This window comes from Antechinus flavipes, chromosome 1 (genome assembly GCF_016432865.1).
Source record: "Antechinus flavipes isolate AdamAnt ecotype Samford, QLD, Australia chromosome 1, AdamAnt_v2, whole genome shotgun sequence".
Lineage (NCBI taxonomy): Eukaryota > Metazoa > Chordata > Mammalia > Dasyuromorphia > Dasyuridae > Antechinus > Antechinus flavipes.
In genome coordinates, this window is record NC_067398.1 from 537728010 (window position 1) to 537872188 (window position 144179).

Genomic DNA, 144179 nt, shown 5'->3' on the forward strand with positions numbered 1-144179 from the left:
GTTTAGGGTTTTTGTCTTTCTTTGTATCTTTAGCACTTTGCACAGTGCCTAGTACTTGCTAGATGCTTTAAAATGTTAACTAGTGAGAAAAAAGCACATAAATAAATACATCATAAATGTAAAATTAATAAATATAAATATATGCAAAGTTGTTTGGAGAGGGTTCTAACAATTTGAGAGATCTGGAAAGATTTCATATAGAAAATGATGCATGATTTGTATCTCAAAAGAAGAGAAGGACTCTAGAAGGTAAAGGTAAGTAGAGAATGCATTCCAAGCACCTGGGATGAATATAAAGGCACAGAAGTGGGATAGAGTCTGATATGTAATAAACACTGCAGAATGAGGAAAAGTGGAGTAATTTCTAGTGAAGCAGGAAAGAGAGTTGAATCAGGTTGTACTAGACTTTAAATGCTAAATAGAGGATTTTATGTTTTATCACAAGAGCAATCGTTTTTGATTGATTGATTAAATATAAACCCCTTTGTTTGACTTTTAAAGCCCTTCATAATTTGGCCAACGCTGGAGCTTACTGAGTAGGGGAGTCCTATGATGTTCCAATTGTACCTCAAAAGAAAATTAATTTTATTAGTGCTGTGTAGAATAAGCTGAACTGATGATGAAGAGCATGAAGCCAGGGACTAATCTGGAGGTCATCTCAGTAATCTAGATGAGAGATCTGAATTAAGGGTTGATGAGTAGAGAGAAGGGGTTCAATGTTAGAGATGTTGTGAAGGTAGAAAAGGCTGATAGTGAGGAATTCAAGATAATATTAAGGGTATCAATCTGGGAAACTGGAAGGATCAGAAATCCACAGAAATGGGGGCAGCTAGGTGGCACAGTGACTAGAGCCTCAGTCCTAAAGTCAGGAGGATTTGAATTCAAATCTGGCCTCAGATACTTACTAGCTGTGTAACCCCAGTCAAGTCACTTAATCTTGATTGTGTTTAAAAAACAAAACAAAACAAAAACCACAGAGAAATGGGAAAGCTTGAGAGGAGAGGGTCTAGGGATAAAGGTATTAAGTTCATTTTTACATTTGTTGATTTTTAGAGACATCTTAGACAGACATTCAATTGTCCAGTGATACCACTATTAGGCCTTTTAGCATATCTATGTACTGCTTTGTAAAGGAAAGTACTTTAGAAATAATAAATAATTTCATGTTGGTTTTTAGAAAATATAACAATAGCTAGCATTGATACTGAGCTTTTGGGGTTTTAAAGCATTTTATGTATGCTTTACTTACTTTTTTATTACATTATTACATTTATTTATATATGCTTTATCTTCACAAAAACTCTTCAAGGCAGATACTATTATTACCTCTATTTTACAGATGAGGAAACTGAGGCGGGAGAGATTAAGTGGCTTACCAAGGACCACTCAGGTAGTTTCTCAAGCCAGATTGAAACTCAGGTAGGTCTTCCTGATTATCCATTACATACATAATATAGCCATTTTTATTCCACGATAACCTTGGATCCTAAAATTACCTTTTGATATATGAGGTGATGATGATCAAATAGATCAAAAGACTTCCCCCATGATCATACTGCCAATAAATAGTAGAGGCAAGATTTGAAACTAAATCTCCAACACTGAACTTGATCTCAAGTCTAGCTCTTTCTTAGATTCCACAGAGGCAGGAATGAGCCTAATATATTTTGGAAAAGAGATGAGGTTAATTTGTCTGGAGTGAAATTTGTTGGAAAGGATGGTTTATAGGGAAGTGTTGAATAAGAAATTAGATTGATACTTCTGAGCTATATCCAAAGTGTAAAGGGCCGGAACTTTGACAAAGTATTCTATTCTTAAGACTCAGTATGATTGATGAAATAATGATTCTCTAGTTAAGTACATATTAAGTGTGATACTTAATGTGATGTAATGACATAATGCTCTACAGCTGGCACATGCTCAGTGTGATATAGTGACATAATCGTACTGAAGTATTTAAGGGTTGAGGGAGGAACACAGAGGTCTCTCAGCCACAGACACAAAAAATCATATGATTTTTGTTAATTTGGTTATTGATATAGTCAATTATGCTAACAGTTTTTCTAATATTGAACCAGCCCTGCATTCCTGGTATAAATCCTGGTCATGGTGTATTATTCATGGTGTATTAGATGATTTTCTATAATCTTTTTGCTAATATTTTAGTTAATATTTTTGCATAAATATTCATTAGGGAGGTTGGTCTATAATTTTCTTTCTCTGGTTTTGTCCTATCTGGTTTAGGTATTAGTACCATGTCTGTGTCATAAAAGTAATTTGATAGGATTCCTTTATTCCTTTAGGAAAGTATTCTTAAAAAAAAAAAAAAAAAAAAAAAAAAAAACTTGTTTTTATAATCATCTTTATTACTCATATATCCTTTCACTTTCCCCAGGGAAAGAACTATATCTCTTGTATGCAACAATATTTCTGAGAAATAACATTATATTAGGATGGGTCATATGGCAACAATAGAACAATTATCTTATCTACTTATTTACTTGGAGAAGAGTTCTAGGGAAGCTGCAGGTTCAGAATTGACTTAACATACACTCATTTATCTTTTAGAGCCTCTCAAGGTAAACAAGTTCCTAAACTTTCCTAGCAGGGTCACATGGACACAAGTCCATCTGGCTCACACAGACTACTTCTCATCAAGTAGGCCCTGATTCAAAGCTTCCCACACCTCTAAGAAGTTTATTTATTTTAGCTTATGAGAGAATGTACTGAGAAATGATGTTCTTTGGGCTAGGGGGGATATGTGGAGGAGACCTCAAAGAAGAAAACAAAAGTTTCTTGACCTGATGATTGTGTGGGCTGGGTTTTAGGGAGAGCACATGTCACTCATGCCTACTTTTTATACCTTCCCCAGGCAGCCAGTATTTTAGCATTCATTAACTCTCTCTGCTTTAGGCTCCAGCATATGAAATTGCCAGGTAATAATAGTCCTCCTAGATAAAGCATTCCCTCACAGTCTGTGTGGGAGGCAGATTAATTGTAGAGGAAATGGCAGTGGGGAAAAGCCTGCAGCTAGGAAGCCAAGTCTGTGAATGGGTATACTTCATGTGGGATCCTAGGAAAGTAGGATCATAGGTTTCTCTTTGGAAGGACATTTAAAGGCCTTCCTCAATGCCTTTCTTTTTTGGATAAGGAAATTGAAGCACAAAGAAGATAAATGATTTTTCTAAAGTTATCCAGGTAGTGAGTGACAGGGAAGAGTGATTTATCCAAATAATACATCCAAGTCAGAAGTGGGAGGTGAATCTAAGTCCATGGCCTTTTCCATTGCTTTATTGCTAGACTTGAAATTATTCAAATCCATTTCATTTTTTATTTAACAAGTAGTTATCAGAAACATAATAGATGCAGTGTGTTGTGCTATGCATAGATATGAAAAATTTCTTTTCTTGAAGGAATTAATCTGATAGGGAAGATCACACACACACACACACACACACACACACACACACACAACTACAACTCAAAATAGAATAATAGATTTAAATCTGTAAAGAACCTTTGAAGCCATTAAGGTAAAATACTTAGTTTTATGGTTGGGGAAACAGAGACTCAGGGAATTCAAAAGACTTGCCTGACCAAGGGTTTAAATTGTTTGAAAAGGCATTTAAATCCAAGTTTTCCTGATTCCAAGTCTCACATTTATTAGGGAGAATTAATGCTGAGAAATGGAGGCAAGATAGAGATTAAAGAGTTATAATAATTTATTTGAAAGGGAGAGATTTACTGAGACCAAATGGATCCGTGGTTTGGTCCCAGAGCTGAATGAGACTATCTTCTCCAAGAATCCAGCAAACAATGTGAGTTCTCAATGACATATATGCAAGTGGCTCAGACACAGGGGATAGACAGAGGCAGGGGCGGAGTCACAGCACTGACAGGGGGAAGGAACTATCAGTCTGGTTCTGACAGGATGGGAGGAGGCATTTTGATAAGTAGGGAAGGGCTGAGGTCATGATGTCTAAGACAGAAGGTCTTTTATCTTTATCAAATAGTCTGATGATTAAGAAGGAAGGGTGGTGTGATAGCCTGGGGTTTGGGGCGGAATAACAGAGGTTGGGCAATTCAAGGAGACTGTGGCCTAACAAACCCAGGCAAGACAATTTAGGTAAACTGAGTCAGGATAATTAGGGAAACTAAGTCAGGATAATAAAAGAGAACTGTGGCACAATAGGGAGAGGGACAACTTCTGGCTAGATGGTTCAAGAAAAACTTTATGGAAAAAGGAATATTGGAATTAGCAAAAACTAAATGTTGTTAATATTATTATTAGCCAGAGTAGCAAAACTGGACAGTTGTATAATTCAGTTGAATCAAAGAAAAAAAGCTTACTGATCTCTTAACTAGAGAATAAAAGGGATTGAGTTCCTATTCCCCCAGCATTGAAGATTATGCTTGGAATATTGAGAGAGACAGAGTGAAAAAAGAAAATTTGTGTGGCAATAGACAACCGGCAAAGCAATTTCTGGCTTCACACAGAAATAATCTATTTTTTTAAAAATTCTGAACTTTGACACTCCCCAAAAAAGAATATTTCCATTGAAATAGCAAAACCCAAAAGGAATTTTCTATGAAACTGAATTTCTATTTCATACTGCTTGAAAGTTTGTTTGCTTTTTTGAGGATATGATAAATTATACATGTTTCTTTTAAAATCATCCTTCCTTCTGGAAATTTTAAAATATTTCAATGGTCCTCTTTTTTTTGTGGGGGTAAGGGGGGAAAGAGGAACATTACTATTGATAAAACTGCCCCTCTTCTAACCTCTCCCTATTAAAAACCAAGAACCCAATTCACACACATGTCAAGACATCATCCTCATGATGTCATTGATTCTCTTTAAGAACTAAGGATGAGCTCAAAAAGTTATCAAACTGTGCATACCCTTTGGTTCAGCAGTGTTACTACTGGGGCTTATATCCCAAAGAGATTTTGAAGAAGGGAAAGGGACCCGTATGTGCCAAAATGTTTGTGTCAGCCCTCTTTGTAGTGGCCAGAAACTGGAAACCAAGTGGATGCCCATCAATTGGAGAATGGCTGGGTAAATTGTGGTATATGAATGTTATGGAATGTTATTGTTCTGTAAGAAATGACCAGCAGAATGATTTCAGAAAGGCCTGGAGAGACTTAGATGAACTGATGCTGAGTGAAATGAGCAGGACCAGGAGATCATTATATACTTCAACAACAATACTATATGATGATCAATTCTAATGGACGTGGCCATCCCCAATGAGATGAACCAAATCAGTTCCAATAGAGCAGTAATGAATTGAACCAGCTACACCCAAAGAAAGAACTCTGGAAGATGACCATGAACCACTACATAGAATTCCCAATCCCTCTATTTTTGTCTGTCTACATTTTTGATTTCCTTCACAGGCTAATTGTATAATATTATTCAAAGTCCGATTCTTTTTGTATAGCAAAATAACTGTTTGGACATGTACACATATGTTGTATTTAATTTATAATTTAACATATTTAACATGTATTGGTCAAACTGCCATCTTGGGGAAGGGGTGGGGGGAAGGAGGGGAAAAATTGGAACAAAAGGTTTTGCAATTGTCAATGCTGAAAAATTACCCATGCATATAACTTGTAAATAAAAAGCTATAATTTAAAAAAAAGAAGAAGAACAAAGGATGAGCAACAACTAGAGTCAAAAAAAATGTCTTGTAACAAATAAACATAGTCAGGCAAAATGAATCCACATACTTGCCTTGTACCAAAAAATATGTCTCTTCCTACACTTTAAGTCCACCCCATTTCCATCAAGATGTAGATAAAACATTACCTACCTTGGTCTTCCATACATATGGTTCAAAGTTGTTGTTTTTTTAACTATGTTGTTGTCTTGCATAATTGTTCTATGCTCATTTGTACTACTTCGGCTTCTCTGAAAACTTCTCTTTTTTTTGCCTTTTTTATGATACAATACTGCAAATGACATTTTTTTGCTGTCTGAAATATACAACAAAGGTAAAAATGGAGAATTGGCAAAGAAGGACTGAGAATTTTGCTGAACTCTTGTTCTTCCTGATGGGCTATCCCAGGGGTTAATTAGGCTATTTAGAGGAAACAAGAGTCAGAAAAATGCATTTGCCTCATTTAGAAACTAGTTTTCTTTTGCTTGCCTTGTATTATGTTGGTAGTAGAAAGCAGTAAAAAAAAAATGAATATAATGTTATTCCCCAAAGGTTTCCTTATTCACCGAGTTGCCTAGAACTGCAAAAGTTTTGCAGTTATTACAGTGGCCAGACAATTGGAAAATGCCTTGGATAAAAATGTCAGATTACACAGCTGCTTTTCCCCCATTTTTCAAGTTTGTTTTCAATTCTACAAATACTTTTAGTATTTATTCTATTTAGGCCTTGGGAACTCACATATATTCAGTTACTAACATACACATCCATCTATATGCTTAAGGAAATCAGGTGTTGAACTGACTATTGATATGTATGTATGTCCACATACATAACTGGTATATATGCATAGACAGTATACATATGCATATAGATGATATACACAAATGTAACCACTAGAGGGCATTGTTACTAATTGGATTCTGTATACCAAAAGGACAAGATTTGGCAAAGTCTCAAATTCGCCATTTGTCACATATTCTACCTCAATCCAGAGGGAGCTCTAAGGAGACAAGTTAGAAGAAAAGAAGGAGGGGCCAGGGGGAAGCATTTATTAATCCCATACTGTTTGCCAGCCACTGTGTTAATTAAACAAACTATAAATATTTTTCTCATTTGATCGCACAACAACCCCACGAGGTTCCCATTTACCAATAGGAAAACTGAGGCAGGCAGAGGTTTCATGACCTGCTTAGGATCACATTGTTAGCAAATGTCTGAGACTGATTTTAAACTCAGACCCAGTGCTCTATCCATGACATCACCAGCTGCCTCAGTGGGTCACATTGTATCTCCCTGGTCATGAGACTTGTCTACTGATTGTGTTGAGTTTGTATTTACATAATGAAATAGCTATAAGCTCCAAACTGCCAGAAAATTGTAACCTTAAATTTGTGTAAGTATAAATAGGCATCCTTAACTGTATACGTGGGTATTACTCTGCAAAACTCCAACAAGAACAAAAATGGAATAAAATAGATCTGCCATGTGACCATACAATTCAGTCTTCTCCTAGGCTTAGACATCCTGATAAGTATTTATTAGGGGCTTACTCTGTGCAAGCAACTGTGGTAAATGTCAGAGAGAGAGAGAGAGAGACAGAGAGACAGAGAGACAGAGAGAGAGAGAGAGACAGAGAGACACAGAGAGAGAGAGAGACAGAGAGAGAACATGTACTTAACAGAAGTCAGAAGGTACATAGCTTAAGTAGATAGAAAATTTTTAGTCATGCTCTGAACTCAGGAGTTTTAAATCCTAGGTCCTAGTGTCTGGACTCAGCTTCAGCTACTACCACAGTAGCAGGTATGTTTGATACAGAAATCAGCATCTCCCTACTACAAGAGCTGGCCAAGCTTCCCAGTGCTGAAGTTAGCAGCTTCCTAATGCTGATAGTAGTTCTGTAAGCTCAACACTCTCCTCCCGGCACTGACTGGATCCAGGGCACCTGAGACTGACTCATGTGCTTGTTATTAGTGTCCACTCATTGTCAGGGACAGGGACCACTAGAGCTTCTTGACTCAGTTCATGGAATTGAACTCAAAAGCCGACATTGGGCAAGGAAAGTCTATTACAGTCTACCTATCTACTCATATCCCCATCTTTTGATCCTTGAATCCTCCCCAGCTTTGTCTTCTGTGTTACAACAACCCTGAGAGGTAGGTGCAATAACAATTTTATAGATACAGAAATGAGACAGAGATTAGAAGGACTTAGATCAGGGTCACATGACTAGTGTTAGAAGCTACATTTGAACTCAGGGCTTCCTGACTCTCCATATATTGCCTAACTGTGTCACAATCAATGAATGGCAGGAGAAACGGGGAGAGAAACATTAGTACTTACAAGAGTCAAGTGTGCTGTGCATAGCACTAAGGATATCGATTTTTTGGATGGGGTCATTGAACAAGAGGTAGGACATAACTTTGTTGTATAAAGTATATGTACATATATGTATACATAAAATTTCAGTACTAAATTTTGAAAACCCAACATTCTAGATTTACACTAAAATGTCAGGATATGAGAAAGACACTGGATATGAAAGGAGGAAAACTATGTATAGAAAACAAAGGGGATCCCAGCTATCCAGGATTTAAGAGGATAATGAAATATCCACTTGACAATATAATCATTGTCCTATATGATAGTGGGGAATCTGGTCCCTGGGACATACTAGGCACTTAATCAATGTTTACTAAATTGAATTGGGTGTACAACATGGTCCCTTTTTTTTTTTCAAATAATGTTTTTAAATGCATAAAATAAAATACATAAAATTATAGAGAAAAACAATTATTTTGAAATGCAGTTACTAAAATTCATAGTTCCCAGATGAATAGTCCTTATAGAAGGTAAAGTTGCTTTTCAACCAATTTTCCCAATTTCAACGGGAAATAAGTATTGATATTTTTCATATCATTTAGTTTTACCTCTACTCTATAAGCTATCTCTTGTATCAAACAATGTTTTTAAAAGAGTAAAGTTGCTAAACCAATCAAACTCCCAAGAAACTATCTTATTCACCTACAAAAAATAAAATTCAACTGGAAGAACAAAAAGTCAAGAATTTCAAGGGAACTAATGAAAACAAAAATCAAATGAAGGTGGCCTAGCAGTACCTGATATAAAACTATATTATAAAACAGCAGTCAGCAAAACCATTTGGTATTGGCTAAGAAATAAACTAGTTGATTGTAATGTTCTCTGTTTTGGTTTACTTAGGGTCTCTGGGAGAGGCCTTAGTTTCAGTTCAGTAATCACCACATGAGTAGCCAAGGGTTAAAGTCCAAATCTTTTATTATCTCTTTCAAAGTCCTATCTCATTCACTTGGGGCTTGGCTAGTTTTCTTAGAGACCTACCTCTTTCCTTGGTTCTTAGAGCTTGAGCTCTCTCCTGTGTTCTCTGCCCTCTGAATCTCTCTGAAATAATCCTGGCTGAGGCTCCTAGCTTATATGTTCTACACTGAGTATAAACCAATCATTATATCAGTAGAAAATCATTATTTGTTGTAAGATTAAATCTATCATACTGAATCATGCTAAACTAGGTAACTATTGTCTCTATCAATTCCACTGACTTAGTACCTTGTAAGAATCCTTTGTTTCAAGTTCAGAGTTCTGGCCCATAACAGTTGATCAGTGAAATAGGTTAGGTTCACTACTGACAAAATAGTCAATAAGGATAGCAATCTAGTGTTTCACAAACCCAAAGTCCCCACCTTTTGGGACCAGAACTCACTTTTTGACAAAAACTGCTGGGAAAAATGGAAATTAGTATAGCAAAAACTAGGCATTGACCCACACCATATACCAAAATAAGGTCAAAATGGGTTCATGATTTAGATATAAAGAGTGATATTATAAGCAAATTAGAAGAACAAAGGATAGTCTACCTCTTAGATGGGTGGAGAAGGAAAGAATTTGCAACCAAAGAAGAACTGGAGTTCAATATTTAACACAAAAGAGAGAATTTTGATTAGGTTTAAAAGATTTTTTTACAAACAAAACTAATGCAGACAAGATTAGTGGGGAACCAATAAACTGGTAAAACACTTTTATATTCAAGGGTTCTGATAAAGGCCTTCTTTCTAAAATATATAGAGAATTGACTCTAATTTACAAGAATTCAAGCCATTCTCCAATTGATAAATGGTCAAAGGATATGAACAGACAATTTTCAGATGAAGAAATTGAAATCATTTTTAGTCATTTGAAAAAATGCTCTAAATCACTACTGATCAGATAAATGCAAATTAAGACAACTCTGAGATACCACTACACACCTGTCAGATTGGCTAGAATGACAGGAAAAGATAATGATGCATGTTGGAGGGGATATGGGAAAACTGGGACACTGATACATTATTGGTGTTATTGTGAACTGATCCAACCATTCTGGAGAGCAATTTGGAACTATACCCAAAAGGTTATCAAACTGTGCATACCCTTTGATCCAACAATGTTTCTACTGTGCTTATATCCCAAAGAGATACTAAAGAAGGGAAAGGGACCTGTGTGTGCAAGAATGTTTGTGGCAGCCCTCTTTGTAGGGGCAAGGAAGTGGAAACTCAGTGGATGCCCATCAGTTGGAGAATGGCTAAATAAGTTATGGTATATGAATGTTATGGAATATTATTGTTCTGTAAGAAATGACCAGCAGGATGATTTCAGAGAGGCCTGGAGAGACTTATATGAACTGATGCTGAGTGAAGTGAGTAAAACCAGGAAAATGTTTTACACAATAACTACAAGATTATACAATGATCAATTCTGATGGATGTGACTCTTCAACCAAGAGTTAATTCAAGTCAGTTCTAATGGCCTTGTAGAGAGAGCCATCTTCATCCAGAGAGAGGCCTGTGGGGACTGAGTGTAGATCACAACATAGCATTTTTACTCTTTTTGTTGTTTTTTGCTTGCTTTTTGTTTTCTTTCTCTTTTTTCTTTTCCATTTGATTTTTCTCATGCAGCATAATAATTGTGGAATATGTATAGAAGAATTGCACATGTTTAACATATATTGAATTACTTGTCATCTAGGAGAGGGGGTGGGGAAAGGAGGCAAAAAAATTAGAACACAAGGTTTTGCAAGGGTGAATGTTGAAAACCATGCACATGTTTTGAAAATGAAAAGTTTCAATAAAAGAAAAAAAGAAGAGTCACTTCTGTCATAGCTGATTATTATACAGTTTTGCTGTTTTGGAGTATAATGTTTTCCAGTTCTGCTTGTTTCATTCAGCACCATTCTTCAGGATTTTTTGAAATCAATCTGTTTATCATTTCTTATAGAACAATAGTATTTCTCTCTTTTATTTTCTTTCAGAGGCAGCATGGTGACAGTGAATAGAGCTCTGCACTTAGGGAAAGGAAAATGAGTTCAGATTCGGCCTCAGATACTTGATAGCTATGTGACTAGATAAATCCCTCAAACTCTTTGCCTCAGTTTCTTTGACTGTAAAATGGAGACAATAAGTATATAATTCACAGGCTTGTTCTTAGGATCAAATGAGATAATATCTATAAAGAGCTTAGAGCAGTGCCTAGAATGTAAGAGGTGCTATATAAATGCTAATTCCCTTCTTTTTCCTCCTATTGGTTTATTCCATTGTACAGTGTTGCTAAGTGATCAACACAGAGTTCTTGACAATTAACTGGGTTTACTGCTACATGTGGTACATATAAAACTATTTAGCTACTGCTCAATGGCAAAACAAAATATTTTAAAACGCTGTATGGCAGCGATATTTAGCCCAATAATGAAGATATGTACTTGCTTTAAAAAGCTTAAGTTCGCTAATATTAAAAAAAAGAATGTTAGTGTGGATGATAGCATGTTTCACAAAGAAAAAATCATAATACTCAGCTTTGAGTTGAAGAACAAAATTTTGCCCCTTGAGAAGAGGGCTCTTGCTGCTTATAAAATGGGTCTGTTGGCTTTCACAGGTACTGACTAAAAAGTTTATTCTGAAAGATTTGTTTTCATTTTTCTTTACAAACATAGCTTAGCTGATAATGGTCAAATGGGTCTGAACATCTTTTGGCAAATGCAGTATAAATGCAGTATAAAGGGGAGCTGCATTAAAAGGTCGCTTCATGGATAAATTGTTAATTGGCCACATAATGGTACAAAGTTGTCATTATTTTGAAGTGGGGTTTGGTAATACAGTAACAATAATTTTGGTTATACAATTATTCCTTCTACATCACAACTTTCCCCACTGAGGTTTTGATATATCACAGGTTGGCTTAAGGAATTTGGGGGGAGGTTTTTTTTTTTTCTTTCTGCTGAGGCAATTGGGGTTAAGTGACTTGCTCAGGGTTACACAGCCAGGAAGTGTTAAATATCTGAGACCAGATTTGAACTCAGGTCCTCCTGACTTAAGAGCTGTTGCTCTATCCACTGCACCATCTAGCTGCCCCTGGGGGAAAGTTTTGTGGAAGCTACAGATGACATTTAAAAGTCAGCAGACTACACAGAAAAAGTTTAGAAACTCAAAAATGCATTAAATATACATATAATATTATATAATATCAACATATTTTATCTTTTAATATCATAAGCACAATTTCTTCTTCTCAAATAAGGGGAGGACCAAATTATTTTACACACACAGATTTTCCAGATCATGGGGGAACCATTCCCCTAACCTCCTTGATGTAGAAGGGGTAATTGTAATGTATAATGATTAGTGACTATTATTAATGAACTTCAGTTGAGGCACTGTTACTTGGCACTGAGTTTTCATACATCATAATTCTATGTTTAAAATTCCATGAAACAATGTAACCTTTTTTACCTTAAAAAAAAAATCGAAACTCTTATGGTCCAATATATTGAAAACAATCCTTCATGTTATCATTTTTAATCCAAACCATGAAATTCAATATATTATTCTGAAAATGCATGACTTCACTGCAAGTAGATATTTTGTAGTCGATTCTTGATTTGCTTAGTTCAGAGGCAGTAGGTAACATGACAGTGAAGATGATGCATGACTATTTGAAAACCCAGCAACTCTGAGGAGGAAAATAGGGGAGAATGTTTTAGTGATAGTCAAGGGAAGGGGAAATAGAGTATATGATAGGCCTACGGGCCATAAGGAGCAAAAATGGATGACTTCTTTATATGTACCATAAAGCTAATTTGCAGGAGGAATATAACTGAAATGTAAGATATTGATAGAAGATCTCTTTTGCTTCATACCAAAATAGTTCTTTTTTTTAAAAAAAAATTTTTCTTGCTAACAATTTTATCTTTCAGAAGTTAGAAGAAATAAAAAGGTCAGGGTAGAGGGGGAGAATGATTTATTGTAGACCTCATTCTGACTATTAACAAAGAACCAATTAGCAAAATAGAAATGGAGTCTATCTTAGTGTAATGCTCTTTGCATTCAACTCTGGAATTATATTTTACTTGGGTCCATGGAAGATGTAGTATTCAACTAAGCGTCCCCACTCAGTGCCTATTCTACTAATCGACTTAGGCAAGACATAAAACAAATAGCACTTAATTAAGATAAAAAGAGAAATTTTTTAAAAATTTATTTTATTTTAGAAACAAAGTAAAGAAAAAGAAAAATCAGAAGGAAATACAAAACAAAATAAAACAAACCAAAAAAAGAACATTACCATGTGCCCTGCAGAACATCAGGGAGGATTCAAAATATGTAACAACAAATTACCAGTTCAAGAAAATATATATATACATATACATACACACACATTAGTAGAAAAAATTATATTCATAAGTGTCCATTTTTTTTACTTTCTTGTAAATTGTTATTTTTTTTTCTCTCCTATGCACCTTTTCCAGTTTCTTCTTTTCCCCTCTTTTATCCTCCCTCCACCTCCCGCAACAGGCTATAGTTAAGAAAGGATATAATATGTAGATATATACATATACATTTACATACACACACACACACAGAGAGCTTTCCAATTCCTGCTGACTCTGCTTTAATTCTGTTCCTTAATTGCCTTACTATTACTTAACCTCCTCCTATATATGGATTCTCTCCCTTGCCTTCTTCCCACACCCTTTGCTTCCCTATCTGCCCATTCCTCTCTCCTTATTTCCTTACAGATTTTGGAGGGTGCTATACCCTTCATGGTATATATGTAGTGTTGCCTATTTAAGTTTGCCTATTTAGTTTGAAGATTCTGTTCCTCGGCTATAACTTTCAGTCTCTAATAGCCACCTTCCACTACTGCTGATTCCTGTGTTCTCTTGCTGGCATCCAATCCACTTCCACCTTGGATCAAGGTTTGAAAAGGCCAAGGGCTCCCGCTTCATGCAGGGACATCTCCAATCCTCCTGATCTACATCTTGCCACTGGACCCAGATGGCTCGGCAAGAGACAGTGAAGTGGGTGACCTTGCACAGCCCTCCCTCACTTCATCCCAATTTGGTTGCATGTCATGGCATCACCTCCCTGATGTCAGGGTCTTCTTCAAGAAAGAAGAAAAAAAACCCAACAAAAACTAAGGTCCATTGAATTTAAGTCGATGACCTAAGGTTTCAGTGACAAAATGGGAGAAGGAGCTTATACTCTTCTGTTATCATCATCATCACCATCATCAGTATTATTGATAATCATTGGTATACTTAAAATGATTAAAAGACATAGACAAGATGAAATCGTGAATAAGAACATATTTATCTGAGGATAATACCAAAAAAGTAGAACAATACTGTGAAAATATTGTTTAAAAAAAAAAGGCTAAAAAACAATGAGATGAAACGTAATGAATGCTGAGAAAATCTAAAATGGTTTTGAAGACTCAGTTTGTGACAAGAGGAAGAAGAAAAAAGTAGATAGGATTCACTGATTAGAGTTTTCAATTTTTCTACAAGCAAAAATGATCTTCAGAATGGGAGGAAGAATATGATTAAAAACTGAGTATACAAAAAGAAATGGAAAGAAAGTACCTAACTACTTTAATGGATCCATGCTACTGGAGCTGGAAGGATGCCAAAAATATATGGGCATGATTTGCTGTTGCAGATCTCTGAAAAATAATGGGACAAGATAAATAAGCTGTGAGACTGTTACCCCTTCTTATCGAAGGGTAAATGTCCACATTTTTAAAGGAGACATAAGATAGATTCTTCTAAATGGAATTAGAATTATCCTATAGGACAGTAATTTATACTTTAATATCCAAAAACATTCTAGAAATTTTTATTTATTCATTAATTCATTCATTCATTTGTTTGTTTTTAAGAAGTACTTATACTAGGGTTTTTAAAACATTTTTCTATTCACAACCCCTTTTCATCTAAGAAATTTTATATGTGGGGCAGCTAGGTGGCTCAAAATCAGGAGAATCTGAGGTCAAATCTGGCCTCAGACACTTAACACTTCCTATCTGTGTGACCTTGGGCAAGTCACTTATGTGACCCTGGGCATGTAGGCATATAAAATAGATATACAAATCAAACATTTATTGATAATAAATCATAATTTCATGACTACCACATTTAGTTATAAGACCCCATATAAGGGTCATGACCCATAATTTAAGAAGCTTTGCTCTATGTCTTCTTTGATGGCCACAGTAACTCTGGGAGATGGCTAGAAATCATTTATACCACAGGTAATATAAGGAAGTCAGATTCAGAGAGTTTAAGTGACTTGCCTATTATTAGACTCATAATTATCTAGAAAATATTGTTAAAAATATGCTTCTTGGACTGCTTAGGAAGGGAAGTAATGATCATTATAAGTCAAAAAATTTTCATTAAAAATCAGATAAAACAGAATAAATGCAATTTTTTTGAGAGGGTTACCAGATAAGCAATTTAATGAAAACCTATAGATATAATATGCATAAAGAATACTATCGTAGAGCACTAGTCCTGAAGTCAGGAGGACCAGAGTTCAAATCCAGCCTCAGACACTTAATACTTCCTAGCTGTGTGACCCTGGGGAAGTCACTTAACCCTAACTGCCTCAGCAAAAAAAAAAAAAAAAAAAGAATACTATCATGCTATAAGATATAATGTAAGAAATGGTTTCAGAGAAATTTTTTTTAAAAAATTGAACTTATGCCAAGTGAAAAGAACAGAACCAGGCTAATAATTTATTCAAAAACAATAATATGGTAAAGACAAAAAACTTTGAAAGAATTAGGAACTAATTGGAATTTCGAAAGAATTAAGAATCATTGTATTATTTCAGAGGATTAGTGATACATGCTCCCCATCTCTTGATAGAATGGTAAAAGACTAAGAATGCAGAATGAGACACATGATTTGGGGAGTTTTTTTTTTCCTTTGGTATATGTTTTGCTTGATTATATTTGTTTACAACTATACTTTATTTTTATTTCATTCTCAAACTATTGGTAAGGCTTGTGATGAAAGGAAGAAAAGATAGATTCTTTTCTAACCAAACATTAATAACAAAACCAAAAATATGAATGAAAAATAAAATCCCACCTTCTAACTCTCAATTCCTTCCAATTTATCCATATATAATTTGCTTGCACATAGCTGCAAGCAATTTTCTCCTCCTTTGGACTATGTACTCCTTAAGAGCAGAGATGTTCTTTCATTTTCTTGTTCTCAACATAGTGACTAGATTATAGTTGTTGAGTTGTTTCAATCATGTCTGACCCTCCATGATCGTTTGCAGTTTTCTTGACAGAGATACTGGAATGGTTTGCCATTTTTTTTTTCCAATTCATTTTACAGATGAAGAATTGAGGCAAATGGGGTTAAATGACTTGCTCAGTGTTAGTGTATCTGAGGCTGGATTTGAATTCAAGTCTTCTTTACTCCAGTCCCAGCACTCTATTCACTGTGCCACCTAGCTGCTTAGCTTATAGTGGCTCTTCATCTTTATTGGCCAACTGACAATAAAATCCATTTTGCTTAAAGAAGTCTTGCAGATTTTGCAAGGAAAGTATTAAAAAAAAAAAAAAACTTTTGTTTTTATATCATCTTTATTACTCAATATATCCTTTTGCTTTCCCCAGACAAAGAACCATCTCTTGCATATAACATATTTCTGAAAAATAACATTATATTAGGATGTGTAATGCCGGAGAAACTGAGGCAGGAGAGAGATTAGAGAGTTTTTAATATTTTATTAATGGGAGAGTAAGATTGACTGGACAGGACTCTCGTCTCAGATTATCCAGTCAGACAGAGATAAGTATACTGGGACCAAGGAATCCATATTGGTCCCAGGGCTGGAGGACCCAAAGAATCCAGTGTCCAGCATACAGCTGCCAGATGCCATTCTCCAGCAATGAATGGAGGAACCCCAACTTCTTAAATACCTTTTTGGAGACAAAGAGAAAGGGAGGGAAAGTTTTTATCAGGGAGGGGAAGCCATAAAACCCTAAAAAATCCGGAGACAAAGAAGTAAAGATATTGTGGGTTATCTTGGAATATTCTAAAGGAATATTGTAAATCCATAAAAGAGTCAGGAGATCTACTCTTTTATCTTGCTAATTTATAACCCGAGAGCGAATAATCCTTAGTTTTACTGGGTCAGAGACAGAACAGTTAAGGAAACTGAGACAGGGAAACTGAGTCAGGACAGTTAAAGAGAACTGTGGCATAACAGATGGGTCATACAGAAAACAATAGGACAATTATCTTATCTACTTATTTACTTGAAGAAAAGAGTTCTAGGGAAGTTGCAGGTTCAGAATTGACTTAACACACACTCATTTATCTTTTAGAGCCTCTCAAGGTAAACAAGTTCCTAAACTTTCCTAGCAGGGTCACATGGACACAAGTCCATCTGGCTCACACAGACTACTTCTCATCAAGTAGGCCCTGATTCAAAGCTTCCCACACCTCTAAGAAGTTTATTTCTTTTAGCTTATGAGAGAATGTACTGAGAAATGATGCTCTTTGGGCTAGGGGGGATATGTGGAGGAGACCTCAAAGAAGAAAACAAAAGTTTCTTGACCTGATGATTGTGTGGGCTGGGTTTTAGGGAGAGCACATGTCACTCATGCCTACTTTTTATACCTTCCCCAGGCAGCCAGTATTTTAGCATTCATTAACTCTCTCTGCTTTAGGCTCCAGCATATGAAATTGCCAGGTAATAATAGTCCTCCTAGATAAAGCATTCCCTCACAGTCCGTGTGGGAGGCAGATTAATTGTAGAGGAAATGGCAGTGGGGAAAAGCCTGCAGCTAGGAAGCCAAGTCTGTGAATGGGTATACTTCATGTGGGATCCTAGGGAAGTAGGATCATAGGTTTCTCTTTGGAAGGGCATTTAAAGGCCTTCCTCAATGCCTTTCTTTTTTGGATAAGGAAATTGAAGCACAAAGAAGATAAATGATTTTTCTAAAGTTATCCAGGTAGTGAGTGACAGGGAAGAGTGATTTATCCAAATAATACATCCAAGACAGAAGTGGGAGGTGAATCTAAGTCCATGGCCTTTTCCATTGCCTTATTGCTAGGCTTGAAATTATTCAAATCCATTTCATTTTTTATTTAACAAGTAGTTATCAGAAACATAATAGATGCAGTGTGTTGTGCTATGCATAGAGATGAAAAATTCCTTTTCTTGAAGGAATTAATCTGATAGGGAAGATTTCACACGCGTGCGTGCGCGCACACACACACACACATACATACACACATAACTACAACTCAAAATAGGATAATAGATTTAAATCTAGAAGGGACCTTTGAAGCCATTAAGTCAAAACACTTTATTTTATGGTTGAAGAAACAGATATTATATTTTTTCTTTTTTCATGATACAATACTGAGAATACTATTTTTTTGCTATCTGAAATACACAACAAAGGTAAAAATGTAGAAAAAAGGAAGTAGGGAGTCAGCAGATCTATGGACTCCACCTGATCCTTTCAGTCTATCACCAAGTTGATTGACTTGCTGATTAGTTGGGAATTAGGGGAATCTTGAGGTGGAAGAGGAAAAAAAATCACCTCAATCCAGTTCCATCCAGGAATCTTATAATTTTGCTACTTGGAAATCCCAGGATGACTGAAAGAGGAACCTGATCCAGTGACATGTTAGAAGTTAAGGGAGAGGATTCGGGAAAGATGGTAGAGTAGGCCAGAAAATTCCAAACTCTTCAGATCTCTCCTACAGGACAAAATAGTCCTTCAAGGCATATGTGGAGCACTAAAAACAAACAAGAATCAAGGCAGAAAAGTAGTTCCTTGGGACAAAGGGAGAAGATCCAAAGAAAAATACCAGGATAGAGGTGTGGTCCTTATTGAAGTGTAAATTCTTCCAAGTCAGTCACTGAAACAGCAAGTGATGAACTACCGGGCTAAATGGGTCGGGAAGTGGCCTCAGACACAGAAACAGAATTTTGGCGAATCCAGCTTCTGAGTCAAGGAAGATTTGAGGAAACCTCTGCTGTTAAGAGACACCAGATCCAGAAGAGACATGATCCTGCTCAAGAAGGAAACAACCCATGCCTGATGAGTGTAGAAACAGTGGGGCAAGGAGAGTGCTGGCTGTGGGTACTTAAGGAGAATGGAGTTCTTGGTTTTGTTTCCAAGCCAGAGGAGAGAATTGAAGGAGGACCTGGGGCCAGAGGCATCATCATCCACACCCCTGCACTAGAAGTGATTGCCTTAAACTGTTATTTAACAACAACAGCAACAAAGTTAAAATAAAATTTTTAAAAAGCAGGCAAAGGAGAAAGAACCAAACTATAAAAAGTTACCATAGGAATAGAAGAACTGGAGTTCATCTTCAGAAGAGAATACTGAATACTGAGACTACTCCTATTCCAAAAAGTAATGTTGAATGATCACTTTGCCCATAAAGAATTCATGGAAGACTTCAAAAAATTTTTTTAAATAAAATAAGAGAAATTGAGTAAAAGAAAAAATTTTAAGAACAATCCAAGAAAAACAAGATTAAAAAAAAAATCAACAAATAAGAAAAGGAAATCCAGAATCTTAATTAAGAAAATAACTCCTTGAAAAGTAGAATTGGGCAAGGGGAAGCCAGAGTAGTTACAAGAGACCAAGAAATAATAAAACAGAAAAAAAATAAACTGAGCGGAAGAATAGATCAAGAAGAGAAAACATAATAAAAGGACTACCTGAAAGCTATGATCAAAAAAAGATTCTTGATACAATAATAAAAGAAATAATTAAAGAAAATTGTCCTGAAGTGTTAGAACAAGAAAGTAGAAATAGAAAAAACTCACTGATTACCACCTGAAAGAGATCCTATGAGGAAAACCTAGAGGAAATTAATAGTCAAATTTCTAAACTCCAAAATCAAGGAGAAAATATCACAAGCACAAAAAAAAAAAAAAATTCAAATATAGCAGAGCCACAATTAGAATCACAGAAGACCTAGCAGCAGCTAAATTAAAAGATCCAAGGTCTTGAAGCACAATATATTGAGCAAAAAAACTGAGGTTATGGCTGAAAATATCATACCCAGGACACTTAAGCATAATTCTGAATAGGAAAAAAATGAATATTCAATAAATTGCCAGATTTTCAAGATTTTGATGCAAAAAGATCTGAATTTAAAAGAGGAGGAAGAGCAGTAGTTCTGAAACTTATTCTCATGGGAAATGGATTAAAGAGGGAAAAACACACACACACATACACACATATGGGGAGAGAAAGACACATATATGGGGAGAGAAAGAAAGAGAGAGAGAGAGAGAGAGAGAGAGAGAGAGAGAGAGAGAGAGAGAGAGAGAGAGAGAGAAGAGAAGAGAAGAGAGAAGTAAGAGAGGAGTATAAAAATCTTTTAAATTCAGAAAGAAATAAGAGGGTAAAGGGACAGGGAGGGAGGAGAGGATAAGGTAAAGGAGGCATTTTTAGAGGAAATCCTATCAAATTCACATCAAATCAGGATTAAAGAGAAAATAACATATACATTTAGAAGGGAATAAAAGTCTTCTAAATTTATAAAGAAATAAGAAAGAAGTGCAGCCAGGGATTAAGGTCCCAATCCTTTAGTAGAAGGGCAATAGAAAGGTATGTAGATTAACAAGAATAGAATAGAGTGTGTAGATTAATGAAAATGGGATAAGGGTGGGGAGAGAAGATATGAGAAAGGATTTTTGGAGAAGGATAGGTTAAATGATAGCAAGGCTATATAAAGGGTAAAAGTAAAGCAGAGGAGTCAGAAGGGATAGGAAACAAAAGTTACACAGAACATAATAGTAAAGATTGGGAGTAGAATTTATTGGGTTAAAAAAAAGGAGCAGAAGTACTCATGATTTCAGACAAAGTTAAAGCTTAAATATATTTAATCCAAAAGATAGAGAAACTATACTATATGTCATAATACTATTTAAAATAACCAGAAAATATAAGTTTAGAATATTGTTGTGGTTTAGGAAATGATGAATTGGTAGATTTGGAAAAATAGGGAAAGACTTGGATTTACAAAGGAAGACATTATCTTCAAAGAAACAAACCTAGTATGGTCTTACATGGACGTATATGCATACATATATGTGTATAATTATAGATATCTATGCATATGTGTGTGTGTTTGGGTGTGTGTATATTTAGCCTTAATTGTAGCGTTCTTAGAGAAATGAGGGGAGGAGGAAATAAAATAAAAATACATAGCAAAGAACAAAAGAAAACCTAAAGAAGCAAAAAAAGTATGGGCAGTTCTGAACACAATGTAGTCTGTTTATTATATAGACTTTCTTGAAATGGAAATTTATTCCTTTATATTCTTAATCCTTTTATGTTCTGCTATGCACATTGCAATGCTTTTTTTTTTCTATTTTGTATTTAATTTTTAAATAACTTACTTTTTACAAAAGAGTTAAAAGAAAATTCAAACCATAATACAAATAATAATAGCTAACAATTATACAGCACCTACTCTATTCTAAGCAATGTGATAAGTAATTTATAAATATTATCTCATTTGATTATCACAGCAACTTCAAGAGGTCAGTGTTATTGTTATCCTCATTTTACAATTGAGAAAATTAACACAGGTTAAGTGACTTGCCCAGATTGACACACTTAGTAAGTACCCGACACCATATCTAAATTCAGGTCTTCTTGATTAAAGGCCCAACACTCTCCCCATTGTATCACCTAGCTATTTGGACCTAGAGTTTAAGTTAAAAGACTTCAAGAAGTAGGAAGATAAAAGTCCAAAAGACAGATTTTTAGATATCCGAGAGTTAATTCTCCATGATGTCCTAGGAAAAATTTAACCTGAGTTTACCAATTAAGATGGTAACATGAAAGGTCAAAGAACTTCAGCTCTTTCATGTATCCAGATCTAAAAAATATATACAAAAAAGGTTAAGAAATCCAGAAAAAAACCAATAATAATCCTCAACTAGCCCAGGACTGTAATATTCTCTCTAAAATGTAATTTTCTCTGTTGGGGTTTTTTTGGGGTCTCTGGAGGCAGCCTTCATTTCAGTTCAGTAATCACCCCAAATGCAGCCAGAAATTAAGGTCCAAATCCTTTATTGTCTCTTTCCAAGTCTTGTCTCTTTTCCTGGGGCCCAGTTAGCTTTCTTAGAGGCCTATTTCTTTTCTTGGTTCTGAGAGCTTGAGCTCCCACCTGCCTTCTCTGGCTTCTGAATCTCCCCAACTTCAAGAGTTTGTGCTTCAGCCTCCAGCCACCACAAAGGTGGATGATGGAATGAATCTGTCTCAGCCTCTGAGAGCTTCTAGTGCGCTTGTCCTTTCTGGCACTGAGAGCTTCTAGCTTATATGCTCCACACTGAGTATATCACTGGGAAACGATTATTTGTTGTAGGAGTAATCAATGCTAAATTAGATTTAACTACTGTCTCCTTAATTCCACTTAGTACCTTGTTTCAAGTTCTGGCCCATAACTTCTCCTGTAGGATTAAATCAATCATACTGAACTATGCTAAATTAGATAACTATTGTCTCTATCAATTCCACTGACTTAGTATCTTGTAAGAATCCTTTGTTTCAAGTTCAGAGTTCTGGCCCATAACACACGATTACCCAGAAAGACACTCAGAACTGTATAGAATATTCTAAAAAATTATTGGAGTTGCTCTAGGAGGATCAGAAGACTTTATTGTCCTGACCGGGGAATCTATTAGAGTGGTTTAAAGACTACAATGTCCTGATCAGAAACCTCTAGGAGACCCAGAGGATCATGGAGTTCTAATTAGGAACACTGAAATCTGCCAGTGCTGTACAAAAAATGCAATTTCACCATGGGAAGTGGAAATCAACAAAAGGACTGAAATCAAGAATATGACCTAAATACCCCACCCAGGAGGGAAAAAGAAACTGGTCCTGAACAAAACCCCCAATCAGAAACTCAGGCTAGAAATATGAGGAAATAGAAGAAAGCATCAAAATATAATAAATACTGTGAGTCAAGAGACATCCAAGAGACAAACACAGAGGAAGAAACTAATGCTTCAATAATCATAAGCAGAGTCTCAGAGGAATGAAAAGTTTGGCTACAAGAATTAAAGAAAGGGAAAAAAGAAAAAAGAGGGGGAAAATAAACCAAACAGGAAGCCAAGAAAAAGAAGAAACCTGCTATTTAGCATACATTGTGCACATGAGAAGAATGTATAGATATGGGGGATGTGGGCATCTCATGAACTTTGCTTTTAGCTCAACTAGATAAAGAATTCCACAAAACAGACAGACAAAAACATGAAATTTGGTTTAGAAATACATTAAACTCAGTAAGGTTATGTGCAGGGGACGGAAATGTAAAAGGAAGCATAGATTTGGAGAAACAGTTGTTCAGTCATATCCAACTTTTCATGATCCTATATGAGATTTTCTTGGTAAAGATACTGGAGTGCTTTTCCTTTTGCTTCTCCAATAGATTAAGGCAAACAGTGGGTAAGTGACTTGCCCACAATCAGAAAGCTAGTAAGTGTTTCTAGCCAGATTTTTGAACTCTAATCTCCTTGACTCCAGACCCAGCACTCTATCCATTAAGCCAGCTAGTTATCTAAAAAAATCCCTTCCATTCGAGATCTGATTATGAAAGGTAATTAAAAAGAGTACAAGAATCAGAGGTCAGAATTGGAGTTTTGTCTTGTTGAAGAAAAAGGCAAAGCAATAAGAAAGAAATCATTTCAATAATAAATTACTAGTACTTATATCTTTTATAAAAGAAAAATTTGAAAAGATTTTCACAGGATTAAATGAAATCTGGGAGAATAATTGTTTTAGAAGGATTCAAAAAATAGGGGTACCAATAATCATGATCTCAGACAAGACAACAAAATATAGACATGCTCAAAAGAGATAAGGTAGCAACTAATGGTGTAATAGAGTGCACAACAAGCTTAGAGTCAGGAAAACCTGAGTTCAAATCCATTCTTAGATAATTATTAGCTGTGTGACCCTAGGGAAATCACTTAACTCCAAATGCCTCACAAAAAAAAGTAAATAAATCCTTATTTCCTTCTCATTAGGAGGGAAGGAAGGAAACAAGCACTTGGAAATGATTACTATATCCCAAGCACTGTTATGGACCAGGGCTACAAATACAAGCAACAAGAAAGTCAGTCTCTTCCCTCAAAGAGCTTGTATTTAAACGGAATTCAAATAAAAAAGGAAGGGTGTGGGATAGAGAGAGGAAGAGATTACCCTGCCTGTAGACATGATGCCCAAGTCCAAAAAGTCAAGAAAAGGATCAGGAGGGAAATGAAGGCAGGTGGGCTTGGGCCCTTCACAAAACAGAAGTTACAGGGATAGAAATATGTTCCAGGATGAGGAAAGCTTAGACTCTGAGGGAAGTTTCAAGATACCAGAACAGTAGAAGCATGATTTTGAGATCCAGAAGGTGAAGAAACAGGGTGGGGGAGAATGAAAGCAGGCTGGCCTGAGCCCTTTCACAAAATGCTTTATACATATGATATAATGAAATAAAAACATTTAAAATGTATGCTAAGTGGCCTAGTATCTAAGTGCTTCAAGGAACAGTTCATCAAATTATAGGAAGAAATAGAAAGCAAGACTATAATAGCTTAAAAATTTTGCCTGCTTCAGGCAACAAAAATCTAACAAAAAGATAAGGAAAAGACCCTGAACAGAATTTTTTTAAGTTAGATATAATAGATATTTATTGATTACTAAATGGAAATAGAGAGAAAAATATACATTCATCAGCTATTCATGAAACATGAAATTTGATCATGTGCTAAGGTGGAAAACCTTATATGCTAGCTCTGTGTTAGGTGGCACTGTGGATAGGATGACAGGAAGACCTGAATTCCAATCCAACTTCAGACATTACCTGTGGCATCTGTCTCCCAGGAGTTGTTGTGAAGATCAAATGAGATAATTATAAGCTCTTAGCACAATGCTTAGCACATAGTAAGTATATAAATATTTGCTATTATTATTATCAATTGAAGAAAAGTAGAGATATTAAATCTGTTCCTTACTGATCATAGTACAATACAAATGTAGAAAATAAAGAACCTTTTCAGGAAAGATCCAAAATTAAACAGAGGCTAAATAATTTAATCCTAAGAAGTGATGCATCAAAGAATAATACAAAAACCAACAAACAATTTTGTTAAAGAAGAAAACAATTTAGCCAAACTAGTCCTTAGGAGGAAAATGTATACCTCCAAACACTTTCATAAGTGAAAAAAAGAAAGAACAAGTTAATGAAAATTGAGTGGATGACCATTAATTAGGGAATGGCTGAATCAGTTATGGTATATGAATATAATGCACTATAATTAATGATGAGCAGGCTAATTTCAGAAAAGCCTGGAAATATATATGAACTAATGCTGAGTGAAAAATGCAAACCCAAGAGAACGTTGTACACAGTAATAACAAGATTATGTGATGGAAAATGCCATTTGCATCCACAGAGAGAATTGTAGAGACTGTGTGTGGATCAAAGCATAGTACTTTTACCTTTTGTGGTTGCTGGGTTTTTTTTTTCTTTCTTGTTTTTTTTTTCCCCTTTTGATTTGATTTTTCTTGTGCAGCATGCTGAATATAGAAATATATTTAGAAAAATTGTAAATGTTTAATTTATATTGGATTGCTTGCTGTCTTAGAGAGCAGGGAAGGAGGGGAAAGAGAAAAATTTGGATCACAAGGTTTTGCAAAGGTGAATGTTGAAAACTATCTTTGCATGTATTTGGGGGAAAATGCCATTAAAAATAAAGTAAAAAGGGAGAAAGAACAAGTTAATCAATTGGACATTGAATTAAAAAAAAAAAACAACCTAGAAGAACTACAAATCAAAAATACCAAGCAAGTGAAAAAAACAAACAAACAAAACAAATGTGAAAACAAGAATCCACCATTAAATTGGTGAATAAAACCTAAAAAGCCAGTTTTGTAAAATAAATGATAAAATGTATAAACCATTAACTAATCTGGATTTGTTTAAATAGAAAAACCAAATTGTTAATATCAAAAATGGATAAGGAGATACACAACAATTGAAAAAAGAAAAAAAGGGGATTATGAGAAACTATTTACCAATTATGATAAACGCAAATGAAATGGATGAGTATTTACAAAAAATATATTAAACCTAGATTCATAGAATAAGAGAGAAAATTTAAATAACCCAATTTAATAAGCTTGTGGTACAGTAGATAGAGCTCTGGGTCCAGCATCAGGAAGATCTGAGTTCAACTCCAACTTCAGACATTTATTAACTGTGTGATCTGGGGCAAATCACTTAATCTCTATCTCAGATTCCTCAACTGTAGTTGGGGAAAATAACTATAAAAATAACTTTAGTTAATAAAAGCACCTATCTTGTTGAATTTTTATGAGAAGCAAATAAGAATTTTTTTTTTAAAGCACAGTATACAAAGCATTTAGTACAGTGGTATTAAATAAAATAAACACTTATTCCTTTCATATTCTTTCTCATAAGAAATTAAATAAACAGTGATGAAATTTGCAAAGAAAAATCCTTAATACTAGATAGACATACAAATAAATTCTGTCAAACATTCAAAAAAGTTAACCCAATATTGCAGAAAATGTTCATCTGGAGTCAAGAAACCATGAGTTTAAAGCCAGCCTCAGAGGATAATAAAAACATCTACCTCCCAAGGATGTTGTGAATGAAGTAACAATTGTAAAGTATTTGGCACATGGTAAATTCCATAATTGTTAATTATTATTACTAATAGCGATAAATTGCCAAAGATTTCTTGACCAAAAAAAGATACAAAGATTATAGGAGATTAAATAGACAATTTCAATTATGTAAAGTTAAAAAGTTTTCATATACACAAAATCAACAGCTTAAAATACAAAGGAAATTTTCTCCAGAAATCTAGGGAAAATCTTTAAGTAAATTTTTCTGAAACAGATCTGATGGGAATAGGAATTGGACTTGTGATTTTATTGTAAAAGGATCCCCCAGAATGTGAATCGCCAGGTGAGGGAAATTCTTTCTAAGATTGCAAGTCAGTACTTTCTTTGCAATTCCTAATCTCAGAGAGCATGAAGACCTGAGAAACAGGGTCACATTGCAAGCATCTCTCAGAGACAGGACTTCTTGACTCTGAGGCCAGCTCTCCATCCACTACATAATTCTGCACTTTCTGGCAGTCATTATCTCTGTGTGGGTGTGTATGTGTGTGTGTGTGTGTGTGTGTGTGTGTGTGTGTGTGTGTGTGTATAAAATATATGGAACTGATACAAATATATAGAATAAAAGCAATTCCCCAATGGATAAATAGTAAGTGGCTGTGAACAGGCAGTTTTCACAGGAACAAATTCAAGCTTTCAATAGCAATGTATATATATAATTTAAAAAAATAGAAAGAAAAGAAAAAGGAACCACTTGTAATAAAGACAAATGAAAATTACATTGAAAAGGATAATCAAAAAAAGGAAACTGACAATTGTTGGAGGGGCTTCAGAGAAACAAGCATATTAATACTTTGTTGGTGGACCTGTTCAGTAACTAGATATTCTGGAAGGTACTTCAGAACTTAAACTGTGCATATTATCCCAGGGATACTTATGCTAATAGGTCAAAGACAAAGGGAAAGGATTGATGTGTACAAAAATATTTATAGCAACACCCTGTTGTAGCAAAGAACTAAAAAGAGGGAACAGCAATGCAACTGAACATTCTGATGCCATTTAAAAAATGATGAAAAGGTGTGATTTGGAGAAACGTGAAAATTTATGGATTGGGAGAAAAAAAACAGAACTTAGACTTCTGGTCCTTGTATTCTATTTATAATGCTATTTGTGTTAGAAGGAAAGCAAGAGAGCCAGCTTAGACCTTATTGTAAGAAAAGAAATATGATCATCTTAGTGACTTTCTGTGTGCCTATTTTTGTACTCTGCTGAGTTATGTCTGAAGAAATTGTAGGTAGGCATGGGATAATGTAGTAAGCTGCCAGAGGCACCAGACACAAAATGCATGTAACAGCAAGGTAATGATGATTCTTGGGCAATGACTGTGTCTTTCTGAGCCCTTCTCTATTTTCTTCAGCATACCTATGTCAGAAGTTCCTATAGTCTCTGGAACTGCTATGTAAAAGCAATACATTCTGATAGTGTATGCTGACTCCCCTCACCAGGTAAAGAATCAAGTCACTAGAAATTCTGGGGCAGAGGATAAGGAAATTAAGCAAGAATCTAGTGGCTAAACATTGGGACCTGGGATAGGGCAGGAATTTAATTAAGAGGACTGAAAAAGAAAATGGCAAATTCAGACACACAGAAGCAACTTTAATCATCAGAGAATAAAAAAATCAACTTTTCTGGGTAAATAATACTATAGTATTATTTGCTTGAAGAAAAGCCCCTAAACTTAACTGATTCAGTTCCAGTGAATTTTTGAACTTAAGGTTCCTTGTGGTCTTTTCTAGGGTTAGGAATGGTCCCAGAGTCTGGGATAGAGGCTAACTCAGCTACAAAGGTTATGGCCATAAAGGGTCAGGGATCTAAGAAGCCCATTATAATTAGTTAGGAAAAAATTAAGCTCCATAAAGGTAGAAATTAATTCCCATATAAATGTTCTCCACCTGCATCTAGCTGTGGAGATTAAAATCATCCCATTTATAATAAGAGAAACTGAGGCAGGTCTAAGCCAATGGCACTTTATCAAAGAGTCCATGATTCCCTATAATGAAGTGGATCTTAGATCTTCCTCATGATCTAAGATGTCTCCTCCTTCCAGGGCCATATTTTTATAGGGCTAGATTCCAGTCCATTCCAGAACAGGTACCAAATACCGAATAATTCCATTATAAGCAAAATAATGTCAGCAGGGCCACAACTTGGGTAAACCAAGGAATATCTCCACATAAGATGGGCAGGCTTCTCTTTAATTTGGGCAGGAGGAAATGGTACAAGCTATCACAGTCAGTGACCTAAATGGTTATAAGATGGTCATCTGCTCCTATTGGACAAGTGATTGGTCCAAAGGTACAAAAATATTTTGGGGGACTTCCCATGTAGTTGTGATCTCTGCCATGCTGGGCTTGGTCACAATGACAAGGCAAAACAAGGGTGGAAGGCCATTAGCTAACTTCCTAAGTATAAGTTCCTAGTTAAGAAGATGAACTTAGAATCTGTAACTCACAGCTTTGATATGATTCTATCAAATTTGATTAATATTGATTGGAATAGAATAGGGGTCCAAAAGGAATTATTTCTCTCATTACACAGTGTCCCGTGTTCTCTGAGATATTTAGCTTAAAGGTCTACTAAAATGAATCAAAAGCACCTAAATATACTTTGGTTTCTAGTTAAGTTTTATTCTAAATTGTTCCTTAATAAAGTAATTAGGATTTAGCCTAATTTCAAAAGACAATTTAATAGAAAATGGAAGAGACATACAGACTTCTTAAATTCTATATATGAATTCTATATAACATGGGCCAAACAACAGGAGTTAGCTAATTTTAATATTATTTTTCATTCTTTAAGAAAAAAAATTATTGACACATTTTGTTTTGAGATAAGACACCTTCTACCAAAGTATATTGCAAAAAAAAGAATGAAGCAAAACTGCCTAATAACACTAGTCTGACTAATGATACATGTCATTTCCCACTTTTTTGTTTATCAGTAGTTAACAGAAAGGAAGGGTATGTGTTTTAACTTTGAAAATAGAGTACTATCTTTGTCTATTGTGTTTGACTTTAGAATTGTCTCTTGGTTTTCTTTCTCCATTCATACAGGTCTTCTTGTGTTTCTCTTAATTCTTCATATGCATTATTCCGTATGATAGAATTCTAATCTATTCCAGTAGATTCCATTACCTTTTTCAGCCATACTCCAATTTGAAGAGAGTTAAAGTGAAGAAATCTTGACTGAGAATCATCTATTAAACAAGCCTACTTCAATATGAGCTATCCTACCTCTAAAAACTTTCTAGGGTTTTATTTTGGAGCACGGAGCCCTTGAAAATGTAAGAGGATCCAGCCTTTAAGTGGGTAGAATGAAACAAAAAATTAGAAACACGATTTTTCTTTTTGTTTTTCAGGAGGACCAATGGCAGCAAAATTGGTAGCTGGATACATTAATGATGCAGTTGCAATCTTGGAAAATGAGAATGTTACTCCTCATGTTAAGATCCTACTACTACAAAGCGTATGCAGTTGGTGCTATTTAAATATTCATGGCCAAAAGAAAGCCAGACTCATAAATATGCTTCCCATTCTTGTGTCTTTGCTAGAGGATGAGCCTTCCAGTCCCCAGTCAATGAAACCCTTTCTGCTTGTCAAATTCTGGTCTTGCTATCTTCTTACTGTCATTATTTGTAACGACACAGAAGCCATTCGGGAGCTTGAGAAATATTATACTTTGAAGTATTTACTCAAAATTTTAGCACTTGAGAATTGGCAAGGATGGCCTGAGAATTTTGCTGAAGTCTTGTTCTTCCTGATGAGCTATTACCGGAGTTAATTGGGCTATTTAAAGGAAACAAGAGTCAGAAAAATGTAGTTTCCTGACGTAAAACACTAGTTTTCTTTTGCTTGCCTTGTATTATGTTGGTAGTAGAAAGCAATAATAAAAATGAATGGTATTCCCCAAAGGTTTCCTTATTCACCGAGTTGCCTAGAACTGCAAAAGTTTTGCAGTTATTACAGTGGCCAGACAATTGGAAAATGCCTTGGATAAAAATGTCAGATTACACAGCTGCTTTTCCCCCATTTTTCAAAAGTTAAATTGTTTTCAATTCTACAAATACTTTTAGTATTTACTCTATTAGGCCTTGGGAACTCACATAAATTCAGTTACTAACATACACATCCATCTATATGCTTAAGGAAATCAGCTGTTGAACTGACTATTGATATGTATGTATGTCCACATACATAACTGGTATATATGCATAGACAGTATACATATGCATATAGATGATATACACAAATGTAACCACTAGAGGGCATTGTTACTAATTGGATTCTGTATACCAAAAGGACAAGATTTGGCAAAGTCTCAAATTCGCCATTTGTCACATATTCTACCTCAATCCAGAGGGAGCTCTAAGGAGACAAGTTAGAAGAAAAGAAGGAGGGGTCAGGGGGAAGCATTTATTAATCACATACTGTTTGCCAGCCACTGTGTTAATTAAACAAACTATAAATATTTTTCTCATTTGATCGCACAACAACCCCACGAGGTTCCCATTTACCAATAGGAAAACTGAGGCAGGCAGAGGTTTCATGACCTGCTTAGGATCACATTGTTAGCAAATGTCTGAGACTGATTTTAAACTCAGACCCAGTGCTCTATCCATGACATCACCAGCTGCCTCAGTGGGTCACATTGTATCTCCCTGGTCATGAGACTTGTCTACTGATTGTGTTGAGTTTGTATTTACATAATGAAATAGCTATAAGCTCCAAACTGCCAGAAAATTGTAACCTTAAATTTGTGTAAGTATAAATAGGCATCCTTAACTGTATACATGGGTATTACTCTGCAAAACTCCAACAAGAACAAAAATGGAATAAAATAGATCTGCCATGTGACCATACAATTCAGTCTTCTCCTAGGCTTAGACATCCTGATAAGTATTTATTAGGGGCTTACTCTGTGCAAGCAACTGTGGTAAATGTCAGAGAGAGAGAGAGAAAGAGAGAAAGAGAGAGAGACAGAGAGAGAGAGAGACAGAGAGAGAGAGAGACAGAGAGAGAGAGAGAGAGAGACAGAGAGAGAGAGACAGAGAGAGAACATGTACTTAACAGAAGTCAGAAGGTATATAGCTTAAGTAGATAGAAAATTTTTAGTCATGCTCTGAACTCAGGAGTTTTAAATCCTAGGTCCTAGTGTCTGGACTCAGCTTCAGCTACTACCACAGTAGCAGGTATGTTTGATACAGAAATCAGCATCTCCCTACTACAAGAGCTGGCCAAGCTTCCCAGTGCTGAAGTTAGCAGCTTCCTAATGCTGATAGTAGTTCTGTAAGCTCAACACTCTCCTCCCGGCACTGACTGGATCCAGGGCACCTGAGACTGACTCATGTGCTTGTTATTAGTGTCTAGTCATTGTCAGGGACAGGGGCCACTAGAGCTTCTTGACTCAGTTCATGGAATTGAACTCAAAAGCCAACATTGGGCAAGGAAAGTCTATTACAGTCTACCTACCTACTCATATCCCCATCTTTTGATCCTTGAATCCTCCCCAGCTTTGTCTTCTGTGTTACAACAACCCTGAGAGGTAGGTGCAATAACAATTTTATAGATACAGAAATGAGACAGAGATTAGGACTTAGACCAGGATCTAGTTAGAAGCTAGATTTGAACTCAGGGCTTCCTGACTCTCCATATATTGCCTCACTGTGTCACAATCAATGAATGGCAGGAGAAACGGGGAGAGAAACATTAGTACTTACAAGAGTCAAGTGTGCTGTGCATAGCACTAAGGATATCGATTTTTTGGATGGGGTCATTGAACAAGAGGTAGGACATAACTTTATTGTATAAAGTATATGTACATATATGTATACATAAAATTTCAGTACTAAATTTTGAAAACCCAACATTCTAGATTTACACTAAAATGTCAGGATATGAGAAAGACACTGGATATGAAAGGAGGAAAACTATGTATAGAAAACAAAGGGGATCCCAGCTATCCAGGATTTAAGAGGATAATGAAATATCCATTTGACAATATAATCATTGTCTTATATGATAGTGGGGAATCTGGTCCCTGGGACATACTAGGCACTTAATCAATGTTTACTAAATTGAATTGGGTATACAACATGGTCCCTTTTTTTTTTTCAAATAATGTTTTTAAATGCATAAAATAAAATACATAGAATTATAGAAAAAACCAATTATTTTGAAATGCAGTTACTAAAATTCATAGTTCCCAGATGAATAGTCCTTACAGAAGGTAAAGTTGCTTTTCAAACAATTTTCCCAATTTCAGCGGGAAATAAGTATTGATATTTTTCATATCATTTAGTTTTACCTCTACTCTATAAACTATCTCTTGTATCAAACAATGTTTTTAAAAGAGTAAAATTGCTAAACCAATCAAACTCCCAAGAAACTATCTTATTCACCTACAAAAAATAAAATTCAACTGGAAGAACAAAAAGTCAAGAATTTCAAGGGAACTAATGAAAACAAAAATCAAATGAAGGTGGCCTAGCAGTACCTGATATAAAACTATATTATAAAACAGCAGTCAGCAAAACCATTTGGTATTGGCTAAGAAATAAACTAGTTGATTGTAATGTTCTCTGTTTTGGTTTACTTAGGGTCTCTGGGAGAGGCCTTAGTTTCAGTTCAGTAATCACCACATGAGTAGCCAAGGATTAAAGTCCAAATCCTTTATTATCTCTTTCAAAGTCCTATCTCATTCACTTGGGGCTTGGCTAGTTTTCTTAGAGACCTACCTCTTTCCTTGGTTCTTAGAGCTTGAGCTCTCTCCTGTCTTCTCTGCCCTCTGAATCTCTCTGAAATAATCCTGGCTGAGGCTCCTAGCTTATATGTTCTACACTGAGTATAAACCAATCATTATATCAGTAGAAAATCATTATTTGTTGTAAGATTAAATCTATCATACTGAATCATGCTAAACTAGATAACTATTGTCTCTATCAATTCCACTGACTTAGTACCTTGTAAGAATCCTTTGTTTCAAGTTCAGAGTTCTGGCCCATAACAGTTGATCAGTGAAATAGGTTAGGTTCACTACTGACAAAATAGTCAATAAGGATAGCAATCTAGTGTTTCACAAACCCAAAGTCCCCACCTTTTGGGACCAGAACTCACTTTTTGACAAAAACTGCTGGGAAAATGGAAATTAGTATAGCAAAAACTAGGCATTGACCCACACCATATACCAAAATAAGGTCAAAATGGGTTCATGATTTAGATATAAAGAGTGATATTATAAGCAAATTAGAAGAACAAAGGATAGTCTACCTCTTAGATGTGTGGAAAAGGAAGGAATTTGCAACCAAAGAAGAACTGGAGTTCAATATTTAACACAAAAGAGAGAATTTTGAATAGGTTTAAAAGATTTTTTTACAAACAAAACTAATGCAGACAAGATTAGAGGGGAACCAATAAACTGGTAAAACACTTTTATATTCAAGGGTTCTGATAAAGGCCTTCTTTCTAAAATATATAGAGAATTGACTCTAATTTACAAGAATTCAAGCCATTCTCCAGTTGATAAATGGTCAAAGGATATGAACAGACAATTTTCAGATGAAGAAATTGAAATCATTTTTAGTCATTTGAAAAAATGCTCTAAATCACTACTGATCAGATAAATGCAAATTAAGACAACTCTGAGATACCACTACACACCTGTCAGATTGGCTAGAATGACAGGAAAAGATAATGATGCATGTTGGAGGGGATATGGGAAAACTGGGACACTGATACATTATTGGTGTTATTGTGAACTGATCCAACCATTCTGGAGAGCAATTTGGAACTATACCCAAAAGGTTATCAAACTGTGCATACCCTTTGATCCAACAATGTTTCTACTGTGCTTATATCCCAAAGAGATACTAAAGAAGGGAAAGGGACCTGTGTGTGCAAGAATGTTTGTGGCAGCCCTCTTTGTAGGGGCAAGGAAGTGGAAACTCAGTGGATGCCCATCAGTTGGAGAATGGCTAAATAAGTTATGGTATATGAATGTTATGGAATATTATTGTTCTGTAAGAAATGACCAGCAGGATGATTTCAGAGAGGCCTGGAGAGACTTATATGAACTGATGCTGAGTGAAGTGAGTAAAACCAGGAAAATGTTTTACACAATAACTACAAGATTATACAATGATCAATTCTGATGGATGTGACTCTTCAACCAAGAGTTAATTCAAGTCAGTTCTAATGGCCTTGTAGAGAGAGCCATCTTCATCCAGAGAGAGGCCTGTGGGGACTGAGTGTAGATCACAACATAGCATTTTTACTCTTTTTGTTGTTTTTTGCTTGCTTTTTGTTTTCTTTCTCTTTTTTCTTTTCCATTTGATTTTTCTCATGCAGCATAATAATTGTGGAATATGTATAGAAGAATTGCACATGTTTAACATATATTGAATTACTTGTCATCTAGGAGAGGGGGTGGGGAAAGGAGGCAAAAAAATTAGAACACAAGGTTTTGCAAGGGTGAATGTTGAAAACTATGCACATGTTTTGAAAATGAAAAGTTTCTGGAAAATGAATGGATGCCCTGTGGTATATGAATGTTATGGAATATTATTGTTCTGTAAGAAATGACCAGCAGGATGAATACAGAGAGGACTGGTGAGACTTACATGAACTGATGCTAAGTGAAATGAGCAGGACCAGGAGATCATTATACACTTCGACGATATTTTATGAGGACATATTTTGATGGAAGTGGATTTCTTTGACAAAGAGACCTAACTGAGTTTCAATGGATAAATGATGGACAGAAGCAGCTACACCCAAAGAAAGAACACTGGGAAACGAATGTGAACTATCTGCATTTTTGTTTTTCTTCCGGGTTATTTTTACCTTCTGAATTCAATTCTCCCTGTTCAACAAGAGAACTGTTCGGTTCTGCAAACATATATTGTATCTAGGATATGCTGCAACATATCTAACATATATAGGACTGCTTGCCATCTAGGGGAGGGGAGGGAGGGAGGGAGGGGGAAAAATCGGAACAGAAGCGAGTGCAAGGGATAATGTTGTAAAAAAAATTACCCTGGCATGGATTCTGTCAATATAAAGTAATTATTAAATAAAATTAAAAAAAAAAAAAAGAAAATGAAAAGTTTCAATAAAAGAAAAAAAGAAGAGTCAGTTCTGTCATAGCTGATTATTATACAGTTTTGCTATTGTGGAGTATAATGTTTTCCAGTTCTGCTTGTTTCATTCAGCACCATTCTTCAGGATTTTTTGAAATCAATCTGTTTATCATTTCTTATAGAACAATAGTATTTCTCTCTTTTATTTTCTTTCAGAGGCAGCATGGTGACAGTGAATAGAGCTCTGCACTTAGGGAAAGGAAAATGAGTTCAGATTCGGCTTCAGATACTTGATAGCTATGTGACTAGATAAATCCCTCAAACTCTTTGTCTCAGTTTCTTTGACTGTAAAATGGAGACAATAAGTATATAATTCACAGACTTGTTCTTAGGATCAAATGAGATAATATCTATAAAGAGCTTAGAGCAGTGCCTAGAATGTAAGAGGTGCTATATAAATGCTAATTCCCTTCTTTTTCCTCCTATTGGTTTATTCCATTGTACAGTGTTGCTAAGTGATCAACACAGAGTTCTTGACAATTAACTGGGTTTACTGCTACATGTGGTACATATAAAACTATTTAGCTACTGCTCAATGGCAAAACAAAATATTTTAAAACGCTGTATGGCAGCGATATTTAGCCCAATAATGAAGATATGTACTTGCTTTAAAAAGCTTAAGTTCGCTAATATTAAAGAAAAGAATGTTAGTATGGATGATAGCATGTTTCACAAAGAAAAAATCATAATACTCGGCTATGAGTTGAAGAACAAAATTTTGCCCCTTGAGAAGAGGGCTCTTGCTGCTTATAAAATGGGTCTGTTGGCTTTCACAGGTACTGACTAAAAAGTTTATTCTGAAAGATTTGTTTTCATTTTTCTTTACAAACATAGCTTAGCTGATAATGGTCAAATGGGTCTGAACATCTTTTGGCAAATGCAGTATAAATGCAGTATAAAGGGGAGCTGCATTAAAAGGTCGCTTCATGGATAAATTGTTAATTGGCCACATAATGGTACAAAGTTGTCATTATTTTGAAGTGGGGTTTGGTAATACAGTAACAATAATTTTGGTTATACAATTATTCCTTCTACATCACAACTTTCCCCACTGAGGTTTTGATATATCACAGGTTGGCTTAAGGAATTTGGGGGGAGGTTTTTTTTTTCTTTCTGCTGAGGCAATTGGGGTTAAGTGACTTGCTCAGGGTTACACAGCCAGGAAGTGTTAAATATCTGAGACCAGATTTGAACTCAGGTCCTCCTGACTTAAGAGCTGTTGCTCTATCCACTGCACCATCTAGCTGCCCCTGGGAGAAAGTTTTGTGGAAGCTACAGATGACATTCAAAAGTCAGCAGACTACACAGAAAAAGTTTAGAAACTCGAAAATGCATTAAATATACATATAATATTATATAATATCAACATATTTTATCTTTTAATATCATAAGCACAATTTCTTCTTCTCAAATAAGGGGAGGACCAAATTATTTTACACACACAGATTTTCCAAATCATGGGGGAACCATTCCCCTAACCTCCTTGATGTAGAAGGGGTAACTGTAATGTATAATGATTAGTGACTATTATTAATGAATTTCAGTTGAGGCACTGTTACTTGGCACTGAGTTTTCATACATCATAATTCTATGTTTAAAATTCTATGAAACAATGTAACCTTTTTTACCTTAAAAAAAAAAATCAAAACTCTTATGGTCCAATATATTGAAAACAATCCTCCATGTTATCATTTTTAATCCAAACCATGAAATTCAATATATTATTCTGAAACTGCATGGTTTCACTGCAAGTAGATATTTTGTAGTCGATTCTTGATTTGCTTAGTTCAGAGGCAGTAGGTAACATGACAGTGAAGATGATGCATGACTATTTGAAAACCCAGCAACTCTGAGGAGGAAAATAGGGGAGAATGTTTTAGTGATAATCAAAGGAAGGGGAAATAGAGTATATGATAGGCCTACGGGCCATAAGGAGCAAAAATGGATGACTTCTTTATATGTACCATAAAGCTAATTTGCAGGAGGAATATAACTGAAATGTAAGATATTGATAGAAGATCTCTTTTGCTTCATACCAAAACAGTTATTTTTTTAAAAAAAATTTTTTCTTGCTAACAATTTTATCTTTCAGAAGTTAGAAGAAATAAAAAGGTCAGGGTAGAGGGGGAGAATGATTTATTGTAGACCTCATTCTGACTATTAACAAAAAACCAATTAGCAAAATAGAAACGGAGTCTATCTTAGTGTAATGCTCTTTGCATTCAACTCTGGAATTATATTTTACTTGGGTCCATGGAGGATGTAGTATTCAACTAAGCGTCCCCACTTAGTGCCTATTCTACTAATCGACTTAGGCAAGACATAAAACAAATAGCACTTAATTAAGATAAAAAGAGAAATTTTTTAAAAATTTATTTTATTTTAGAAACAAAGTAAAGAAAAAGAAAAATCAGAAGGAAATACAAAACAAAATAAAACAAACCAAAAAAAGAACATTACCATGTGCCCTGCAGAACATCAGGGAGGATTCAAAATATGTAACAACAAATTACCAGTTCAAGAAAATATATATATACATATACATACACACACATTAGTAGAAAAAATTATATTCATAAGTGTCCATTTTTTTTACTTTCTTGTAAATTGTTATTTTTTTTTCTCTCCTATGCACCTTTTCCAGTTTCTTCTTTTCCCCTCTTTTATCCTCCCTCCACCTCCCCCAACAGGCTATAGTTAAGAAAGGATATAATATGTAGATATATACATATACATTTACATACACACACACACACACAGCTTTCCAATTCCTGCTGACTCTGCTTTAATTCTGTTCCTTAATTGCCTTACTATTACTTAACCTCCTCCTATATATGGATTCTCTCCCTTGCCTTCTTCCCACACCCTTTGCTTCCCTATCTGCCCATTCCTCTCTCCTTATTTCCTTACAGATTTTGGAGGGTGCTATACCCTTCATGGTATATATGTAGTATTGCCTATTTAAGTTTGCCTATTTAGTTTGAAGATTCTGTTCCTCGGCTATAACTTTCAGTCTCTAATAGCCACCTTCCACTACTGCTGATTCCTGTGTTCTCTTGCTGGCATCCAATCCACTTCCACCTTGGATCAAGGTTTGAAAAGGCCAAGGGCTCCCGCTTCATGCAGGGACATCTCCAATCCTCCTGATCTACATCTTGCCACTGGACCCAGATGGCTCGGCAAGAGACAGTGAAGTGGGTGACCTCGCACAGCCCTCCCTCACTTCATCCCAATTTCGTTGCATGTCATGGCATCACCTCCCTGATGTCAGGGTCTTCTTCAAGAAAGAAGAAAAAAAACCCAACAAAAACTAAGGTCCATTGAATTTAAGTCGATGACCTAAGGTTTCAGTGACAAAATGGGAGAAGGAGCTTATACTCTTCTGTTATCATCATCATCACCATCATCAGTATTATCGATAATCATTGGTATACTTAAAATGATTAAAAGACATAGACAAGATGAAATCGTGAATAAGAACATATTTATCTGAGGATAATACCAAAAAAAGTAGAACAATACTGTGAAAATATTGTATAAAAAAAAAAAAGGCTAAAAAACAATGAGATGAAACGTAATGAATGCTGAGAAAATCTAAAATGGTAAAAAAGTACCTAACTACTTTAATGGATCCATGCTACTGGAGCTGGAAGGATGCCAAAAATATGTGGGCATGATTTGCTGTTGCAGATCTCTGAAAAATAATGGGACAAGATAAATAAGCTTTGAGACTGTTACCCCTTCTTATCGAAGGGTAAATGTCCACATTTTTAAAGGAGACATAAGATAGATTCTTCTAAATGGAATTAGAATTATCCTATAGGACAGTAATTTATACTTTAATATCCAAAAACATTCTAGAAATTTTTATTTATTCATTAATTCATTCATTCATTTGTTTGTTTTTAAGAAGTACTCTATACTAGGGTTTTTAAAACATTTTTCTATTCACAACCCCTTTTCATCTAAGAAATTTTATATGTGGGGCAGCTAGGTGGCACAGTAGATAGAACATTAGCTCAAAATCAGGAGAACCTGAGGTCAAATCTGGCCTCAGACACTTAACACTTCCTATCTGTGTGACCTTGGGCAAGTCACTTATGTGACCCTGGGCATGTAGGCATATAAAATAGATATACAAATCAAACATTTATTGATAATAAATCATAATTTCATGACTACCACATTTAGTTATAAGACCCCATATAAGGGTCATGACCCATAATTTAAGAAGCTTTGCTCTATGTCTTCTTTGATGGCCACAGTAACTCTGGGAGATGGCTAGAAATCATTTATACCACAGGTAATATAAGGAAGTCAGATTCAGAGAGTTTAAGTGACTTGCCTATTATTAGACTCATAATTATCTAGAAAATATTGTTAAAAATATGCTTCTTGGACTGCTTAGGAAGGGAAGTAATGATCATTATAAGTCAAAAAATTTTCATTAAAAATCAGATAAAACAGAATAAATGCAATTTTTTTTGAGAGGGTTACCAGATAAGCAATTTAATGAAAACCTATAGATATAATATGCATAAAGAATACTATCGTAGAGCACTAGTCCTGAAGTCAGGAGGACCAGAGTTCAAATCCAGCCTCAGACACTTAATACTTCCTAGCTGTGTGACCCTGGGCAAGTCACTTAACCCTAACTGCCTCAGCAAAAAAAAAAAAAAAAAAAAAAAAGAATACTATCATGCTATAAGATATAATGTAAGAAATGGTTTCAGAGAAATCTTTTTAAAAATTGAACTTATGCCAAGTGAAAAGAACAGAACCAGGCTAATAATTTATTCAAAAACAATAATATGGTAAAGACAAAAAACTTTGAAAGAATTAGGAACTAATTGGAATTTCGAAAGAATTAAGAATCATTGTATTATTTCAGAGGATTAGTGATACATGCTCCCCACCTCTTGATAGAATGGTAAAAGACTAAGAATGCAGAATGAGACACATGATTTGAGGAGTTTTTTTTTTCTTTTGTATATGTTTTGCTTGATTATATTTGTTTACAACTATACTTTATTTTTATTTCATTCTCAAACTATTGGTAAGGCTTGTGATGAAAGGAAGAAAAGATAGATTCTTTTCTAACCAAACATTAATAACAAAACCAAAAATATGAATGAAAAATAAAATCCCACCTTCTAACTCTCAATTCCTTCCAATTTATCCATATATAATTTGCTTGCACATAGTTGCAAGCAATTTTCTCCTCCTTTGGACTATGTACTCCTTAAGAGCAGAGATATTCTTTCATTTTCTTGTTCTCAACATAGTGACTAGATTATAGTTGTTGAGTTGTTTCAATCATGTCTGACCCTCCATGATCATTTGGAGTTTTCTTGACAGAGAGACTGGAATGGTTTGCCGTTTTTTTTTTTTCCAATTCATTCTACAGATGAAGAATTGAGGCAAATGGGGTTAAATGACTTGCTCAGTGTTAGTGTATCTGAGGCTGGATTTGAATTCAAGTCTTCTTTACTCCAGTCCCAGCACTCTATTCACTGTGCCACCTAGCTGCTTAGCTTATAGTGGTTCTTCATCTTTATTGGCCAACTGACAATAAAATCCATTCAGCTTAAAGAAATCTTGCAGATTTTGCAAGGAAAATATTAAAAAAAAAAAAAAAAACCTTTTGTTTTTATATCATCTTTATTACTCAATATATCCTTTCGCTTTCCCCAGACAAAGAACCATCTCTTGTATAAAACATACATCTGAGAAATAACATTATATTAGGATGGGTCATACAGACAACAATAGGACAATTATCTTATCTACTTATTTACTTGGAGAAAAGAGTTCTAGGGAAGTTGCAGGTTCAGAATTGACTTAACACACACTCATTTATCTTTTAGAGCCTCTCAAGGTAAACAAGTTCCTAAACTTTCCTAGCAGGGTCACATGGACACAAAGTCCATCTGGCTCACACAGACTACTTCTCATCAAGTAGGCCCTGATTCAATGCTTCCCACACCTCTAAGAAGTTTATTTCTTTTAGCTTATGAGAGAATGTACTGAGAAATGATGCTCTTTGGGGTAGGGGGAATATGTGGAGGAGACCTCAAAGAAGAAAACAAAAGTTTCTTGACCTGATGATTGTGTGGGCTGGGTTTTAGGGAGAGCACATGTCACTCATGCCTATTTTTTATACCTTCCCCAGGCAGCCAGTATTTTAGCATTCATTAACTCTCTCTGCTTTAGGCTCCAGCATATGAAATTGCCAGGTAATAATAGTCCTCCTAGATAAAGCATTCCCTCACAGTCCGTGTGGGAGGCAGATTAATTGTAGAGGAAATGGCAGTGGGGAAAAGCCTGCAGCTAGGAAGCCAAGTCTGTGAATGGGTATACTTCATGTGGGATCCTAGGAAAGTAGGATCATAGGTTTCTCTTTGGAAGGGCATTTAAAGGCCTTCCTCAATGCCTTTCTTTTTTGGATAAGGAAATTGAAGCACAATGAAGATAAATGATTTTTCTAAAGTTATCCAGGTAGTGAGTGACAGGGAAGAGTGATTTATCCAAATAATACATCCAAGACAGAAGTGGGAGGTGAATCTAAGTCCATGGCCTTTTCCATTGCTTTATTGCTAGGCTTGAAATTATTCAAATCCATTTCATTTTTTATTTAACAAGTAGTTATCAGAAACATAATAGATGCAGTGTGTTGTGCTATGCATAGAGATGAAAAATTCCTTTTCTTGAAGGAATTAATCTGATAGGGAAGATTTCTCGCGCGTGCGCATACACACACACACACACATATACACACACACACATACATACATACATAACTACAACTCAAAATAGGATAATAGATTTAAATCTAGAAGGGACCTTTGAAGCCATTAAGTCAAAACACTTTATTTTATGGTTGAAGAAACAGATATTATTTTTCTTTTTTCATGATGCAATACTGAGAATACTATTTTTTTGCTATCTGAAATACACAACAAAGGTAAAAATGTAGAAAAAAGGAAGTAGGGAGTCAGCAGATCTATGGACTCCACCTGATCCTTTCAGTCTATCACCAAGTTGATTGACTTGCTGATTAGTTGGGAATTAGGGGAATCTTGAGGTGGAAGAGGAAAAAAAATCACCTCAATCCAGTTCCATCCAGGAATCTTATGATTTTGCTACTTGGAAATCCCAGGATGACTGAAAGAGGAACCTGATCCAGTGACATGTTAGAAGTTAAGGGAGAGGATTCGGGAAAGATGGTAGAGTAGGCCAGAAAATTCCAAACTCTTCAGATCTCTCCTACAGGACAAAATAGTCCCTCAAGGCATATGTGGAGCACTAAAAACAAACAAGAATCAAGGCAGAAAAGTAGTTCCTTGGGACAAAGGGAGAAGATCCAAAGAAAAATACCAGGATAGAGGTGTGGTCCTTATTGAAGTGTAAATTCTTCCAAGTCAGTTCCATTGAAATAGCAAGTGATGAACTACAGGGCTAAATGGGTCGGGAAGTGGCCTCAGACACAGAAACAGAATTTTGGCGAATCCAGCTTCTGAGTCAAGGAAGATTTGAGGAAACCTCTGCTGTTAAGAGACACCAGATCCAGAAGAGACATGATCCCGCTCAAGAAGGAAACAACCCATGCCTGATGAGTGTAGAAACAGTGGGGCAAGGAGAGTGCTGGCTGTGGGTACTTAAGGAGAATGGAGTTCTTGGTTTTGTTTCCAAGCCAGAGGAGAGAATTGAAGGAGGACCTGGGGCCAGAGGCATCATCATCCACACCCCTGCACTAGAAGTGATTGCCTTAAACTGTTATTTAACAACAACAGCAACAAAGTTAAAATAAAATTTTTAAAAAGCAGGCAAAGGAGAAAGAACCAAACTATAAAAAGTTACCATAGGAATAGAAGAACTGGAGTTCATCTTCAGAAGAGAATACTGAATACTGAGACTACTCCTATTCCAAAAAGTAATGTCGAATGATCACTTTGCCCAAAAAGAATTCATGGAAGACTTCAAAAAAATTTTTTTAATAAAATAAGAGAAATTGAGTAAAAGAAAAAATTTTAAGAACAATCCAAGAAAAACAAGATTAAAAAAAAAATCAACAAATAAGAAAAGGAAATCCAGAATCTTAATTAAGAAAATAACTCCTTGAAAAGTAGAATTGGGCAAGGGGAAGCCAGAGTAGTTACAAGAGACCAAGAAATAATAAAACAGAAAAAAAATAAACTGATCAGAAGAATAGATCAAGAAGAAAAAACATAATAAAAGGACTACCTGAAAGCTATGATCAAAAAAAGATTCTTGATACAATAATAAAAGAAATAATTAAAGAAAATTGTCCTGAAGTGTTAGAACAAGAAAGTAGAAATAGAAAAAACTCACTGATTACCACCTGAAAGAGATCCTATGAGGAAAACCTAGAGGAAATTAATAGTCAAATTTCTAAACTCCAAAATCAAGGAGAAAATATCACAAGAACAAAAAAAAAAAAAATTCAAATATAGCAGAGCCACAATTAGAATCACAGAAGACCTAGCAGCAGCTAAATTAAAAGATCCAAGGTCTTGAAGCACAATATATTGAGCAAAAGAACTGAGGTTATGGCTGAAAATATCATACCCAGGACACTTAAGCATAATTCTGAATAGGAAAAAAAATGAATATTCAATAAATTGCCAGATTTTCAAGATTTTGATGCAAAAAGATCTGAATTTAAAAGAGGAGGAAGAGCAGTAGTTCTGAAACTTATTCTCATGGGAAATGGATTAAAGAGGGAAAAACACACACACACATACACACATTTGGGGAGAGAAAGACACACATATGGGGAGAGAAAGAAAGAGAGAGAGAGAGAGAGAGAGAAAGAGAGAGGTAAGAGAGGAGTATAAAAATCTTTTAAATTCAGAAAGAAATAAGAGGGTAAAAGGATAGGGAGGGAGGAGAGGATAAGGTAAAGGAGGCATTTTTAGAGGAAATCCTATCAAATTCACATCAAATCAGGATTAAAGAGAAAATAACATATACATTAGAAGGGAATAAAAGTCTTCTAAATTTATAAAGAAATAAGAAAGAAGTGCAGCCAGGGATTAAGGTCCCAATCCTTTAGTAGAAGGGCAATAGAAAGGTATGTAGATTAACAAGAATAGAATAGAGTGTGTAGATTAATGAAAATGGAATAAGGGTGGGGAGAGAAGATATGAGAAAGGATTTTTGGAGAAGGATAGGTTAAATGATAGCAAGGCTATATAAAGGGTAAAAGTAAAGCAGAGGAGTCAGAAGGGATAGGAAACAAAAGTTACACAGAACATAATAGTAAAGATTGGGAGTAGAATTTATTGGGCTAAAAAAAAAGGAGCAGAAGTACTCATGATTTCAGACAAAGTTAAAGCTTAAATAGATTTAATCCAAAAGATAGAGAAACTATACTATATGTCATAATACTATTTAAAATAACCAGAAAATATAAGTTTAGAATATTGTTGTGGTTTAGGAAATGATGAATTGGTAGATTTGGAAAAATAGGGAAAGACTTGGATTTACAAAGGAAGACATTATCTTCAAAGAAACAAACCTAGTATGGTCTTACATGGACGTATATGTATACATATATGTGTATAATTATAGATATCTATGCATATGTGTGTGTGTGTTTGGGTGTGTGTATATTTAGCCTTAATTGTAGTGTTCTTAGAGAAATGAGGGGAGGAGGAAATAAAATAAAAATACATAGCAAAGAACAAAAGAAAACCTAAAGAAGCAAAAAAAGTATGGGCAGTTCTGAACACAATGTAGTCTGTTTATTATATAGACTTTCTTGAAATGGAAATTTATTCCTTTATATTCTTAATCCTTTTATGTTCTGCTATGCACATTGCAATGCTTTTTTTTTTCTATTTTGTATTTAATTTTTAAATAACTTACTTTTTACAAAAGAGTTAAAAGAAAATTCAAACCATAATACAAATAATAATAGCTAACAATTATACAGCACCTACTCTATTCTAAGCAATGTGATAAGTAATTTATAAATATTATCTCAATGATTATCACAGCAACTTCAAGAGGTCAGTGTTATTGTTATCCTCATTTTACAATTGAGAAAATTAACACAGGTTAAGTGACTTGCCCAGATTGACACACTTAGTAAGTACCCGACACCATATCTGAATTCAGGTCTTCTTGATTAAAGGCCCAACACTCTCCCCATTGTATCACCTAGCTATTTGGACCTAGAGTTTAAGTTAAAAGACTTCAAGAAGTAGGAAGATAAAAGTCCAAAAGACAGATTTTTAGATATCCGAGAGTTAATTCTCCATGATGTCCTAGGAAAAATTTAACCTGAGTTTACCAATTAAGATGGTAACATGAAAGGTCAAAGAACTCAGCTCTTTCATGTATCCAGATCTAAAAAATATATACAAAAAAGGTTAAGAAATCCAGAAAAAAACAATAATAATCCTCAACTAGCCCAGGACTGTAATATTCTCTCTAAAATGTAATTTTCTCTGTTGGGGTTTTCTTGGGGTCTCTGGAGGCAGCCTTCATTTCAGTTCAGTAATCACCCCAAATGCAGCCAGAAATTAAGGTCCAAATCCTTTATTGTCTCTTTCCAAGTCTTGTCTCTTTTCCTGGGGCCCAGTTAGCTTTCTTAGAGGCCTATTTCTTTTCTTGGTTGAGCTTGAGCTCCCACCTGCCTTCTCTGGCTTCTGAATCTCCCCAACTTCAAGAGTTTGTGCTTCAGCCTCCAGCCACCACAAAGGTGGATGATGGAATGAATAATTATAAGCTCTTAGCACAATGCTTAGCACATAGTAAGTATATAAATATTTGCTATTATTATTATCAATTGAAGAAAAGTAGAGATATTAAATCTGTTCCTTACTGATCATAGTACAATACAAATGTAGAAAATAAAGAACCTTTTCAGGAAAGATCCAAAATTAAACAGAGGCTAAATAATTTAATCCTAAGAAGTGATGCATCAAAGAATAATACAAAAACCAACAAACAATTTTGTTAAAGAAGAAAACAATTTAGCCAAACTAGTCCTTAGGAGGAAAATGTATACCTCCAAACACTTTCATAAGTGAAAAAAAGAAAGAACAAGTTAATGAAAATTGAGTGGATGACCATTAATTAGGGAATGGCTGAATCAGTTATGGTATATGAATATAATGCACTATAATTAATGATGAGCAGGCTAATTTCAGAAAAGCCTGGAAATATATATGAACTAATGCTGAGTGAAAAATGCAAACCCAAGAGAACGTTGTACACAGTAATAACAAGATTATGTGATGGAAAATGCCATTTGCATCCACAGAGAGAATTGTAGAGACTGTGTGTAGATCAAAGCATAGTACTTTTACCTTTTGTGGTTGCTGGGTTTTTTTTTTTTTCCTTTCTTGTTTTTTTTTCCCTTTTGATTTGATTTTTCTTGTGCAGCATGCTGAATATAGAAATATATTTAGAAAAATTGTAAATGTTTAACTTATATTGGATTGCTTGCTGTCTTAGAGAGCAGGGAAGGAGGGGAAAGAAAAATTTGGATCACAAGGTTTTGCAAAGGTGAATGTTGAAAACTATCTTTGCATGTATTTGGGGGAAAATGCCATTAAAAATAAAGTAAAAAGGGAGAAAGAACAAGTTAATCAATTGGACATTGAATTAAAAAAAAAAAAACAACCTAGAAGAACTACAAATCAAAAATACCAAGCAAGTGAAAAAAACAAACAAAAAAAACAAATGTGAAAACAAGAATCCACCATTAAATTGGTGAATAAAACCTAAAAAGCCAGTTTTGTAAAATAAATGATAAAATGTATAAACCATTAACTAATCTGGATTTGTTTAAATAGAAAAACCAAATTGTTAATATCAAAAATGCATAAGGAGATACACAACAATTGAAAAAAGAAAAAAAGGGGATTATGAGAAACTATTTACCAATTATGATAAACGCAAATGAAATGGATGAGTATTTACAAAAAATATATTAAACCTAGATTCATAGAATAAGAGAGAAAATTTAAATAACCCAATTTAATAAGCTTGTGGTACAGTAGATAGAGCTCTGGGTCCAGCATCAGAAAGATCTGAGTTCAACTCCAACTTCAGACATTTATTAACTGTGACCTGGGGCAAATCACTTAATCTCTATCTCAGATTCCTCAACTGTGGTTGGAGAAAATAACTATAAAAATAACTTTAGTTAATAAAAGCACCTATCTTGTTGAATTTTTATGAGAAGCAAATGAGAATTTTTTTTTTTAAGTACATTATACAAAGCATTTAGTACAGTGGTATTAAATAAAATAAACACTTATTCCTTTCATATTCTTTCTCATAAGAAATTAAATAAACAGTGATGAAATTTGCAAAGAAAAATCCTTAATACTAGATAGACATACAAATAAATTCTGTCAAACATTCAAAAAAGTTAACCCAATATTGCAGAAAATGTTCATCTGGAGTCAAGAAACCATGAGTTTAAAGCCAGCCTCAGAGGATAATAAAAACATCTACCTCCCAAGGATGTTGTGAATGAAGTAACAATTGTAAAGTATTTGGCACATGGTAAATTCCATAATTGTTAATTATTATTACTAATAGCGATAAATTGCCAAAGATTTCTTGACCAAAAAAAGATACAAAGATTATAGGAGATTAAATAGACAATTTCAATTATGTAAAGTTAAAAAGTTTTCATATACACAAAATCAACAGCTTAAAATACAAAGGAAATTTTCTCCAGAAATCTAGGGAAAATCTTTAAGTAAATTTTTCTGAAACAGATCTGATGGGAATAGGAATTGGACTTGTGATTTTATTGTAAAAGGATCCCCCAGAATGTGAATCGCCAGGTGAGGGAAATTCTTTCTAAGATTGCAAGTCAGTACTTTCTTTGCAATTCCTAATCTCAGAGAGCATGAAGACCTGAGAAACAGGGTCACATTGCAAGCATCTCTCAGAGACAGGACTTCTTGATTCTGAGGCCAGCTCTCCATCCACTACATAATTCTGCACTTTCTGGCAGTCATTATCTCTGTGTGGGTGTGTCTGTGTGTGTGTGTGTGTGTGTGTGTGTGTGTGTATAAAATAGATGGAACTGATACAAATATAAAGAATAAAAGCAATTCCCCAATGGATAAATAGTAAGTGGCTGTGAACAGACAGTTTTCACAGGAACAAATTCAAGCTTTCAATAGCAATATATATATATATATATATATAAAATTAAAATTAAAAAAAAAAAAGAAAGAAAAAGGAACCACTTGTAATAAAGACAAATGAAAATTACATTGAAAAATAACCCTGAAATTCCATTGCACACCTATTACATTGAAAAGGATAATCAAAAAAAAAGGAAACTGACAATTGTTGGAAGGGCTTCAGAGAAACAAGCATATCAATACTTTGTTGGTGGACCTGTTCAGTAACTAGATATTCTGGAAGGTACTTCAGAACTTAAACTGTGCATATTATCCCAGGGATACTTATGCTAATAGGTCAAAGACAAAGGGAAAGGATTGATGTGTACAAAAATATTTATAGCAACACCCTGTTGTAGCAAAGAACTAAAAAGAGGGAACAGCAATGCAACTGAACATTCTGATGCCATTTAAAAAATGATGAAAAGGTGTGATTTGGAGAAACATGAAAATTTATGGATTGGGAGAAAAAAACAGAACTTAGACTTCTGGTCCTTATATTCTATTTATAATGCTGTTTGTGTTAGAAGGAAAGCAAGAGAGCCAGCTTAGACCTTATTGTAAGAAAAGAAATATGATCATCTTAGTGACTTTCTGTGTGCCTATTTTTGTACTCTGCTGAGTTATGTCTGAGGAAATTGTAGGTAGGCATGGGATAATGTAGTAAGCTGCCAGAGGCACCAGACACAAAATGCATGTAACAGCAAGGTAATGATGATTCTTGGGCAATGACTGTGTCCTTCTGAGCCCTTCTCTATTTTCTTCAGCATACCTATGTCAGAGGTTTCTATAGTCTCTGGAATTGCTATGTAAAAGCAATACATTCTGATAGTTTATGCTGACTCCCCTCACCAGGTAAAGAATCAAGTCACTAGAAATTCTGGGGCAGAGGATAAGGAAATTAAGCAAGAATCTAGTGGCTAAACATTGGGACCTGGGATAGGGCAGGAATTTAATTAAGAGGACTGAAAAAGAAAATGGCAAATTCAGACACACAGAAGCAACTTTAATCATCAGAGGAAAAAAAAAATCAACTTTTCTGGGTAAATAATACTATAGTATTATTTGCCTGAAGAAAAGCCCCTAAACTTAACTGATTCAGTTCCAGTGAATTTTTGAACTTAAGGTTCCTTGTGGTCTTTTCTAGGGTTAGGAATGGTCCCAGAGTCTGGGATAGAGGCTAACTCAGCTACAAAGGTTATGGCCATAAAGGGTCAGGGATCTAAGAAGCCCATTATAATTAGTCAGGAAAAAATTGAGCTCCATAAAGGTAGAAATTAATTCCCATATAAATGTTCTCCACCTGCATCTAGCTGTGGAGATTAAAATCATCCCATTTATATTAAGAGAAACTGAGGCAGGTCTAAGCCAATGGCACTTTATCAAAGAGTCCATGATTCCCTATAATGAAGTGGATCTTAGATCTTCCTCATGATCTAAGATGTCTCCTCCTTCCAGGACCATATTTTTATAGGGCTAGATTCCAGTCCATTCCAGAACAGGTACCAAATACCGAATAATTCCATTATAAGCAAAATAATGTCAGCAGGGCCACAACTTGGGTAAACCAAGGAATATCTCCACATAAGATGGGCAGGCTTCTCTTTAATTTGGGCAGGAGGAAATGGTACAAGCTATCACAGTCAGTGACCTAAATGGTTATAAGATGGTCATCTGCTCCTATTGGACAAGTGATTGGTCCAAAGGTACAAAAATATTTTGGGGGACTTCCCATGTAGTTGTGATCTCTGCCATGCTGGGCTTGGTCACAATGACAAGGCAAAACAAGGGTGGAAGGCCGTTAGCTAACTTCCTAAGTATAAGTTCCTAGTTAAGAAAGTGAACTTAGAATCTGTAATTCACAGCTTTGATATGATTCTATCAAATTTGATTAATATTGATTGGAATAGAATAGGGGTCCAAAAGGAATTATTTCTCTCATTACACAGTGTCCTGTGTTCTCTGAGATATTTAGCTTAAAGGTTTACTAAAATGAATCAAAAGCACCTAAATATACTTTGGTTTCTAGTTAAGTTTTATTCTAAATTGTTCCTTAATAAAGTAATTAGGATTTAGCCTAATTTCATTTTATTTTTAAAGACAATTTAATAGAAAATGGAAGAGACATACAGACTTCTTAAATTCTATATACGAATTCTATATAACATGGGCCAAGCAACAGGAGTTAGCTAATTTTAATATTATTTTTCATTCTTTAAGAAAAAAAATTATTGACACATTTTGTTTTGAGATAAGACACCTTCTACCAAAGTATATTGCAAAAAAAAGAATGAAGCAAAACTGCCTAATAACACTAGTCTGACTAATGATACATGTCATTTCCCACTTTTTTGTTTATCAGTAGTTAACAGAAAGGAAGGGTATGTGTTTTAACTTTGAAAATAGAGTACTATCTTTGTCTATTGTGTTTGACTTTAGAATTTTCTCTTGCTCTGCTTTCTCCACTCATACAGGTCTTAATTCTTCATATGCATTATTCCGTATGATAGAATTCTAATCTATTCCAATAGATTCCATTACCTTTTTCAGCCATACCCCAATTTGAAGAGAGTTAAAGTGAAGAAATCTTGATTGAGAATCATCTATTAAACAAGCCTACTTCAATATGAGCTATCCTACCTCTAAAAACTTTCTAGGGTTTTATTTTGGAGCACGGAGCCTTTGAAAATGTAAGAGGATCCAGCCTTTAAGTGGGTAGAATGAAACAAAAAATTAGAAACACAATTTTTCTTTTTGTTTTTCAGGAGGACCAATGGCAGCAAAATTGGTAGCTGGATACATTAATGATGCAGCTGCAATCTTGGAAAAAGAGAATGTTACTCCCCGTATTAAGATCCTACTACTACAAAGCATATGCAGTTGGTGCTATTTAAATATTTATGGCCAAAAGAAAGCCAGACTCATAAATATGCTTCCCATTCTTGTGTCTTTGCTAGAGGATGAGCCTTCCAGTCCCCAGTCAATGAAACCCTTTCTGCTTGTCAAATTCTGGTCTTGCTATCTTCTTACTATCATTATTTGTAACGACACAGAAGCCATTCAGGAGCTTGAGAAATATGATTCTTTGAAGTATTTACTCCAAATTTTAGCACTTGAGAATTGGCAAGGATGGCCTGAGAATTTTGCTGAAGTCTTGTTCTTCCTGATGAGCTATTACCGGGATTAATTGGGCTATTTAAAGGAAACAAGAGTCAGAAAAATGTAGTTTCCTGACGTAAAACACTAGTTTTCTTTTGCTTGCCTTGTATTATGTTGGTAGTAGAAAGCAATAATAAAAATGAATGGTATTCCCCAAAGGTTTCCTTATTCACCGAGTTGTCTAGAATTGCAAAAGGTTTTGCAGTTATTACAGTGGCCAGACAATTGGAAAATGCCTTGGATAAAAATGTCAGATTACACAGCTGCTTTTCCCCCATTTTTCAAAAGTTAAATTGTTTTCAATTCTACAAATACTTTTAGTATTTACTGTATTAGGCCTTGGGAACTCACATAAATTCAGTTACTAACATACACATCCATCTATATGCTTAAGGAAATCAGCTGTTGAACTGACTATTGATATGTATGTATGTCCACATACATAACTGGTATATATGCATAGACAGTATACATATGCATATAGATGATATACACAAATGTAACCACTAGAGGGCATTGTTACTAATTGGATTCTGTACACCAAAAGGACAAGATTTGGCAAAGTCTCAAATTCGCCATTTGTCACATATTCTACCTCAATCCAGAGGGAGCTCTAAGGAGACAAGTTAGAAGAAAAGAAGGAGGGGCCAGGGGGAAGCATTTATTAATCCCATACTGTTTGCCAGCCACTGTGTTAATTAAACAAATTATAAATATTTTCTCATTTGATCGCACAACAACCCCACGAGGTTCCCATTTACCAATAGGAAAACTGAGGCAGGCAGAGGTTTCATGACCTGCTTAGGATCACATTGTTAGCAAATGTCTGAGACTGATTTTAAACTCAGACCCAGTGCTCTATCCATGACATCACCAGCTGCCTCAGTGGGTCACATTGTATCTCCCTGGTCATGAGACTTGTCTACTGATTGTGTTGAGTTTGTATTTACATAATGAAATAGCTATAAGCTCCAAACTGCCAGAAAATTGTAACCTTAAATTTGTGTAAGTATAAATAGGCATCCTTAACTGTATACGTGGGTATTTCTCTGCAAAACTCCAACAAGAACAAAAATGGAATAAAATAGATCTGCCATGTGACCATACAATTCAGTCTTCTCCTAGGCTTAGACATCCTGATAAGTATTTATTAGGGGCTTACTCTGTGCAAGCAACTGTGGTAAATGTCAGAGAGAGAGAGAGAGAGAGAGAGAGAGAGAGAGAGAGACAGAGAGAGAGAGAGAGAGAGAGAGAGACAGAGAGAGAGAGAGAGAGAGAGAGAGAGAGAGAGAGAGAGAGAGAGAGAGAGAGAGAGACAGAGACAGAGAGAGAGAGAGAGAGACAGAGAAAGAACATGTACTTAACAGAAGTCAGAAGGTACATAGCTTAAGTAGATAGAAAATTTTCAGTCATGCTCTGAACTCAGGAGTTTTAAATCCTAGGTCCTAGTGTCTGGACTCAGCTTCAGCTACTACCACAGTAGCAGGTATGTTTGATACAGAAATCAGCATCTCCCTAATACAAGAGCTGGCCAAGCTTCCCAGTGCTGAAGTTAGCAGCTTCCTAATGCTGATAGTAGTTCTGTAAGCTCAACACTCTCCTCCCGGCACTGACTGGATCCAGGGCACCTGAGACTGACTCATGTGCTTGTTATTAGTGTCTAGTCATTGTCAGGGACAGGGACCACTAGAGCTTCTTGACTCAGTTCATGGAATTGAACTCAAAAGCCGACATTGGGCAAGGAAAGTCTATTACAGTCTACCTATCTACTCATATCCCCATCTTTTGATCCTTGAATCCTCCCCAACTTTGTCTTCTGTGTTACAACAACCCTGAGAGGTAGGTGCAATAACAATTTTATAGATACAGAAATGAGACAGAGATTAGAAGAACTTAGATCAGGGTCACATGACTAGTGTTAGAAGCTACATTTGAACTCAGGGCTTCCTGACTCTCCATATATTGCCTAGCTGTGTCACAATCAATGAATGACAGGAGAAACGGGGAGAGGAAACATTAGTACTTACAAGAGTCAAGTGTGCTGTGCATAGCACTAAGGATATTGATTTTTTGGATGGGGTCATTGAACAAGAGGTAGGACATAACTTTGTTGTGTTAAATATATGTACATATATGTATACATAAAATTTCAGTACTAAATTTTGAAAACCCAACATTCTAGATTTACACTAAAATGTCAGGATATGAGAAAAACACTGGATATGAAAGGAGGAAAACTATGTGTAGAAAACAAAGGGGATCCTAGCTATCCAGGATTTAAGAGGATAATGAAATATCCTCTTGACAATATAATCATTGTCCTATAGGATAGTGGGGAATCTGGTCCCTGGGACATACTAGGCACTTAAATGTTTACTGAATTGATTTGGGTATACAACATAGATCCTTTTTTTCCCCAAAAAATGTTTTTAAATGCATAAAATAAAGGAAACTCATTATATTGAAATGCAGTTACTAAAGTGCATAGCTCCCAAATTAATAGTCCTTACAGAAGGCAAGTCTACCTTTCAATAAATTTTAGACAGGAAATAAGTATTGATATTTTTTATATCATTTAGTTCCACCCCTACTCTATAAGCTATCTCTTGTATCAAACAATATTTTTGAAAGAGAAAAGTGAGTTTGCATAAGAATCACATCAACCAAGTCTGATAATATATGTAATCTATACTGATAGTCTCTATAAAAAAGGGAGAGAATGCATTTTCTTGACTCTTCTCTAGGGTCAGAGTTCTCAATTATTATAATCAACAGCAGTCAGTTTTTCAATCAATCTTATGATGGAAAAAATATTTACTTTCAGCTTCTCTGCCCTATTTAACGATAGAGCAGATTCTGCTTATTGAATTTTCTTAAGAAAATATTTTGATTTCATATGCTGCTGATAAAAGAAGTTCTTTGGAAACTATATAAGAAAAGTTTCATATCACAATTCTTGCTGATGTAGTTACTGAATATGCAGAGACAACTGGTAATTTTTTTTTAAATAATAGCTTTTTATTTTCAAAATATATGCAAAGATAGTTTTTAACATTTACCCTCATAAAATCTTATGTTCCAAATTTTTCTCCTTCTCTTTCTTCCACTCCCTCTTCTACACAGCAAATAATCCAATATTGGAGTACACGGGAACCACCTGACAGTGACTGGAGATCCAACCCAGAATGGATCTCTTCTTATGAGAGGATGATACAAAGAGCCTGAAATGCAATTGCTGTTTTCTGACCCCTCTGACTGAGAGGCCGTTGTATTATCTGATCTCTCTTCTCTTCCCTTTGCCTCCAATTTATCTCATTCCCAGTCTGCACCACCTGTGTCAGCAAAGGCTGCCCTGCCCGTCTTCAGATGTTATGATCCACAGCTGTGGAGGGTCTTGGAGAATTGACCTGTCCCTTAACAATCCAGTATATGTTAAACATGTACAATTCTTCTATACCTATTTCCATATTTGTCATGCTGCACAAGAAAAACCAGATCAAAAAGGAAAATGAGAAAGAAAAAGCAAACAAAAAATATGAAAATACTAAGTTGTGATCCACATTCAGTCCCCACAGTGCCCTTTCTGGATGCAGATGGCCCTCTCCATTACAATTCTATTGGAATTGGCCTGAATCACTTCATTATTGAAAAGAGACATGTCTATCAGAGTTGATCATCACACACTCTTGTTGTTGCTGTATACAATTTTCTCCTCATTCTACTCACTTCACTTAGCATCAGTTCATATAAGTCTCTCCAGACCTTTCTGAAATCATCTTGCTGATTGTTTCACATAGAATAATATTTCATAATATTCATATACCATAATTTATTCAGCTATTCCCCAAATGATGGTCATCCACTCAGCTTCAGTTCCTTACTACCATAAAAAGGCACTTGTGGGTCCCTTTCCCTTTTTATGTTCTCTTAAGATACAGACCATTTGATAATTTATTTTTAATACATATTGCTTTATGAATTGTTGGGAGAGAAAAATCAGAACAAAAGGGAAAAATGAGGTGTGTAAAAAAACAGAAAAAAAAAGTGAACATAGCATATATTGATTTACATTCAATCTCCATAGTTCTTTTTCTGGATGCAGATGACATTTTCTATCCAAAGTCTATTGGAATTGCCTTGGATCACAAGACTACTGAGAAGAATTAAGTCTTTCCTATTTAATCACTTCGTCTTCTTGCTGTTATTGTGTACAATGTATTCCTGGTTCATCTGATAATTTTTAAGAAAATCTTTTGTTGAATTAATAGAACAAAAGTCTTTTATGTTTGTGGTTGTAGTTATCAGAACTCCAAACTTTTGATGTGACCAAAGAAGAATTGGAGAGCATTATTGATTACAAAATAGATAATTTTGATTATGTTTAAGTTAAAAAGTTTTTGTACAAACAAAACTAATGCAGACAAGATTAGAAGGGAAGCAATAAACTGGGAAAACATTTTTACATTTAAAGGTTCTGATAAGGCCTCATTTCCAAAATATATAATTAACTCAAATTTATAAGAATTCAAGCCATTCTCCAATTGAAAAATGGTCCAAGGACATGTACAAACAATTTTCAGATGAAGAAATTGAAACACTTTCTAGTCATATGAAGAGGTGTTCTAAATCCCTACTGATTAGAGAAATGCAAATTAAGACAATTCTGAGATACCACTACACATCTCTCAGATGACAGAAAAAGATAATGATGAATGTTGGAGAGGATGTGGGAAAACTGGGATGCTAATATATTGTTGGTGGAACTGTGAACAGGATACAAAATAATTCCACATAAACTCCATTCTGTACAGCAATTTGGAACTATGCTCAAAAAGTTATCAAACTGTGCATGCCCTTTGATCCAGCAGTGCTACTACTGGGCTTATATCCTAAAGAGATCTTAAAGAAGGGAAAAGCAACCACATGTGCAAAAATGTTTGTGGCGGCCCTTTTTGTAGTGGCTAGAAACTGGAAACTTGAGTGGATGCCCATCAGTTGGAGAACAGCTGATTAAGTTTTGATATATGATAATATGATATATTATGAAGTATTATTGTTCTTGAAAAAATGATTAGCAGGATGATTTCAGAGTACCTGGAGTCTTACATGAACTCATGCTAAGTAAAATGAGCAGAACCATGAGATCATTATACATGGCAACAATAAGACTATATAATGACCAGTTCTGATGGACGTGGCTCTCTTCAACAATGAGATGATTCAAACCAGTTCCAATTGTTCAGTGATGAAGAGATCCATCTACAACCAGAGAGAGGACTGTGGGAATTGAGTGTTTCACAATATAACATTTTCACTCTTCTTGTTGTTTGCTTACATTTTATTTTGCTTCTCTTTTTTTTGTTTTTGTTGTGCGGCATGATAATTGTATAAACATGTATACATACATTGGATTTAACATATATTTCTACCAAGTTTAACATATATTGAACTACTTGCCATCTGGGAGAGGGCATGGGGGAAAGGGGAGAACATTGAACACAGGGTTTTGCAAGGGCTAATGTTGAAGAATTATCCATGCATATGTTTTGAAAAATAAAAAGCTTTAATAAAATAAAACACTAGAGAGTATAGGAATAAATGAAGTTTTCCTTAAAATGATCAGAGCATCTATTTAAAATCAAATATCATATGTAATGGGGATAAACTAGAACCATTCCCAATAAGATCAAGGGTGAAACAAGGTTGCCCACTATCACCATTACTATTCAATATTGTATTATGTTAGCCTTGACAATAAGAGAAGAAAAAGGGATTAAAGGAATTAAACTAGGTATTAAGGAAACTAAATTATCACTTTTTGCAGATGATATGATGGTATACTTAAAGAACCCTAGAGAATCAACTAAAAACTACTAGAAATAATTCACAACTTAAGCAAAGTTGCAGGATACAAAATAATTCCACATAAATCATCAGCATTTTTATATATTACCAACAAAATTCAGCAGCAAGAGAAACTAAGAAAAATTCCATTTAAAATAACTGTCAATAATATATTTGGGAGTCTATCTGTCAAGGCAAGGTCAGGAACTATACAAACACAACTACAAAACATTTTCCACACAAAGTCAGATCTAATCAATTGGAAAACTATCAAGTGTTCATGAATAGGCTAAGTAAATATAATGAAATGACAATACTCCTAAATTAATCTATTTATTCAACGCCATACCAATCAAACTCCCAAGAAATGATTTTACAGCTCTAGAAAACATAACAACAAAGTTCATCTGGAATAATAAAAGGTCAAGAATTTCAAGGGAATTAATGAAAAAAAAATGCCAATAAAGGTGTTCTAGCTGTGCCAGACCTAAAACTATATTGTAAAGCAGTGATCATCAAAACCATTTGGTACTGGCTAAGAAATAGAGTAGCTGATCAGTGGAACAGGTTCACAGGATAAAACAGTAAAGGACCATAATAATCTAGTATTTGAAAAGACCCCAGCTTTTGGGATAAGAACTCACTATTTGACAAAAACTGCTGGGAAAATTGGGAATGTTTTTTTCTCTTTTTTTTAAATTAGTTTTTTATTTTCAAAAAATATACATAATTTTCAACATTTACCCTTGCAAAACCTTGTGTTCCAAATTTTTTTTCTTCATCCCTTCCTCCATCCCCTCCCCTAGATAGCAAGTAATCTAATATATGTTAAATATGTGCAAATCTTCTATACATATTTCCACAATTATCATGCTACACAAGAAAAATCTGATCAAAAAGGGGAAAAAAATGAGAAAGAAAACAAGATTCAAGCAAACAAAATCAAAAGATGGTACTATGTTGTAATCCACATTCAGTCCCCAAAATCTTTTTTCTTGGGTGCAGATGGCTCTTGTGATGACAAGACCATTGGAACTGATCTGAATCATCTCATTTTTGTTAAGAGCCACATCCATCAGAATTAATCTTTGTATAATTCTGTTGTTGCTGTGTACAACAATCTCCTGGTTCTGCTCACTTCCCTTATCATCAGTTTCTATAAGTCTTTATAGGCTGCTCTGAAATCATCCTGCTGGTTGTTTCTTATAGAAAAATATTCCATAACATTCATATATCATAACTTATTCAGTCATTTCCTAACTGATGGGCATCCACTCAGCTCCAACTTTTTTGCTACTACACAAAGGGCTGCTACATTTTTGCACATGTGGATCCTTTTCCTTTTTTTTTTTTTTTTTTTTTTTTTTTAATGTTTTTGGGATATAGGCCCAATAGAGACACTGCTGGATCAAAGGGTATGCAGTTTTAAAGTCCTAAAGGACTATACTTAAAAGTATGGTTCCAAATTGCTAAGGATCCTTGAGGAAAAAAAAATATTACTGGCAATTCTTTATTTGTGGGATAGCAAACTTATAGGGATCACTGACTTAATGTATCATCTTGTACACTCTCATTTTACTGATGAAGTTAAAGATAAGTGACTTGGTAGTAGGGCAGGCTTTAAATACAGGTTCTATGACTCTAATGTCTTTCCACTGCACCAAGTATTATAGTTTCTAGCTATTTCACTCTTTTTCTAGAGCCCTGACAACTATCAGATTCAGTTTGTTCCTTTCTTCTCTGCTCCCTGCAACACATACTCCCAAATGCTTGACCCCAACCCTAGCCCAAAAAGGAGGAAGCTTTTTGCCCTGCTCTCCATTGCTACACTAAGTGACATTGGTCAAGGCTTCTTAAATTTTTTCCACTCTCAATCCTTTTTTACAAGAGAAATTTTTACAAAACAATTGACCCTGAGTATCTACATAAAATAGATTTACAAATTAAACATTTATTGATAATACATCATAAAGAAACTTATTTTAAAACAACTCTTCGGTATACATATAATTCACCCTTTGTTAAAGATGCAAATTTGCATACAATTGAAATGGATGTACTCATGTTTACATAAAAAATTAAATCTTAGCAAAATACTTGATACCAAGGGATGCAGAGTATCTTCAACATTATTCAGAGTTGAATGTTATCTTGATATTTTGCAATTCTCACATTCAGGGGTCATGACCTATGGTTTAAGAAAGTTTGGCCTAACACATGTGGCATAATTCAGCTCCATTACGTTATCGTGACTTCTGTGAATTGGCCTGAGAACCTAACTTCATTTATAACATCAATTCTAGTTCCAAACAGCTGGGACAGTACTATTTTGGAATCACTGAGAAGTTGTGGACTGATTATATGAAAATACAGGTCACACCAAGGGCAATTTAAATACTGAATATGATATTTTGAAACATAGGAATTTCATGGTTCTTTTTCTGTAACAATTGTATGCTGTTGGGAGGGGAAAGAAGAGAAGGGGGAAGTAGTGCGTAAAATTCTTTTATATATCATCTCTTTTATAGACTCCTTTTCCTCTCCAGAGCATTCATTCTTTAAGTACTAAGAGATAGAGAGAAAAAGGAACTGAGCTTTTGGGACTTAAATCTTTTCTCCTCATCTCATTTTCCAAGTGTTTCCATGCAGATAACACTCATGGTTTTCTTTCCCACTTTTACAAATTGCCTCTAGCTTTCATTTTTCAAATTACATCCAGGATATTATATCAAAATGATCCACTTCTCCACACCTACCCTATTTAATCTCTCTCAAATTTCTGATATTTCTGTTTTACTCTGTCCAAAGTCAAAACCTCAATTACCTTGGCTTTTGCCTCTCCTCCTGTCTATATCCTTTGATTTCTCTGGACCTTCATTTCCTAATCTGCACCATTAGAAATTGAATTAGATAAGTTCTGAAGTACAGTCATTGGTTAAAGGCCTGTCAATTGTTTCCAAAGTTCTATTTTTCTCAATAGTATTTTTATTTTTCCAATTACATCTAAAGATAGTTTTCAACATGCATTTTTGTAAGATTTTGAGTTCCAAATTTTTTCCTCTCCCTTATAGCAAGCAATGTTATGTATATAAAATAATTTAAAACATATTTTCATATTATCAGTCATGTTGTGAAAGAAAATCAGAATAAAAACCATGAGAAAGAAAAAGCAAACAAAAAAAAGGTAAAAATAGTATGCTTCAATCTGTATTCAGTCTCCATAACTCTCTCTTTTTTTTCTCTGTGAATGTGGATGGCATTTTCTCTTCCAAACTTACTGGAATCTGGAATTGCCTTGGATCACTGTATTGAGATAAGTCTCAATAAGAGATAGGTCTATCATAGTTGATGATCATCACATAATCTTACTGTTACTGTGTATAATATTCTGGTTCTGCTCATTAGTTCACTTAAGGCCAGGCTTTTCTTCAATCAGGTCTGCTCATGATTTCTTATAGGAAAGTTTCATTTTTTTCCCCCAATTTCTCTAGATACTATATTAAGTCAACATCACTTCATGTATCAGTTTTCTCTTAAGACTCAGTTCTTGGTTCTTTGCCCTTTTCCCCAGTGAAGTCATTTATTCATCTCAACTATTATGCTTATTTAGATAACTTCTTCATCTAGTGGTCTGAACATACTAGACTAGGAATTGGGAAACAACATTTTCCTGTCTCTTATTTAACACTAGTATCGTAATATTACTTCATCTGCAAAATGGAGATGTTTACATTACTTACTTCATAAGATTACTGAGAAGAAAATGTAAATATAAAAAAAGATTTATAATAACACTATGAATTTGAAATACATAAATGGTCTGACATTTGAAACAGCTATCCTGTCACCCCCTTCCCAATTCTCCATTGCTATCCATTCATTTCAAGATCAACATTCAACATTTTACAGATTTTCCACCCTCCCCCCACATTCATTTTCTTAGACTTTATAAAGACTAAAATCTCATTTTGCAATATGACACCAATTCCGAAACTCCCACCTCCTTAGATCATTTCTCTTCCCAAGATGTAATACTTTGTATCACACCGGTAACCCACATTGTAAGCTTCTTGAGGATAAAGAATGCCTTAGGCCTATCTTAATATCCTAATGCTTAGCAGTATCAGAGCACTGGTAGATGCTCAATGATTGTTTATCGACTGACTAAACACAAAAACCACTAGAAAACTAACTTTTCAAAAACTATCTTTACTTAACAGATTTAAGAACTTATAGCAGCTTTTTGGAGATTCACAATTTTCACTCCATTCTATGCTCAAGCCCTTTCAAACCTAACCAAAAACTCTCTAATCACATTATTGAGTTATAGAGTTTTACAATGTTGTAAATCTCCCTTTCACATGGTGGAGTAAGCTAAGTAGCATAATGGATAGAGTGCCAGCCCTGAAGTCAGGGCTTGAATTCAAATTCAGTCTCGGGCACTTAGTAGCTATGTGGCCCTGGGCAAGTCACTTACCTGCTGGCCTCAGTTCCCTCATCTACAAAATTGGCAAATCCCTTCAATTCTTTCTGCCAAGAAAAGGCCAAATGGGGCAAAAAAGTGTCAGGCACAACTAATCAACAATAAAAAAACTTTTTCTGTAACTTTAAATATTCACTTCTTTCACCCTCGTCCTTCCTTTCTGAAAAGTCACTCATTATAAACATCACAGAATCTAAGAGTTTGGAGAGAATTTCAAAGATCATCTAGGGAAATTAATAGTAATATTGCAGTAGGGGGAATTCTTAGTTATCTGACAAATGGCTGACTAAAGGGGAACTCATTGTCTATGATTAATATAAAAGCAACATTGGTATAATGGCGAAATCCAGCCTCAGTCAAAAAAGCTAGATTTAAGTCTTCCCCCTTTGATACATAGTTAAGATTGTAAAGCCTGTGCCCAAATGCATTTGAAATGGGGGTTTCCTCATCAGTTCCCTGTACTAAGGAAAAGTCATAGGTTTATTTCTAGTCATATGAAAAAGTGCTCTAAATCACTATTGATCAGAGAAATGCAAATTAAGACAACTCTGAGATACCACCACACACCTGTCAGATTGGCTAACAAGACAGGAAAAGATAATGACGAATGTCGGAGATGTGGGAAAACTGAGGCACTAATACATTGTTGGTGGAACTGTGAATAGATCCATCCATTCTGGAGAGCAATTTGGAACTATGTTGAAAAAGTTATCAAACTGTATATAGCCTTTGATCCAGCAGTGTTTCTACTGGGCTTATATCCTGAAGAGATTTTAAAGGAGGGAAAAGGACACACACGTGCAAAAATGTTTATGGCAGCCCTCTTTGTAGTGGCAAGAAACTGGAAATTAAGTGGATGCCTATCATTTGGAGAATGACTAAATAAGTTATAGTATATGAATGTTATGGAATATTATTATTCTATACAAAATGATCAGCAGGATGATTTTACAGAGGCCTGGAGAGACTTACAGGAACTAATGCTAAGTGAAATGAGTACAATTCATTGTATATGACATCATCAGTATTATAAGATGATCAATTCTGATGGATGTGACTCTTTCCAACAATGAGATGACTGAGGCCCATTTCCAAAATATATAGAGAACTGACTCAAATTTATAAGAAATCAAGCCATTCTCCAATTGATAAATGGTCAAAGGATATGAACAGACAATTTTCAGAGGATGAGATTGAAACTATTTCTAGTCATATGAAAAAGTGCTCTAAATCACTATTGATCAGAGAAATGCAAATTAAGACAACTCTGAGATACCACCACACACCTGTCAGATTGGCTAACAAGACAGGAAAAGATAATGACGAATGTCGGAGATGTGGGAAAACTGAGGCACTAATACATTGTTGGTGGAACTGTGAATAGATCCATCCATTCTGGAGAGCAATTTGGAACTATGTTGAAAAAGTTATCAAACTGTATATAGCCTTTGATCCAGCAGTGTTTCTACTGGGCTTATATCCTGAAGAGATTTTAAAGGAGGGAAAAGGACACACATGTGCAAAAATGTTTATGGCAGCCCTCTTTGTAGTGGCAAGAAACTGGAAATTAAGTGGATGCCTATCATTTGGAGAATGACTAAATAAGTTATAGTATATGAATGTTATGGAATATTATTATTCTATACAAAATGATCAGCAGGATTTTACAGAGGCCTGGAGAGACTTACAGGAACTAATGCTAAGTGAAATGAGTACAATTCATTGTATATGACATCATCAGTATTATAAGATGATCAATTCTGATGGATGTGACTCTTTCCAACAATGAGATGACTGAGGCCAGTTTCAATGATCTTGTAATGAAGAGAGCCATCTACACCTAGAGAGAAGATTGTCGGAACTGAATGTGGATCACAACATAACATTCTCACTCTTTTTGTTGATGTCCGCTTGGTTTTCATTTTCTTATTTTCTTTTCAATCTTTTGGATCTGATTTTTCTTGTGCAGCAACAGAATTGTATAAATATGTTTACACATATTAGATTTAACATATATTTTAACATGTATAACATATACTAGGTTGCTTGCCCTCTAGGGGAGAGGGTGGGGGGAAGGAGGGGAAAATCTGAAACACAAGGCTATGCAAGGGTCAATATTGAAAAATTGTCTGTGCATATTTTTTTATTATAATATATTTTTAAAATAATTATAACTTTTTATTGACAGAAGCCATGCCTGGGTAATTTTTTACATTATCCCTTGCACTCACTTTCATTGCGACTTTTCCCCTCCTTCTCCCCACCCATGGCAAGCAGTCCTATACATGTTAAATATGTCACAGTATATCCTAGATACAATATATGTGTGCAGAACTGAACAGTTCTCTTTTTGCTATCTGTGCATATATTTTGAAAATAAAAAGCTTTAAAAAAATTTTTTTTAGAAGAAAAATCATAGGTTTAGCAAAAAAATAAAAAAAATTCCAGAAATCTTAGTCTTTCAGTGTTAATAATTTGAATCATTCCAATATCTTGCTTTTTTACAATACATGTTTTCTAAAGTCATTTTGGTTTACCTCAAATTTAACATACTAGAGGAACTAGCTACTCAGAGGAAACATAAAAAATTCTTATAAAGTAAAATAATCATGTCCACATAGCTATTTTTAAAATTTCAATTTTTATGTTTTTTAAAATGTTATTCAAATATTATGTTAAAATCTTTCCATTTAATTATTTTATACATATCAAACCAGATTATAATTTTCTTAAAGGCAAACGTTTTCTTATATTTTATGTTCTTCCAAAGAAGGCATAGTACAGTACTGAATTTTGACTGACAAATTTACAACATAAACAGAAAATAAGGTAACAATAATATTCATGCCTCCCATTCATTCATGTTCCTCAGTTATAAATATAAGATATATAAGCAATGCTCTTTTTGATGGGAGATTGAAGTTTATTTATCAAGTATATGTATAAGTCATGTTAGACTCAACTGAAAAAGATGCTATTTACATAAACTATCACAAGATTAAAAATACACAGTATTTGTATTTTAATACAAGTGTCCAAAAGCAAACTACAAGAGTTTGCTGAATACAAGTAATTTTCTGCCATTAAGCATCAAGTTAAAAGAGCCAAATGTTCCAAGGTTTGACTAATTTAGAAAAGTAACCCAAAGATGTAAATTAAAGTTAAAGTTGTGGCAGTGTTATTTCCCAATAGTCAAACAAAATATTTATATACAGGGTCATCCATCTGTAGGTAAAGAAGCATTTTTTCCACCACATGTGGCAAGGCAGTTTTGTTCTAAATCACTACCTGCTTCTTCACCTCCAGAATCAGAATCTTCAAATGCTGGATTGTTCTGTGATTCAAAGTTTTCTAGAGATTGGCCAGTGAGCCTCTAAAAAGAAAAAAATTATTTCAGCACAAAAACTTTAAGGCTTCTGCATATTATCAGTAAATTGATATACTAGGTCTTCTATATAATTACATACTTAGGATCCATTAAAGAACTATATTATAACAAAGTCCTTTGGATAGATCCAGCAAATAATACTTGAAATAGTTCAATATTCATGTCCTACCAAAACATTTAATTTAAGAGTTTGCAATAAAATCTAAGACAGCAATTTCAAAGTGTTAATAAGAAAAATGAAGACAAAGTAGCTTTTTGCCAATTTGTATGAATCTTGGGCCTAAAATGGAACCATTAATTTTGAGTTTTCACTAGACAATTTTGAAAGTGCCAACAATACAGCTATGTATAATATTGGCAGCCTCAAAGAATGAGACCAAAAGCATGAACTTTTTTTTGTTGTTAAAAACAAACCACTCAGGTGCAGCTAAATGATGCAATGGATAGAGTACCAGCCCTGAAGTCAAGAGAACCAGAGTTCAAATCTGGCCTTACCATACTTAACACTTCCTAGTTGTGCGCTCTTGAGCAAATCACTTAACCCCAATTGCTTTGCAAAACTAAACATTAAACAGTTTTGCAATAATAAAAAAAACATATTTTGGTTCAAATTTAGTTAATAAAAATTCCTGTAATAATCAGACATTTCATAGTGTTTTCAAAAAGTATGCTCAATAGAAGTTAAATTTATTTTTAGAACTTAGGAAGAGATGGTTCGCTGTTTAAAGGATGTGACTAAAAACTAGGTATTGCAAAATTAAACCTCTAATAAAATCAGTATGAAATTTCTTAAAGCAGTTCTTTAAGAGTATAAGTATTAAAAATGCTTACTTCTATCATATCTGCCATATATTGTACATGTTCTGCTAGTTCTGCCAATTCCTTATTTTCTTCTTTTAGGTGGGCAATTTCATTGTCCTTCTGTTCAATTTCTTTATGTAGCTAAAAATACAAATATAATTTTATAAGTTATCTATTTCATGGAAGAAATTTCATTCAATACAATAATATGTATACAAGATCTACTATGTGACAATGTATCTGTTCCCAAGGATCTTGAAATCTTAAGGGATGAAAGAAGACAGCTTACAATTGTACACAAATAATTATAATAAAAGGCTTGGGAAAAAAAATCCCAAGAAATCTTGGAGGAAGGGTTCAAAAAAGACCTATGAAAAAGTGCTTGAGTTGAGCCTTGAAAGGAGGGGCTTTGAAACAGAGAAAGACTAAGGATAGTACAGAACAGCTGATGGTGTTAGTAAAGGTTTGAAGATCAAAGAGGGAAAGATAATAATGAAGATGAAAAATTATATAGCCTGGCTGAAATAAAGATTGGAAAGTTTGCTAGCAGCCAGATTGTGGAGATTTGAATAACAAACCATGATATCTCTTGTAGTACTTTTGGGAGAAAAAATGGTGACCACTAAAATACTTTGGACAAGCAAGATAGTCATAGGATAGTACATTGGGAAGATTATGTGGGAGGAAGAATCAAGTGGATAATATAAACAACTATAAAACTGTAAATGAATGCAACACTGAAAGGCAGAAAAAACTCAGATTAATTGCAATGAACAATTTTGGTCTCAGAGAACATAAAATACATTTCTCTTTTGATAGAGAGGAAGAAGACTGAGAACAAAATATTGCAAGTTCTATTAGAAGCAATTGGTTGTTTTTCTTTGTTAGAGAGGGTTCAATGGAAATAGGAAAAATGATTGAGACTATGGTGTAAAACAAAAACAAAAACCAACTCTAAAGAAAAAAAATCATGCAGATAATGGTCAGAAGATGGATTGAAAATGCAGAGAGAAGATAAGAATTCAAAAGGATATTATATTTTAGGTAAGAAGAAATGAGGAGCCAAACCAGACAGTTACAGTGGGAATGAAAGGAAGGAATACGAGAGATATTAAAAAAGCAGAATTGAACCAAACTTAACAATTTATTGGATGCAGAGAAGGGGGGAAGGATCAAGATTGAAAGTAAAAGATAACCTGAGTTTTAAAACCTGTCTAACTAGAAGGATATTGGTACTGTTAGGAAAAAAAAAAAAAAAAAAAGTTAGACAAAGTAAAAGATACCTTAAACTTACCATGAACATCAGCTTAACAACCAGGTAGATTATATATTAAGTATTATCTAAGAACTATTTTATATAACAATTATCCTCATATAGAAAATTTACAATAGTAGATATATTTATTTTATGACAAAACCCAGTTTTAAAACTTCACTCTACTAACACATAGTTATAGTGTGGATCAAATCGAAACTGCTCCTCTTTTCCCATTCTCCATAATTTTCTTATATCTTTCACCATAAGAATTATACTGCATAATGGAAAGAACTCTACCAGTGTCAGTTTTCTGCAATGGCAGCAAGCCAGTAGATCAGCAGAGAAGCTATAAACACAGAGGATAAAGACTATAACCCCAAAATGCTAGAGTCTCTCAGGACCTGGCCATATCCACCTAGCACCAGTAGGGACTCAGCCTGATCTCAGAGGGCAACTGCTAATCCCAGTGCAACCAGTGATCTCAATACAGCTACTGCTATCCCACTGCCGCTTCACTGCTACTTCCTGTTGTCTGTAGAAGCAGCTTGGAAACACCCCACTGCCCCCCATAAGCAGAATGCAGCAGGTTTTTTTTTTTTTTAAATGAGTAAAAAGGCAAAGCGGTTTCTCTAACTATAGATAGTTTCTATACTGAAAGAGAGCAGATTTCACATCTTGAGGAGATTAAAAACAGTCTGTCTCTAGATGAAAACCCAAAAGTGGATATGATCTGGTCCCCACCACATAAGGGTCTCAGAAGAAATTTAAAAGGATCTTAAAAGAGAGCTAGAAGAAAAATGGGGAAAGGGAAAGGAAGCTTTATAAGAGGGTCTGGATAAGGCATATAACTCATTAAAAGATAGTGGAAAAAGAAAACAACTCCCTGAAAAACAAATTTGTGAACTGGAAAAAGAAAATAACTCCTTAAAAAAAAAATTGGCAAAATGGAAAAAAAGTCCATAGAACAAAATAACTCGTTTAAAAACTCAATTGGACAATTACAAAAAGAAATTTAAAAAATAAATGAAGAAAATAATTCATTAAAAATCAGAAATGAACAAATGGAAATGAAGGACTCGAGGAGACACCAAGAATCAGTCAAGCAAAACCAAAAAAAAAAAAAAAAAAAAGAAGAAGAAGAAGAAAAAAAAAAAAAATAGAAAAAATGTTAAATACCTACCTGGGAAAACCACAGACCTGGAAAATAGATCTAGGAGAGATAATCTAAGGATTATTGGACTCCCTGAAAATCATGCTGAAAAAAAAGAGCCTAGACATTATTTTTCAGGAAATCAAAGAGAACTGCCCAGATATCATAGGATCAGAAGGTAAAATAGGCATCAAAAGAATTCATCAATCACTCATTGAAAAAGATCCCAAAATTAAAACTCCAAGAAATATTGTGGTTAAATTCCTTAACTATCAGACTAAGATAAAAATACTATAAGCAGCCAGAAAGAATTATACTGCATGAAATAATTCTTTTAACCTATTTACTTTCTTCATTATTACCTATGCACATAGCATTTGAGTAATCCAAGAACACTCTAGGGGGTTAGAGGGAGAAATTGGGGGGGAGGGAAGAGTGGTACACAATAACACAAAGTTGACTAGGATCAAAACACGTACTTTCTCATTTTCTTGTAGTGCTTCATAAAGAGCCTTTCTCCGTTTTTCCGCCACTTCTTTCCAGTACTGAGGAGGAGGATTTTCTGCAGCAATTAAAAATAAATCTTAAATATTATTATGGAAATTAAATTATTTTGATTCTTGAAGCACACCAAGTAAATCTAGACAACTTAGGTCTAGGAATGTCTCTATCTGAAATGATTATCAACTTTATCTCACAAATGGAAAACATTTATTTCTGATAATTTAATCTTTAAAAAAATTTTTTTTAACTTTTTCTACTAGAATCTGACCACTCTACCCATTTTATTCCTACTATTAAGTTCCAGACAGAGTATTATAGTATTTAATATATAGAAAGCTGGCCTCAGAGTTAGGATAACCTGGGTCCAATCCTTGCTGTAAACTAGCACCTATTATATAGCAGGCACCATTATTATAGATCATTATATCACAACTGATAGTTGAAGAAACTGAGGTAGACAAAGGCTAAATGATCTGCCCAAGACCACAAAGCTAGTAAATGTTGGTCGAAATCGAACTCAGGCCATTCTGATTGCAGACCCAACACTCTGTCCTCATCTTAGACACATTAGGGTATGTCTTTCTGGGTAAGACACTTTAACCTCTCAAGGGTTGCATCAAACTCTGTATGATCATAAATTATAGAGTATGGCAGTCATGACTGGCAGAAAAGAGCTCTCTATAACTAAAGAAACCACAAGTTAACTATTAAAAATAGAGAGAAAACTCAAACACTACCAAAACCAAACCTTCCTACTTATTTCATCTATCACGAGGTCTCTTGATACTTTTACAATCAAAACATTTATTTTGTAGTTCATCAACTTTCCTTTGTTATTCAGATATAATTCAGCACTGTGATTCTTAATTTCTAGGATTATTACTCTGATTCAATAAATGACTCTTGTCATTCTGTTGCTCACACACCCACATACCCCTTCATGATTTAGTCAAATTTATCTTTCCATTCTTAATTCATTACTACTTCAAATCAATCTCAAAATAAATTTTTGAGAAAAAATATTGATCTGCAGATTTAACTTGGGTGTTATAAATAGATAAAATATTTAGTTATCTTGTCAAAAAGGCTGACTTTTTGCCCAAGTGTTATATATTGTATACAGCAAAGTGCACATAATATAAAGTGGAAAAATGAGAACATAAATAAAAGAAAACATCTAAAATAAATATTCAATTCACAATACAGGCTTCATAATTGAAGAATAAGCAACAGAAACACATCAGCAATCCACTGAAATGTAAGGAGAAGTTTAATCCAACAACATTTTAAGAACAGCACAAAGGAACTCAAGAAGGAAAATCCTTTTTATCTAACCTGGAAGTCATGACAGTACTTATGATAGGTACCTGGGAAAAGCTTTATTGGGATAACATTATAATAACATTTAAACAACAAATATTTACATACCATTAATCATGAGATCAAAAGCTTCTTGAGAAACTCCTTCCAGATTTTCATTTTCACTGTGCTCTGGATCTAAAGCAACATCAGTGTTAGAAGACTTGGATGTTACTTGGTCATTCCAAAGCTTCCTTTTGGATAAGGCCTTGATAGAAGTTGACTGAAATTTTAGATAACAATTACTAATTATGATTGGACATGAAAAACACATAATAGGTAATCTTTTGGCCATGTATTAACTCAAAACAAAGAGCTTAACCTCAACAAATTCCTAATCTTTGAGTATTCATTCATAACCATTTATAGTGTCTACATGCTACAAATACTAAGTCATTTTTAATTCTATCAAACAAAGTTCATAAATTTAAATGTGATCCATATTATTTGCAACAGTTACTATAAAGTGATAGTTTATATTTTAGCTACAAATCTCCTGTTAGTTACACTGAATAAATACATCCACAGTATGAGTTGTTTAAGCTGTCTTCCATACAAAAATCTACCCTTTCAACATCAATATTTTCCCACTGACACTATGACTATAAGTCATAAAATATAATGATCTATAAAAAATACTATATGACTATATTATGGAACACCAAGAGCTAGAGAGAATTACAGGTGATCTAGTAACAACAATATTGTACAATGTACAATGTATAAACAATGAATGACTTTGTCATTTTCAGCAATACAATGATCCAAACATTTCCCAAAGAATATATGATGAAAATCCACCTCCAAAGAAAGAATTGAAGGAATCTGAATGCAGTTGGAAGCATGTTTTTTTTTTTAACTTTATTTTTCCTATCTTTTTGGTCTGTGCTTTCTTTTATAGTATGAGCAATATGGAAGTGTTTTACACGATTGTATAAAAATAACCTATATCAAATTACTTTGCCTTCTCATTGAGAAGGGAAAAAAGGGGTAGGAGAGAAATTGGAACTCAAAATTAAAAAAAAAATTCAAAAGTTGTTTTTACATGTAATTAGGGAAAAAATTTTTTAAAATAAAATGATTGACACACAAAAAGAAAAAATATATTGCAGATTACCCTGTAATGGAGCAATGTATCAGGCATGTGGCCTGTATGAAAGCCATCATATATCATGAAATTAGAAAAAAGATAGATGGTCATATATCATAAACAAAAGCTAACAATGGCTCTCCCAGTACTCATAAACATATTATAAGACCTAAAGGAAGAACTCCAGAGTGTCAAACCATTCACATTTCTAGGATTTACAGGATGACGTGCACAACAATCTCACAGAAAAAATCCAAGTATGAGTAGTGATTTGCACCATATGCAGAGAATGAATTTAGATCTAAATCTTAGCTGTTTCCTGGGCAAACATGGACAAATTATTTAAATTTCCTGGGCCTCAATTTCCTCAGCTAAAAAATTGATATAATAATTGATGAAATAATATGTCCTATTTCACAGTTATTATATTAAATGAATATTAAAAACTCACAGAATTAACCATTCTGTAAAGTATAAAGTGCTATATAAAAGTGACCTACTATGATCATTAAAATACTAGTCACATGTTAACATTTTAAAACTTGTAATTACCCAAGTAATCTTCACTTAAATTTTAACAATTGACAGAAAGGCAAAATCCAATCACAGTGGTATACTCAAGATCACCACAATTTCATATTTTCTTCAAATCTCAATTGGACAAAAAAATTAACAGATATGTTCAGATTTAAATATTCTCTTGCACTACAAAGTTCAATTCAATCTAGTATTTTGGTCTTTCCCATATTAAGTCGTAAGCATTTATTCTAAAAACAATGATTGTTTTACTGTTTAATTAACCCTGTATTTCAATAATATGCACTTCTAGGCTAGCAAATACCAGAACCATATTCTTATTAGTATTTACACCATCCTATACCAATAGTACATACCTCCTTTACTCTGCCGACTAGAGAACCAGCTGCAGTTGGTTGAATCATCTTGAGTGTTCGTCTTGGTAAAAGGCTGACATTTGTGTTGTCCAAGAAATATTTCTACAAATTAAGACATATTGTCTGGCTATTAAATAACTATCCTTATAATTATTATCATGCCTATCATAAAAGCAAAAAAAAAAAAAATCTGTTAACATTTAATGCTGATTCTTGAGAAGAAAAATTTGTTTCCATCAGTTTTTCTTGGAATTATGGGCAACTCTTTCCAATGAAAGAAATTTTGGATATTTTAAATTTAATTCAAAAAACTTTTATTAAGTTCCTACCATGTGCAAAACATTGTCTTGAGTTGAAACACTTTTTCTCAAAGAGAAATGATCCTTAAATTTCTTATAAGAAAAGCATTATATTTGAATATATTGTGCTTTGCTTGACTAATAAAAACACAAGCTTAATTAACCAAATAAAGAATACTACCTTAGTGAAAAGTACACTTGACATATTCTATACAGTGGCTTGGCATAGTGGTGGAGGGATAATGGAAAAAAAATATAAGAATTTAACAATTCCTTCCTGAGAAACTGGCTAAAATCATGGGTACTATGAAATGTGAGAAATCCTATCCGAAGAAACACATATTCCACTTTAAATAAAACACAATAAACAAATTAAGAATAAGGAATGTTTACGTGTTGTTTGTTATTACAAAGTATTCATTATGGGTTTCATAATTTAAATGGCAAGATTTCCTTAATATATTTTGAAAATTCTGATTTCTTAAAACTTAAAATTTATAACTAAAGAAATCATCTACTGAATAAAATAAGTCATTTAAAAAAAATATCTATTTAGAAATTTTTTTTCAAAGGTTACCAAAATATACAAGCAATTTTGCTTCAAATCCATTAATCAAAAGACTGCTAGAATTTCCTTGCTTGGGGCACAGTTAAAACACTCAAATCCAGCCAAGCCATTGTTTTGTGGAACAGTGTGTTCATCACCTTCCTTGTTGAATGTAAATATCCTGTATATTTCCTGGACTATAAGCTTTTTATTTAAAAAAAAAAAAAATCATTAGTTATACTGCCACCAGGGGATAGCAAACAATGCTGGATAGCCAAACAAGGTTAGTTAGAACATGATACTATACCAGCGTGAGAAAGTTGCTGATTTGCCCTGTACTTCACATAACAAGAGTTCACCTTTCCCACGGTAAGGTTTCTGAAGTTGATTATTATCTCACTATTCAACTGAAAATGCCAGCTCCTGTGGGAATTCACAGTTTAGATACACTATAGATTACAAGTTAGTCAATAATCTTCTAACGAACAGATTTGAAAGCTAAATATCAAAATTAGTTAGCTGATTAAAATTAACTGTTCTCTATTGCTAAAGCCTAAATCAACCAAAGGAAGCTGATGCATTATACCATCATGCTGACATGTGTAAGATTGTTATTATCCATCTATGTCACATCATATAATTCATAGAACATCACAAAACGCCATAGCCAGAAACCTTAAAGATTATCATATATAGCAAATAATGAAACCTGACCCATTTGAAATAGTTTCTAAGTTTGAAAAGTTATTGGGGAAGCAGGTTCAAATGACAACTCTGCTATTTAGTAACTGGTATGACTTTAGGCAAGTAGTTTCCCCTTTGTGAGCCTTAGTTAACTTATCTATAACATTAAAGGTTTGGACTAAGGGATCCCCAGGATCCCTTTTCTAGCTCTAATCATAATGATCCAAATTAAACTATTATTACAAAGCATGCCTTATATATATTTTATACTCAGAAAGAGTCTCTAAATCAGTTCCATTTTTGAAAGGATAGGGAAGGAAAAGAAAGTATCAAATTACTTCTCATTTCCCAAAATGAAAATTTTACTTTCTAAAACTTTTATCTCCTTTAAAACCCAAGTGGTCCACATTAATTACTACTATGTAATCAGAAAGTGAATCCAGAATTGGAAAATACCTTCATTTTCTGTGCAAGAACACATTGTACTCTTATACAATCCTACTTTTGCACATATTGGGAATAACATTGAGGAATGTTCTACCTCCCTCCCCTTTTTACCTACTAAATTCCTACCCTTCTAGTTCATGCCAGAGCCAAAACTATAATCACTAAGTCTAATAATCTTTCCTCCAAACTGAACTGTTCCTAAAATAAAATTCATCATCCAGAATTACATCAGCTTTACATATGCTCAAGAATATACACTGGTCATTTTCTAAACTGATATAAAATTTGTTTCTATTCACTTGTTGCATAAGACTTTAAAACTGCTGAATTCCTACTATCACTGACCAATATAAACAGCTTTTGTCAGAAAGTGTCAAAACTTAAATAAATCCTTTCCAGTGCTTGTAAATTGCTTCTGTCTGATTTACCTTATTTGCTTTAAGGTAAACGGACTGGGAAAACTTCACAAGCAATACAGTTCTAGACAAAATGATGATTAAAGTTTTCTCGTTAATTTTTGCTTTCTCATTTTCTAATGTTCATTATCTTTCTAAGTCTTCACTGGAAAACTTGTGATGTTATAGGCCCTTTTTTGTCATTATAATGTGAACTCTACATTATTATATAATGGGGAGGAAAAACAGTAGATTTGGAGTCTCAAGACCTAGATTTGATTTCAGACTGTTCTAGAATTGATACTTCTGAAGGGAAAGGGATCTTCACTTTTGTCTTTGTATCTCCAAAATCTAGTATAATAGGCATTTAACAAACATTTATTGAACTGAATTAAAGTTCAATTCAAATGTCACCATCTCTAGGAAGCCTTCCTTGATCTTTCTAAGTAGTAATCTAAATTAGACTTCGTTTTAACTTATAATTCTTTATTGCACTTACCATGACATCTTGTGTTATAAAACTATAAGCTTCATAGGGAAGGGAACATGTTTTAAATAAAAGTTTACTATACTGTATAATATCACTACTAACACATTAGAAACAACAAAAAATAATGTAAATATAACATAAAATAGTACACAATTATAAATGTTTTGAACAGTCCATAAATTGATAGCAAAGAGGAACAATTTAGAAAAAAAAAAATCAAAGCAAAATTTATAGTTGTTTAAAAATATTACTACCCTTTCAAACCCATTCATGTCTCTTAATTTTTTACATCACTCTTCTATCTACTATTCCCCCTATCCTGACAAAGAAATAATTGACTAACAATTAAGAATTAGGCATATATTTTTGGACATGGTTAATAGGGTAATTTGTTTTGCTTGACTGTGCATATTTATTAGAGGTGGAAGAAGAACATAGGAGGAAGGAATAAATGGTCATTTAAAAAATTAATTTCTCATTCTAATTAGTAGAAAGCAGCTTTGATCTAATTTAAGAATACACACTAGAAACAAAAGTTCTGTCTATGAGACCTTGGGCAAGTCATTCTAATGAAGATAATACTTTCATTTCCTATCTCTGTTCCTGGGAGGAACAAATGACAATGTGAGTAAGTATATCGATATCAATTACTATTTTTAAAAAAAGTTCCTAAACTTACCTACAACTTTGTTACAGATAAAAAAAGTTGTCAAATACCTTTATAGTTCCTTTGGACCTTTCCTCTTTTGTCTGCTTCATTCTGGAACTCATCAAAAAGCTGAAAAAGTTAGATTTCAGATCAATAAGACCTGAATAGCAATACACAAAATAGACCAAAAAAGTGTACATTCCACATAAGACAAAAGGAACTCTAAAGAAGTGTGTGTCAAGAACTGATCCTACTATTTTAAAGTTAATACTCAAACTACCAGACAGTCTAGTATACAATAAGCATTTACTATATTTTGATTAAAATATTGAATTATAACATTATTTCAGAAGTATGTATCACATAAATAATAATACTAACAATCCTCTTGCCAGCTAGGTATTTTCCTTTTTTCTTCTCTCCCTCTCTCAAAGCTGCCAGGTATATAGCCCTATAACACTTAATAAAAAACAAAATAAACCAAAAAAAAAAAAAAAAAAAAATACCCAAGTGCTTGAAGTATACATCTTACCCAACCCATACTAAGATTTTGCTATAAAAACTTACATTTAAAACAAAGTTCTATGCCACAGACAAACCATAAAGATTTGGGAATAATGATCTTTAGTCCATAGAGTAGTCTCAACTCTAGGAAGATGATCACTATGGAATCTAGGATACCTGTAATTAATTAGATGTGAGTGATACCATGTCATAATTCAATACAAATTGAATTTTTTTAAGCAATCCTGGCATTCCAAAGTTAGTTCATATTAGAGAATAGGCTCTCTAATCTGATTGCTCTTTAAACTTTGGGGAAAGAAGAAAAAGCCAGTGCGCTAAGTGTTCAATATAAACTGAAATGAGATACAAGGCTAAGGAAAAGTTAAGGGGAAAGATACAGAAAATTGAAGAACATTAAACTTATTTTTAAGTATTTCCTCTGTCTCCCTCAATACAATATTTTCTAGTTTACTATTTCCTTTGCATGGTAGGAATAGTTTCTCCCCTTTTCCAATCCAGGTTAAGATGTTTCTGCAAAATATGTGATTCTTCTGGGAGGGTTGTATTTGATCTAATGTCTCTTGTTCTCATTTTATACTGACAATTTCTTTAACTAACCCGCTCCTTTGGCAGTTTTACATTGTATCTAAGATCTAGAAGAGATCATTCAAGACACTCTGTCTCCTCAATTTTCACCACACCTCTGGCACAAAGGAATCTGATTATAGCTCGTCTCAGTTTGATTTGGTTTTGCCTAATGGTCTTCAGTCTTCCACGAAAAGACAGAATCCTAAGGCAGTGCTGGGTACCAAGATGGTATCAAAAGCTTTAAAGAGAAATCTATATTATCATCAAGATAAAAATGCCTTTTATAAGAACCACTTGTGAAGCAGCTGGAATAAACTGGTTTCGAGTCTCAAGAACTCCATTCTCACACTATTTGGGTCACTTTTTCTCTCTGAGTCCTAGTTTCTCAATGGATTAGTTCTCTTTTAAGGTCCTTTCCAGATCTAAATCTACCCCCCTTCAGGTCTGACATTTTATAAAACCTCTAATGGCAAGTCTGGCGAAACCCTTTTCAGAAGCATGTTTTTAAATGCACAAAGGAAATCTGTAAGATCTAGTCATCAAAATATTTTCAAAAATTAAGTTTACAGCTCTCTGTTTGAGATCTTATACTAACTTCCAGCCCTCCCGCTCAGAACACAGACTCATTCCTACACTGACAATGGGAAGCGTTAGTAGTCACAGGTTTCCAGGCTCCATCACAGCTGGAACCTCCAAAAGCTGGATCAGTGGCACGAGCGCCGACGCAGGATACGCATGCGCAAGCCCACCCTAGGGGGAAGGCCCCGCTGCGCTCTGTTCCCACACGGCCAATCAGGGCCGCAGACAGCTCAACGCGCCAAAACTGAACCAACCAACCAACGAAGCTAGCTCGCGCGTTCCCTCGGTTCTCCCAATACCTACAACAATTTAAACCAACTGCTTCTCCTTCCTCTCCCATAAAGAATCCCTTAAAAATAATAAGAAGAAAGACTGTGGGTCACGTAGGGCGTCATCCCACTACCTTTTACAGGCGGCTATGGGCTAAGAGCACAAGAGATTTTTTAGAAGAGCTTGCTCACACCGGACCGAGAAGCACCCTCGGCCTCTCCTCTAGTTTCCCCCTTCCCTTCTTCCTCCCACTCACCGGAGGGTAGCGCCGGGTGCCGGCGAGGGACACTCATGCGCACAAAAACGGCGCCCGAAGAAGAGGCCAGGACCGAACCAAAGCAGCTGCACCGCGAGCTAAATACCGATAGGAACGCTATGGACCCGCCCCGGGACAACCACGTGACCATACCCCACCAGGAAGCGTGTCCAATTCCTTCGCGATTGCGCTCTCCTTTTGGTCCCTCCCCTTGGCTAAGCACCCCCTAGCGGGTTGTGGGCTGGTCTGAGGAGCTGTAGCTGGAAGCAGGGAAAGAGGGAGGGTTTCAGGGCTGGCTCTTATTTAGGTTTACCCCCCATTTTATCTGAACTTCCACATTTGTTGAAAGTTAGCGAATGTAAACGACTTGTGCGGTAATTTCACCCTATTTTGCACAGGAGGAAATTAAGACCTACAGAGGGCATGTGAATTACCCGAGATAATACGGGTTGTAAATTCATTTCGTTCTGATCCAAACAATATACTGGTTCCATCCTGCTACGTTAGCTTCCGTGGCATCCAAGCTTCTGAAAACTGCCTTCTTTTAAAACTTTGCTTCCTTTTCGTTGCAATTGCAGAAAGAGAGAAGAAAGGAAATTGCGAGGGGAAGGGGAGGAGCGGGGCGCGCAAAGAGAGAGACGGATAGAGAAAAGGAGAGGGGACAGAAAGAAAAGGAGAGGGAAGGGGAGAGAGAAAATGATAATGAGGGAGAGAGGGATGGAGGGAGAGAAAAAAGAACGAGAGGAGAAAAGAGAGAAAATGATAGGGAGGGAAAGAGAGGAGAGAAAAAAGAGAAAAGGAGGGAGAGGAAAAATGAGAGGAGAGAAAATGAGAGAAGGAAAAACAGAAAGAAAATGAAAAAGGGGGAGAGGGAAGGAGAGAGATAAAATAAGGGAATGACGGAGAGAAAAAAGAAAATGAGGGACAGAGAGAGGAGACAAACTGATCACCCACTAGTCTGAGCAATAAGGACTAAAAATTCTAATTATATACAATGTGTCATTAATTCAGAATTGGATAGTACAAGAACCTATCATTTGGCTGCACTTTGACCTCAAGAAGTTGGTATCCTATCCTGTGATTTAGTGTTTATATTTACTTTGTATCTGAGAAGTAGTGTATAACAGGTAGAGAACTAGCAGTAAACTGGGAAAGCCCTGAGTTAATGTTCTGATTCAGACTTATACTAGCTATGGACAAGCCATTAATCTCTCTGTGACCCACTCAACTAACTAAAATTGGTATTGAAGGTGCAGGTCTGGAACAGTACAAAAAGCAATTCACTGATAGCTCCTTACATCAATTAAATCCCAGTGATGGTTTATATGTATGTTTGAATGTGCATATATATGTACACATATATTCACATGTGTATATATATACATATATACATTGATACACACATAAATGTATGTTTTATGTAGGCATTTATATATGCAATGCCTAAAGTATAAATATATATACATATACACACACACACACACATATATATATATATATATATTATCATTTGTGATTTAATTGGTATAAGGAGCTATCCATATAGCATTTATGTGTATGTGAACAAGTATGTGTATGGGAAGCTAGGTGAACCATAGAGTACTGAACTTGGATTTGGAAAGACTCATCTTTCTGAGTTCAAATATGCCCCAATAATTTGCTAGTTGTGTGACCCTGGACAAGTGTCCTGTTTGCCTCAGTTTCCTCATCTGTAAAATGAGCTAGAGAAGGAAATGGGAAACCATTCCAGTGTCTTTGCCAAGAAAACTCCAAATGGGATCACAAAGAATCAGACACAACTGAACAACAACAACAAAAATATGTGTACATACTATTTTCCTGTATAAGCTCCTTGAGATAAGTATTTTATTCTTATTTTTGTACTTCTAGTGCCCCACAATGTGCATTAGACTTAGTAAATGCTTGTTGATTGATCAGTGGTGTAGTGTATACCTAAATGTTGATAGGAATTTTATATAACCAAAGACAACAAAAGTATGTTTTGTAAGAGAAACAATTTGTAAAATATCTAAGTAACATTCCAGATAGAACTTTGTTTTGTATTTATTTTAAAATCATAAAATAGTAAAGGAGAGTAGAAAGATAAAAGTACAAAATCTTTAATGGACATGAACAGTTGCCCAGAAGTGCTTTCTCCACTGGATCCTTTTAATTTTTGAGGGGAGATTTTTGAGTTCAAAGAGGGAAGGAGAATTTATCTGTTAATCCTTTTATTGTTATTGTTTTTCTGGTTGTGCCCAATTCTCTGTGACTTCATTTGGGGTTTTCTTGGCAAAGATACTGGAACAGTTTGCCACTTCCTTCTCCTGCTTATTTTACAGATGAGAAAACTGGAGCAAACAGAGTTAAGTGACTTCCCCAGAATTATACAGTTAGTAAATTACTGAGGCCAGATTTGAACTCTGGAAAATAAGCCATCATACCAACCAACTCCCATTAATCGTTTTAGCAATATAAATAGGAGCAGTCAGGTAGTACAGTGGATAGAGCCCCAGTCCTGAAGTCAGGAGGACCTGAGTTCAAATTTAACCTTAGACACTTAACTACTTCCTAGCTGTGTGACCCTGGGCAAGTACTTAACCCCAATTACCTCAGCAAAAAAAAAAAAAAAAAAAAAAAGAAAGAAAGAAAAAGAAATATATATAATAGACTAAATAAATATATATTTCCATTTTAGCACATTGTGTACACATATACATGTGTGTATACATAAAGACTAAAATAGAAAACTTAAAAAAACAAATTCTTTGGAATATTTATTAGGCATCCAGAATAGAAAGAACTAGAATCATGAACTGTTATAATTGCATGATAGTTTAGGGATATTATGACTAATTCCTTTATTCTCTGAGAAAACTGAAACTCAGAAAAATGAAGGGCCTTGTCCTATGTCATATCACAAGCTGGTGGCAAAGCCACTTCTAGAGGTCATGTGAAACAGTGAAAAAAGTACTGGCTTTAGAATTAGAAGAACTGGGATTGAATTCTCCACTCTATTTATTATCCTATGTATTAATAGCTTGGGGTTGAGTAAAAATTTCTCAGGTGAAAAGAAGTTGCAAGTGGAAAAATTTTCAGAAGCCCTGGCTTAAAGGAAAAAATTTTCATGTTCAAGATATGTTCCTTTTTGCTATCCTTTAATGAGAAAGTTCTGTCCCAAAATATATATCCAAAACTCAACTCTTCCCACCAAATTCTAGTTTCACAATGAATACACATAGTAAATATAAAATAGATTCACTTTTCCTAACCAATAACAAACAGAACTCAAAGAAAATCTAGAGATAAGAAAATATATTAAACTAGGCACACAGAGTGAATGAGTGAAATGTACCAACCAAGAAAGTCCCTCAAAGGGAAATTCCCTCAAGTCTCTATTGTATTAAGCTGGCAATAGGGATATGATCAGTGCTGGCTCTTCCATATATCTGCTTCTTCTCAGAGTTTTTCCCTTCAGGAACCTGAATGGAGTCTTTCTTTTGAATTGAAAGACAGAGGAACAGGCTCTCCTTCTAAGCTCACAACTATTCTACCCCTCATGCAGGGGGTGCAACACTGAATAATCATTCTCCATCAGTGAAGAGAGTTTTATGCATATAGGCTTTGAACTATTGGTTACCTAAGGTATATAATAAATCCTCTGTTACTTCCAAATCTGAAAACAACACATTTATAAGATTTACTTTAGAAATAATGATTTGAAAATAGGCCACATGCCTGGCAAAAAGTCATCCAGAATCTGCTTGAAGATTTCCAGTGAGGTGTTGAGGCATAATATATAGGAAGCATAGTTATAACCTTCTTTGAGGAGGTGATATATTGCTACTTATTTGAAGTTACCAAAAATAGGAAACAAATCCAAAAAGGCAAATATAATTGACTGGACTGTCCAGTGATAGCCTACTTCTCATGAGAATGTGCGACATTATCTGCCAGAAGCAATCTCCCATGTTGGGGGCATACATAGATAGTCAATGACTGTACCTTTCTTGCTTATTAAGAGGTAAAGAAAAGGCCTTTTTGACTGACTACTTAAGTGAGAATTCCTAGTAAATGCACCAACTGGCCAAATTAATCTCTCTCTGGATATTTTCCCAGAAGCTTAAAGCAATTATTATCTTCTCCCTTGAACAAAGCTAGAGAGAAAAAAGATGAGTTTGGCTGATTAGTGCCATTTTTATGCATTCAAAGTTCCAATTCAGCAATCAACAAAAACTCTTATTGTTTACCATACAGTAAGCAGACTGGAATCAGAGATTATCACCTGAACTATATATTAGAGTCTGACTCTTCATCATCACATTTGGAGTTTTCTTGGCAAAGATACTGGAATCATTTCCCATTTCCTTCTCCAACTCATTTTCCAGGTGAGGAAATTGAGATGAACAGGGGTAATTGACTGGCCCAGGGTTTCACAGTATCTGAGGTTAGATTTGAACTCAGGTCTTCCTGACTCGAGGGCCAGTATACTTATCCACTGAACCACTCAGCTGCCCTAGTAATTATGTGGGATAGCTGCCTTTATTTGTCTGAAATTGAAGGAAAGGTAACAAGAGCAGAAATAGAGGACAATGAGAAACTTACTTGATTACCAATCTTATCAGAACTTTAAGGAAGCTAAGCAGCCCATTTATGTAAATTTCCAATGTAATTTCAATTTGAAGAATAAAATTCTATTCAGTTTTAAGAAAAGAGCGTATTCTTTATTAAAGAGATGACAATGCTCACCTATACATGTATATATTTCAATTGTTTATAACAGGCAAAAGTGGGTCTAGTGATATTAAGACAATTAAAATCATACCCAGTATCACAGTTGATTCTAGACAAATGGGATGTAGGTAAACTCTTTTGCTTCTCTGCTATCCCTAAGCCACACAGGTCTCATAATTTATTTACCTAGAAGTGAGGCAATGCAAGGGAAAGAACACTGACCTGGCAGCAGGGAGACCTGGTTTCATAGTTCTAGTTGTAGCCCTACTATTAATTCTGTTAAACTTAATAAGTCACTTATTCTCTGGGGCCTAAGGTTCCTTATATGTCAACCATATGATTTTCAAAGCCGTCCTCAATTGAGTCATTACATACTTCTCCTTAGACTACTTCTTCCTTCAAATTTTAATAATAACCAAAGGGTAGTGACTGGTCTTAATCCTTGGGAAGGGAAGAATCACAGCCAGTGGCTGTATTGAAAATAACTGTGAAAGCTATTAACAACTCAGTCACTATTTGAATGGCCATTACTGGTTATTAAGAACAAACAGTATCATCATCTAATATATTTGGAGAGGCATACAAATGGAACTAACTGTGTTGTGATGACAATAATATAGGAATTACTTGTACAAAAAGCTTCATTAAGAAAACCCAGAAATGACTATTGGTTAATGACAAATTAGGGCTCTTGATATATGGTAGAAGTCTGAAACTAAGCAATCCCTTTTATTGTCCCCAGAGTTCCAAGCACTGGCCTTCTTACACATTAGTGGTCATTCTGTTCAATTCTATTGCACTAAAAATAAATTTTTAGTTTTTTTAAATTGGTTTTTTCCCTTTGACCAAAGCTTCTCTGGGTTGGGTATAAAATAAATTCGAAGGAGAAGCATTTTGGAGTGAAAATAACAATGGATTTGGAAGTTGGTATGGATTCAAATCCAGCTACTTTTCCTTACTACCTGTGTTAATTTGGGAAGTCACTTATCTTCATGTACCTCACTTTGCCTACCTGTAAAATTAAGGGGTTGGACTAGATAATTGCTCTCAAGTTTCTTTAGGTTCTAAATCCTTTGATCAGTTAATTTATCTGATGAACTAATAAATGTGACCATGGTAATGAGAGAGACCCAGAGGAGTGATTTACAAAATGATAGGTGGTATTTCTTTGGAAGCTTAAGGAGCTCAATCCAAAGGCAAAATATAGTATTCTAGCCACTTTGGACCAGAATTATATTATTTGTAAGCTGTACCAAAAATCAGTGTGCTTTAATCCTTCCTGAGGAGCCATCTGAAAAAACAGATCGATTAGGGTTTATATAAAAAAAGTTAGGAAAATACACTTTAAAATTTGAGGAAAGATATTACTTAAAGTAAAACATGCAAATTAAACTTGTTTGAAGAAAAATTATTTCAAGTTTTAAACATTTTATCCCTATTTTTAAAAAAATCATGAAAACAATGTAATGGCAATTTACATAAAAAGTATATGTCTTCCATTCTTCATGATATTTAATAAAATTGAATATCAGATATCAAAGCAAATTATTGATTGATGTTGAAATCATGGACTAGATCATGTTTCAGATGAATAAGGTTACTTAGCTTTAGCTATTTTAATTTATGCAGTAAATCTGACTTATTTTAAAATATTTTAATTTCTTGCTTTTTTTTTTTTTTACAATGGTCACGGTATTTCATATTAAATATTAGCTGTATCTGATAAAGCACAAACTTGACTTCTGTGGATATATGATTAAGCTATTTCTGCCTATCTTTTCTGACAGACTTTATTATCTGTTAGTGAACAGTTAGTGAATGAGGAATGTATTTCAACAGAAAAGGATAGGTAAATGGCCTTGTAGACACTGCATTAGCCTCAGTCTGCTCTCCCTAGGGACTGAGGTAGTATAGGGAAGAGTGTGCTGGTATGGAGAACATGCTTATAAGTGTTGGAGAAATATGTAACTTCTGTTTTTGTTGAATTTTTGCAATAAATATCCTTTTGTAAAAGCTTAAAGAAAAAGAACATTATATTTTGGTTTTATCTTTATTGAATGCCAACATAACTAATAGTGAGTCAGTAAACGTATCTTTTATTGTTAACATTTTGGCTGGGTTGAGCTCCCTAGCCTTCCAATTAGAAATGCAAAATTTATCTCATAAATAAGATCCTACCATGACCTTCTAATAGTTTTGGAGAATAATTAGCTATTTCTTCTTCAAAAGATTATATAATTTAATGGTTTATATGGAATTCAGTTTAACCTAACTACCTTAACAAATGATATTTTTCAAATGATTTTTTCCCTGTTTTTCATATAACGTGTAGTTGTGTATGTGTGAAAACTTGCATCCATTACTCTATGCTAAGTTAAGAAAAAAAATTGTTAGTAAAACAATTTGTTAAGGAAATATGACACCATAAAAATATTGCAAATAAAAAAAAGTAACATGTAGTATTGAAGGTGATAGTTCCTAGCTACCATCCATTAATCTTTTCTGAGGTATTATATTCACTTCTAAATAGATGAAGAACATTGACAAGCTGGAGAGAGTCCAGAGAAAGTCCACCAAAATGGTGAGAAGACTTAAAAATTCTACTATACAAGAACTGAAGGAAGGAACTGATAATGTTTAGTCTGGAAAAGAGAAGATTGAAGGAGACATATGTCATCAGATATTTGAAGGATATTTGAAGATATGAAAAAGGATTGAAACCTTTTTTTTTCCTCTTGGTCCCAGAGGGACCTAATGGATAAAAGTTACAGAGAGGCAGATTCATTTAAAAAGAACATAAAGATGTTGGACTGATACAAAATGTATCTGAAGAAGAGAAAATGGCAAAAGTATAAAAAAAAATCTGATTTTATTAATACCGAAAAAAGGAGTATTAAGAAAACAATAACTACCAATCTATATGCCCACTCCTAAACAATGTTATCTAGGCACTTGTCTGCTTTAAAAACTCATCAAATCCAATATTTGATGCATTTGAACAAAGAAAAAATGCTTCAGCACTTGATACTTGTTCACATTTGGTTGTTGCCTTGCTTGGGCTTTAGGAATATGAGGTTGGCCAAGGGTACTGCCAATCTCCCATTACTGCTGCAATTATGAAGGGTGTTGTGAAAAATTATCAGGTTGGAGTTCATAACACTGAGGTTGTGTGTTCTGGGCACATCACATGGCAGTTACTACAAAATGATGTGGGTAGTGGTGGTAGTGGTAGTGGTAGATGTGGAGGACCCAGGACTCTTGGCAGCCCTGCACTCTGGGCAGCAGAGGGCACAGGAACCTAGCTCCTATCTCCACATCCAGGCTGCCCCACCACCAGGAAATTTTGGGGGTGGGGGGAACTATAAAGGTCACAGTTACTCTCAGAAGGTGAATTGGGTCAAAAAAGGAGGAGCTGGCTTAGTTCTCTGCAGCTAGAAATCCCACTTGCTCCTTTGGGGAACTGAGTGAGGAGGGATGGTTAAGCTACGGACAAGATATATTCCTTATGAGAAAAATTCATTCGGTACTCATGTTCATCACATTGTGCTTTCTGAAGCCAATTAATATTGAATATCAAGGTGCCACTGTACATCAAAAGTCTTTGAGAGTTCTCTATGTAAATCAAACTATGAGCATATTAATAAGGGAAAAGCAGGTTTTAATATTCAACAATAGACCACATCTTTTCCATTTCACAATTAACTAGAAAATGTAGATGATAAGATCCCACTGTGCATATTATTTGTTAATTATGAAAAAACATTTAATTTGGTAGAAAAGAATAATACTTTATAGGCTTTTTTACAATAAAATCTCTCAACAATATATCAACATCATTAAAGATTACTTTAAAGATATAGCAATAGAAAGAACGCTGTTCAATTATTACCTTGAGAATTTGAATAAAGAACTTCCAAACAATTAAGAGATATTCAATAGTGAAATAAGTTGCCAAGGAGGGGTGATGGAGTTCCTTTTCTCCTAAGGTCTTTAAGTGGATGACCATTTTTGTAGGGAATTCGTCATTTTGACATAAATATTAGGTGAGAAAGGCATGAAAGGGGAGGGGGACAAGAGAGTATGCTTGCCAGGAGTATTCACTACTATGATGGAAGATATTCAAAGGAGTCCGATTTGAAAAGGGATTCCCTATGGAAGCTGAGGTCCCTAAGATGCTCCTGCCTGAAGATGACATGGTGTTGAATGCGTCAAACTCCACAACACTGCAGAGCCTTCTGAAAAAAAATTACCTGTCCAAAGGAATTTGGCTTGATCATCCATGTAGGAGAGACCAAGTGGATAAAGAATGTCTCTTGCCCAGAATATAATATGCTTTTGGATGGAAAAACTCTAAAGCAGAGATGCTTTATTTAATATATGTATCTGAGAGAGACATGTAGAGAAAAGAGTTGGGACCCAGGGTTGAACAGGTGGAGAATAATGAGCTGGATTGCCTTTGATGATTATAGCACCCTTTTAATGACTCCATGTTTCAAATGAATGATAAGACCCATCTTTTAATTACCAATATTCTCTAATTATTGCTTTTTGATAGGGAGGCATGGAATTCAGAAGTTTTTGAAGAATTAAAAATGAATAAGTAACACTACCTGTTGTGCCACCAAGTTGCTTAAAATAGCCAGTCTTTCCCTAAGTTTCAATTCCACATCATAATATCTTTATTAATAATCACATTATTAATTTAAGACTGGGTTTCCTGGATACACTTTAAACTCTATCTCCATCCCCAACTCACCCTCCTTCTGAACTTACCTATTTCTGTCAAAAGTACCACCCTTTTTCCAGTCTCCTAGAGTCTTATCTTCAGCTTTTTCCTCAGCTCCTCACTTACCCTAACCTCACATATTTAATTATTTACCAAATCTTGCATTTGTACCTCCTCAAGATCTGTCGTCTGATTCCTTCTTTCTTCATACAGCCACCACCTAAGTTCAGATTTCCCACCTATATTATAGCAACAGTGTCTTACAAAGTAGATCTAGTCTCCTCTTATGTCAATCTATCCTCCACACATCTGCCAAAAAGTTTATGTAGTAAGTGCAGATCTGACCATGTCATACCTCTATTCAATGACCTCTATAGGTTTCCTTATTTCCTCTAGGATAAAGGGTAAATTCTTCTATTTACTTTTTAAAAACCCTTACAACCCAATTCTATCCTAACCTTCCAGTTCCCTTGTACATTACTCCCTTACTAGCCTTCTCTGTATTATTCACATGGCAATCCTCCCTTTTTAAAACCTTAAAATATACATATGCACACACAACTATAATATCCATTATAATAAGATGCCTATATCAAGGATTATAGAATGCAAAACAAGCTGTTACATGAGGGCTGAAACAGAAAGGTCTTTGTTAATATTAGAGAACTTTTCATTGAGAAAATAACAATTGTACGGAACTTAAGATGTTAGAATTCAACAACTTCAACAACAGATGAAAAACAGGACATAGTATGTAAAGGGAAGGAACTTTAGAGAAATATACTTAAGGCTCAGTATGATTGATTTAAACAAGTTGTTAACTCAGTGAAACTGATGAGACAATGTTATCTAGTTTAGCATGTGACTTCTGTTTTTTTTTTTCCAGGATTTTTTTTTTTTTTAAACTTTTTATTGACCCATGCCAAGGTAATTTTTTACAGCATTATCCCTTGCACTCACTTCTGTTCCAATTTTCCCCCTCCCTCCCTCTACCCCCTCCCCCAGATGGCAAGCAGTCCTTTATATGTTAAATAGGTTACAGTATATCCTAGATACAATATATGTGTGCAGAACCGAACAGTTTTCTTGTTGCATAGGGAGAATTGGATTCAGAAGGTATAAACAACCCAGGAAGAAAAACAAAAATGCAGATAGTTCACATTCGTTTCCCAGTGTTCTTTCTTTGGGTGTAGGTGCTTTTGTCCATCATTTATCAATTGAAACTCAGTTAGGTCTCTTTGTCAAAGAAATCCACTTCCATCAGAATACATCCTCATACAGAATCATTGTTGAGGTATATAATGATCTCCTGATTCTGCTCATTTCACTTAGCATTAGTTCATGTAAGTCTCGCCAGCATGTGACATCTCTAGTTCAGTATGATTGCCCTAGTGATATTATGATTGGTTTATACTCAGTATACTATAATGATGTAATTGTAATAGAGCATATAAACTGGGACAAACTCAGCCAGAGACTCAGAGAAGACAGAGGATTGGAGGCTGGAGCTCAAGCTCTCAGACTCAGAGAGATTTCAAGGGAGAAACTTTCCATCTTCCACCATCGTGGTGGCTGGCCTGATCTCCTTCATTTCTCCATTGAGACCAAGGCCCATCTGAAGGCCCTCTTTTAGCTAGCCAGGCCTCAGACAAAGGAGACAGACTGTGAAGGAGAAAATAACAGACTGTGAAGGAGATAATAAAGACATTTAGACTTTATCCTTGGCCATTCTCTTGGTGATTACTCTGATGAAATGAAGGCTGGTCTGAGACCTCCAGAAAGCTAACCAGAATACTACAATAGAGAACTACAAGAGCAAAAATAAAGGTCAGAAAGTATAGGAAATGTTTTCTCTAAACTTTAGAGGACAGAGAGTAGCAAATCTTCAATAGGGTATGGATTATGTGAAAATAATGTAATTTCTATATTTGTTTAATAAAAAAGGCTGCTTATTAAGTATGTGGTATAGGAGGTTGAAGTAAATAATTCCCATCTGGGAATTCCTTTCATCTCATAATCTATAATTATGTATATTATATCAATTCAATTTTATCATGGGTAAAATGGAAAGGTTAAACTAGATGCCTTTTAAGGTCCCTTTCAGGTCTAAATTTATGAGTCTATAAACCAAAAGAACAAGTCAATAAATTAGTAGAGAACAGAACATCCAAGGAAAGCAAAAGTAAAACAATTTGTATTTAAAAAAAAAAAAAAAGGAACACTCCACAATGTAAGTAAATGAACCATCTCATATTGCATTTTTTTTTTACTAGAGTTGTTATCTTTTGCTATTTGATATAATTAACTCTATAAATGTCACTTGTGTCCATATTGGACTCATATCCTGGCTTTTGGAAGATGTATCCTTATTATCAAAAGAAAATGCAGTGGGAGGCAGAGGCAGAAGAAAACACAGCTGGGATGAAGTGGGAATTGATTGCAAAAACATTTATTCCAAAGCTTGTAATTAGGGTGTTTAGAAGAGTAGATAGAGGCAATGAAACTGGTTTATGCTTATGTAAACTGGCTTATATGCAGTTAAATAGGGGATGCGGAAAATATAGGCACAGAGATCAGATGAATCTCAGAGGATCTATGCAGGGGCACCTTTGTTAGGCACTTGGGTATGATGGGTATAGCAACTTACCATGCAATTGGCTTATCCTCTTGTTATATTTAGGAGTTGTACAAAAATAGGAAGAGCTAATGAAGCATTAAAAAAAAAAAGTGAGACTCACATTCATAGATGAAGAGATGTCTCCAAAAGAGATATATTCAAACTATTTTCTTATCAAGACTTTTGCAATAGCTTCCTATTTAGTCTCCCTATTTCTAGTATCACCTTATTCTAATTCATCTTGCATATGGTTGTCAAAATGATTTTCCCTAAGCCCAGATTTGACTATAACACACACACACACACACACACACACACACACACACGCATGCACATGTATTATAATGCCACTCTGGGCATTTAAAAGTACTCAGGAAGGACAAGCATTTCTGGTGTGAGGCTTTGAGCAGGCTCTTTTCAGGATTGCTCATCCACCTTTGGTATCTACCTGTGACCTCTCACCTGTGGCTCCAAGAAACTGTAGTATGCACAGGAGCCACACTCCTGTAAAAATCCTCTTAACAAATGGGCTAAATAAACTAGTTTTATTGAAGGTTGAAGGTAACCCACAGGCCTCAAACCGTTCAGTGACTTAGGGGAGTGTCTGTCTCGAGCATGGGGAGACTTCCCCCAGTGGAATGGGAAGATAAAAACAGTTTATTCCAATGACCATGAATGTGGCTGAAGCAGGCATTGTAAAGAGCTTAGAACTTAGTCACACATGAAAGACACCAAGATCATCTGCTGCCTCCTGGGCCATTGTCTTGTCACTAGACCTTGATGCCTCTGGAAGAGCTCGAAGGGCTATCAAACTGTGAATACCCTTTGATCCAGCAGTGTCTCTACTGGGCCTGTATCTCAAAGAGATCTTAAAGAAGGGAAAGGAACTCACATGTGCAAAAATGTTTGTGGCAGCCCTTTTTGTAGTGGCAAGACACTGGAAACTGAGTGGGTGCCCATTAGTTGGAAAATAGCTGAATTATGGTATATGAATGTTATGGAATATTATTATTCTGTAAGAAACGACCAGCAGGATGAATACAGAGACTTGGAGAGACTTACATGAACTGATGCTGAGTGAAGTGAGCAGAACCAGGAGAACGCTGTACATTGCAACAACAAGACTTTATGATGATCAACTTTGATGGACTGGCTTTTTTCAACAATAAGATGATTTGGGCCAGTTACAATGGTCTTGTGATAAAGAAAGCCATCTACATCCAAAGAGGATTGTGGGGATTGAGTGTGGATCATAACACAATATTTTCACTTTTTTGTTGTTCTTTGTTTGCATTTTGTTTTCTTTCTCATTTTTTTCCTTTTTGATCTGATTTTTCTGGTGCAATATGATAGTTGTGGAAATATGTATAATTGTACATGTTTAACATATATTGGATTTCTTGTCATCCAGGGGAGGAGGGAGGGAGGGAAAAAATTGCAACACAAGTTTTTGCAAGGGTAAATGTTGAAAATATCTATGCATATATTTTGAAAATAAAAAGCTTTAAAATAACAATAAAGTAGACCAGGAATTTTTTATCTTTTTTTTGTTATGGACTCTTTGGCAATCAGATGAAGCCTAATGATCCCCTTACAGAATAATATTTTGAAAAGAATAAAATAAGATATATAAAATTACAAAGAAAACCAATTTTATGGAAGAAAAGTTATCAAAATATGTTTTTAAAAACAAGTTCATTGGCTCTAGCTTCAGAACCCCTGGAGTAGATAATGGTTGAAATTCTTCTTTCTCTAAGAGTCTCATGCTGGCAAACAAAGTATAGTAATCACTTTACCACTTAAGGAAGCAATTCCTATAACTACTGTGGAAGAAAATTCTATGTTTTAGGCACAAGCCTACCAGGAAAAATTTCTATTAATTTGAATTACTCTAATAAGTATTTCTGCTTAGAAAGAGAGGAGCAATGATAGGCAGAGTCACTCCAAGGTTCTGAAAATCTCTCTCCCTCACAAGTTATAACTTTGCTGGACAATAGATTTCACAATGAGATAAAATATAATTATAGCATGGACAAGCATTCCCCTCACCTCTCCTTTTGTGAACCTTTTTTCTGAGTATGATTTGGAAGGGTGTTTTTTTTTTTTTTCTGAAACTTAAAAAGATTTATTTTAAAAACACCTTATGACAGGGCTCAGGATAAAGTTCAGTTAATATTTGCTTCATCAAGTAGAACAATAAATTTGGAGAATTATTTCCCTACAACCCCAATCCCTTTTTAACAACTTTTTTTTTTTTAAGATTTCTAGTTTTTCTTATCTATTCATCTGTAATTTGCTTTTTCACCAAAAAGGAAAAAATAAATCTTGGAAGAAATTTAGTGGACAACAATTCCAACCCATTTGGAAAAAGCATTCTTATTATAGCATACCTGCCAATTTTGTAAAGGCTAGTTGTGGCCGTTGGTGTTAAATATTTTCTTTTTTTTTTTTTAATAGCTTTTTATGTTCAAAATATGTGCAAAGATAGTTTTCAACATTTAACTTTGCAAAATTTTGTTTGCCATTCTTTTTCTTTTGAGAGACAAATGTAGTTAAATGACTTGCCTAGGATCAAACAACTAGTAAATCTTCTATCTGAGGTCAAATTTGAACTCAGGTCCTCCTGACTGTAGGACCAAAGCTCTATCTACTGCATCATTTAGCTTCTCCTTTAGCTACTCTTTTCAAGTATTCTTCAATCCAGCTGATCAGTGGTAAAATGGAAAGTTTCTTTCTCTTTCATCCCTTGCCTCTCCTCACTTCCCCATTGTCATATCAAGTGAGAGACAGTCCTTGCATACAGTCAAGATCATTGGGAATTGAACTAGTAGCAGGCAATACATCCACCTGGGAGGGGACTCACCCACAGAAAGTCAGCTTCAGAGAGTGGACCCCTTTTGACAGAAATGTCAGCTATGGACTATACATATTTACTGACCATCAGACTTCAATGGAGAGCTACACCTATAAAGCACTTCATGAGAATTCCACAAAAGAACAAAAGGACTTTTAGTAAGTAGGTGTTTTGGGTTTTTTTGTTTGTTTGTTTGTTTTCTACACATATTTTCTACATGTGTGCATTACTTCCTTTGTGCTTAAATTTTTTGTCCACTCTATCATACAACACTGTTTTGTGAGAAAACATGGCCCAGACTGCCAGCTTCATGTAGAAACAGAGGAGATAAATAGTAATAGGAGTAATCCAGGACTTAAGTTTATCAAGAAAAGAAAGAAAGTGGTATAAGGAGGTAAGGGAATCAAGTACAAGGAACACTGTAGAGTTAAAAATGATTTACTATTATTTTGAGGTCAAAGGATATAAATTTCTTTTTTTTTTTTATTAAAGCTTTTTATTTACAAAACATGGGTAATTTTTCAACATTGATCCTTGCAAAAATTTGTTCCAAATTTTCCCTTCCTTCCCCCCCTCCCCTATCTGGCATGTAGTCCAACACATGTTAAATCCAATATATGTATACATATTTATACAGTTATCTTCCTGCACAAGAAAAATCAGATCAAGAAGGAAGAAAAAAACTGAGAAAGAAAACATAATGCAAGCAAACAACAATAGAGAGAGTGAGGATGCTATGTTGTGATCCACATTCAGTTCCCATGGTTCTCTCTCTCTTTAAATGAACTTTAAGAAGGCACCAGTCTATGGCCAGATCTGGGCCTTTTTCTCAGCTCAGAATCTGTCACATGCTGGTCTCCCTCTGCATTGCTGTTGAAATTTTCTTGGTAAATTACATCACTTTATCACTGAACAAGTAGAACTGGTTTGAATCATCTCATTGTTTTTGTTTTTTTTTTTGTTTTGTTTTGTTTTGTTTTTTGTTGTTTTTTTTTAAATAACTTTTTATTGATAGAACTCATGCCAGGGTAATTTTTTACAACATTATCCCTTGCATTCACTTCTGTTCAGATTTTTCCCCTCCCTCCCTCCACCCCCTCCCCGAGATGGCAAGCAATCCTTTACATGTTGAATAGGTTACAGTATATCCTGGATACAATATACGTGTGCAGAACCGAACAGTTTTCTTGTTGCACAGGGAGAATTGAATTCAGAAGGTATAAATAATCCGGGAAGAAAAACAAAAATGCAAGCAGTTTATATTCATCTCCTAGTGTTCTTTCTTTGGGTGTAGCTGAATCATCTCATTGTTGAAGAAAGTCACCACATCCATCAGAATTGATCATCATATACTCTGTTGTTGCCATGTAGAATGATCTCTAGGTTCTGATCATTTCACTTACCATGTTTCCCTGATAATAAGACACTGTCTTATTATTTTTTTGGACAGAAAAACACCAGAGGGCTTATTTTCAGGGGAAGGCTTTTTTTTTTAATTTTTATTTAATAATTACTTTATATTGACACTCGTTTCTGTTCCGATTTTTTTTCCCTCCCTCCCTCCACCCCCTCCCCTAAATGGCAAGCAGTCCTTTATATGTTGGATATGTTGTAGTATATCCTAGATACAATATATGTTTGCAGAACCGAACAGTTCTCTTGTTGCATAGGGAGAATTGGATTCGGAAGGTAGAAATAACCCGGGAAGAAAAACAAAAATGCAGATAGTTCACATTCGTTTCCCAGTGTTCTTTCTTTGGGTGTAGGTGCTTTTGTCCATCATTTATCAATTGAAACTCAGTTAGGTCTCTTTGTCAAAGAAATCCACTTCCATCAAAATATGTCCTCATACAATATCGTTGTCGAAGTGTATAATGATCTCCTGCTTCTGCTCATTTCACTTAGCATCAGTTCATGTAAGTCTCGCCAGTCCTCTCTGTATTCATCCTGCTGGTCATTTCTTACAGAACAATAATATTCCATAACATTCATATAACACAATTTACCCAGCCATTCTCCAATTGATGGGCATCCATTCATTTTCCAGTTTCTAGCCACTACAAATAGGGCTGCTACAAACATTTTGGCACATACAGGTCCCTTTCCCTTCTTTAGTATTTCTTTGGGATATAAGCCCAATAGAAACACTGCTGGATCAAAGGGTATGCACAATTTGATAATTTTTTGGGCATAATTCCAGATTGCTCTCCAGAATGGTTGGATTCATTCACAACTCCACCAACAATGCATTAGTGTCCCAGTTTTCCCGCATCCCCTCCAACATTCATCATTATTTTTTCCTGTCATCTTAGCCAATCTGACAGGTGTGTAGTGGTATCTCAGAGTTGTCTTAATTTGCATTTCTCTGATCAATAATGATTTGGAACACTCTTTCATATGAGTGGTAATAGTTTCAATTTCATCCTCTGAAAATTGTCTGTTCATATCCTTTGACCATTTATCAGTTGGAGAATGGCTTGATTTCTTATAAATTTGAGTCAGTTCTCTATATATTTTGGAAATGAAGCCTTTATCAGAACCTTTAACTGTGAAGATGTTTTCCCAGTTTGTTGCTTCCCTTCTAATCTTGTTTGCATTAGTTTTATTTGTACAAAGGCTTTTTAATTTGATGTAATAAAAATTTTCTATTTTATGATCAGTAATGGTCTCTAGTTTATCTTTGGTCACAAATTTCTTTCTCCTCCACAAGTCTGAGAGATAAACTATTCTATGTTCCTCTAATTTATTTATAATCTCGTTCAGGGGAAGGCTTATTTTAATGAACATTGACAGCAATTTTAATAAATAGGTAAATGTGAACAAAAAAAAAGTACCTTTATTCAATAATGATCATGTCATCTTCTTCAACAACATCATCATAAGGGTCCATACCCTGAATTCTGTCCTGGATGTCTTGCGCCTCTATTTCCTTCAGAAGAAATAGACCCAATCTGTCATGTCCAGCAATATAGCTCTCTTTAAATGAACATGTCTTGTCCAGGTAACCTGCTCGTAGTGCCTTGACGACACAGCTGTCAGTAATTTTATCCCATGACTTCTTCACCCAAATCACGACTTCTTGCAGACAGGGCTTCACAAAGTTTCCACGCTGATTTCTTTCCATTCTATTTTCAATGTAGTCATTGACTTCCATGCGCAAATGGTCCTTGAATGGCTTGTTTATTGCAATATCAAGGGTCTGGAGATAGGCAGTCATTCCTGCAAGAATCATTACTTGATCTATTCTTCTCTCTGTAAGGAAGTTCTTCATTTCTTTAGTGCAGTGAGTGCTGGCTGAGTTCTTCTTTTATCCTCCATCATGCCCCCTGAGTTCTTCTTTTATCCTCCATCATGCCCCCTGAGTTCCTCTTTTATCCTCCATCATGCCCCTTTATCCTCCATCATGCCCCCTCACTCCCGCTTACATACCAGGTTTTTATGTTATCCTGCCTCAGCTCTCCTCTGCGGCACTGCTCTCAATGGTGCCAGCAAGGAAATCACTGGGGAAGAACAGGATGACGTGCTCACTGCTGCAGCTCTGATTGGATGCAGCTTGGAGCGTGGCGTGCGTTTCACCCGGGGAGAGAGGGGGGAGGACGGTGCATACAGAGGGCACCGTAATGTAGCGTGTAGCACAGGGGATCACCTTCACTACGGTAGCAATCTCAATAGGGCTTATTTTCAGGGGAGGGCTTATTTTAGAGGAATCTTACACAGTAAGAGGAGGGCTTATTTTCGGGATAAGTCTTATTATCAGAGAAACACAATAGCATCAGTTCATGTAAGTCTCTTCAACTTTCTCTGAAATCATCTTGCTGGTCGTTTCTTACAGAACAATAATATTCCATAATATTCATACACCATAGTTTATTCAGCCATTCTTCAACTGATGGGCATCCATTCAGTTTCCAGTTTCTTGACACTTCAAAAAGGGCTATCACAAACATTTTTGTACATGTGGATCCCTTTCCCTCCTTTAAGATCTCTTTGAGATATAATCCCAGTAGAAACACTGCTGGATCAAAGGGTATGCACAGTTTGATAACTTTTTGAGCATATGAACAGACAATTTTTAGATGAATAAATTATAGTTATTTCAAGTCATATGAAAAAATACTCCAAATCAATATTGATTAGAGAAATACAAATTAAAACAACTCTAAGTTACCACCTCATACCTTTTAGGTTGTCTAAAATAATAAATGTTGAAGGGGATATGGGAAAACTAGAACTCTAAATGCTCTAAATTTCTGGTGGAGTTGTGAAATAATCCAACCATTCTGGAGAACAATTTGGAACTATGCCCAAAGGGCTATAAAACTGTGCATATCTTTGATCCAGTAGTGCCATTACTGGATTTGTATTCCAAGGAAATCCTAAAATAGGGAAAAGGATCCACACGTGCAAAAATGTTTATAACAGCTTTTTTTGTGGTGGCAAAGAATTGAAAAATGAGTAGATGCTCATTAATTGGAGAATGGCTGAATAAGTTATGATATATGAAAGTAATGGAATATTATTGTTCTATAAAAAAATGAACAGGCAGATTTTTAAAAGGCCTGGAAAGATTTACATGAACTGATGCTGAGTGAAGCAAGCAGAACCAGGAAAATGTATGATGTTCAGCTATGGCAGACAGTTCTTTTCAGCAGTTTAGGGATTCAGGGCAATCCCAATAAACTTTGGTTGGAAAATGCCATCTTCATCCAGAGAGAGAATTATGGAGACTAAATGTAAATTAACACATGCTATGTTCATTTTCTTTTCTTCTGTTTTTTTTCCCTTTCTCTTGTAGTTTTTCCTTTTTGTTCTGATTTTCCTCTCTCAAAATAATTCATATAAAAATATGTAAAAAAGATGAATGTACATATTAACCAAAAATGTTATTTTACATGTAATTGAGGAAAATAAAAAAAATGTAGCTTTTTATTTTTCAAAATACATGCAAAGATAGTTTTTTTTTTAAACATTTATCCTTGCAAAACCTTGTGTTCCATAAAACAGAAAAATTAAACAAACAAAAAAAATTATCGCTTTGAGGTTGGAGAGGAAGGGAAGTAAAAGCGGAAAATGAATAGTAGAGGGAACAGAAGTCTCAGTATAATGGCAAAATAATACAACAACAAGAACAAGAACAAAAATAGGACTAAGAAGGGTAAAGTATAGGTAGAGGTGGAATAATAACAAGTTATGATTAGTTAGGGAAATGTCAGATTTTCTAATTAGAGAAGTTGAACATTTATAAGTAAAGACAGTATCTAATGTGTGACCATCCCCATGACCATCCCTATGTGTGGGGGAGACAGATTGAAGGAATAGGTTATGGGATTAAAGAAGCTTGAGGGAGCACCTACATAGTTATTAAAGTTCCTTAATATGAAGAAAGCAGTTAGGTAAGATAGAAAGATTGTGAATTAGGGTGTAAATTCCTTGAGAAAGGAGGGAGAATGACCTAGGGTTCAGTTTACTTCAGGTACCATAATTTTGATTGAATGGAAAATTTGTCTTGTGTAGATTTCAAAAAAAAGGAAAGATTACTAAATGAAGGAGGCAGAGGAAGAGTTTAGAAGAAAGAATGGGAAGGGAAGAATAATCCAGTTGGACTTCCAGGACCAAGGTAATAGGGGTAGAGTCGAGAAGGCAAAGCAATGCTGAAGAAGATAGCTGGGGATACAGTGTCATCAGAGGGGAGCCAAGTTTAGGTGAAGAATAATAGACTGAAAATATGAGAGAATGAAGTCTAGAATGATGGGGAATTTGTTTTCGTGGAAACAGAATTCCAGAAAGTACAACAGAAGAGGTGATCAGTTTTGGATTTCAACATGGGAGGAGGGGGAAGATTAAGTTAAATTGTATAGGGTAAGAATATAGGCATTGCAGATCAGAAAAGATAAGGATAATAAAAGGAACTGTTTTCCCCTAAATGGTGGCCACTAATTCACAATTATGCAATAGAGAGAGAAACAGGAGAAGCCATAGTAGTATGATGGGAAGAGAAAAAGGTAGATCAGAAAAGAAATTCACAGTTTTCTAACAGTATTACAGCGAGAACTGATTTTGCTCTAAATCTGTTCCTTCACCTTGGAGGCTAATGGAGGTAGGTAAATTATCTGAGAGGACTAAGATGTAACTCTCCATTCCCATCTCTAACTTTAAGAAGGCACCAATCTATGGCCAGATCTGGGCCTTTTTCTCAGCTCAGAATCTGTCACATGCTGGTCTCCCTTTGCATTGCTGTTGAAATTTTCTTGGTAAATTACATATTTCAACTTGTTTTCAATATGCTAGTAAACTTAACAGTAACTACCAATAATATAAAGTTTCAGTTATTAGAATTTTTATGCTTACTTGTTCAAATGACAATTTTTAAAAAATTTCCCACTAGGTGGCAATGCTACATAATCTAATTAAAGCAATGGCTTGATTTCAGTGAAGCTGTTTTGTAGTCTCATGCCCCTGTCCTAATTTTTCCATACCTATGTTCCTAACAACTACTCCTACTCATTGATCAATTTCCATTATTTTTTGTATATTGAAGATTTTCTTAAGATAAGCAATACAAAAATTTCGACTACATATCCCATAGAATGACTAAATTCAACTGAATAGAATCACTGGAATGAAAATGTGTTCATATTCATATATATATATATATACATACACACATACATACATATTGCCAAGAACAACTCTTGGGGAGGAAAAAAATCACATTTTAGTAATCAACTTATCTTTAAAACCGAGTTCTTCCTATGTATCAAACCTAATTTATAGAATATTTCTCAATTCAAAATATAATATTCCAAATTCATTTACCATTTATGTAAGTTTGATCTTGCAATTATATATTCAGTTTTATGTAAATTTTCTATATAGCTATAAAGTTATGCAGTCCCCTGAAAGGCACACTATTTTTAGTGAGTGATTAATGCTTTCTTAGTTTATTGGGAATTTGATAATGACTCCTTCACCTGTGGTTTATTGGAATACATACCTTGCCAGAATTAGCTCAGTGTTTGGAAGACTCCAAAAGAAAGTGTAGGAAAGAAATACTAGACTATATACCAAACTAAAGGTTTACGGAGTTACTGTACTAATTTCACTGTTGTATGCTGGTGTAGTACAATACTCTGACTAAATGATTTCTAGAGTGATTTCCTATTCTAAATTCTATGATCATAGAAAATATATCTTATACTAATCAGACTACAATACAAGAGAACTGTCTAAAAGGCTAAGCCCCACATTTCAAGAGAAACATTGACAGATCAGAACATGGGTGTTAAGGGTGATGATGAGTCTGGAATTTATTTCATTTGAAGAAACTAAGGATGTTTAATTTGAAGAAGTGAAAACTATAGGAAGTTTTTACTTCCTATTTAACACAATATTTTATTGTGTTTTTTTTTTATTTAACACAATATTTATAACACAATTTTTTATTTATTTAACACAATAATTTAAAGATTACCAATAGAAGAGTCAGATGATTTGGTCTATATTGCTTCAGAAGATAGAAATAGTATCACTGGGTGGATTATAGAAAAGTGAGTTTTAGATCATTAGAAAGAAAAACTTTCTAACATTTGTAAGATGTCTGATGGAAATATTCAAGCAAAGACTGGATTCTGTCAGGGATGTTGTAGCAGTAATTATACAGTGAGAAAGTTATACTTCTAAGCCTATTTGATATATTCCCAATAAATCTGACTTTAGACATTTAGCTTTTTTTCTGTTTTGAAGTGCAATGACTTGCTTTGGTTTATTAATTTTGCTTTGCTTTGCTTAAGTTTCCACATAAATATGAAATAATCAGAGATTTATTTAAAAAGGAAAGTCACATCTTTTCCTCAATTTTGGTGTCCAGTTTTGTAATATTCAATTAAATAAAATGTAAAGCATCTCAAAAATCTTAAGCATGGTGCAAATGTTTTATTAGTATTAGTATTATTCACAAAGCATTAGCAACTACTAGAGGAACATAAAAGGCAATATTGTAGAAATAGCTCTGTGTCTTCCTTACAAACTTTAGTTTTGACTATTCATTCTTATTTGTAGTATAATTCAATTTTTCCATTTTCCCCTTTGCCCTAACCTAGTCCTTTTCTTTTTTATTGGGGTCACTTTCTTGAAGACTCCATATATTTGTGTAATACATTGTTGTGTCCTGACTAGCTCTCTGGAGGATCTTGGTACCAGACCGAGTCCTTGGTCTTAGAAGAGGAGGGACTCAAGTGGATGGTCAAACATAGAGGCTGTTTATTCCAAATTCTCTCTGCCTTATATACATTAATACCCTTATATAATAATAGTAACACTATACATGTGTTAACTATATACTGCACATGAGGAACCACATGACCAACTTGCTATTGTATGTAGATGACTCTGCCACTTGATATCATTCTGCTTCAACTCAACAGGCATTATCACCGACCCCTGAGTTCTCAGGAAGGCCAAGAGTCCTTACAGGAGATGGGGAGCTGACCCAGGCATTGTCAGCAGATTCCCTTTGGGCTGAAGGATCTTATACCTCACCCAGAGTTCCCCCACTATCTGTGGCCCTCTACAATATATCACATTTTTTTTTCAATATGTGATAATTTGATGACCAATGGAATTTTAAAAATCACATAGTTTCTTTAATCTTTTATATTTGGGGTACTCATTAGCCAAATATGCCTGAGTTTCATATTAATATTATTCACAAAGCATTAGCAATATTAACATTTTCTCTTTCATGTAACTCTCTTGAACAGTATTACTCTTCATCAGAAACATAGAGGCATAAAAGTGTTATCTGTATATTTCCCACTCAGTTGCAATTTAAAAAAATTTCTCACCATCTTAACTATCTTACTTTCTTCATATCCCCAAAACTTAATAGTAATACATATAAATCTTTTTTTAAAAGCCTTCCTTTTGGTCAATGTTGAAAAATTATCCATGCATATGTTTTGAAAATAAAAAGTTTTAATTAAAAAAAAGACTTCCTTTTCTTTAAATTAAGACCACCTTTATTTACCCTGTATTTATTCTATTTTGGGGACAGAAGCAATAGAGTCTGAAATCTGAACCTGTGGTTTCATAGGTGAGAAAACTTCCTCTTTATATACATATCAAAAAATCAGTCTAATTTAAGGTCTTTGAGATTTGCTTGAATCATTAAGAAGTTGAATAATTCACCTAATTAATCAACAAATAAGACAATCAACAAGTCAATATATGTCATTGGCAGATGTAAAATCCAAATCTCCTTGACTCTGGGAACAGCCTTCTCTTTTTTTTTTTCCCCCATGAGGCAATTGAGATTAAGTGACTTACCCAGGGTCACATGGCTAGGAACTGTTAAGTATTTGAAGCTAGATTTGAACTCAGGTCCTTTTGACTTCAGAGCTGGTGCTCTATCCACTACACCACCTAGCTTCCCCCTTCTTTTTATTATTACATATTTTCTTGCCCACAAAGCCTAGAACATAATATGTATTTAATAAATGTTTGTTTTAAGTTCCAGGGCAGAGACAAGATGATGGAATGAAGCCAGGAAGCTGCTTGAGCTTTACCAGTTTTCCTTGAAAACACATGAAACCATGGCTTTGAACAGAATTAAATGGAATGAAACCACTCTCCAGCTCAAAATAGATAAGAAGGACTTCAAGAAAGGTTAGTTTCATTGGGGTGAAAAGGGCATTCAGCCCAGCTTAGATGGTGTCCAGAAAAGTCAATGAGAGAGTCTTAAATCACAGCAGAATAGTGACAGAGACACTCTATGCTACCTCAGAAGCAAAGTAGACCAGTGGGGCAGCCACCAGTCCCAGCACAGAAGGCATATTGCCAGCCCAGGAAACCAGGCTGTTGCCTGAAAAGAGCAGATAGGCCTCTGCTGTGATCAAGACACCAAACACAAGTGGCATGTGTGTTCAAAGCCAAGGCTCAAAGTGACACAAGAAACTTGGGATAGTGCAGAACTGGGTAGAAGGAAGAATAGAAACACTAGGAAAAAGGAATGAGAGAAAAGAGGAAGGATGACAGAAGGGAGGACAGGTTGAGGACAGAATGGATTAGAAACAAAATACTACAAGGAGGAACGGGTAGAAAGATAGAACAATAGTGTATACAGGGGAGAAAATAGGATGGAGAGAAATACACAGGTAAATCATAACTGTGAATGTGAATGAGATGAATTCTCCCATAAAACAAAAGCAAAAAGCAGAGTAGATTAAAAAGCAAAATCCTACAATATGTTGTTTACAAGAAATATTTGAAACAGAGATACATAAAGAATAAGGGAAAAATGCTGGAACAGAATATGTTATGCTTCAGCTGAAGCAAAACAAAAACAAAAACACAGGGTTAGCAATTTTGATCTCAGATAAAGCAAAAGTAAAAATAGATCCAATTAAAAGAGATAAAGAAGGAAACCACATTTTGTTAGAGGGTACCATAGACAATGAACTAGCATTGATAATAAATGTATATGTACTAAGTGATACAACATCCAAATTATTTTTTTTAATTAAAGCTTTTTATTCACAAAACATATGCATGGGTAATTTTTCAACATTGACCCTTGCAAAGCCTTCTGTTCCAAATTATCCCCTGCTTCCCCCCATCCCCTCCTCTACTGGCAAGTAGTCCAATACATGTTAAATGTGTTAAAATATATGTGAAATCCAACATATGTATACATATTTATATAGTTATCTTGCTGCACAAGAAAAATCAGATCAAGAAGGGAAAAAAATTGGGAAAGAAAACAAAATGCAAGCAAACAACAACAGAAAGAGTGAGAATGCTATGTTATAGTCCACACTCAGTTCCCATGTTCTTCTTTTTGGGTGTAGATGGCTCTCTTCATCACTGAACAAATAGAACTGGTTTGAATCATCTCAGTGTTGAAGAGGGCCACATCCATCAGAATTGATTGTCGTATAGTCTTGTTGTTGCCATGTACAATGATCTCTGATTCTGCTCATTTCACTTAGCATCAGTTCCTGTAAGTCTCTCTAAGCCTTTCTGAAATCATCCTGCTGGTCATTTCTTACAGAACAATAATATTCCATAATATTCATATGCCATAACTTATTTGGCCATTTTCTAATTGATGGGCATCCACTCAGTTTCCAGTTTTTTGCCACTATGAAAAGGGCTGCCACAAACATTTTTTGCACATGTGGGTCCCATTCCCTCCTTTAAGATCTCTTTGGGATATGAGTCCAGTAGAAACACTGCTGGGTCAAAGGATATGCACAGTTTGTTAACTTTTTGAGCATAATTCCAAATCGCTCTCCAGAATGGTTGGATCTGTTCATAATTCCACTAACTATGTATCAGTGTCCAGTTTTCCTGCATCCCCTCCAACATTTGTCATTATCTTTTCCTGTCATTTTAGCCAATCTGCGAGGTGTGTAGTGGTATCTCAGAGTTGTCTTAATTTTCATTTCTCTGATCAATAGTGATTTGGAGCACCTTTTCATATGACTACAGTGTCAATTTCTTCATCTGAAAATTGTGTTTCATATCCTTTGACTATTTATAAATTGAGCATCCAAATTCTTAGAGAAGAAATTAAGTTAGTTACAGGAAGAAATAGACAGCAAAACTATACTAGTGGGTGCATTCCCCTCACACAATTAGATAACTCTAAGCGTAAAATAAACAAGAAAAAAATTAGGGAGATTGATAGAATCTTAGAAAATTTAGATAAAATAGAGAGCTCTGGAGAAAGTTGAATAGGGATAGAAAGAAATATACCTTTTTATCAGTAGTACATGGCACCTACACCAAAATTAACCATATATTAGGGCATTAAAAACTTCACAATGAAATGCTGAAAGATGGAAATAGTAAATATTTCCTTTTCAGATCACGACGTGATAAAAAATAATTCAATAAAGAGCCACACAAAGGTAGACTAAAAACTGCAAGGGTATGGGATTCTGTTGAGAGGGAGTACCGAGGCCACCTCGACCCTTGATGCACAATAAGTTTTCTGCCATGTTGCAGAAATGCTCTTGTTGAGCAAGGAGCATTGATTTGTGATTGTGGGAACAAGTGTAAGCTGAGGGTCACAGCCAATGGCTACATGAACAAGGATACCTAAACAGAGCCTCTCACCTATGATGGAGCTGCTGAATTGCTGGATTGGCTCTTTCCATTGGTAGATACCATGCATACACAAAACCCACAAGTTGCTTTTCTAAATGGTAATTAGGGATTGCCTACTGTTCATGTGCTGATGACGCTTGCAAAAATGCATATCAACAGGGCTGTTGGGCATAATAAACTGGAGCTTTTTTCACACTCTATGAGTCTCCCGCCTCATCTGGCTCTGAGATCAAAGGGCTCATATGCCCTGATCTCTTAAAAGACTGCCACAACAACAACAACCAAAAAAACAATTGGAACTTAATCTAATTTTAAAGAATGAGTGGGTCAATAATTTCATCCAAAAGAATGATAATAATGACACAACATACCAAAAACTATGGAATACAGCCAATGCAGTTCTTTAGGGAAATTTTCTTGCTCTAAATAGTTACATGAATAAATGTTTGTTTCTTTTCTTTAATCCATCTTTTTTATACTCTTCTCTTTGTCATGGTCTAATCCTTTTCTGGATTTTAATGGATTATAAAATAAAATAAATGTAATTAGTAATACTTGTCTCAGCATTCTTTTTCCTTGCCTTACTGTAATAAGCTTCAGGTTGCATTTTTGTGGTATTTATTTAAATATGAAAAGAAATAATCATAAAATCAAATTATGTAAAAGGTTGTTTTGAAAAAAAAATTTAGAGGCACTATTTCCTTTATTCTCCCATCAGATGGCACTGTAGCATTTTTTTTAATTCCTTTAGATGACATCTACAGATGATTACAATTTCAGAATCTAAAATATAGGTACAAGGAATATAGGAAGAGATGGGGTTCCCTCACCTCCCTTGTGCTGTTAGGTTATGGATCTAGTTTCAAATGTAAACATAGGCTTGAAAGTAGAAAGAGAATTCAGATCATTATAGGTGAGAAAAGGCAAGGAGAAGCAAATGTGGTAAGCTTGCTATTGCTATTTGGATTACATTTACTAGTTATTTCTACGGACATATAAAGAGATATTTTATGAACAATTCCAATAAGAATAAAGTGTTTTTCTCATGAATTCTACAGCGTTAAAAAGAGAAAAAAAAAACCATAGATCATGCAGTACAGTATTGTTGAGCCACATGTGATCAAATGACTTTTCCAATTAAGCTGTAGAAAAGCAATTAATTGCCCAGGACAAAAAACGCCTCTGCCAACACCTTCTAGCTCAATCACTAAGGTAAACATTTTGTTATTGTTCACATTCTCTCTTCAGCCCCACCCAGTTGGCCCATTATTTAGCTTCATTTTCTTTCCTCAGTGTTGTCCCTTTTCCTGTTTCAGGTACCAGGGCCCTTTAGTTCCCTATCAGCCTCCCCTCCAAATCCAACAATAACAAAACTGTGCAAGCTATGTCCTGCCTATACTACTTGATTTTTTAAAAATAGAAATTAATCTGAGTTGCAGTGCTCATTAGTTTAGCCAGACATTTCCTCTTTATTTTGAAACATGAAAACAGGTCAGAAAGCTTTCTTTAGTAAGAAAGGGAAAGTGAAAGGGATGATTCCAGAAATCACCTAGAATTATACTGCATTAAAAACTTGCCCTTGTGGTTAGGGTCTTGAAAATAAAGCTGAAGCAAGCCTCTCTTACCCCCACAGCATCCAGAAACATCCTCAACTAAGGTAGCTGAGCCAAAGAACTCCTGCTTCCTTCCTGACCCTTTCTTTTCTTAGGTTTCCTAAAAGAATTAAAGTGATTCAATACAAGGATAGCCATGTATGTACATAATATGATTTTATGACCTATACCACCACTCCTTAAAATGTCATTTTAATTAACATCTTAAATAGGGAATCAACAGAGGAAGGAAATATAGACAATATTGTAATTGTAGCATCTTTGATCAAAACTTAGACGGAAAAATTTAATGACATAAGAAATTTGGTGTTTTTCTAGGGATTCTTTTATCTATGCTATCACCGTATTTAAACCATGTTACAATAATAGTTGTATTTGAATATATTATAAATATCATTTACAAAATCATACATCTATAACTGGAAGATACCTTCATTCCAAACCCCTCATTTTGTAGATGAGGAAACTAAAATTTAGGATTAAGTGACTTGCCCAGCATCGCATAAATAATAAGTGACAGATGTGAGATTTGAACGTTAGTCCTCTGAATCAAAAACCAGTGCTTTAGAATGTGTATGCCTTCAATATATATAGGTGATTTTTAGTCTTAGCCCATCAAAGACTGGTTCTCTCTACCTAGAAGGAAAAGATAAGAGCTAACATTTAATCTATTTACCAAATTACTTAAATGCCTGTCACTATTAATTGAATAATAGTTGTACAAGAATTAGACTTATAATGAAATGAAGCAGATCTGAAGATTGAAAAAGGAAAAGGGAAAAGAAAAAGAATAAGAATAGTTGATAGTACTTAGCACAATGCCTGGCACATAGCACTTAATAAATGTTTATTGACTGACATCATAAAAGGAAAAAGAAAGATGAATATGGTATATTAGTTTATTATTTTTTTTTTTTTTTGCTGAGGTAATTGGGGTTAAGTGACTTGCCCAGGATCACAGAGCTAGGAAGTGTCATGTCTGAGGTCACATTTGAACTCAGGTCCTCTCGACCTCAGGGCTGGTGCTCTGTCCACTTCGCCACCTAGCTGCCCCTGAATATGGTATTTTAGCAAATGCAATTAATAAAATAAAATTAAGAACTTCAGCTTTTTTAAATAAACTCAGTAAAAGAGACAGAAAATACAATAGAGTTTAAGATGAGTATATCATCTTCAAAAAGAGAATTAAAACAAGGAAATAGTTGTGTATGGATTCTCCCACAAACATTTGCTGTTTTAATAAAAGTGAGAAAATTTCATTAGGAGGTAAGAAATACATTTTTTCCCTTGACCATGGTAGGCATTTGGTATGTAGAAAATTATATTTTTGGTTTCTAGGTTTATAAAACAGATAATCTCTCAAGTTTGTTCTAGCTCTATAATTCTATAACTATCCTAGGTTTTTGTTTATTTGTTTTTTGTTTTTTAGATTTTTGGAAGTATAATTGACAAGACTTAGTAAATGACTGAATGTAAGGAAATAAGTAGAAGAAAGTCAAATAGAACTGCATGGATATAAATCTGATTGGCTTGAAAGATGGTGATACTCTCAAGAGAAATAGGGAATTTAGAAGGAAGGTAAGTTTCATGGGGGAAAATAATTAGTTGTGATTTGTATGTGTTGAATTTGAAATGCCTGTGAGACATCCGGATGGGGATGCACAGCTGACAATTGAAGCAGGATTGGAGTTCTGGAGAGCTTAGGACAAAGGATTGGTGACTTTTCTGTATAGAGATAATGAATTATGTCTTTGGGAGCAGATGAGATCACTAGGAGAAATAATATGAAGAGAGAAGATTTGAAGGTCCTTTGACTCCAAAGTTCAGAACAGAGCCTGAAAAGATCTCTTACTTAGTAGATAAGATATGAATGATTAAAAAAAAAAAAAAAAAAAAAAAAGACTGCTCAGTAGTAGTTAGGTAAGTAAAAAGATAACCTGGGAAGAAAATATTAAAGTGTGTGGAGTGGTCTTTAATATCTAAAAATTACACAAAATTCAACAAGTATGAGAAGTGAGAAAAATTATGGGATTTAGTAAATAGAACACTGATAATCTTTGAAAAAAACAATAAAATGATTGGATCAGAAGCTATTTTTCCTAACGTCAAAAAGTGAGTGGCAGATAAGATAGTTTTAGTAGTTTGACTTCGAAAGGGAAGAGAGCTAGCTTGAGGTGACTGAAGTTTTAGGGAATTTTGTAGAGGAGTTTTGAGCTGGCAGGTAAAGAGAAAAGGGAGATCAGTTGGATGATCCTGATTTTCTAGAATGAGACTAAGTCCTCTGCTGAACTGAAAGGTAGCACAAATAGTTTGAGGAATAATGTTTGGAAGAGCCACTAGGGAGAGGGTGATGGAGGATCAATTAAGGAAGAATAAAGAGTTGATTGCTCATGATTATAGAGAACTGGTAATGAAGGATGTTTACTACCTCTGATAATGATATGACAGAGTCAGGGTAAAGAATGAAATGTATTTGGGGGCATATGATCAATGCAGAAATTTGTTTTGCTTGACTGCAATTTATTGCAAAAATTTTGCTTTTCTTTTTTGTTGGGGGGGAGAAGAAAGGTGGACAATAGGTAGAAAATAATTTTTGCTAATAAAAATAGAATATAATTTTTAAAAAGAACATTAAAAAGGGCTTTGTAGTAGCAACAGTCCATCTATGATTAAACACCATAAATATGTAATGAATCTAGTTGATGCAGTTGCTTGATTTCAAATACACTCAGCAGCACAGGTGTACGAATGGCAAAGGTAGATGGTGAGAACATCTGCTGTTGAGGTTTGGCAAGGCCTGATTACTGACTGATAAGACCAAAAAAGGTATAGATTTAAGAGTAGATAGTTCTTTATAAATATATAGTATAAATAATGATGAATTGGTTCAATTCTTCTCCCTCAGTGGAAAGAGAAGAGTGAGACCAGAGCAGGGGTGATGAAATGGAAAAACAGGGAGGAGGTAAGGAACTGGAGCTAGGGAAGAAAATGAAAAAATAAAGTCAGGACAAAGGAAGCAGGAAAGCTGGGTAGAATGAAGATTATAAACAGAGGAGATTTTCCCAGTTTAAGACAATGGAGTGACACAGTGAATGTTGTTGAAATCTATGTGTGGCCACTCCTATGGGTAGTTGAGATTGAGGTAAATTGTGGGTCATAGAATTTATGAGGGTAAAATTTGGAGACCAGAATATTTGAAAGCACATCAGTATGTGTACTGAAATCCCCCAAACTAAGAATAGGAGTTGGGGTGGAGAGGAAGATTATAAACCAGGTATTGAACTCCTTGAGAAACAAAGAGTGGTGGCCAAATAGATTATGGAATGAAGCATCTGGACCAAGAAATATAAAATACAGTGAAATTTAAAGAAAGAGAGGTTTATGAATGATAACAGAGGGAGGGAACCTCAACGTTCAAAGGGACCTATGCAGCCCAAAACACAATTGAACTAAAGATCTCTCTATAACATACCTGACAAATAATCCTCTAGAATTTTCTTGAAGACCTCCAAGGAAGAGAAATGACCTTCTTCCTGAAGAAACTCATTCTGCTTTTATACAAGCCCATTATTAGGAAGTTTTTCCTTATATCAAACTTGAATATGCCTCTATACAATTTCTATCCTTTACTATTAATACTGCCTTTGAAGGCCAAGTAGAACAAGTTGATTCCCTCTCATGCTTGAAGATAGTATGACTCCATTAAATTTTCTCCTCTATAGATGAAGCATACACAGTTGTTTTTGGTTTTTTTTGAAGAGTCTTCTTTCTTTATAAATTTACACAGAATTTCCTTGAGACTGAAATAGACATTTTCCTGACATCTCTTTCTTAGACCTCTGTTTCTCCTCCCCTCCTTGGCCCATCAATTGTCAAGACAACTCATCTTCCATCTCTGGTGAGCCCTCTTTTTTCCCTTATATACTCACTGAAAGTTTTAATATTATAGTTGAAGCATTCTAAAAATGAAAAAGTTAGAGTAAAAAGGAGTCCTCTCCTTGAACAATATGGAAGGCAAGATTTGGTTTTGTTCTCTATATTGTGACTCATGTCTTACCACTCCTAGTCTCTGGCTCCTGTTTTGGTTACCCAATTTGGTGCTTACTCTATGACCTGATATATCCCAGAAGCTTCTTTTCTTACTAAGAGGCTAGGTACTCTCAGCTGTTTTTCTCTCTATTTTTTCCAGTTTCTGCTAATTTTGAGAATACAGTTCAGGTATTCACTCAATCCACCATTTCAAAAGTGCTATCAGTAAAGAAGGGAGACGTCTTCAACAAAGGCCTTATTCTCCATATCACACCCTCTGCAATTTTATAAAAAGACATGGTTTAGTATGGTATGGTATAGCATGATTTGGGTGGCATCTCATTGTATAAGGCAGGCAGAGAAGTAAATACTGGAAAAGGGATTACATTAGATGTATTCTGTAGGCTAGAAGTACAAAAAATAAAGTTTAAGAAAGGCAGAGATGAATGGATACCTTTGATCTGGGCAGGAAAGAAGCTGGGATCAAGTAAGTTGGCTAAAGCAGAAAAAAAAAGACACTCTCACCATAAGTTATTCAATAAACATTTTGTTAAGTGCCTTGTTATATGCCACGCACTATGCTAACTGCTGGGGATACAAATACAAAAAAGAGGATCTTTATCCTCAACAAGGACAATCTAATTGGGGAAGAGAATATGCTGAAAATGAGGGAAGGAGAAGACCAAAGGAATACAACTAGATGAGGAAAAGATGGTTGGATGGCCTCTTTAAATGGAGGTTTTGGGGAGAAGAGCTTTGCTCTGCCTTCCAAACAGGAATGAAGGATACTGATGAGGTTTGAGTACCTAGGGTGATGTAACTTTAAGGATAATGCCGGATGATGAAATTTCTGTGTATATGTTTCGGAACTCCAAAGGAGTGCAGCTGAAGACCAAGGCAAGCAGATTACACAATCCGGGAGGTCAGAAAAAGTTAACAAGTAGGCATAGGAGATAACAGCTCTGAGCTTTGAATTGTAGGACAGAGGGTATTTGTGCTATCTCCTTTTGTATACTGCTTACTAGGTATAGTTAGCTCTGAGCCCACAGATATTGATTTATAGTCAGAAAACAAGGTCAGAGTTTTGCTGATAAATACTGATTGAAACAGGGGCAAAGGTGTTAGGTTCCCTGGGGAGATATGACCTGAACTCTTGACTATTTGTGCAGTGTTCCCTAAAAACCAGCCATGTTCTATCAAGTATTTCCATATGCAAAATTAAAATAATAACTCACATTGATATTGTGCTTTATAATTTACAATGTGAGTTCCTTTACACAAATCTGTGAGGTGTATATGTCCAGTATCACACAGCTAGTAAGTGGGCCCTTCCAAATATACAGTCTTTCTTTCTATATTATTTAATAGCCACAATTTCAAAAATATCTCTGGTTTTCTGGATCTGGATTTTTTTTTTTTTTTTGACAAATCGTCTCTGATCTTTCCTGACTTTCACATGCTTTATCTTAATAACATTAAGAATTAAGAAGCTTTCAGCTTCTTTAGTATCTCTTCGTGTGGCCATCAGAAATAGGAAGTTTTTTGAACTTCCAATCTGGCAAAATCTTAATTTGTTTTTTCATCCTAAACTGACTTGATACATGAAATGCTGTAGGATTAAAAAATCTTGTCCACCAAATTAAAAGTCTCTAGATTTAAACGTAAATGAAGTAATTACAAATGTGACCTCTTGTGATAAACTATTATTGTTCCTTTTTGCCATGATCTGATTGAAAAAAAATTTTTTTTATACACCAGAAAACAGACAACAATCCCTTTATAAATTAAATTCATCACAAAAAGTTAGATCATTCGTGATTAATGTAAAAAAGGACTGAGTTCTTAAAGTTTGAAGTAACATTTGCTATTATATTTGATCAGAATTTTGTTTCTCCTTTATGTTAATTTTATTTACATTGTCACATGTTGCTTTTCCTTCTATATCATTTCATGTGTGTTTTCATGTTGCTCTGAATACTTCACCTTGTCATTCTGGACAAAAGAGTAATATTCTACTTGACTCATGTACCATATGTATAGCAAGATTGCAAACTCAATTGTTCCAAGAGTTTCTTTAATCCTTGTGGATTTTAGAGCTAAATCTGAGTTAGTAGGGATGATTCCCCTATATGCTATCAGCTTGAGGCTCTCTTTCTGTGTTTTTCCATTATTAACTGCAAATTAATATTTCCCTTATCTTTTCCAAAAAAATATTTATGAGGGTGGCTAGGTAGCACAATGGGCAGAGCACTAGCCTTGAAGTCAGAAGGACCTGAGTTCAAATTTGGTTTCAGACACTTAACACTTTTTGGCTGTGTGATCCTGGGCAAGTCTCTTAATCCTAATTGCCTCAGTGGGAAAAATTTACTAAGAAATCCATAGCAATAAATTACAAAGATTTCTCCCTTCCCTAAACACTAATGGGACAACCTTTCTTTTTTGGTTTCTAGGCTCAAACTTTAAAAGATTTCTTCATCAAGTGCACTTTCAAATTTGACACAGCCAAAGGTTTTCTGGCTTTCTTTTTTTGCTTTTAAGAAGCAATTGGAGTTGGGTGTCTAAGGCCAGATTTGAATTCATATGCTCCCAACTCCAGAGCCAGTGTGCTATCCCTGCACTAACTTGCTGCCCCTCTTTTGACCTTTCAAAGCTCATAAAGTTAAAACCCAGAATGTCTTCATTTAAAAGCAGGAAGGAACAGAGAGAAAAGAGACAGAAGCTGCAGCGGGGGCTCCTGTGGCTACTTGCTCCTACCACTCAGCAGCTACAAGCCTATGTGCTCATAGATTAACTTTGGTCTCAGATGGAAGAGTACACAGGCCCCTGGCCCACTCCAGACACATAGCTAGAGATGTTAGTGTACTCGTTTCCTTATTAAACAGAGGCAGATGGAAAAGAGAAAATGCCTTCACTTGTGAGTGCTTTCTGAATGCATTCTCAGTTCTTGCTCACCAGCCAAATAAAAGATTCCTCTTCTTCAAGTAGTAAGCAAACTTGAAATAATACTCTTGTTTGCTCTTGTCCCAAGGGATTAACTCATGCAAAACATTCTCTTACTGTCCGATCCTAATTCCCATTACATATAACTTTTCATTTTTTTATTATTATTATAGCTTTTATTTACAAGATATATGCATGGGTAATTTTTCAGCATGGACAATTGCAAAACCTTCTGTTCCAACTTTTCCCCTCCTTCCCCCAACCCCTTCCTGCCGATGGCAGGTTGACCAATACATGTTAAATATGTTAAAGTATTACATATAACTTCTTTAGCCATTCTTCATTCTGAATGAGATGAGGTGAGATCTTTCAAGACAGTTGTGAAAATCGAGTAAGGCTTCCTCTATTTCAAAGTTTGAGTAGGCCTGAAGGATGTTAAGTATTAAGTCAAGGGCATACTTAAGCCCCTTCCCTGCTATCATCCTAAGGGCATACTTAAGTCCCTTCTTGACATCAATGTCTTTGTTTCCGTCAAATATGGGCAGTTATATACTTATTGGTCAAGTTCAATTTCTTGGGTAGTTCCCGCGTTTAGAATGTAAGATCCTCAGCCAATAAGGATGAGTGCCTCCTCCCTTCGATTGTCTGCTCGAGGGGTGGGACACCCGATTCTTGCGAGAACGTATAATAAACTTTGCTTTGCTTCTAGAGCTCTCTCCAGCTTTTTTATTAAATAAGTATCTGAACCACACAATTCATTGGGAACATAATTTGATTATAGCTTTTTGCTGTTTTTGTCAATATTTTTGTGCATGTGGTTTTGATTTGCTGTCAATCACTGACTTAGGATATGACCCTAAGTAGTGATATTTCTGAATAATAAGTTTTCAAAAATATGTCCTTGGAATTTGTCAGGGAAATTCAGCACATACTCTTGTAGGAGGGCCCCTCCATGATGTGCTATCCTCACTGCACATAAATTCTGATTTTTTTTTTCCAGAATGGTAGAACCACTTCATAGCTATAACACAAATGAGTTAACATATATGCCTTGCCATAGCTCATTCAACAGTGAACTTTCTCATTGTTTATAGTATCTTTGCTAGCTTCTAGGTTTTATATGTGATAATTTAGACTTGTTTAATTTTAATTTCTCTGATAATGAATGATTTTGAATTTTTTCAAGTAATTATTGTCTTCCTTTTTTTTTTTTTTTTCCCCTGAGGCAATTGGGGTTAAGTGACTTGCCCAGGGTCACATAGCTGGGAAGTGTTAAGTGTCTGAGGCTATATTTGAACTCAAGTCCTCCTGACTTCAGTGGGGTGCTCTATCTACTGAGCCACCTAGCTGCCCCCAATAATCTTCTACTTGAAAAGTTTTGGGTTTTTTTTTGGTCCTTTGACCATTTGTATATTGGGAAAGTGATTCTTAATCTTTTATATCTCTATTAATTTCCAATATGTGGTATTTTGAAAGTCAGACTTTAGATATTTACTGTGAAGATTTTTCTCATTTTATTATTTTGTTATTATATTATCTTATTTTATTCTCTACTGTCTCAGAAGGTAGGCATTATTATTCTCATTTCACAGACAACAGGCTAGGGACTTGTCCAGGATAATACAGGATCTGAGGCCAAATTAAATTCAGGTCCTCTTGGCTTCAAGTCCTATCTTTTATTTACTGCACCAACCATCACTTTTCTATTATTTGCCTAATAACACCTTTTTTCTATCTAGAATTATAAAAGCTATCTTCTTTAATATTCATAGAATGATTATAATTAAATAATTTATCTATTTGGAATGCATTATAATATAAATTATAAAGTTTTGCTCTAAACCTCTCCTTTTAAAAATTTTTTGTTCAAATTGCTTTCCATTTTTTTCCCCAGCAATTCTTGCCAAAGAAGGAGTCCCTTCTCCAGTATTTTGTGTTTGGATTTGTAGAATGTTAGACTGCTATATATATTGTTTCTAGGTCTTGCTTATCTAGCATGTTCCACTGATCTACTTTTCTAATTTTTTAATCTAATACCAGCTAATTAAGGCTTCAGAGTATAGTTTGAGATCTGTTAGCACTTAATCCTTCTATTTTTTCTTATATCCCTTGATATTCTTGACCTATTATTTTTTTCTAAATGAATTTTCCTACTATTTTATCTGTCTATAAAGTATACTTTTAATGTAGCATTAATACAAAAATCAATTTTGGTAGCAATGTCTTTTTTTTACATAGCCATGTTATTAACATAGTATATATCTTTATTTGCATTTTCTCTTATTTTGTCTGTAAAAAAATTTTTTTTATAGTTGCATTTCTAAGTCTTACTTGAACCTTAGTAGGTTGCTATCCTTCTAGTTAGCTGCAATTTCTTTGTATTTTGTGGTTTCATTTATTACAAGACTATCAATATTGATATGATTCATTTTCTACAATGATATATTAATTCAGATATTATCAAAGGATCTCACATTTACGGTACCATTAGTTAAATTAATGTTCATAGGTAATCTAAAAATCTTTGATTCTTACCACCTTCTTAATTTCTGATATTCTACCATAATTATTACAGAAGTGAAAGGGATCCTGAAGGACTGGGGTGGAGGGAAGAGGAGGGAGAAGAGAACGAGGGGAATGAGTAGGAGTGGAGAGTCATTTTGTATTTTTCTTTCTTTCATGGATTTCCTTGGCCAAAGAACAAATGAATCAGTGGGCAGCCTTTTGATAATCTTAATAAATTAGCCTGATGTTTGGAATAAAGACACAATCTGTACACCCCTAAATTATAATGACAATAATAGTAACACCAATTTCAATAGCCTCAAAGACTATAAATGCTTTTATTATATTTTAAGAGGCAATACAATCTTGGATACTGTCAGCTTCATTATCAATTTATAAGAATCTGTGAAAAGATTAAGCATTGAATTCTAATTCTGGAGAATCTGATAAATGTAATAGCTAAAGAAAGACTGAAAGAGCTGAAAGAAATGAATTGAAGAATTTAGTTCCTCAGAATTGATTTTACCTTTAGTTTGCAAAGAAAGATGAAGATAATTTTAAATGTATTTATAGTCCACATTTATATTCTCATAGGAATATTTTTGGATATAATAATTTTTTCTTCAACTCATTCAGTGTCCTCCTTATGATGCTCTGTCCATGCTTTTAAAATCATTTTTTATTACATCTCTCCTCTATATTTACTTAGTATAGTCTAGTTGTGCTACTCGGCTTTGTTTTCTTGTGAAGACAACTTTTTTATCATTATTATTATAGCTTTTTATTTACAAAACATATGCATGGGTAATTTTTCAACATTGACTCTTGCAAAACCTTCTGTTCCAAATTTTCCCCTCCTTCTTCCTACCCCTCCCTCCCCTGGATGGCAGGTATTCTAATACATGTTAAAATATATGTGTGCATATCTATACAGTTATCTTGCTACACAAGAAAAATCAGATCTAGGAAGAAAAAAAAAAAAAACCTGAGAAGGAAAATAAAGACGCAAGCAAACAACAACAGAAAGAGTGAAAATGCTATGTTGTGGTTCACACTCAGTTCCCACAGTGCTCTCCTTGAGTGTAGTTGGCTCTCTTCATTACTGAACAATTAGAACTGGTCTGAATCAAGTCATTGTTGAAGGGAGCCGCGTCCATCAGAATTCATTGTGGCATAATCTTGTTATTGCGGTATATAATGATCTCCTGGTTTTGCTCATTTCACTCAGCATCAGTTCATGTAAGTCTCTCCAAGCCTCTCTGTATTCATTCTGCTGGTCATTTCTTACAGAACAATAATATTCCATAACATTCATATACCATAACATATTCAGCCATCGTCCAACCTGATGGGCATCTGCTCCGTTTCCAGTTTCTAGCCACTACAAACAGGGATGCCACAAACATTCTTGCACATACAGGTCCCTTTCCCTTCTTTAAGATCTCTTTGGGATGATATAACCCAATAGTAACACTGCTAGTCAAAGGGTCTGCACAATTTGATAACATTTTGGACATAGTTCGAAATTGCTCTCCAGAATGGCTGGATTCATTCACAACTCCACCAACAATGTATTAGTGTTCCAGTTTTCCCACATCCCCTCCAACATTTGTCATTATCTTTTCCTGTCATCTTAGCCAGTCTGACAGGTATGTAGTGGTATTCAGAGTTATCTTAATTTACATTTCTCTGATCAAGATGATTGGAACACCTTTTCATAAGACTAGAAATAGTTTGAAGAAATTGAAACTTGTCTGTATACCTTTGACCATTTATCAATTGGAGAATGACTTGATTTCTTATAAATTAGAGTCAATTCTATATATATTTTGGAAATGAGGCCTTTATCAGAACCTTTGAATGTAAAAATGTTTTCCCAGTTCATTGCTTTCCATGGAGAGGACTTTTAAGAGATTTTAATTAGCATTCTGAGAGAGCTAAGTGGAAGGACTGTGTTTCCAGAATTGAAAGAAAAATCAGCAGTTCTAGTAAAGGTTAAAAATAATTTTAGTAGTGATGTTTCTCACAGCTGATACATTGAAAATAATTATTTTTCTTTGTCTTAGTGTTTGTAACACTGCTAATAATTTATATGAACAATAGCATTCTTTAATTAAATCTGGGAAATTAGGAGATTTTGTAGGGCAACAGCTCACGGAAAAAGACACTTCTCTAGTTTAACTAATAAATAATATATAATAACTTGGATAAGACCCAGAGCTAATTGATTGTTGAGATAAATGTTTTAATTTCAGTAATTAATAGGGGGGAACAGCACATACTTCCTTAATTTCTCTGGAACCCAGGATAAAAATAAATAAGGAAAATAAACCAATAGAAGTTGGAAAGAGTGGTTATTAATCCCAAAAAGACTACATATGAAATAACTGGTTTTAAATCCCTATTAAACCAACATAATATTAATTATAATAATCTCAAATTATTTGAAAAGGAAATGGGTATACTTAGACTAGAATTTAAAAAAAATTTTTTATTAGTTTAATCACATGGATTTAACTAGCAGCCCAATTACATTAAAACAGGGTAATCAAAAATATTTGGAATGAAGTAAAGAACATTTTAGGATCTGCACAAAACAAAGAGGTCATTGCCAAAGTAAAATTATAGAAAGAAAGGTAAGGTATCAAGGAGTGTCTCTGTAGATATGCATCAAACATCAAGATAGTAGAAATAACTTGACAATAGTAATAAAGACGGATTAAAAGCCACTAGAAGATTATGTTAATGCAGCTGGTATATGTAGATAATTTCAATGCTATGTCTCTCAAAGGCAACTATAAAGAAGTATGTGAAATGAAACCCAGAAAACAAACCAAAAAATGTTAGAAGTTCTAGATGAAGGAATCATCAAATAAAAGCAAAAGTTAAAAATTTAAGATGATTTAAATGTCAGCAATCAATGAAAAACAAAGAATAAAATAATTTTCTCTATATTAATTTTTTTTATTTTCCAAAATATATGCAAAGATAGTTTTCAACATTCACCCTTGCAAAACCTTGTGTTCCAAATTTTTTCCATTCCTCCCTACCTGTCCCCGTCCTTAGATAGCAAGTAATCCAATATATGTTAAATGTGCAATTCTCCTAAACTTATTTCCATATTTATCATGCTGTACAAGAAAAATCAGAAAGAAATACAAAGCAAACAAAAAAATGTAAAAATACTATGTTGTGATCCACATTCAGTTCCCATAGTCCTCTCTCTAAATGCAATTGGCTCTCTCCATCACAAGTCTAATCAAATGTCCTGAATCATCTCATTTTTAAAAGAGTCACATCCATCATAGATGTCATCACATAATCTTGTTGCCATGTACAACGTTCTCTTGGTTCTATTCACTTCACTTAGCATCAGTTCATGTAAATCTCTCCAGGCCTTTCTTAAATCAAATTGCTGATTCATTACATTCATATGTACAATAATATTTCATTACATTAATATACCATAACTTATTCAGCTATTTCCCAACTGAGGGGCATCCACTGAGTTTCCAGTTCCCTGCCAATTCCTTTTTTTTTTTTAAAGGGACTGCTACAAACAGTTTTGCATATGTGGGGCCTTTTCACTTTTTTTATGATCTCTTTGGGATATAGGCCTAGTAGAGACCCTGCTGGATCAAAAGAATATGCACAGTTTGATAGCCCTTTGGCCATAGTTCCAAATTTTTCTCCAGAATAGTTGGATCAATTCACAACTTCACCAACAATGTATTAGTATCCTAGTTTTCCCATATCCCCTCCAACATTCAACATTATCTTTTCCTGTCATTTTAGTCAATCTGAGAGGTACATCAGAGTTGTCTTATTTGTATTTCTTTAATCAATCGTGATTTAGAGCAATTTTCATATGACTAAAAAATGGCTTTAATTTCTTCATCTGAAAATTGTCTGTTCATATCCTTTGACCATTTATCAATTGGGAAATGGCTTATATTCTTATAAATTTGAGTCAATTTTCTATTTATTTTAGAAATGAGGCCTTTTTCAGAACTCCCAGTTTTCTGCTTCCCTTCTAATCTTGTCTGCATTGGTTTTCTTTATATAAAAACTTTTTTTTAACTTAATATAATCAAAATTATCCATTTTTCATTTCGTAATCTTCTCTAGTTCTTTGACCATAAATTCCTTCCTTCTCCACAGATCTGAGAAGTAGACTATTCCTAATTCTCCTAATTTTCTTATAGCATCACCTTTTATGTCTAAATCATGAACCCATTTAGACCTTTTCTTAGTATATAGGGTGTTAGATATTGGTCAGTACCTAGCTTCTGCCATATTATTTTCCAATTTTCATAGCAATTTTTGTCAAATAGTGAATTCTTCTCTCAAAAACTGGAATCTTTGGGTTTATCAAATACTAGATTTCTATAGTCATTCACTATTGTGTCTTGTGAACTTAATCTGTTTCACTGATCCACTACTCTATTTCTTAGTCAGTACCAAATAGTTTTGATGATCACTGCTTTATAATATTATTTTAGGTCTGGTACAACCAGGCCATCTTCACTTACATCTTTTTTTTATTAATTCCCTTGAAATTCTTGACCTGTAAGAACAAAAGAATTTTACTTTCATAAAAAATCAGAGATAAGAGATAACCCCCAGAAAAGAATGATATAAAATTTTTTCAGTAATCTACAGGATTAAAAATTCAATACAATAAAAATGCAAGTTAGATCAAATGAAAACAGTAACTTATACATTGTTAATATAATGAACACTAGAACAGTCCCAGAAAAATAATTGAGATGTTAGCTTCTCAACAAAACTGGAAAGCAGTTTGGCAATATAATATCCATAATTATATATATATATATATATATATATATATATATATATATATATCAAAGTAGAATAAGAAATATTAGTAAAAAAGCCTTACCAGCTTCCTTTCTAGTGCAAGCCAAGTTTTACTTAAAATATATATAATATATATCTATATCTGCTGCTGAGAGATGTGAGCATTAGTAACCTTTTCAAATAGAAGCTAATAACATATTCATATACTTTATACAAAGGGATATACTTACTATATATTTCTGTGTTATAGGTGTCTAATGTTTCTACATATATACCTATATAGTAATAGGTCTGTTGTTTATATATATATATGTATATTATATACACACACATAAATATAAGGAAAAGTATTATGGCTGAGAATGGAAAATGATAAGTCCCAAATGCCCAGGAGTATAAAGAGTTACTTATTTTAGATCCAGTAATTATTCAATAAACTGCCCCAAAGCACTGTGATTTTCGTGTTTCCCTTTTTTTTATTATTATTATTACACCTATTTTTATTCTATCTAACTTATGTACTACATATATGTAAAATATTCCCAAGTAGTGTGGTAATGTATATTTTGTGTTCACCTGGAAAACTATTGTCTACTTAGGACACACTATCAACAGAATAATGTTAAGAATCTTCATGAAATTGTAGCTTTCTTCCCCCAGGAAAACAATTGAAGTCCATCATAATTCTTCATAGCTTTAAATCCATTGTAATCTCTCATAAATAGAACTAATTATGGCTTCCAAATTAAAGACAGTCATATCAAAACATCTTATGAATCACTTGGAGTACATGGATGACATCAGATTTTTTGGCTCCACCAAGAAACATATTAAATAGTGTCTTAATCTCATGGAATCTTTTTCCATGAATATTAAAATGTGGTTTCAATGCAATAGGTATAAAATTCTTAATGTATGACAAGGAAAAATTGAGACAGAAGGATTTGAACTTGAATATGGAGGTCAAAGTGAAACAATGGATGAAGGTAATATTTAATAAATACCTTGTTCTCCTTTGATCCAAGACCCACTGAGCATAAAGCTATAAAAGAAAAAGCTGTGGTTGAATATATTAATACACTTAGTGACATACTGAAATCAAAGGTCAGTAAGAACATGTATAAAACAATAAATAACTATACAGTATCAATTTTAATAAAAACTACCAGTACTATAAAATTAATAACAGGTTTAGAGTTATTCTAGAGGAAAATCATTCAATATTAATATGTCCATCACCCTAAGACAATTCTAGAAAGGTGAACACTTCTTTATCAAAAAGAAAGAAAAGGATTTATAAACATTTTAGTGAACATAATAGATCAAAAACTTCCAGAAATACTTTTCACTTCACTGAGCCCAAGTAAAGGCTGATAAAAATTTACCTTTTAGATTTGTCAAATGTAACTTAAAGCAATTTTCCCCCTGAATGGCATGTGTGGAATAGTAAAGATCCAAGAATGGAACCCTCCAGGGTTGACATCTGTCAGTGATAACCAGAAATACATCCACAAAAAAGTATCAAACAAATGCCAACTGGGAAGATGTTTCTGGTGGGGAAGAAAGGCCATCAGAGGTTTTTTCCTAAACTCCATCTACCTGGAAGTGCTTCCTTAAGATCTTGATCTGCTTACTACAAAAGGAAAGGGTTTGAGGGAGTTGGATTTGTTGTTATTTTTAATTTTTTGTGTAGTCTCAACTAATGTGCTTTAATGCTTCATTATCACAATCATTTAAAATTGTTTTCTCATTAATGGATGCCTATTATATATTTTTTCATTTGAATTTGTTAGGTTAAACCAAAATTAGGCTTTAACCTACCACAGCTTTAAAAGTTTAACAGAAGACTATATTTTTAGTCTAGAGATAATAGAGAACTACTGGAGTTTAGTTGCTTAGGAGTGACATGATCGGTTCAATATAGTGGGGAGAGCAATAAGAGCAATTAGAGAAGGCTATTGCAAAAACCTAGGCAAAAAGTAGTGAAGTCATGAACTAAAGGAGTATCTGTGTAATACACTGAAAGGGTCAAATATGAGAGATGTGGAAGTTAGAATGTCAAGCTTTAGCTTGTATGTGGTATGCAGGAAGTTGCGAAATCAAGGAATCAATTATAAAGCCTAGACTTACCTCCTTTGTTTTTCTTCTGAACCCCAAAAAAGAATCTGAGAAGCAGAATTCAAGCAGTCTCCACCCTTCACACTGGTGTGTACAGGTTCTGGCTGTGATTGTGTGTTATGATATTGACTGCATTCATAATAAACCTTTTATTCTACTTACTAAGTTTTTAATTCAACATTTCTAACTATTTCTCCCCTTTTTGACATCCTTTGCTACCTCTTTGCTTTATAATCTGCTTTGGTCTCCAATGTATAAATTTCTTAAAAGTCAAATCTTGGGGAACTAGGTAGAATGAAAGAATTGTGATACCTTTGATAGAAGGTGGGAAGTTTAGAAGAGTAGATTTGGGTGAAAATGAGTTCATTTGGGAGTAGGTTGAGTCAAATAGGCAATTGGTGATATGGTACAGAAACTTGGGGAAAACACTAGACTAGATATATAAATGTGATTTATCAACATGGAGATAATAATTAAACCCATGGAAACTGAGAAGGTCACTAAAAGAAAATGTAGATAAAGAAGAATGGGGGAGCCTTGAAAAGCATCTTCATACTTTTCATGACATGAGAGAGATAATAAACCAACTAAGGAGACTAAAAAAAGATTGGTTAGACAAGAGAACCAGGAGAGAGTTGTGTTCCAAATGAGGAGAGTACCCAGGAAGAGGATAGTCAATGGTGTCAAATTCAACATATAGATTGAAATTAGATTTGGCAATTAAGAGATCATTAGTAACTTTGAGGACAGGGGTTTCAACTGAGTGATGTGATTGGAAGACATTATAAAAGAAGAGTAAGAAGTGGAGACAAGGATATATGGGGAGATTTTTCTAAGATCTTGACTGAAAAAGGGAATGATAGCTTGAAGGATTATGTAGTCTAGTAAAGCGGAGACTTGAACATGTTTGAAATCGGAGAAGGAATCATTAGAAGATTATAGGAGAAAGAAGAGATAATTGACATTAAAATGCATGTTCTTTGGAGTAGGAATTATTTCATTGTTAATTCTTATATCCCCAGCCCCTATCCCAATGCTTGACACATGTCTATTATGTAATAGTGAATAGTGCATTAGGGCCTGAAATCAGGAAGACCTGAGATCAAATCTAGCCTCAGATACTTATTGAAAGTCTTGTAACTCTGGACAAGCCACTTAAATTGTTTCCATTTCCTCAACTGTAAAATGAAGTTTAATAATAGTACCTATCTCTTAGGGATGATGTGACAGTGATCAATGAGATACTCTTGACTCAGTGCCTGAAACATATTAGTAGGTGCTAAGTAAATGCTTATTGCATTACTTGATGTTGCAATCTGCTAGAGAAGAAAAGGAGCGATTTATGTCATACAAAGATCTTTGCTATAGACTCTAACTCAAATGATTACATGATCCTTAAGAAATAAGAAAACAGCATGAAGCAGGATGGTTTAGTGTTCTTGGAATCAGAAAATTTGAGTTAGAGTCTATTATTAACTTATTAATTGATATAACAAGATTCTTATTCTCTGCTTTAAAATGTAACTTTACCATCTTATTCTCTGGAAGACTGCACATAACTCAGAGAACATACTGACAACTTAATGATTCACTTTAAGAAAATATATTGGATAAATACATTTCTAATGACTCTTTTAAAACTGATTATTTAACCTTAGAGTTAATGTATAAGACCAAACTCAAAATACCAGTTCCTTTATAAATTTCTCTGAAATGAACTACAGTGTGATTCAGTACCCTTGCTTTTTTTTTTTTTTTTCCTTTTTACCTTCAGGCTTTTACCAGAAAAGGTTTCCAGAAGCTCCTACTCAGCAAATCTTCCTTTACAGTGTCAGTCCTTTGCCCTTGCAAAATACCTATTTTTCCTTTCAAACAAGGCCACAGCAATGGCAGATACCTACTTTAGTGCCATCCCTGTCAGTTGGCTGCCTGGCTATTACTTCTGATTTATTTGTCCAGGGAGAGTTGTGATTGAATTTTCTCTGCTCTAGAAGTTGTAAAAGTAAAATAGTAATTCTGTCTCCCTCCCTCTTCACTCCCTCTCTTTCTTCACTCTTTTTTTCTTCCCTCTTTCCTTTCTCTCTTGCTTAGATCCCAAACCTCCTACACTTATTCCCTCCTTTCTCAGAATCTTTAGCTTCTTTCTTTTCCCATGCTGCTTTTCCAGTTATCATTCGCATGCTGTTTTCCCATGAAAAGTGAAAATTTTCATTTGATGTAAACTTATGTCCTAATATTTGCTTTTTTGTTTCACTGTTATTTTGGTCCTCTTTGAGCCTAAAGGACAACCAATGGAATATTTCTCTGCCAAGATAGAGCTGACTTCTGCTTCTGAGTTCAGTATTTCTTCTTTCTCTAAGAGTATCATCAGGCCAAGAGTTAATCTGCATTTTTCCTCCTCATCAAACTGGCCCTCATATAGTAAGTTATACGGGATCCCCTTATATTTAGGTAAGGATATTTCTTTCAACTCCCATCATTACCCTGTCAATTTGTGTTAGAATTAGTCCAATTGTTCTGAATTTTCAATAAACCTAAAAGAGGCACTTAATAGAGGTTGAGCAGAACTGGTCATTTTTATCCTCTAATTTCTACCCCTACACCCATGTTACCGTCTCTTTTTAAAATACATTTAAGAGATATGCTATTATTTATTCCTTAAGGGAGAGGAAAACTCAGCAGAGTAAGATGTGGGTGAAGATGTTTGGGCAATCTCAGATAAGGTATGCATGGGAAAAAGTAAAAGGCCATTTAGTTCTATTGAGGTAAAAGATAAAAGGTTCTTTTTTTCTAATGAAGTCCATGGGAGAAAGTGACATGATTATTGGGACTGTGACAGCAGTTAAGAGTTTGTCAAGATCTTGAGAAGATCTTTATTATAGCTTTTTCTGACCTCCATGTGAGTGCTTTCCTTGTGAGTTCTCCATAAAATAATCTTTTAGGAAAACATATATTTGTCATTAGAATAACTGACTAGTCTATCAGAATTGTGCTCTCTACAGGTAGAATTTGAGTACTTAGCAGTTCACTTCAAGAAAGGACTTCAGTGTTGAATACCTAATCTTGCCAGGTGATATTCAGACTCTTCCTAAGGCTATTCAAATGAAAGTGATTCAGTTTTCTGGCATGGCACTAGTATATTAACCAGGTTTCACAAACATACAACACTGAAGTCAGCAGAACAGCTCTGCAGACCTTTAGTTTAGTATGCAGCCTAATACTCACACTTTCTTTTGGAGCCTCCCAAATACTGTCCTACTTCTAGAAATGTATAGGTCATCTTCATCATCTATGTGTACATCGCTGGAAGGTATACTGCTAAGGTAAGTGAACTTATTGATGGCATTCAAAATTTCTCCATTTGCTGTGACCCATGATTCCACATATTTGTTATGATGCAGCAATGAGAACTTCTCTTTTCTTGGTGGTGTTAGGTCAAAATTAGTATAAACAGCAGAGAATCCATTCCTGCTTTCTTTCATCTCAGTATCAGAGATTACAATGTATAAACAATTGTCTGTGAACAAAAAGTCTCTCATCTCTCTTCCTCCACTTTCGTCTTGCTTAATCTTTTCAAGTTAAATAATTTACAGTTGGTGTAGTAATTGACCTTGATGCTATTTTCATCCTAACTGAAGGCATCTGTCAACATTGCTGAAACCATCACGCTAAAAAGAATGGGAGCATGCACACAGTCCTGCTTCATTCCATTAGTGATTGGGAAAACATAAGAACATTATCCATTATATAGAATGCTTATTAGGATGCCATCATGAAAAGGTGAACAATATTGATGAACTCCAGGCAAATTTTGTCATGATCTTCCACAAGCCTTCAAAACTGAAAGTGTTGGAAGGCTTTGACCCTATCAATGAATGTTGTATATAGACCTGTGTTTTGCTCCCAGCATTTCTCTTGATATTGCTAAGCAGCAAACTTCTTATCAATCTTTTTTCAGCCCTTTCTGAAGTCACACTGACTCTCAGGTAACTGCTTTTATTTGCAATGTACATTTTATTTGGTATCTTGAGTCCATTGCCCCTCTATTAGGAGATAGAGAGTATACTTCATTATCAAAACACAGAATAGCCAATCAGCCAGTTAAACAGGCCCAAAGGGCACTTAGGATATCTCTGAAACTTTCCGTCTTCCTCATTAGAATTAATACTTGTATCCTAAACCTCTCTGATTAGGAGTTAGAAAATCTTTTTTTTTTTTTTAACCTCCATCATTTCTTGAGTGATACTCTGAACCCCTTCATTATTATTGTTGGAAGTTATCTTTCAACAAACACACACACACACACACACACACACACACACACACACGTTTCTTGGATCTAAGATCCTGAGGTTTTCTCAAAATTCTGCCCCAAGATTCCTTTATGCAAATGATGAAACAGAGAAAGGAAAGCAAAAACAAAACATTGGAACAGAAACTGGCCTTATAAGTCTCCAGTTTAACTTTTTGTTCTAACTCTTGTCTTTGTTATGTCCACATAGCTGCTAACATACCTTTCTGGTTAGAGGTGCTCTGTGTGTATTTTGTTCTCTTGTGTGTTTTTTTTTTCTTAATTGCATCAGTTCATAAGTTTTCCCATGTCTTCCTATGAATATTTTAATATATACAGAACTTTTATGTCTTAAAGTTCCTTGGAATGTATTTTCAGTAGTGGGATCACACTGGGTGAAAGAGAATGAACATTTTAGTATCCTTTCTCACATAATTTCAAATTGCTCTGCAAATTTGACCTTGAACACTTACTAGCTGTGTGATCCTGACTATATCACTTTAACTTTCTGTGCCTCACTCTCCTCATCTGCGAAATAAGAATAAAAATAGGACCTACCTCTCAATATAGTTGAAAAAATGAAATGAGATGATAGTCGTAAAGCATTTTGCAAACTTTGTGCTATGTAAATGCTATTATTATTTTTCATAAATTTTTGTTGATATCTTCTGTATCTTACATGGTCAAAGTTATCCTAAATATTCCTCTCATGCTCTCTTAAAGAGACATCCCTTTTTGAAAAGGAAAAAAAAATTCAGAATTGATCAATACATTGAAAAACAACTGATGATAAGTGAAGTGAATAGAACCAAGAAAACATTACACATAATAACAAGGTTATGTGATGATCAAGTGTGATGGACCTGACTCTTTTCAACCATGAGGTAATTCGGGGAAAATTCCAATAGTCTTGTGACAGAGACAGCCATCTGCATCTAGAAAGAGGTCTACGGGTACTGAATGTAGATCACAACATAGTATTTTCATTTTTATTGTTATTTGCTTACTTTTTTCCTTTCTCATTTTTTCCCCTTTTGATCTGATTTTTCTTGTTCAGCATGATAAATGTGGAAATATGCTTAGAAGAATTGCATATATTTAACCTATATTGGATTGCTTGCTATCTAGGAGAGGGTGGTGGGAAAGAGGGAGAGCAAAAAATTTGGAACATAAGGTTTTGCAAGGGTAAATGTTGAAAATGATGTTTACATGTATTTTGAAAAATAAAAAGTTATTTTAACCCACACTTCATACATGCACCAAGATAAGGTCCAAATAGGTTCATGACCTAGGCATAAAGAATGAGATTATAAATAAATTAGAGGAACACAGGATAGTTTACCTCTCAGACCTGTGAAAGAGGAAGGAATTTATGACCAAAGAAGAACTAGAGATCATTACTGATCACAAAATATAAAATTTTGATTATATCAAATTGAAAAGTTTTTGTACAAACAAAACCAGTGCAGACAAGAGTAGAAGGGAAGCAATAAACTGGGAAAATATTTTTACAGTCAAAGATTCTGATAAAGGCCTCATTTCCAAAATATATAGAGAATTAACTCTAATATATAAGAAATCAAGCCATTCTCCAATTGATAAATGATCAAAGGATATGAATAGACAATTCTCAGACAAAGAAATTGAAACCATTTCTAGCCATGTGAAAAGAGGCTCCAAGTCATTATTAATTAGAAAAATGCAAATTAAGACAACTCTGAGATACCACTACACACCTGTCAGGTTGGCTAGAATGACAGGGAAAGATAATGCGGAATGTTGGAGAGGATGTGGGAAAACAGGGATACTGATCACATTGTTGGTGGAATTGTGAACACATCCAGCCATTCTGGAGAGCAGTTTGGAACTATGCTCAAAAAGTTATCAAACTGTGCATACCCTTTGATCCAGCAGTGTTTCTACTGGGCTTATATCCCAAAGAGATCTTAAAGAAGGTGTGTATGTTCAAGAATGTTTGTGGCAGTCCTGTTTGTAGCGGCCAGAAACTGGCCACTGAGTGGAATGCCCCTCAATTGGAGAATGGCTGAATAAATTGTGGTATATGAATATTATGGAATATTATTGTTTGGTAAGAAATGACTAGTAGGATGATTTCAGAAAGGCCTGGAGAGACTTACATGAACTGATACTGAGTGAAATGAGCAGGACCAGGAGATCATTATATACTATACTATACTATACATTATATACAATACTATATAATGATCAATTCTGATGGACTTGGCCATTTTCAGCAATGAGATGAACCAAATCAGTTCTAATGGAGCACTAATGAACTGAACCAGCTACACCCAGCAAAAGAACTCTGGGAGATGACTAAGAACCATTACATAGAATTCCCAATCCCTATATTTTTGCTTGCCTGCATTTTTAAATTTCCTTCACAGGCTAATTATACAATATTTCAGAGTCCGATTCTTTTTGTACATCAAAATAACGGTTTGAACATGTATACTTATTTTGTATTTAATTTATACTTTAATATATTTAACATGTATTGGTCATCCTGTCATCTAGGGGAGGGAGTGGGGGGAAGGAGGGGAAAAATTGGAACAAAAGGTTTGGCAATTGTCAGTGCTGTAAAATTACCCATGCATATAACTTGTAAATAAAAAGCTATTAAAAATTTAAAAAAAGAAAAAGAAAAAAAAGAAAATGCTATGTTGTGGACCACACTCAGTTCCCACAGGCTTCTCTCTGGATGAATATGGCTTTTTTCATCACTGAACAATTGGAATTTGTTTCAATCATGTCATTGTTGAAGAGAACTATGTCCATCAGAACTGATCCCATATAGTCTTCTTGTTGCTGTGTATAAGGATTTCTTGGTTCTGCTCATTTTGTAATTCCAGAGAAACTGTGGCAAGATAGAGATTAGAAAGTTTTTAATATTCTGAAGGAGAGATTTACTAGGGGCAAAACAGAATCCATGTTGACCCCAGTAGGCTGGATTGGACTCATATCTCAAAGCATCCAGCAACAAGCAAGTAATTCCAGAGACTTTTATAGAGCTCCAGTGATCAGGGAAACAAAAGCAGGGGTGGGGATGAGCACTGGTGAACAGGAACTTCAAGGTTCATAAATTCTGATAAGTTGGGAGGACTAGGAGCCACTGAGTCTGAGATAGGAGATATACCCCACCATCGGCATTTTATGACTTTTTGGAATGCTAGAGTAGCTTCCCAACCCTAATTATCTCAGTTTTAATGTGAGGAGGTGGGGTTGCCATAAGGAAGATTGAGGCAAAACAATTCAGGGAAACTGAGGTAGAACAATTAAAGGAAACTGTGGTCTTTCTGAAATCATCCTGTTGGTCATTTCTTACAGAACAATAATATTCCATAACATTCATATACCACAATTTACTCAACCATTCTCCAACTGATGGGCATCCACTCAGTTTCCACTTTCTAGTCACTATAAAAAGGGCTGCCACAAACACTTTGGCATATGTGGGTCCCTTTCCCTCCTTTAAGATCTCTTTGGGATATAAGCCCAGTAAAAACACTGCTGGGTGAAAGGGTATGCACAGTTTGATAACTTTTTGAGCATAGTTCCAAATTGCTCTCCAGAATGGTTGGCTCCATTCACAATTCCACCAACAATGTATCAGTGTCCCAGTTTTCCCACATCCCCTTCAACATTCATCATTATCTTTTCCTGTCATCTTAGCCAATCTGAGAGGTATGTAGTGGTATCTCAGAGTTGTCTTAATTTGCATTTTTGATCTAAAGGTGATTTAGAGCACCTTTCCATATGACTAAAAATAGTTTCAATTTCTACATCCAAAAATTGTTCATATCCTTTGGTCATTTATCAATTGGAGAATGGATTGAATTTTTATAATTTTTGAGTTAATTCTCTATATATTTTAGAAATGAGGCTGGACCTTTTGTTTTTAAGTAGGCCTTTTGTTCCTTATCAAATCTTGGAATTGATAAAATTATCACAATCCCAAAGGTACTATTCAATCAGAAAGCTGAGTTATTATGAAGTTATGTTTTTTCCCCTTCAAAGAACCTTAACCCTTTCTAACTTCTTTAGGAATTTAGTCTGGTTTGCCTTGGTGCCTTTCCCCAAGTTAATTGTGAGTTCCAATAGGGAATTTGTTAATAGCTAAAACAAATTAGGCTGCTATCAACAGCAAAATATCTTTGCTTCTTGATTTGGATAAAGTCTAAACCTATAAATTCTTTTGAGACACCTCACAACACCAATATGAAACCCCCAAATATTTTCAGGGATCTCAAGCCCTGCCCCCAAATTTTGTTGAATTGTGCAGGAAAGTCATGAAACCCCAACATATTCTGGGGTTCAGGGCTTCTGCAACCCTGAACTCTATCTGGTGACCCATACACAGAGAGCTTAAAGCCCCAATATATATATTGGGAGTCCAGACTTCTATACCTTTGTACCCCATCAGAATCCTTCCCATCAACAACACAAGTCTTTTGCCCTTTCACTCCACCTTTCTCAGTTCTTTCCTTTTGAGTCATTGCCCCACAATTTTTTTTCCTGAGTCCAGGGTCATCTTTCTCTTGTTTCTAGCCTCTGTTTTAACTCAGATAATCACATATTCTCCTCTTATCTTCCTATTCCCTTTTTTTCCATCTTAACATACTCTCCCATTTTCTAATTTAGTTTTACTCCCCTCACCCCACACTGATTCACCTATAGGCATGGTGTCACCATATTTTGTTCATAATGCTTCATGCCCTCTTCTTTCCAGTTTTCTTCACCAGATGGTTTTTCTTCACCCTGTCACCTTGTATAAATTTGGAAAGATGTTTCTTAATACTGTCACTCTGTTGCTACTGCTGTCTCTACAGGACAATAAATAGTGTTGCATTTTATTCACCCCTCCTGCATTTTTGTTGTCTAAGGGATTCAAGAAACAATATCTCTAGTTCTGATTTTCTTTCTAAGAATGTTTTAAATGTCATTTTCTTTTTGAATGAAATCTTTTTTTCTTCATGCTCAAGATTGGAATTGCAGGACAGGTCACTACTGGCTACATTCTGAGCTTCTTGGCTAATTGAGCATAATATATTCCATTCCCTCCAGAATACTCTGGAGTATACTGAATAGTCTTGTATTATTCGAATTTTTTTTTATTTGTATTTGAAGACCTTTCTCCAGATCATTTGCATAGCTTATTGTTTCTGAATTTAATCATTAAATTTAACAGTTATATGTCTTGTATTTAACATGTATTGATCAACCTGCCATCAGGGGGAGGATATGGGGGGAAAGAGGGGAAAAATTGGAACAAAAGGTCTGGCAATTGTCAATGCTGTAAAATTACTCATGCATATAACTTGTAAATAAAAAGCTATAAAAAAAAACCCCCAAAAAACAATTATATGTCTTGGAGTTTTTCTGTAGGCAATCTATGAATTCTTTCAAATGATTTCTTTTTCTGTGTTCAGAAGTTCCGAGCAATTGCCTTCTATTTTTTACATTATGGTATTCAGGGTTTTTGTCTTGTTATATTCTTCTCAGAGATCTGTGATCTTTAGATTATCTTTACACATCCTTTCTTCACCATCAGTATGTTTTGTTTGTATAGTGAGAATATTTTCTTTTATTAAATTTTGTTTCTCTTTTTCTAGATTGTTCTTTACTTGTATATATATCTCTAGTTCCAATATTTTGTTTTCTCTTGTTTCTTTGATGAGATTTGCTATTGCAGATTCCAGTGTTTCTCTTCTGCCCCTTATTTTTGCTGTATAGTCCATAAATTTTGCCCTCACAATTCTCTCTCTCTCTTTTTTTTTTTTTTTGAAATGCTCAATAACAGTATGTTATGGTTCCATGTTGTTATATTCCAAAGAGTCCTCTGCCTCATTAAATAACTTTTCATTGACAGAACCCATGCCTGGGTAATTTTTTACATTATCCCTTGCACTCTCTTCTATTCTGATTTTCCCCCTCCCTCCCTCCACCCCCTCCCCGAGATGGCAAGCAGTCCTATACATGTTAAATAGGTTACAGTATATCCTAAATACAATATATGTGTGCAGAACCAAACAGTTTTCTTGTTGCACAGGGAGAATTGGATTCAGAAGGCAAAAATAACTCGGGAAGAAAAACAAAAATGCAAGCAGTTTACATTCATTTCCCAGTGTTCTTTCTTTGGGCGTAGCTGCTTCTGTCCATCATTGATCAATTGAAACTGAGTTAGATCTTCTCTTTATCGAAGAGATCCACGTCCATCAGAATACATCTTCAAACAGTATCATTGTCGAAGTGTATAATGATCTCCTAGTTCTGCTCATTTCACTTAGCATCAGTTCATGTAAGTCTCTCCAAGCCTCTCTGTATTCATCCTGCTGGTCATTTCTTACAGAACAATAATATTCCATAACATTCATATACCACAATTTACTCAACCATTCTCCAATTGAGGGGCATCCATTCAATTTCCAGCTTCTAGCCACTACAAACAGGGCTGCCACAAACATTTTGGCACATACCCTTCTTTACTATCTCTTTCCCTTCTTTAGTATCTCTTTGGGGTATAAGCCCAGTAGAAACATTGCTGGATCAAAGGGTATGCACAGTTTGATAACTTTTTGAGCATAGTTCCAAACTGCTCTCCAGAATGGCTGGATGTGTTCACAATTCCACCAACAATGTATCAGTGTCCCTTGCCTCATTAAGTGTTGAACCATTTTCCTTTGTTTTGCTGTATTTATTTATAGATGCCTGAATTTAGTTACTAGATCTGGAGGTCATATTTCTCTCTGTTGTTAATATTTTCTTCGTTGATTTATCTGTATAGGTTTTTAATGGTATTTTTTCTTCCTGAGATCTTTGCTAATTTCAGTCTTTCTTCTCCCTCTTTCCCAGTCATTCTTCTCTTTCTCATTTCCCCTCATTTATAGTTTTTTTGGGGCTGGATTTCAAACTTCCTCCTACACTGGGCAATTCATGATTTTAGCCTTAGTTTTCTGTCCCAAGTGACTTTTGGGTAGATAGATTTGGTCCCCATCTGGTTATTGAGTTACTTCCTTTAAGCTTAGTGAAAGTATCTATCACACACACACACATACATCCTGTCCCAGTGTCCTGTTTGTTCTTTCTCAGTTCTCTGACTTGGCACCAGTACTTGTTTAGAACATTGCTGCAGGTTGTGTGGGGTTGATTTCTCTAGTGTGAGTCTCTGAGTCTCTGGGAGGAGGATTGTGGTGAGGTGTGGTGCTGAATTCTACTTCAAGCCCAGACATATGTCCTGGGCTTTTTCCTGTGTTTCTTACAGAAATCTTTTACAACAGCCTTTTGCCTACTAAGGTGCTATCTGTTATAGTTCAAGTAAGCTTCCACAGCCTCAAACCTCGCTCTCCATGGCACTAGAAAAAGGGAGAGGAGACCTGGGTGTTGCAAAGTATATGTTAAGTACTTGAGTGGACTAGCGTAGCCTTGCAAGGGATGTGAGGAAGAGATTGTTGGGTGAGTTAAAAGTAGATGTTGATTCATGTATGTTTTTTTTTTTTAATACCTTCTTTTGGATTCCTGGTATCCTATACCATGGCTGAAATTTCTTTATCTTTGTTGCATACTTTCTAAATCTGGAGAAGTTTGAGAGGTGAAGATTTAAAAAAAAAAAAAAAAAAAAAAAAAAAAAAAAAAAAAAGGCAATCTAGTCTCCATTTGGTCATGTGATTAAAAGAAAACTATTATTATTAATGCGTCAAGAAAAACAGTATAATTTATTTATATTTTGCCATTTTTTTGAGTTTGAAGATTAGAGGTAATAAACAAAATCGAATGACATTGTCCCAATTCTTTTGGATGAAAATCAGCAAGGTTCTTAACCTTAGATTTGCTGATTCTGACTTTGATATATATTAAGTAGGTGTATGGTAGATTAAAAGAATAAAGAAGAGGGATGGGGCAGCTAATTGGTGTAGTGGATAGAGCACCAGCCCTGAAATCAGAAGGACTAGAGTTGGATATTTAATACTTTCTAGTTGTGTGACCTTGCCTCAGCAAGGGAAAAAAAAAAAAAAAAGAGGGAGAAATAGGAGAGGAAAAGAGACAAGTAGAGAGGCATGAGGGGTGGTAGAGTAAGAGAAGAATGAAAAGAAATGGAGATTTGGAGGAAGAAAGGAATGAAAAACAGGAGAATAAGGGAGAAGAAGAAAAATATAGGAAAATAAAAAGTACCAGAGGAAGGGAAAAAAGATAAGAGAGCATTTCTTACAGCTAGGAATGGTGGGATAGTATTAGCAATTCTATGAGATTTAATAGGTTATGTAGCTCTGTCCCAGAGGGAGGAAAATGTCTCTGCCTCAGGTAAGTTATGTTTTTTAAACATTCAGTGGCACATTATAAGCCCTCAATAAATATTAAATCAGCAATTTGAAAATAAATGCAGGTTTATTTACCAGGGCTGTAATTAAAATAAAGCATGGATAAGTGACATTAAACAACATAACATCAGAATCATTCATTATTAGATATTAATAAATTGGTGTTTATCATAAAAATTAGATATTGACCTCAAGAATTTTTTTCTTTCACTACTTTTAAAGTTTTATTGATGCTTTTTTGCTTTTACATCATATTCATTTCCAAATATACCTCTCTCCTCATCTAGAAAGCCTTGTATTGTATGAGGGACATCTATGGAGCATGCTTAGAGATGGCTTTCACGTGTTAGCCATATGTTGGCTGAGCAATTTTGGCTATGACAGAAATGATGATTCAGCACTAATTTGGCAAACCCTGGATGGTTCTTTGTTACTCTCCCTTATTGTCTGGGATGCTGTATCAGGGAGAAAGAGACAGAGAGAGATAGAAACAGACACAGAGAGTTTACAATTATATATTTTTTTGCTTCAACTTTCCCACATGATAAATAAATACACTCCATTGCAAAAATATTGGAATGGTTTGCCATTTCCTTTTCCTTTCTAAAATATGATGCAATTAAATTGCTGTACTCAATATTCAGATAAATTTGGAAAACTCAACAGTAGCCAAAGATCAGTTCGGGATACCAATCCTAAAAAAGGGCAATGCCAAAAAATGTTCAAATTACTGAAGAATTGCCCTCATTTTATATGCCAGCAAGCTTATGCTTAAAATTCTGCAAGCTAGGTTTTAGCAATATGTGAACTAAGAATTACTAGAAGATTAAGCTGGTTTTCAGAGACATAGGAACTAGAGACCAATTGCCAACATTTCCTGAATTATGGAAAAAGGGAATTCCAGAAAAAAAAAAAAATACTTCTGCTTCTTTGCCTATACCAAAGCCTTTGCCTGTGCAGATCATATCAAAAGGTGGAAAATCTTCAAAGAGATGGGAGTACCAGATTATTTTACTGGTCTCCTACAGAATCTATATGCATACCAAGAAGCAAGTTAGAATGAACTAGGAACAACCTGGTTTAAGACTGGAAAAGGAGTACAAAAACACTGCATTTTGTCACTTGATTTATTTAACTTCTATGCAGACTACATCATATAAAATGTCAGGCTAGATGTATCAAAAGCTGGAATTAAGGTTGCTAGCAAAAATATCAATAATCTCAGATATGTAAACAATACCACTCTGATACAAAAAGTGAAGAAAAGTTAAAAAGCTTCTTCATGAGAATGAAAAAGGAAAGTCTAAAAGGTGTCTTGAAGCTTAACATTAAAAAAAAAAAAAAGCACCAAACTAAGATTTTGGCTATTGGTTGCATTACTGCTTAGAAAACAGAGGGAGAAGAAATTGAAGCAGTATCAGATTTTCTATTTTGGGGCTCAATTGCAAATGGCAACTGCAACCATGAAATTAAAAGACATTTGCTCCTTGGAAGGAAAACTATGGCAAATATGGACAACATACTAAAAAGAAGAGATACCGCTTAACCAACAAAGCTCTGTAGAGTCTAAACTATGTTTTCCCAGGAGCAATCAATGGCTATGAGTTAGATTATAAAGGAAGCTGAACACCTTAAAATTGATGCTTTTAAACTGTATTATTGGAGAGGGCTCTTTACAGTCCCTTGAACTCTCAAATCAAATCAGTCAATACTTAAAGAAATCTACTCAGGCTCTTCACTGGATCAAATACTAAACCTGGAACTTAAATACTTTGGCCACAAAATGAGAAGACAGGACTCATGGAAAAGACTCTGATATTGGGAAAGATTGAAGGTAAAGGAAAAGTGGCCAGCAGAGGATGATATAGATAATGTCTTGGAAGCTATGATCATGAACTTGGACAGCCAGGCATGCTATGGTCCATGGGGTTTCAAAGAGTCAGAGATAAAAGATATATATATATATGATTGTATAGAAAAATAAATATAAAAAAATTAAATACAAAATAATCAGAGAGCACTAGCAATTGAAGGCATTATGGGATTATGGATTTAGAACCGAAAGAACTCTAAGCTGCCATTGAATCTGATATGGTTCAGCCCTTAGGATGTAGCAAAAAACCCAAGGCTACCTGACCTTGAGAGTGATACAGATAGAAATGAGATATTTCTTTCTTCCTTTATGCTATCCTGCCCCACTTTACTCTATCTGACCAGGATGCTAAGGCCACAAACATTACTAGTAATCAGATAACCAGCAAAACAATAACAGATATTGGTCAGTGGTAACAGGGTTTCTGAAATTTATGAACAACATTAATGAAGTACTTAATGTCTAAGCAGGTAAGAACAAAAGTGGGTACCTGCCACTTGACCTGGTGACAGTTCAGGCCTAAAAACATACCTCTAGAAGGTTCCCTCTGGACCCAGATCTGCTCAGAAACCTATGGATACTGCACCTACACACAAAGTTAGAATCAGAGCATTCCTCAACTCTACTTCTAAGCCATAAAATTATCATATCAATGACATGAAGTACCTTGCCTTTCTAATTTTTCCCTATAAATTTACTTTCTTGCTCCTGTTTTTTTTTTTTTTTTTTTTTTTTTGCTATCTGCTTTTGGAATTTAGCCCATTTTAATTAACATTAAAATTAAAATAAATTTTGTCCCTTGACTTGGAAATAGGTCTGAGCTGCAAATTCTAGAGACACCTCGCAACACTGATCTGGAACCCCAACATTTTGGGGTCCTCTTGGCCCCCAAGAAATCCAGTTCTCTCATTTTGATGTAAACTGTGTCCCCTTTAATCTTTGGGGAGGAGGACTGGAAAAGAATCTTTGGGGGAAGGGTGATCAGAGGTCTCAAACCCTCCTGGCCTCTGGGAGGGGCACACCCTTCTGTTCATAAGAGAAACTCCCAGATAAGTAATTTCATTCAATTGGAGATCTTGGCTTAAGGCATAATCACCACCCTCTATTGGATTGAAGATTAGTCTCTCCAACTACTGCCCAACTCTGGGCCAGGACAAACCCAATAAAACCAAAGGCCTGTCAATCCATCTCTGCTAATTCCTAATCAGGAAAGGCCACTGAGAAGTGTAAACCCATTTTAGCAAAAATATCCTAATAGGATAATGTAAATAAATTCATTCTTGCCACAAACCTTGAGCCTGTATTCATTGGGGTTTGCGAAGTCTTTTGCAAAGCCTACCACTGACCAAAGGGGATCCCATTGCTGTCAGGGGATATCTCGACCCTCAATTTTCACACCTCAACAATTTCATATATGAGGAAACTGAAGCACAGAGAGGTTAAATGACTTGTGTCATGGTGCAAGTAAAGGTCTGAGTGAGGATTTGAATATAGGTCTTCCTGATTCTAAGCTAGTGCCCTATCTACTGAACCATGCGGCCTTGTACCTACTCTTTTAAGAAAATTATTATTTATTTTTAACATTCATTTTTAAACTATTGAATTCCAAATTCTTTCCCTCCTTCTATTCCTTTCTTTACTCACTGAGAAGACAAGCAAAATGATATCAATTATACATGTGAAATCATGAAAATCACATTCCTCCTCCCTCCTCCCCCAAAGCAAGAAAAATAAAGCCTTGTACTCATTTTTAACACCAATGTGAATGTAACAACAGTGTGGGTGTCATTGTGGAGGGTAAAGTTGGCTATCTGGTATTAGATTTTTTCTGTGGAACAGAGCTGAATTCTTCCCAGGCCTTTCCTATTATCTCCCTAGGGAGAATGTCTTTTCTCAGCCTTCTCCTCCCTACTCTGCTTCTCTCCAGAGCTCTAATCAGCCACACCCAATTCAAACAATTAGCTTTTTTTTTTTTTTTTTTTTTTTTTTAAAACATGGGGCCAATAAAAGACCAAGGACATGTGACTCCTGTGATTTTGTGAAGCAAATAAAGAGGAAATGTACTCAGGATGATGGGAGGGTAGCCAGTTCAAAGAACAGAGAAAGCATGCCAAAGGTGATAAACAGAGAAAAGTCTTGTTTGGTTGGATCACAGAATGTAGGAAAAATGTGTATTCTATAATGAAACTGGAAAAATAGGTGACTATGATACCTGTCTTCTGGAAAAATTGTAAAGAAGCTTAGCTTTCTCTCTGTATCTCATCTTGTACATCTCCTTACTTATTTCTCATCAACTACCTGACCCATGTGCCATTGCTGGAGGGTAAACTAATCCAGTTTCTTATCTCCAACTGTATTTCAGGACAGCTAAAATTTGTTGTCTATTAGAAATCTTAAACTCTATACAGTATGTCCAAAACAGAATTCATTAATTTTCTTTCCCCCTTCCAAACTTCCCTATTATCAAACAAAACATAGCCTCTAGGTTCTCAATTTAGGAGTTATCTTTAATTCTTCAATCTCTTACCTTGCCATCTCCAACTTATTGCCAAAGCCTGTCAACTTTACCTCTACAACATCTTTTCAATACATCTCCTATATTATGATACTGCTATACTACTCTAGTGCAGGGTCTTGTATTCCCTGAACTTGGTCTATTTCAGTAGTCTACCAGTTAGTCTCTCCACATAAGTGTCTCCTTCAATCCATCCAACATTCAGTCACCAAAGTGATTTTCCTAAAATGAGGGTTCAACTACATCATCCAGTAAACTCCGTAGCTTCTTATCACCTTCAGGATCAAACACAAATTCTGTTTGGGTTATAAAATCCTTATAACATGGCCTCCTACTTCCTCTTTGTACTTTTTCAATCTCTTTATACCCTTTATCACTCTCTCCATCTTCTTTCCATTCTCTTTGATCCAGTTACCCACATAAGATACTTCATCTCTTGATTTCTCCATGCCTGGAATCTCTTCTTTCATACAGATGCCTTTTGGTTTCCTTCAAGTTCCAGCTAAATTGTTCCTTCTACAGGAAGTCTTTTCCAATCCCTTTTAATTCTTGGGCTTTTTCTCTGTTGATTATTTCCTATTTATCCAGTAAATAGCTGATTAGTACTTCTTTGCATGTTACCTCCTCCTTTAGATTGTGAGCTAAAAGAGGGGTATATGAGGTGATGAGAGAACTAGTACCTCTGATATGTGGGCTTGTTGAAACATTTCAAGGATGCTTATCTACATTTGGTGTCCAACCTGATGCCTAGTTTTCATCTGTAGCTTCAAGAAGCTATAGTATGTCTATCCACCACCCCCTGCTAAAACCATTTTGGCAAATAGGCTAAACCAAATTGAGGGCAACCAACAAGTCTTAAACCTGTCAGTGAGTTAGGAGGATGTCTATCCAAAGCATGAGAGGAGAATAGTTTGTTCCAATGGCCATGAATGGGCTGAAGCAGGCACTGTGAAGTGCTTAGAGCTTGGTCAGACATTGAAGATGTCAAGGTCATCCACTGCATTGCCAGTTGTCCTGACTTTTGTCTTGTCACTGGATTTTGTTGACTCTGGAAGAGAGAAACAGAGACAGAGACAGAGACAGACAGACAGAGAGAATGATCATTTTTGCACAGCTCTACCTCACTTATATGCAGTTCACTGGGAGATATCCAATTGGGTTGGTTTGTTAAAAGGCAATTGGGGTTAAATGACTTGCCCAGGGTCACACAGATAGTAAGTATTAAGTATCTGAGGTCAAATTTGAACTCAAATCTATCTTGATTGATAAGAGCTGATGCTCTTATCTATTGTGCCATTATTTGAAAAGGAAAAATAAACAAATCCTAGAAAGCAGAGACTAACTTTTTCATTTTTTTAAAAATCCCTACTACTTAGCAATCCTTGTGGAGATATTTAATAAATGCTTTATTGACTGATTAATTCACATAAGGCATTAGTTGACTATGATTTAAAGGCATTACCTCTTTATAGGGAGTTCCTGAAGAACCAAAAGTCTTTGAAATTAGAAGGAATGGTAGACTTTTTGCACTCATAATAGTGAGGGAGATTTTTGTATATGTGTCTGAGAAACTGTCTCCACCTACTATTATGGCAAATATGTAATTTAAAACAAAATACAGTAAAGTCTTATTCATATCTAGAGAAAACATGAGCTAATGAACCTCCAATTACTAAATCTAAAGAACTTGTATCAGTTATCTTTCTCCTTGACCTTTCAGCAACATTTACTATTGTTAAATATTCCTCCTCAATATCCTTTCCTTCAATTCTGCAGCACTAAATTCTCAATTTCATTCCTGCCTGGCAGCTACTTTTCATTCTTCCTTACTAATTTCTCATCTTACTCCAACAATTTAAATGGGAATATCCCTCAAGGTTCTGTTTTAGCTCTTTACTTTTTTTAGACATTCTTTTACTAGGGTCTTATCCACTCAGATATCTTAATTACCTACTGGTTAAATGACTCTTAAAACTATTTTCTTTGAACCTAGTCCTACATCTCAAAACAGGGTTTTCTACTTAGATGATGGAAATAATTTATAATATCATTTAGGGAAAATTATTATATTGTTTAAATCTAAACTTTATGCAATTAAAGATGGTTCATATCCAGAATGTTGCCTAAGTTCCTTTAGGTCTTAGATCTACTCAAGATATTCTTGCTTTGGATCCCTACAACAAGTCTAGCAAGTCTACCCAAACTTATGTTTGAGTTCCTTTGTCTTTTGTTATTTAGTCATTCAATCGTGGTATCCAACACTTTGTGACCTAGTAGACCATAACATGCCAATATTGTCCATGGGTTTTCTTGGCAAGGCAACTGAATTGGTTTGCCATTTCCTTCTCAAGTAGATTAAGGCAAACAGAAATTAAATGACACGCCCAGAATAACATAGCTAGTAAGTGTCTAAAGTCAGATTTAAATTCAGATTTTCCTGACTCTAAGCCCAGAGCTCTATCCATCCTTTGTCTTTTGGCTTTGTCCAAATTTTATTGAACATTTCGTTATGTCTTTCTCAATCTACTTTGCTTTCAAGTTACCCTCTGCAACCAAATGGTTCTAAGGTCTCTGTCCAGCATCCTTGTCTAAATCCTATCTAATATAAAACTTCCAGAACTTCCAGACTAGAGAGAACCTTTCTTTCTGTCTTTCTTTCAAATGACCTAATGAATTTCATTCTAAAATTATCTCAGATAACAATGCCATGTTGAGACTACAAACTCAACATTTCTAAAACTGAACTCATCTCCTCCCCAAAAACTTTCCTCTTCTTTTAAACCTCTATTTCTATTCTCTAACTATCCAGCCTAAAAACCTCTTGTAAATGCTATGCTTGAAAAAGTTCCTTTCCGGATATCCATCAATTGGAGAATGGTTGAGTAAATTGTGGTATATGAACGTTATGGAATATTATTGTTCTGTAAGGAACGACCAGCAGGATGAATACAGAGAGGACTGGCGAGACTTACATAAACTGATGCTGAGTGAAATGAGCAGAACCAGGAGATCATTATATATCTCAACAACGATACTGTTTGAGGATGTATTCTGATGGAAGTGGACCTCTTTGATAAAGAGAGCCTTAATTGATCAAAGATGGACAGAAGCAGCTACACCCAGAGAAAGAACACTGGAAATGAATATAAACTGCTTGCATTTGTTTTTCTTCCCGGGTTATTTATACCTTCTGAATTCAATTCTCCCTGTGCAACAAGAAAACTGTTTGGTTCTGCACACATATATTGTATCTAGGATATACTGCAACCCATTCAACATATAAAGGACTCTTGCCATCTGGGGGAAGGGGTGGAGGGAGGGAGGGGAAAAATCGGAACAGAAGTGAATGCAAGGGATAATGCTGTAAAAAATTACCCTGGCATGTGTTCTATCGATAAAAAATTATTAAAAAATTAAAAAAATTC

General features: G+C 34.8%; 3 protein-coding genes and 1 long non-coding RNA gene across 5 annotated transcripts; 2 read left to right on the forward strand and 2 right to left on the reverse strand.

The window, feature by feature from the left end:
- Positions 1-11324: 11324 nt before the first annotated feature.
- LOC127544101 (armadillo-like helical domain-containing protein 2) lies at positions 11325-30633 on the forward strand. Its single transcript, XM_051970599.1, has 2 exons — positions 11325-11606; positions 30082-30633. Exons 1-2 carry the CDS (start codon positions 11366-11368, stop codon positions 30501-30503), a joined length of 663 nt encoding a protein of 220 aa, XP_051826559.1. The 5' UTR covers positions 11325-11365; the 3' UTR covers positions 30504-30633.
- On the reverse strand, positions 13175-40595 carry LOC127544102 (uncharacterized). The gene is made up of 2 exons (XR_007949368.1): positions 39471-40595; positions 13175-14592 (listed from the first exon to the last, which is right to left on the reverse strand). It is a non-coding gene; the product is annotated as an uncharacterized LOC127544102 (long non-coding RNA).
- ARMH2 (armadillo like helical domain containing 2) lies at positions 36351-52354 on the forward strand. The gene is made up of 2 exons (XM_051970598.1): positions 36351-36632; positions 51803-52354. The coding sequence occupies exons 1-2, from the start codon at positions 36392-36394 to the stop codon at positions 52222-52224; spliced, it is 663 nt and encodes a 220-aa protein (XP_051826558.1). The 5' UTR covers positions 36351-36391; the 3' UTR covers positions 52225-52354.
- A 13071-nt stretch (positions 52355-65425) lies between these two features.
- Positions 65426-78790, reverse strand: GMNN (geminin DNA replication inhibitor). Of its 2 annotated transcripts, none has more exons than XM_051970600.1 (7): positions 78675-78790; positions 76546-76606; positions 72967-73068; positions 71053-71206; positions 69600-69682; positions 66743-66853; positions 65426-65896 (listed from the first exon to the last, which is right to left on the reverse strand). In XM_051970600.1, the coding sequence occupies exons 2-7, from the start codon at positions 76597-76599 to the stop codon at positions 65741-65743; spliced, it is 660 nt and encodes a 219-aa protein (XP_051826560.1). In that variant the 5' UTR covers positions 76600-76606; positions 78675-78790; the 3' UTR covers positions 65426-65740. The 2 variants fall into 2 exon arrangements, with proteins under 2 accessions (XP_051826560.1, XP_051826561.1); XM_051970601.1 differs by lacking the exon at positions 78675-78790 and adding an exon at positions 78552-78644.
- Between the last annotated feature and the right edge of the window lie 65389 nt (positions 78791-144179).

Coding starts and splice junctions, on each gene's coding strand:
- GMNN (XM_051970600.1), bottom strand. CDS start 76,599: ATGAGTTCCAGAATGAAGCAGACAAAAGAGGAAAGGTCCAAAGGAACT. Junction 71,207..72,966: donor TAGTCGGCAGAGTAAAGGAG/GTATGTACTATT, acceptor CTAAAATTTCAG/TCAACTTCTATCAAGGCCTT. Junction 69,683..71,052: donor TTTTGATCTCATGATTAATG/GTATGTAAATAT, acceptor TAATTGCTGCAG/AAAATCCTCCTCCTCAGTAC.
- ARMH2 (XM_051970598.1), top strand. CDS start 36,392: ATGGCAAAACAAAATATTTTAAAACGCTGTATGGCAGCGATATTTAGC. Junction 36,633..51,802: donor GGGTCTGTTGGCTTTCACAG/GTACTGACTAAA, acceptor TTTGTTTTTCAG/GAGGACCAATGGCAGCAAAA.
- LOC127544101 (XM_051970599.1), top strand. CDS start 11,366: ATGGCAAAACAAAATATTTTAAAACGCTGTATGGCAGCGATATTTAGC. Junction 11,607..30,081: donor GGGTCTGTTGGCTTTCACAG/GTACTGACTAAA, acceptor TTTGTTTTTCAG/GAGGACCAATGGCAGCAAAA.